Below are 144,179 nucleotides of genomic sequence, written 5' to 3'. Positions count from 1 at the left end.
GTCAATTTTATTTATCCTTTCTAAGAATCAGCTTTTGGCTTTGTTGATTTTTGCTATGGTCTCTTTTGTTTCTTTTGCATTTATTCCTGCCCTAATTTTTAAGATTTCTTTCCTTCTACTAACTCTGGGGTTCTCCAATTCTTCCTTTTCTAGTTGCTTTAGGTGTAGAGTTAGGTTATTTATTTGAATTTTTTCTTGTTTCTTGAGGTATGCCTGTATTGCTATGAACTTTCCTCTTAGCATTGCTTTTATAATGTCCCACAGGTTTTGGGTTGTTGTGTTTTCATTTTCATTAGTTTCTATGCATATTTAGATTTCTTTTTTGATTTCTTCTGTGATTTGTTGGTTATTCAGAAGCGTGTTGTTCACCCTCCATCTGTTGGAATTTTTAATAGTTTTCCTCCTGTAATTGAGATCTAATCTTAGTGCATTATGGTCAGAAAAGATGCTTGGAATGATTTCGATTTTTTTGAATTTATCAAGGTTATATTTATGGCCCAGGATGTGATCTATCCTCGAGAAGGTTCCGTTGGCACTTGAGAAAAAGGTGAAATTCATTGTTTTGGGGTGAAATGTCCTATAGATATCAATTAGGTCTAACTGGTCTAATGTATCATTTAAAGTTTGCGTTTCTTTGTTAATTTTCTGTTTAGTTGATCTGTCCATATGTGTGAGTGGGGTATTAAAGTCTCCCACTATTTTTGTGTTGTTGTTAATTTCCCCTTTCATACTTGTTAGCATTTGTCCTACATATTGCGGTGCTCCTATATTGGGTGCATATATATTTATAATTGTTATATCTTCTTCTTGGATTGATCCTTTGATCATTATGTAGTGGCCTTCTTTGTCTCTTTTCACAGCCTTTGTTTTAAAGTCTATTTTATCGGAGATGAGTATTGCCACTCCTGCTTTCTTTTGGTCTCTATTTGCATGGAATATCTTTTTCCAACCCTTCACTTTCAGTCTGTATGTGTCTCTTGTTTTGAGGTGAGTCCCTTGTAAGAAGCATATAGAGGGTTCTTGTTTTTGTATCCATTCGGCCAGTCTTTGCCTTTTGGTTGGGGCATTCAATCCATTTACATTTAAGGTAATTATTGATAAGTATGATCCCATTGCCATTTGTTTTATTATTTTGGGTTCGGGTTTATACTCCCTTTTTGTGTTTCCTGTCTAGAGAATATCCTTTAGAATTTGTTGGAGAGCTGGTTTGGTGGTGCTGAATTCTCTCAGCTTTTGCTTGTCTGTAAAGCTTTTGATTTCTCCTTCATATTTGAATGAGATCCTTGCTGGGTATAGTAATCTGGGCTGTAGGTTATTTTCTTTCATCACTTTAAGTATGTCTTGCCATTCCCTCCTGGCCTGAAGAGTTTCTATTGAGAGATCAGCTGTTATCCTTATGGGAATCCCCTTGTGTGTTATTTGTTGTTTTTCCCTTGCTGCTTTTAATAGTTATTCTTTGTGTTTGATCTTTGTTAATTTGATTAATATGTGTCTTGGGGTGTTTCGCCTTGGGTTTATCCTATTTGGGACTCTCTGGGTTTCTTGGACTTGGGTGATTATTTCCTTCCCCATTTTAGGGAAGTTTTCAACTATTATCTCCTCAAGGATTTTCTCATGGTCTTTCTTTTTGTCTTCTTCTTCTGGGACTCCTATAATTCGAATGTTGGAGCATTTCATATTGTCCTGGAGGTCTCTGAGGTTGTCCTCATTTCTTTTAATTCATTTTTCTTTTTTCCTCTCTGATTCATTTATTTCTACCATTCTATCTTCTATTTCACTAATCCTATCTTCTGCCTCCGTTATTCTATTATGTGTTGCCTCCAGAGTGTTTCTGATCTCATTTATTGTGTTATTCATTGTATATTGACTCATTTTATTTCTTCTAGGTCCTTATTGAACCTTTCTTGCATCTTCTCAATCCTTGTCTCTAGGGTATTTATCTGTGATTCCATTTTGATTTCAAGATTTTGGATCATTTTCACTATCAATATTCGGAATTCTTTCTCAGGTAGATTCCCTATCTGTTCCTCTTTTGTCTGGTTTGGTGGGCATTTCTCCTGTTCCTTTACCTGTTGAGTATTCCTCTGTCTCTTCATCTTGGTTATATTGCTGCTTTTGGGATGGCCTTTTTATATTCTGGTAATTTGTGGAGTTCTCTTTATTGTGGAGCTTCCTCACTGTGGGTGGGGTTGTATCAGTGGCTTGTCAAGGTTTCCTGGTTAGGGAGGCTTGTGGCTTGTGTTGGAGGTCTGGTGGGTGGAGCTGGGTTTCTTCTCTCTGGAGTGCAGTGGAGTGACCAGTAATGGGTTATGAGACATCTAAAGTTTTGGAGTAACTTTGAGCTGCCTGTATATTGAAGCTCAGGGGTGTGTTCCTGTGTTGCTGGAGAATTTATGTAATATGTCTTGCTCTGGAACTTGTTGGCCCTTGGGTGGAGCTTTGTTTCAGTGTAGGTATGGAGACATTTGATGAGCTCCTATTGCTTAATATTCCCTGAATTCAGGAGTTCTCTGATGTTCTCAAGCTTTGGACTTAAGCCTCCTGCTTCTGGTTTTCGGTTTTATTTTTACAGTGGTCTCTAGGCTTCTCCATCTATACAGCACCAATGATATAGCATCTAGGTTAAAGATGAAAGGTTTCTCCACATTGAGGGGCACCCAGAGAGGTTCACTGGGTTACATGGAGAAGAGAAGAGGGAGGGGGTAGTTAGAGGTGACTGGAATGAGATGTGGTGAGATCAAAAGAGGAGAGAGCAAGCTAGTCAATAGTCACTTCCTTATGTGCACTCCATAGTCTGGACCTCTCAGAGGTATTCACGGAGTTATACAGGGAAGAGGAGAGAGAGGAAGTAGACAGAGGTGGCCAGGAGGGTAAGAGAGAGGAATGAAAAAGAGAGAGACAGGTCCAGCCAGTAATCAGTTCCTTAGGTGTTCTCCACCATCTAGAACACACAGAGAATCACAGAGTTGGATATAGAAGGGATGGGGGGAGGGGGGAAGAGACAGAGGCCACCTGGTGGAGAAAAAGGAGAGTCCAAAAGGAGGAGAGAGTGGTCAAGCCAGTAATCTCGCTGTCAGGTAAGATTGGGTTATGAAATATACAAGATTGACAACAAAAACTGAAAAGCAAAGATTAAAAACCTAGAGTAGAGGTTAGATTTTCAAACATACAATATTAAAGAGACGAAGCAGAAGGAAGAAAGAAAAAAAAGAAAAAGAAAAAATAAGGAAAAAAAAAACAAAACACAAGATTAAAAAAGAAATACCAACAACAATCACGCGAAGACTATATATGGTGTTTGCCTTAAAAAAGTAGAGTCTTATTTTTTTTTTGAAAAGTAATAATTATAGAAATAAAAAGTAGAGAAATAGAAGACTTAACAATTAAAAAAAAAGTTAGAAACAAAAAAGAAAGCCAAAAAAAAAAAAAAAAGGAATGATTGTAAAAATTGTGAAGATATATCTGGCCCTCCTCTGATGTTGTGGGCAGTGTGGGGTCACCTCCAAGGCGGTTCCCTCTGTTTAACCTCTGTTTGCTGGTCTCTTCAGTGTCTGAATTCCGTCCTGACACATGGGGGCGGTGGTGGACACTTTTTTTTTTTTTTTAGGCTCACTAGTTCAGTCGTGCTGTGGGGAGGGGGGGATGCTGCAAACAAATAGCACTGTCGTGGGCACACAGCATCTCAACCACGCTGGACCTGTCTCCCCCCACGATGCACAAACCGGTCCGGCTCCACGGAGCTCAGCCGGGAACCATCCGAGGCCGGCCCCAGGCTTCGCGCACCTCCCCGGTCCAAGCCGCTCAGGTTTGGTGCCCAGGTAACCCTCAGAGGCACAGACTTGTTTGGGACTGCGCTCTGCGCCCCTCCCGGGTCCGAGCAGCTTGGGAGCTTGGCGAGTGTGGTCGCCGCAACTTGTCCCCTTCTCTGTCTCTACTGCTCAGTTTTCTGGGTGTACTGCTGGCACTCCTTATGAGGCGGATGGTGACTGTCCTGCACCCCCTGAAGTCTCAGCAAAGAAGCCTGCCTGCAGCTTTTTAGGTAAAGTCTCTCTGGGGCTGCGATTGCCCCTTTCCAGCCCTTACAGCTCTGGTTGCCTGTCCCCGGCGGGGGATGGTCTGCAGCCGGCTATTTCCATTCCGTCTTTTGTTCTGTGCGCGGTCCTGGCAGGGTCTTATGTTCCAGCTTTTCGCATGGTAGCTTTCCCCCAGCCTGGTTTGCTAGCCCAAGTTCGATCGCTCTGGTTACGCGTGGGGCGTTTCTGCCCGCTTCTTACCGAGCACGGCAGCCCGCGCCTCCCGCGCTTCCCTGCCCTGCCCCCACTTGCTAGCGGCGGTTGCAGGCGTCTGCGCTGCTTTTCCGCTGTGGGAGTTACTGTTGGGCTTGTAATCTGTTGGTTTTAATTATTTATTCGTTTTTCCTTCCTGTTATGTTGCCCTCTGTGTTTCCAAGGCTCGCCTCAGACTCAGCAGGTAGAGTGTTTCCTTGTGTTTGGAAACCTCTCTTCTTAGAATTCCCTTCCTGGGACGGGCTTCCCTTCCCAGGACGGAGCTCCCTCCCCACCTCCTTTGTCTCTTTTCTCGTCTTTTATATTTTTTCCTACCTGTTTTTGAAGACAATGATCTGCTTTTCTGGTTGCCTGATGTCCTCTGCCTGCATTCAGAGGTTGTTTTGTGGAGTTTGCTCCGCGTTGAAATGATCTTTTGAGGAATTTGTAAGGGAGAAAGTGGTCTTCCCTTCCTATTCCTCCGCCATCTTAGGACCGCCCCTGAGTAAACACATTCATTTCAACAAATTATCTCCTATCAAGCTCTAAATTTTATCTTACCTATTCGAACAAAATCAAAATCAATTATAACACAATTGGCTGAGAATTTTGCAGTGTTTCCTCCATAGATGTTAAAGGAGGTGTTTCTACTTGCTCAAAGGGTCAGGGGAAATGCATGTGTTCAGGATTCTCAAGTTCTTCCACTCAAGTATTCAGTGGAGAGTCTAAGTCCCAAGTGTCCAGGATTCTCTGTCAACTTGGCAAAAATAACTCTTGAAACTATGTAATCTGTTTCCTTTGTATCCTTGTTATTAATTGCATCTTGGGCCTGAGTTTACAAGAGAATCTTCCCTGTGCTTGCAGAAGATATGAGTCTCTTTACATGCTGTCATGGAGGTGTTTTAACTTTGATAGTATGCCTTGGCCTGATATTGGCTAAGTTGAGACTGCTACTTTTTAGAACTAACCCAAAAAAGATGTCCTTTTCATTAAAGGGGCCTGGAATGAAGAAGTAGAAAGTCAAGAAACACCTGGAGTAACAGGCAAATTTGGCCTTGGAATACGGAATGAAGCAGGGCAAAGACTAATAGAGTTTTGCCAAGATAAAGCACTGGTCATAGCAAACACCCTCTTCCAACAACACAAGAGAAGACTCTACACATGGACATCACCAGATGGTCAACACCGAAATCAGATTGATTATATTCTCTGCAGCAAAAGATGGAGAAGCTCTATACAGTCAACAAAAACAAGACCAGGAGCTGACTGTGGCTCAGATCATGAACTCCTTATTGCCAAATTCAGACTTAAATTGAAGAAAGTAGGGAAAACTGCTAGACCATTCAGGTATGACCTAAATCAAATCCCTTATGATTATACAGTGGAAGTAAGAAATAGATTTAAGGGCCTAAATCTGATAGAGGGCCTGATGAACTATGGAATGAGGTTCGTGAAATTGTACAGGAGACAGGGATCAAGACCATCGCCATGGAAAAGAAAGCTGTCTGGAGAAGCCTTACAAATAGCTGTGAAAAGAAGAGAAGCGAAAAGCCAAGGAGAAAAGGAAAGATATAAGCATCTCAATGCAGAGTTCCAAAGAATAGCAAGAAGAGATAAGAAAGTCTTCTTTGGTAATCAATGCAAAGAAATAGAGGAAAACAACAGAATGGGAAAGACTAGAGATTTCTTCAAGAAATTTAGAGATATCAAGGAAACATTTCATGCAAAGATGGGCTCAATAAAGGACAGAAATTGTATGGACCTAACAGAAGCAGAAGATATTAAGAAGAGATGGCAAGAATACACAGAAGAACTGTACAAAAATGATCTTCGTGACACAGATAATCACGATGGTGTGATCACTCATCTAGAACCAGACATCTTGGAACATGAAGTCAAGTGGGCATTAGAAAGCATCACTACAAACAAAGCTAGCGGAGGTGATGGAGTTCCAGTACAGTTATTTCAAATCCTGAAAGATGATGCTGTGAAAGTGCTACACTCAACATGCCAGCAAATTTGGAAAACTCAACAGTGGCCAGAGGACTGGAAAAGGTCAGTTTTCATTCCAATCCCAAAGAAAGGCAATGCCAAAGAATGCTCAAACTACTGCACAATTGCACTCATCTCACACTCTAGTGGGGCTTCCCTGGTGGTTCAGACAGTAAAGCGTCTGCCTGTAACGTGGGAGACCCAGGTTCAATCCCTGGGTTGGGAAGATCCCTTGAGGAAGGAAATGGCAATCCAGTCCAGTATTCCTGCTTGGAGAATTCTGTGGATTGAGGATCCTGGTAGGCTACAGTCCACAGGGTCGCAAAGAGTCAGACACGACTGAGCGACTTCACTTCACACGCTAGTAAAGTAATGCTCAAAATTCTCCAAGCTAGGCTTCAGCAATACATGAGCTACGAACTTCCTGATGTTCAAACTGGTTTTACTAAAGGCAGAGGAACCAGAGATCAAATTGCCAACATTCGCTGGATCATCAAAAAAAAGAAGAGTTCCAGAAAAACATCTATTTCTACTTTATTGACTATGCCAAAGCCTTTGACTGTGTGGATCACAATCAACTGTGGAACATTCTGAAAGAGATGGGAATACCAGACCACCTAACCTGCCTCCTCAGAAATCTGTATGCAGGCCAAGAAGGAACAGTTAGAACTGGACATGAAACAACAGACTGGTTCCAAATAGGAAAAGGAGTACTGTCACCCTGCTTATTTAACTTATATGCAGAGTACATCATGAGAAACCCTGGACTGGAAAAAACACAAGCTGGAATCAAGACTGCCAGGAGAAATACCAAAAACCTCAGATATGCAGATGACACCACCCTTATGGCAGAAAGTGAAGAGGAACTAAAAAGCCTCTTGATGAAAGTAAAAGAGGAGAGTGAAAAAGTTGACTTAAAGCTCAACATTCAGAAAACAAAGATCATGGCATCCAATCCCATAACTCCATAAGAAATAGATGGAGAAACAGTGGAAACAGTGTCAGACTTTATTTTTTAGGGCTCCAAAATCACTGCAGATGGTGATTGCAGCCATGAAATTAAAAGACGCTTACTCCTTGGAAGAAAAATTGCGACCAACCTAGATAGCATATTCAAAAGCAGAGACATTACTTTGCCAACTAAGGTCCATCTAGTCAAGGCTATGGTTTTTCCTGTGGTCATGTATGGATGTGAGAGTTGAACTCTGAAGAAGGCTGAGTGCTGAAGAATTAATGTTTTTGAACTGTGATGTTGGAGAAGATTCTTGAGAGTCCCTTGGACTGCAAGGAGATCCAACTAGTCCATTCTGAAGATCAGCCCTGGGTTCTCTTTGGAAGAAATGATGTTAAAGCTGAAATTCCAGTTCTTTGGCCACCTCATGCGAAGAGTTGACTCATTGGTAAAGACTCTGATGCTGGGAGGGATTGGGGGCAGGAGAAGAAGGGGACGACCGAGGATGAGATGGCTGGATGGCATCACTGACTCGATGAACGTGAGTCTGAGTGAACTCCGGGCGTTGGTGATGGACAGGGAGGCCTGGTGTGCTGTGATTCATGGGGTCGCAAAGAGTCGGACATACTGAGGGACTGAACAGAACTGAACTGAACTGAAAGCCATTACCACAAGCCAGTGATTTCTACAATTTTTAAAACCAATATTAGTTGCCCCATACTAGTCATGTCTCTTATGCCTGCCTTAAACTAATGCTTCACCATACACTTGTGAGTCAGTCCAGGCCTCCACTTGTGAGAATCCTACAAATTGTGACGTTATTACATACTCAAGGTTCTCATCATGTATCAAAAGCCTGAAATTGGTGTAAGGTTCATTACCTCTGACTGCAGAGTGACTCTGCATCAGCATTCTCTTATTAATGATGGAAATCTGGGTTCCACTAAAATCAGAGACTAGCTCCAGCACTTGATTGCAGATGGTTCAATATAGGAAGTGAATTAAAGGAATAGAGTGGGATTAAGAAGAAGCAAACCTGAAAGACAGGAAAGCCAGTCTAAATGGTATTCAACTGAATTTGCCAAAACTGTGCACAACTGGTATTAAATTTTCACTTCAATAAACCTTGTGAAATGATGTCATTTTAATAAGCCCTTTAGAATGAGTCTTAGAAACTGTCTGTCTGAAACATGAAAGAGGAGCACACAAATCCACAAGTTTCTGTTTCCCTTTAAGTTTACTATGTGCAATTCATTTTTCCATACCGTAACCAAGTATACCTGCAAATCTACAATTCTCAGCAGACATTGACTTGGTGTCCTACGTTTTTACTAGATTCTGGCACTCTACCTAGAGTTAGCACATTCTATCCCATAGATTAAGAGCTTAGTCCTACCTCTTCCTCCCTACTTCAGAAATCAGTTGGGAGTCTAGGTTGTTATCTGTACTTCTGATCAAAGTACTATACGTCAAAGGTTCCTATGACTCCCACACTGGGTTTAAATAATTTGCTAGAGCATCTCACAGAACTCTGAGAAATAATTACCTAAGTTTACTAGCTTATTTTAAAAGGATGTAACTCAGGAACAACCAGGCAGACAAGAATGAGAAGCTTCCTAGCTTTCTCTAGATGGTTCACTCTGCACAGATCTCCACATGTTCACCAACCTCAAATCACTCCAAATCCCCTCCGTTTTTAATATTTGTGGAAGCTCTATTATAAATGATTAAATGGTTACATCAGATAAGATGGCTTTAATCATTAGCCATTGGTGACTCATCCACCAATGAATCCAGACCCTCTCCTCCTCCCAGAAGACACCTTCATGGAACTGAAAGTTCCAACCTTCTAATCAGGGTCAGTTCCCTGGAACCTCCTCTTCCCCTACCTTAGGTTACCTTGAGTTTTTCCAAAGTCACTTTATTAACTTAACAAAAAGCACTTCTAATGATCTCATTACTTAGGAAAGTCAAAGGTTTTAGGAACTCTTTGCTAGAAGAGGTTTTTTTTTTTTTTTTCATTTTTTGGTTTGTTTCTTATAAATCACAATGTCATAGATTGTCAAATCCCTTACACTCCTGGATTAGCCCTTGTGTCAGAGTGTAAATGGTGCACAACAGGTTGATCCAGCAATATCTGCAAAAAAAATATGGACCCAAATTATGTGAAGCAGAGTGATTCATGTAAAGTAACCCCACAATGTGTGGCCTGCAGGAATTATTGCATCTTAGCTATCACAAAGAAACTATTAGCAGTATTATAATAATGCCTCTTAAATGCAGAGTAAAAATGAGCAATTGATAATTCCTAGCCACAGTGGAAGGCCCAGAAAATCAAAATGAAAATGAACATTGCAGTTTCTGTTTTTATTTTCAAATTAATGTACCTTTAAATTTGGTATTCAAATCGCTTAAAGAAGCCATGTAACAAAGCTCATTTTCTACTGTTTGTTTTCCATATAATTTGATCTGAAGTGTCTACCTAGTAGAATAACACTGGGAAAATTCAAGTCATAAAACTCTTCCATTAAAACTTATCTGATAATTCCTATTTGCTAATCACATCACTCTCATTTTTTTCTTTCCTGTTATGGTACTGAAATACTAGTTCTGTGAACTCCACATAAGTTTTTATTTTCTTTCTTTTACTTCCTTTCTCAGTTCTTTGGAATGTAATATTAAGCTAGTAAACTCTAAGAACCATGCATTACCCTGCTAAATCTCTTTTCTTTGAATTAGAGATTATATCACCCATTTTAATAAATCAAAGCCAGTCATAACCTTTTGTATTGTATGAAATGTCTATACTATTATGTACATTAGTTATATTTTAATATTTTATTAAATCGTTATTATATATCTAACAGTATTTGTTTTCTTAATAGCAAAATCATGTTTTAATCATCTTATTTGTATGGAATAGCAAGTAGCTGGAATCAAGATTGCTGGGAGAAATATCAATAACCTCAGATATGCAGATGACACCATCCTCATGGCAGAAAGTGAAGAGGAATTAAAAAGCCTTTTGATGAAAGTGAAAGAGAAGAGTGAAAAAGTTGACTTAAAACTCAACATTCAGAAAACAAAGATCATGGCATCTGGTCCCATCACTACATGGGAAATAGATGGGGAAACAGTGGAAACAAAGTCAGACTATTTTGGGGGGCTCCAAAATCACTGCAGATGGTGATTGCAGCCATAAAATTAAAAGACGCTTACTCCTTGAAAGCAAAGTTATGACCAACCTAGATGGCATATTTAAAAGCAGAGACATTACTTTGCCAACAAAGGTCCGTCTAGTCAAAGCTATGATTTTTCCAGTGGTCACGTATGGATGTGAGAGTTGTACTGTGAAGAAAGCTGAGCGCCGAAGGATAGATGTTTTTTTAACTGTGGTGTTGGAGAAGACTCTTGAGAGTCCCTTGGACTGCAAGGAGATCCAACCAGTCCATTCTAAAAGAGATCACTCTTGGGTGTTCTTTGGAGGGACTGATGCTAAAGCTGAAACTCCAGTACTTTGGCCACCTCATGTGAAGAGTTGACTCATTGGAAAATACTCTGATTCTGGGAGGGATTGGGTGCAGGAGGAGAAGGGGATGACAGAGGATGAGATGGCTGGATGGCATCACCGACTTGATGGACATGAGTTTGAGTGAACTCTGAGATTTGTTGATGGACAGGGAGGCCTGGCGTGTTGCAATTCATGGGGTTGCAAAGAGTCGGACACGACTGAGCGACTGAACTGAACTGAACTGAACTGATAAGGCTTGACTCTATCAAATAGCACATCACACTTTTTTTCCTCATGGAAATATCTTGACTATCCACAGTCTATGTCAGAAAACTAGACATCTTATCTTAACTTGTATTCTATTGTGCCTTTTATTTAACTTAGCTTTCCGAATACTTATTTACCTATGGATGATAAAACTGAAATAGGCCCCTCACCCAACCCAAACTAATTCCATTTATTCCACTAATCATTTTTGAGTAAATTACAGTCAAGCTTCATCTTTTATGATTTGAAATAGCTCAGCTGGAATTCCATCACCTTCACTAGCTTTGCTCCTAGTGATGCTTCTTAAGGCCAACTTGACTTAGCACTCCGGGATGGCTTGCTCAGATGACTGATCACACCACCCTGGTGATCTGGGACATTAAGATCTTTTTTGTATAGTTCTTTTGTGTATTCATTTTTTTTTTAATTTTTTAACTTTTGTTTCTGGTTTCCTTTTTTTTTTTTTTCTTCTTCTGTGTATTCTTGCAACTTTGTCTTCCTGTCTTCTACTTCTGTTGGGTTCATGTTGTTTCTGTCCTTTACTGTGCCCAACTTGCATCAAATATTTCCTTGGTATCTCTAATTTTCTTAAAGAGATCTCTAGTCTTTCCAATTCTATTATTTTTCTTTATTTCTTTTCATTGATCACTTAGGAAGGCTATCATATCTCTGCTTGCTACTTGACAGAACTCGGCATTAAGATGGGTGTAAGTTTCCTTTTCTCCTTTTCCTTTCACTTAACAAAGCTAGTGGAGGTGATGGAGTTCCAGTTGAGCTATTTCAAATCCTAAAAGATGATGCTGTAAAACTGCTGCACTCAATATGCCAGCAAATCTGGAAAACTCAGCAGTGGCCACAGGACTGTAAAGGTCAGTTTTCATTCCAATCCCAAAGAAAGGCAATGCCAATGAATGTTCAAACTACCACACAATTGCACTCATCTCACATGCTAGCAAAGTAATGCTCAAAATTCTCCAACCTAGCCTTCAACAGTAGATGAACTGAGAACTTCCAGATATTCAAGCTGGATTTAGAAAAGCAGAGGAACTAGAGATGAAATTGCCAACATCTGTTGGATCATAGAAAAAGCAAAAGAATCCCAGAAAAACATCTACTTCTGCTTCATTTACTACATTAAAGCCTTTGACTGTGTATCAAAACCAACTGTGGAAAATTCTTAAAGAGATGTGAATACCAGATCACCTTACCTGCCTCTTGAGAAATCTGTATGCAGGTCAGGAAGCAACAGTTAGAACCAGATATGGAACAGCAACTGGTTCCAAATTGGGAAAGGAACACATCAAGGCTACATATTGTCACCCTGCTAATTTAACTTATATTTAGAGTACATCATGAGAAATGCTGTACTGGATGAAGCACAAACTGGAATCAAGAGTGCTAATGGAAATATTGATAACCTCATTTATGCAGATGACACCACCCTTATGGCAGAAAGTGAAGAGGAACTAAAGAGCTCCTTGATGAAAGTGAAAGAAGAGAGTGAAAAAGCTGGCTTTAAACTGAACATTGAAAAAACGAAGATCATAGGATCTGGTCCCATCACTTCATATCAAATAGGTAGGGAAACAGTGAAACAGTGAGAGTCTTTATTTCCGTTGGCTCCAATTTCCCTGGGCTGCTCCACATTTCAGCAGCCATGAAACTAAGACACTTGCTCCTTGGAAGAAAAGCTTATGATCAACCTAGACAGCATATTAAAAAACAGAGACATTACTTTGCCAACAAAGATCTGTTTAGCCAAAGCTATGGTTTTTCCAGTCGTCATGTATGAATGGGAGGGTTTGACCATTAATCCCACTGCTGGGCATACACACTGAGGAAAACAGAATTGAAAGAGACACATGTACCCCAATGTTCATTGCAGCACTGTTTATAATAGCCAGGACATGGAAACAACCTAGATGTCCATCAGCAGATGAATGGATAAGAAAGCTGTGGTACATATACACAATGGAGTATTACTCAGCCATTAAAAAGAATACATTTGAATCAGTTCTGATGAGATGGATGAAACTGGAGCCGATTATACAGAGTGAAGTAAGCCAGAAAGAAAAACACCAATACAGTATACTAACACATATATATGGAATTTAGAAAGATGGCAATGATGACCCTGTAGGCAGGACAGCAAAAAAGACAGATATATATAGCAGACTTTTGGACTCAGAGGGAGAGGGAGAGGGTGAGATGATTTGGGAGAATGGCACTGAAACATGTATATCATGTAAGAATCGAATCGCCAGTCTATGTCCGATGCAGGATATGGCATGCTTGGGGCTGATACACGGGGATGACCAGAGAGATGTTGTGGGGAGGAGGGTGGGAGGGGGGTTCATGTTTGGGAATGCATGTACACCCGTGGTGGATTCATGTCAATGTATGGCAAAACCAATACAGAATTGTAAAGTAAAATAAAAAATAAATAAATATTAAAAAAAAGAAAGTTGAGCACCAAAGAATTAATGGTTTTGAACTGTGGTGTTCAAGAAGACTCTTGAGAGTCCCTTGGGCTGCAATTGACTCCTTTCCTAAAGGAAATCAATCCTGAATATCCATGGGAATACTGATGCTGAAGCTGAAGCTCCAATACTTAGGCCACATCATGCAAAGAGGTGACTGGTTGGAAAGGATCCTTATGCTTGGGAAGATTGAAGGCAGGAGAAGAAAGCAACAACAGAGGATGAGATGGTAGGATGGCATCACCTACTCAATGGGCATGAGTTTGAGCAAGCTCCAGGAGTTGATGATGGACAAGGAAGCCTGGTATGCTGCAGTCCATGGAGTCACAAATAGTTGGACACGACTGAGTGACTGAACTAAACTGAACTTTTAGTCAAACTTATCCATATAATTGTATATTGGGACTATAATAATAGTGAATAAGGAAATAATATAACATTTTTTTGTGAGCCCTGTTTTATGCAGGGTATTTACTTTAGGTAAAACCTTTTATTTAAATTATAATCACTTGAGGTTAAGTGTTTTTATTATAGATATGGGGAAAAAAAAAACTGTGGTGATAAGCTGCATAGTTTTGCCAAGGTCATACAATTAATGAGGAAAACCTACAATTTAATATTTAAAATTATTTTCCTAAATCCAAAGCCATTTACTTTTATAAGAGTCCAATGTACATAGAAGCCAATTTGATCATTTAGTAGTATATGCCATGCTAGAGTACCTTTTACAAGACAAAATATCCACATTCTAGAAAGTCTATTATTTTTATAATCAATCAAACTCTTCCTCACCTATATTTAAATTAACATCTGAATGCTACAGAAAAATGTTTTCTAATAATGCTTTAGAACTGTTTATATTTGTGGTGGAGTAATATTTTGAGAAAAAAATTGTTTCTCTCTCTCCTCATTCTTGTGCCATTGTCATTTCAAATTCTGGGAGAGGCCCATGTGCCACAGTAAAAAAAAAAAAAAAATACACAGAGAGAAAATATTTTTTTATTTAGAAGCAAACCTATAGATTTATGAGTATGTTTTCAGCCACAAAATTCTAAGCCCTGAAGTACTCAGGACCATAGATTTGGAAGACTGAATAAAAATAACAAATCAATGCTACTATCTTGTTCTAGAGAATGTGTGCAGTGCTGTGCTTAGTTGTGTCCTACTCTTTGCAACCCCATGGTGCCTGCCAGGTTCCTCTGTGCATGGAGATTCTCCATAAAAGAATACTGGAATGGGTTCCCATGCCCTCCTCCAGGGGATCTTTCCAACCAAGGGATCAAACCCACGTCTCCAACACTGCAGGTGGATTCTTTAGCATCTGAGCCACCCAGAAAGCCCAAGAATACTGGTGTGGGTAGTCTATCCCTTCTCCAGGACATCTTCTTGACCCAGGAATCAAATTGGGGTCTCCTGCATTGCAAGTGGATTCTTTATCAGCTGAGCTACCAGAGAAGTGTGTTCTAGAGAATAGTAATTATGTATTGGTTATGGAGGAAAAGAAAAAAACAATCCTTGAGAAAAGTTAATATTTTTTTCTTCTGGTAAAGCTGATGACATACCTCCTTATGCATTAGGGATGAGAGGTGAAGAAGTACCTTGCATTGGAGGACTGTGTATAGCAGCAATTAGCAGGGACTGCCTATACCTTCCCAATGCAGTCACATGATGGAAACCTCAGTATACAAGGGAAAAAATAAATTGACTAGATTTTAGTTAAGATTTGATTAGGTGGTGGTGAAGTTCAATTCCAAATGATGAGGGATTCATAAAGATTGAAGATTGTTTCTCTTATATAAATAGCTTCCAAAGGAATGTTGTCTGGGGCTATATAATTCTCTGAGGCTTAGCATCACAATTCCAGACTTCCTCCATCTTGTTGCTCTATAATCCATGGCCATGGTTCTGGGGTCGTTTCATAGTCCCAGGTGGCAACTCCAGGTTTAGTCATCATGTCAGTATTTATAACCCTAGAAAAGAAGAAAAGCAAAAGAAGTGGATGTCTCCTTCTATAAATATAAAAGCCTTCTCAAATTCTGCTCTCACCACTTTTTCTTACATCTTCATATCAGAATTAAGTAATGTGGTCACCCCTCACTGAAAAAAAAAAAAAAAAAGAAAAGATGAAGAAAATGTAATCTTTACATTGTTTGTTGTTTATATTATTGTATAAGAAGAGAAGGGCTATCATGGAACCATTAGCATTTTCTTCTACTAGAAGTGATCCTCAATGACTTATCTTTAATCAACCAGAAAGTTTGTGATTTAAATTTAAATTTTATTTAAATTTAAATTTAAATTTTTATTGTGATATTATAGAAAAATAAAGTTGCATTTTATGAAGCAAAATGTGTAAACTGTACCCACAACACATCTGGATAAAAGTTAGAAAATTAAATGATTGAAATATTTGGAGTCACACTTCGATCAAGAGCAGATGAAGAACAATGCATTTTAAGTTTCATCTATTACTAGTTACTTCTCATGGCCATCTGTATATTCTTTTGTGATAATTTCTGAGAAAAATTAAGAAAAAAATTCATTTTAGAACCCATATGTTCCTCACATAAGTACAGTTGAAAGGTTTAAAGGGTAACAAACAATTCTTTAAGAATCACAGAAATTTTGTGGCAATAAATTTGTGTCATTTGGCTGAAGTGGTAAGTGGTTTAGCTAGCTAAGGTTTGGATGTTCAAATCGATTCTCTAAGTGTCAAGCGAAACTAAACTTATGTCTTAAATCACCATCTACTTTTGAGGTATAAATTATAAATATGTATATATTATAGGCAAAGGGATTTTAGGATAGATAAAACAAATTTGTAATCATTTATTAAGATATAAAAATGTGATTGACACAGTTTTGCAAAATTGAGATATAGATTGCAAAATAAGCATGCTAACATCTTCAATTAAAAAACAATGCATTTGGCCACATGATACTATAATGGTGGGGAAATTTTATTTACAACTTGCCTTGATAATTTTTGAAGAGCCTTGAAGCTAGTCTTGCATCAAATATGGGAGACCTGGGTTTGATCTCTGTGTCGGGAACATCCCTTGGAGAACGGAATGACTACCCACTCCAGTATTGTTGCCTGGAGAATTCCATAGACAGAGAAGCCTGATCGCCTACACTTCATTGTGGTAGTAAAGAATCGGACACAACTGAGTGATTAAAACTTGCACTTGCCTTCATCGAATGTAATATAGAAACAAAGATGACTATTTTGATTTGTCCTTTAATGGTAGATTTTTCATGTGTTTTGTGTTGCTTGTGAAAGTCCCAGAAAACACTGTTGTTCTAAAATAATTATCACTATTACTCATGATCACTCTTTTAAATATATGAACCAGAACATGGAGTTGAAACCAGTCAGCCAACATTACTTTGTGACACTCCTACTTTTCAGTTTGTTTTCTTACTCAAACAAATAAGCAAATTAGGATATGTGTTTCATTATAGACTGCTTTTTTAAAATTTGAGATAGTGTTATAGCGTATGTAACTCAGATGCAGTTTGTCCTTTGAGATTCCTAAGATTGTGTCTCTGTTTCTGGCATATACCCTGAAAACTGCACCTGAATACAAGTCTTTCTGAAGATTCTAGGAAAAGAATGACAGATGATGACTTTTTGGTTTTCTTATACTCTTCTAGCTAATGACTTCTGCTTCTCTTTAATAGTTTAATTTATGCAATATCCTGATGTCCTACATATAGCACCACTTACTCTCATCACATTGAATCTAGTAAATACTCAACACCCTTTAAAGTTTTTTGACCAATATCTCTTTCTCTCACACACACACACCAAGCAAACACACACACACACACACACAAACATATATAAGGTTTCTTTAGTGGTAAATCACTGAAGATTTTGGGAGTGGAAGAGGTTCTCAGTGAAGAAATATATACATATATATCATCATATCAGAGAAGGCAATGGCAACCCACTCCAGTACTCTTGCCTGGTTAATCCTATGGACGGAGGAGCCTGGTGGGCTGCCATCTATGGGGTTGCACAGAGTTGGACACGACTGACGTGACTTAGCATCAGCAGCATATCATCATATTCCTCTTATATATATACCTCATATATATAATATCATGATAAGAGGAATATGATGATATGCTGCTGATGCTAAGTCGCGTCAGTCGTGTCCAACTCTGTGCGACCCCATAGACGGCAGCTGGTTTTTCCAGTAGTCATGTATGGATGTGAGAGTTGGGCTGTGAAGAAGGCTGAGTGCCAAAGAATTGATGCTTTTGAACTGTGGTGTTGAAGAAGACTCTTGAGAGTCCCTTGGACTGCAAGGAGATCCAACTAGTCCATTCTGAAGGAGATCAGCCCTGGGATTTTTTTGGAAGGAATGATGCTAAAGCTGAAACTCCTGTACTTTGGCCACATCATGTGAAGAGTTTACTCACTGGAAAAGACTCTGATGCTGGGAGGGATTGGGGGCAGGAGGAGAAGGGGACGACAGAGAATGAGATGGCTGGATGACATCACTGACTCAATAGACGTGAGTCTGAGTGAACTCTGGGAGTTGGTGATGGACAGGGAGGCCTGGCGTGCTGCGCTTCACGGAGTCTCAAAGAGTCGGATACGACTGAGCGACTGAACTGAACTGATCATCTTAGTTCTTAAAATGTCCTTTGATGATTTTGACAAATCAAGTTCCAAAATTCTGCTAATTACCCGGTCCTGTGGCCACTGCTGTGTTTTCATAATTTGCTGACATATCGAATGCAGAGGAGGCTGTTGGGCTGTAGTCCATGGATTTGCAAAGAGTTGGATATGATAGAGCACACACCAGGTAATGTTACTGGATCATAGAGTATTTTTTTTTTTTTAAAGAAATCTATACACCAATGACTAAGAGTTATTATATTTGACTAAAGCTAATAACACATTTTTTTTTCTGAAAACCAATTCAGTTGTACTAGTTTCAATGTTAGTGATGTGATGACATATTTTTATATTATCTGGTATAGTTTTTTTAAGGCAGAAATAATTTTTATATATACAAGTAATTAGTAGATGGTGATTGCAGACATGAAATTAAGAGACACTTACTCCTTGGAAGGAAAGTTATGACCAACCTAGATAGTATATTTGTCGGGAGCCGTGTTAGGCATTACTGACAAAATGGAGGTAAGGCCCCAACCCCCCATGCCTAATCCTGCAGGCATTGTCCTGGAATGAAGGAGTTAGGTCTTGTGATTCTGACTTGTTCTTTCCTTTCTTCAGTTGAGTTGGCTGGAAAGAATGTTAAGGTGTTTATTGTTCTTGGGAGAAGCATGAGAAAGCACACAGCCTTCTGCAGTTGTGCCCAGAAAATAATCTATAAGGTAACCATTGACATTTGTTCAAGAATCTTTATAAAGCATGTTCCAGAATGAGCACATAGGCTGCAGCTTGAGGCCATGGGAAGGATTGTGATCTGAGACCTGTTTGTGAGGGGAATGTTTATGGCAAAGGAAGTTTGCTGAGCTCAGTGTTCAGGAATAATTAAGAATAGCTAGAAGCCTTTTTAGGAGATAGTGAGCTTAAGATACTAAGGGCAAGCAGGATTTAGAAGGATAAGAAATAAACTGAGGAATGTGGTATGCAGCCCAGACATAAGCATGAGTTACAATGTAACCACAAGTAAAGACGATTCTGAGAGAATCACTAAAGCAGGAACTCTGTTTGAAGGGCAACAAGGAGACAATAAATCTGGGTGAGGGGGAGCTGAAAATGTAAAACTTCTGACTTAATGCTTTTGTCAAAGTATAAAAGAAGACTGATGCTTGAAATAAACATGCAGTCCTGCACCTTGAGTGAGAGGCTGCATCATTCTCCGCCGACACTGCTCATCTCTTTAGGCCGATTCCCTGGCTTCTGGAGCTGGACTCTGGCAATATTCAAAAACAGAGACATTACTTTGCCAACAAAGGTCCGTCTAGTCAAGGCTATGGTTTTTACAGTAGTCATGTATGGATATGAGAGTTGGACTGTGAAGAAAGCTGAGCACTGAAAAATTGATGCTTTTGAACTGTGGTATTGGATAAGACTCTTGAGAGTCCCTTGGACTACAAGGAGATCCAACCAGTCCATTCTAAAGGAGATCAGTCCTGGGTGTTCTTTGGAAGGAATGATGCTATAGCTGAAACTCCCGTACTTTGGCCACCTGATGCAAAGAGTTGACTCATTGGAAAACACTCTCATGCTGGGAGGGATTGGGGTCAGGAGGAAAAAGGGATGACAGAGGATGAGATGGCTGGATGGCATCACTGACTCTATGGACGTGAGTCTGAGTGAAATCCGGGAGATGGTGATGGACAGGGAGGCCTGGCATGCTGAAATTTATGGGGTCACAAAGAGTCGGACACGACTGAAAGACTGAAATGAACTGAACAGAACAGAACTAAGGAATATCTGACCCTTGTGACTTTTCTTACTGTTGTGGAAGAGAAGATAGTTAGATCTGACTTTTTCTTTTCAGTTTTAATAATTTTTTAGTTTATTAAATTTTTTAAATTCCTGTGACAATTTAGTAGATTATATTTTAAGGAAAAATTTATATTTTACTTAGATATTCAAATATGAATATATTTAAAGAATGTATAATTTTCTCTTATAATTGTTCATTGTTTCTGTACTGTAATTATGGATCTACCTTTGCTATCCATACATTTTTTTCTTTTGATCTTATGAGCCAAGAATTTAAATTATGGCTTCTTCAACTCTGTTATTTCTTATATATATATTTCACTAACTACTGTCATTTTTATAAAGCCTTACTTTCTACCACATTTGGTTTTATTGTTCTATTTCTTGGTTCAAGAGTTGAAACATTAAATATTTTTTAAATGTCTCTTCTTCTAATGTGGATGATTTAGCAGAGAACTCTTACTTCTGGGAACTAGTAGGGGATGTTCTTTCCCCTATTATTTGCATAAATTCAGATAAAAATCCTGGACATTATAATACAAGAACACTGAAAAATAAAGAAGGCTGACTGTCCCAAGGAATAATAAAAAATTGAGTGTCTTTGATTATATCTGACTATCCTGGCCTGGGTACTGGAGAAGCCATCAAACAATAAATGCAAACAGGCACAGGGGGCAGGAGAAAAAGTCATTAAGAAAGGACCACTTTCTCTGTCAAAGTACAAGGTAAGGATCAGTGTAGAATAACAAAAATCTTTTAGAAAATAACTGCTCTCCTCCAGCCGACAACCATAATGGGGATAGATTTATACAGTTTCAGCACTCTCCTTTTGTCCAGAGTTATCTGTCTCAACCTTCACCAACTGCATCTATTGGAATATACTTAAATATACATACAATATTCTATACTGAGTAATACAGTATTTCCCTCTGTTGTTGTTCATTTACTAAATCATGTCCAACTCTTTGAAACCCCATGGACTCTAGCATGCCAAACTTCCCTGTCCTTCACTATCTCCCTGAGTTTGTTCAAACTCCTCTCCATTGAGTGGGTGATACCATCCAACCAACTAATCCTCTGTCGCCCCCTTCTCCTCTTGTCCTCAGTTTTTCCCACCATCGGGGTCTTTTCCAATGAGTCAGCTCTTTGCATCAGGTTAACAAAATATTGGAGTTTCAGATTCATGATCAGTCCTTCCAATGAATATTCAGGATTGATTTCCTTTAGGATTGACTGGTTTGATCTCCTTGCTGTCCAAGGGACTCTCAAGTCTTCTGCAACACCATGGTTCAAAGTCATCAATTCTATGGCGCTCAGCTTTCTTTATGGTCCAGCTCTGACATCCATACATGATTACTGGAAAAATCATAGCTTGACTATGCAAACTTTGTTGGCAAAGTGATGTCTTTGATTTTTAATATGCTGTCTAGATTGGTCATAGCTATTTTTCCAAGGAGCAAGTGTCTTTTCATTTTGTGGCTGCAGTCACCGTCTGCATTGATTTTGGAACCCAAGGAAATGATATCTGACACTATTTTCACATTTGCCACATCTATTTGCCATGAAGTATCAGGACTAGAAGCCATGATCTTAGTTTTTTGAATGTTGAGTTTTAAGCCAGCTTTTTCACTCTCCTCTTTCATCTTCCTCAAAAAGCTCTTTAGCTTCTCTTCACTTTTTGCCATTAAAGGGGTATCATCTGTATATCTAAGGTTGTTGATATTTCTCCTGGCAATATTGATTCTAGCTTGTGATTCATCCAACCTGGCATTTGGCGTGATGTACTCTGCACGGAAGTTAGATAAACAGAGTGACAATATATAGCCTTGATGTACTCCTTTCCCAATTTTGAACCAATCCATTGTTCCTATGTCCATTTCTAACTATTGCCTCTTGTCCTGCATGCAGGTTTCACAGGAGGCAGGTAAGGTGGTTTGGTATCCCCTCTCTTTAAGAATTTTCAAGTTTGTTGTGATCCACATAGTCAAAGGCTTTAGAGTCATCTAAAGGCTTCAAAGTAGTAGATTTTAAATTTTAAAAAATTCCCTTGATTTTTCTATGATCCAGCATATGTTGGCAATTTGATCTCTGGCTGCTCTGCCTTTTCTAAATCCAGCTTGAACATCTGTAATTTCTCAATTCACATACTGTTGAAGCTTAGCTTGAAGGATTTTGAGCATAATCTTGCTGGCATGTGCAATTGTATGGTAATTTGAACATTTTTGGCATTGCCCTTCTTTGGGATTGGAATGAAACTGACCTTTTTCAGTCCTGTGGCCACTGCTGAATTTTCCAAATTTGCTGGCATAATGAGTGCAGCACTTCAACAGCATCATCTTTTAAGATCTGAAACAGGTAGCTGGAATTCTATCACTTCCACTAGCTTTATTAGTGGTAATGCTTCCTAAGGCCCACTTGACTTCACACTCTAAGATGTCTGGCTCTAGGTGAGTGATAGCATAATCATGGTTAACTGGGTCACTAAGAGTTTTTTGGTAGAGTTTCTGCATATTCTTTCCACTTTTTCTTAATTTCTTCTGGTTCTGTTAGTACCTTTCCATTTTGGTCTTTATTTTGCCTATCTTTGTATGAAATATTCCCTTGATATATCCTATTTTCTTGAAGAAATTTATAATCTTCTTCATTCTATTGTTTCCCTTCTAAAACCTATTTAAATCATAACAATGTCACCTACTTGTAGCCCTTATGGAGTATTTACATTGTGCCTTCCAGGCACCAAGCATTTTTCTAAAATCTTTATATACGTTGTCATTCAAAAGAAGTTAGTGACAGTGTTTGTTGCTCAGTCATGTCTGACTCTTTACAACTCCATGGCCTGTAGTCTGCCAAACACCTGTTGATGGGATTCTCCAGGCAAGAATACTGAAGTGGGTACCCTTTCCCTTTTCTAGGGGATCTTCCCAACTCAAGGATTGAACCTGTGTCTCCTGCATTGCAGGCAGATTCTTTACCATCTGAGCCACCAGAGACATCGCTAAGTCATTTAATTCCATCGCAAAAAAATTATGATATCCTTTTTAGTATTTCCAAGTTAAAAGTGAGAAAAATGAGAGAGTAGGTAAGCAATTTGCCCAGCATCAAATATCATTTGCCCTTGTAATTCATACACTGTGTATATATACACTCAGAGTATTCAGTAAGAGAGATCAACTTACCTGTATTCATGTGACATGCATCTTAGGGGAGGAAAATTTTTTTGATCCTCTTGGAGTCTCCAGATGGATCTGTTAATTAAAATGAAAAGACAAATTAAAAGAAAGAAAGTAAACATGTTTCATTAAACTTTTGCACATACATGTGGGCTTTCACAAGAGAATGAAAACTTGAAGTGACTAGAGTAGAAAGCTTTTTTATATATTTCAGATAAAAGCATAATATTTGTGAAGAATTGAGGACACAGTGAGGTATGGGTTAAGAGCAGTAAATATTGAAGAGGTAATTAGGAAGATAAAGACTAGTTTAGCAAGGCTTATACACATTTCTTGACCTCAACTTATCCATCTCTGCTAATAAAAATGTCATCTTTCCTCTTGTTATGCTAAGGAACTTTTCACATGGAAGTTTTATGACCTGTTTCAGGGAAGGATGATGTGGATGTTTGAAAGTGACCTTCCTGTTTTTTTTTTTTTTTTTTTTAATTTCTACAGCTTAATATGACAAGGTATTATGTCCTGGACCCCATCAATATATTGATTTTTTTCCTTTTTTTATATTAGTTTTATTGGTCCTTGAAAGGATTTCAGCCTTTCCATGTATGACTTTGAACTTGCTAAACATGAGAAGTGATATTTCTAAAGAGAAATTTTGCTTTTACTTTTAAGCAAAACCTATTTTAGCTTCTTTAGTTTGATGTTTTAACCAATCATGTTTTAACTGCTGTTTCATCCCTCATAATGCTCAACTCAGCCATAGCCTAATGATTAAAAAAAAAAAAAAAAACACTTAATTCCAAGCCCCATACTTAGAAAGACCCACACTAGTTAAATTCTGGAGTCATATCTGGGAACAATGACAACTGTAAACTGAATAGATTAAAAAGTACAATTGTCTGAAAATGTCATTTTTTATTCCTAACTTTCAAAGTTTCCAAGCCATACTTTCATGTGCTGAGGTTACTATATGTCTCTGAACAGTGTGTATGGATTGTATAGGGGGAAAAATGTTGCTAGTTAACCATTTGTCTCTCCTTTATGTGCTGCAATAAATTTATTCTAGGCACAAGGAGACAAATGGAAATCAAATACCATTATTTACTTGATAAAACTAGGTTTGAGATAACAAGTTGGCCCAAAATCTAAAATGAAGATTTCTTCCCTTCCCTCTGTGAATGGAAACTAAGTACCCAATTTTAGAAGAAGCAATTTTGAAAGGTAGTTTTTTTATTGTTTTTTCCACAATACAGAAAAATAAGTCCCATTTCAATGAGAATATCACATCACAGAAAAAGAAAAAAGGAAAAATGTGCATCCCATATGTGGCAAAAAATGTTCACACTGAAAGAAAGAGTAACCACTTTTGTCAGTTTTTAATCAAATAATTCCTTCACTTTTGTATGGAATGTGGAAAATCTCCACCACCTGAGGAGCAATAAGAGCAAGATCTGATAATGAAAAAAGGTATGTACCACATCATATAGCAACACTGAAATTAAGAGGTTATGCAGCTGTTTTGCCAAGACTTGAGGTTAATTTTCCCGTAATAGAGTACTGCAACATGTTATGATAAAAATACATGATAATCTGTTAGTTTGTATAATTTCTGATAGATAAATTTGGATATTATATTTCAATTTACTTATTCTGCCTACTTCCCGAAAATACTGAAAATAATATACTTTAAAAAAAATCTATTGGTCTTTTAACTTTGGTATGTCCATGTGGCTTAACCTCATAACTGCCCATTTTCTGACAGTAGTATCAATTATTTAGATGATCATTTTTTATGTTTTCTTATCTCTGTTCAACTTTGGATCATTTCTTTCTGCCATTTTTTTTTCCTTTGTATTTTCTTCGTGTTTTTTTGTAAGTGTTCCTTACTGTCTTAAGACATGCATTGTCATTTATTTCCTTTATATTTAAATAGCTCCCTGAAAGCAGGCTTTTAACGTTAATAAAGTTGGCTGTATTTTCTTTGTAATGTACTCAAAACATTATTGTCATGTTGTCATATTGTTTCACTAACGTTTTTGATGCATTCCAGTTGCTGATGAGATAAAATTCATACTCCTCATTTTGGCATTCAAGAAACTCTATAATATGGTGTTCCTATATTTAAAGTCTGACCTTCTAAATTCAACTTGTATTTTATTGTTTCATCAAATTATAAAAGTCATCATTCCTTAAATACAATGTGTATTCCTCTGCCATTTCATATTTACTCTTGGTACTGTTTATATAATATGGTATATATTGACCTTCAAAAATATGTCTTTAGAAGGGAGTCCACTCTTGTCACTGCTATTCAGCATAGTTTTGGAAGTCTTAGCTATGGCAATCAGAGTAGAAAAAGAAACAAAATAACCTTAGATTAGAAAAGAAGTAAAGTTCTCATTGTTTGCAGACAAAATACTATACACATAAAACCCTAAAAATTCTATCAGAAAATTACTGGAGCTAATCAGTGAATTTAGTAAAGTCATAGGATACCAAATCAATACACAGAAATCCCTTGCATTCCTATACAACAACAACAACAAAAAATCAGAAAGAGAAATTAAAGAATCAATCCCATTAACCACTGCAACAAAAAGAATAAAATACCTAGGAATAATCCTACCTGAGGAGACAAAAGAACTGTATACAAAAACTATAGGTCACTTATGAAAGAAATCACAGATAACATAAACAGATGGAGAGATGTTCTCAGATTGGAAGATTTAGTACTGTGAAAATGACTATACTACTCAAAGCAATCAACAGATTAAATGCAATCCCTATTAAATTACTAATGGTATTTTTCTAGAACTAGATCAACACAATTCACAATTCATATGGAAGCATAGAAGACCCCAAATAACCAAAGCAATTTTGAGAAAGAAAGATGGAGCTGGGGAAATCAACCTTCTTGACTTCAGACTATGCTGCAAAGCTACAGTCATTAAGACAGTATAGTAATAGCACACAAACTGAAATATAGACCAATGGAATAAGATAGAAAGCCCAGAGATAAACTCATGCATCTATGGGCACCATATCTTTGACAAAGGAGGCAAGAATATACACTGGATAAAAGACAGCTTCTTCAATAAGTAGTACTGGGAAAACTGGACAACTACATGTAAAAGAATGAAATTAGAACACTTCCTAACAACATGTGTGTGTGTGCTCAGTTGCTCAGTCATGTCCAGCTCTTTGAGACCCCATGGACTATAGCCCACCAGGCTCCTCTTTCCATGAAATTTTCTAGGCGAGAATACTGGAGTGGGTTGCCATTTGCTTCTCCAGGGAATCTTCCCAACTCAAGGATCAAACCCACATATCCTGTGTCTCTTGTAATTGGCCGGTGGATTCTTTACCACTGAGCCACCTGGGAAGCGTTCTAACACAATATTCAAAGGTAAACTCAAAATGGATTAAAGACCTAAATGTAAGACCAGAAACTATAAAACTCTTAGAGGAAAACATAGGCAGAACATTCTTTGACATAAATCATAGCAAGATCCTTTATGACTCACCTAGATATATGACTCACCTCCTAAAAATAAGCAAACGAAACCTAATTAAATTTAAAATCTTTCACACAGCAAAGGAAGCCATAAACAAGATGAAAAGACAACACTCAGAATGGGAGAAAATAATTGCAAATTATGCAAATGACAAACAAATCTCCAAAGTATATAAGCAGCTCATGTAGTTCAATATCAGAGAAGCAAACAACCCAGTCAAAAAATAAGCAGAAGTCCTAAGCAGACACTTCTCCAAAGACATATGGATGGCTAATAAACACATGAAAAAATGTTCAACATTACTTATTATTAGAAATGAAAATCAAAACTAAAATGAGGTATCACCTCACACCCACCAGAATGGCCATCATCAAAACATCTACAAACAATGACTGCTGAAAAAGAATGTGGAGAAAAGGGAATTTTCTTGCACAGTTGATGGAAATGTACCTTGATACAGTCACTATGGAGAACTCTATTAATGAATAGTATGGAGATTTCTATTAAAAAAAAAAAAGCTAGGAATAAAACTACCATATGACCCAGCAATCAAACTACTGGCCTATACTTTAAGAAAATCACAATTCTAAAAGACACATGTACTCCAAAGTTCACTGCAGCACTGTTTACAATAGCCAAGACATGGAAGCAATCTAGATGTCCATCAACACATGAATGAATAAAGTTGTAGTACATATATAGAATAGAATATGACTCAGCCATGAAAATGAATGAATTTGAGTCAGTTCTAGTGACATGGATGAACCTAAAGCCTGTTCTACAGAGTGAAGTCAGTCAGAAGGAGAAAAACAAGTATCATATATTAATACATATATATATATATAGAAACTAGAAAAATGGTACTGATGAACATATTTGCAGGGCAGGAATAGAGACACAGACCTAGAGAACAGATTTGTGAACACAGGGGAAGAAGGAAAGGGTGGGACAAGTTGAGGGAGTAATATTGAAGTATATAAATTATCATGCATAAAATAGATGGCTAGTGGGAAGTTGCTGTATAAAACAGATAGCTTAGCCTGGTTCTTTATGATACCTACAGGGGCAAGATGAGGGGGGTTGGAAGCTCAAGAGGGAGGAGATATATGTATACGTATAGCTGATTCACATTTTTGTACAGAAGAAACCAACACAGCAATTATTGTAAAGCAATTATCCTTCAATTAAAAATAAATTTAAAAAATATCAAAAAAGGTATGTCCTTATTCTTGCCTGGAAAATTCCATGGACAGAGGTGTCTGGTGAACTACAGTCCAGGGGGTCACAAAGAATTGGACACAATTGAGCAACTGAGCATGCACACACACACACACATGCACACACACACACACACACACACACACACAATGTCTTCCTAACTTTAAATAAATCTGCTTTGGTTTCTATCTCCTTCATGAAGTCTTCTCTAAACTTTCTCAAACTCTAAATCTAATCCAAGATTTTCCTGTGGACTAAAAATGACTCCCAAGCCATGTATCCACTAACTACTGAATTTCTTGACATAAATAATTAAATATGTTTAAAGTAGAATGTATTTTTTTTCCTTCTTATGGCAAAGATTATATAATTGTTCACAAAACCATTTCCATTTCTTCCTGGGAACTCAAATTAATTGTATATTCCAGCCTTCTTTGAAAGTAGGTGGGGCCAACTGACTAAGGTCTAGTCAGTGCAAAGTGCTGCTGCTGCTAAGTCGCTTCAGTTGTGTCCGACTCTGTGTGACCCCATAGACCCCACCAGGCTCCCCCTTCCCTGGGATTCTCCAGGCAAGAACACTGGATTCGGTTGCCATTTCCTTCTCCAATGAATGAAAGTGAAAAGTGAAATTGTAGTCGCTCAGTCATGTCCGACTCTTCGAGACCGCATGGACTGTAGCCCACCAGGCTCCTCCGTCCATGGGATTTTCCAGGCAAGAATACTGGAATGGGGTGCTATTACCTTCCTCAAGTGCAAAGTGAAGATAGATGAAAATAAACTACTTCCCAGAAAGACCCATTAATAACAATAATAAAAAGATAGTTTCAGTAAGATTCTGCTCATGTTTTCTTTCTTCAGGACCTATTTCACCAAGGACAAGATTTGAAAAATCATAGAAGTTAAAGAAATTCCCTGATGGTCCAGTGGTTAGGACTGCATTTTCACTGCTGAACTAAGATCGCACAAACTAAACAGTACAACCAAAAGGAACAGTTCAGTCTTTTAGTGATTATGTGCTAAGACTGATGTCTATTGCAGTATAATTTGAAAAATAAATATTAAGCCATTTATTTAACTTATGTTAAGGCAGTGATATTATGGAATTGTGATTAAACAAGTGAGTTGAATTAGTCTGAAATATACGTGAAATATTGCTTTCTATATTCACTTTTAACACCAGAGTCCAAGCCATATTATATCATACTTACATTAACTACGGCAAGGTTCTTAATAGTTCTCCCTGTTTCTCCACTTAACAATCAAAATTATTTTCTTCTTTACAGCCAGCAACACCTTTAAATTGTAATCTCAGTTATATAATATATATTATATAATATGCTTGATTAAGACTATACAATGAGTTTAGTTAAAGAATTTTTTTAGAAAAATAAAAATCACAGTTGTTCTCAGAGGACTTTCTCTTCCTATCTTACCTTTGAGTTTGTGATTATTGTGATTGTGCTCTCTCTTGCAACCTTCTATAGTGAATGTGTTGGGAACAGATAAATCTTCCTGTACATTTTATGGGACACTGAAGTATAAGGATCCAAACCTAGGCATAGGATGGAGAAGTCTAGGCAAAATTTTGATATTCTGGTATGTGACTGAGTTTTAATTTATAGATGGGACTCTGAGAAACAGGAAAGTGTGGGAAGAGTTGGTATGTTTATATTTGAGTGACCAGTGGCAAATGGATTGATGTTACTATCTGAAACATGGTCAGATCTCCTTTTTCTTACCTCCAATTGGGACACTCCAGTGTTAACTGGGCTAATTTCTTTCTAGAAAAAAATATTAAATTCTTCAGGATCTTTGCAAAGTTGGCAGAGTAACAAAATAGGAGGTGATATTCCTACAACTGTGCAGCCCTATACTAGTTCTGAGAGCCTATTTGTATATTTACATAAAATAAACATAAAACCATCTTTTTAAGCTACAGCTATTTGGGGCTTTTCTGTTGTTTTCATGCTCACATATAAATCTAATCTAATAATGTGATAACTAATTACAAAAGAATTAAATAGTTTACTAAAATGAACAATATAAATTTAAATTTAGAAGAAAAAAGATTTTAAAAAATTTCAGAAAAAAGCTAATTCAGGGATACTAATTAAAAATGTACTCTTGCTAGCTTTGTGACTGGAATTAGATTCTAAAATTTCTAAGAGTCTGCTCTAAAATTATGATTTCAAATTTTATTTTATTTTTATTTTTTTTAATTTATTTATTTTTAATTTTTACTTTACAATTCTGTATTGGTTTTGGCATAGATTGACATGAATCCACCACAGGTGTACATGCGTTCCCAAACATGAACCCCCCTCCCACCCCCCTCCCCACAACATCTCTCTGGGTCATCCCCGCGAAATTTGCCTTCTTCATCTGATGTAGTAGAATGCTTCTCATTAAGGAAGAGTTAAAACAAGATCATAAAATTAAAAGTGAAACATTGATCTATAAAAGCTTTCTTAATGTCCATAGTGTATAGACAGGATCATTTTTTACAATAAAAGTAACACTGTCTTTTGTACTTATTTCACATTAGAATTCTTCCCTTGATACATATAAAGATTACATATTATATATATAAACAATGTCTTAAAAAGTAACATCTTAATAAGTAAATCACTTTAATAGGAGATTTTCATATAGGACTAATTACAGATGTAGGTTTTAATTTTAATTAGATATATGTAATCAGATCTAATCAAAATTTAATGACAATAATTTTATGCAAATATAAAATGTCTGAACCATGTTAATGTGCATTTTCTCTTGTGTGCTATATTTTTCTCTTATAGTCTTTATTTAGTAACTTAAAATTCCTGGAAACTAAATTCAATACTCATTTCAGTTCAGTTCAGTCACTCAGTTGTTTCTGACTCTTTACGATCCCATGAATTGCAGCACGCTAGACCTCCCTGTCCATCATCAGCTCCCAGAGTTCACTCAGACTCACGTCCATCGAGTCCGTGATGCCATCCAGCCATCTCATCCTCTGTCGTCCCCTTCTCCTCCTTCCCTCAATCCCTCCCAGAATCAGAGTCTTTTCCAATGAGTCAACTCTTCACATGAGGTGGCCAAAGTACAGGAGTTTCAGCTTTAGCATCATTCTTTCCAAAGAAATCCCAGGGTTGATCTCCTTCAGAATGGACTGGTTGGATCTCCTTGCAGTCCAAGGGACTCTCAAGAGTCTTCTCCAACACCACAGTCCAAAAACATCAATTCTTCGGTGCTCAGATTTCTTCACAGTCCAACTCTCACATCCATACATGACCACAAAAAACCATAGCCTTGATTAGATGGACCTTAGTTGGCAAAGTAATGTCTCTGCTTTTGAATATGCTATCTAGGTTGCTCATAACTTTTCTTCCAAGGAGTAACCATCTTTTAATTTCATGGCTGCAGTCACCATCTGCAGTGATTTTGGAGCCCCAAAAAATAAAGTCTGACACTGTTTACACTGATTCCCCATCTATTTCCCATGAAGTGATGGGACCAGATGCCACGATCTTTGTTTTCTGAACGTTGAGCTTGAAGCCAACTTTTTCACTCTCCTCTTTCACTTTCATCAAGAGTCTTTTTAGTTCCTCTTCACTTTCTGCCATAAGGGTGGTGTCATCTGCATATCTGAGGTTATTGATATTTCTGCCAGCAATCTTGATTCCAGCTTGTGTTTCTTCCAACCCAGCGTTTCTCATGATGTACTCTGCATAGAAGTTAAATAAGCAGGGTGACAATATACAGCCTTGATGTACTCCTTTTCCTATTTGGAACCAGTCTGTTGTTCCATGTCCAGTTCTGACTGTTGCTTCCTGACCTGCATATAGGTTTGTCAAGAGGCAGGTCAGGTGGTCTGGTATTCCCATCTCTTTCAGAATTTTCCACAGTTTATTGTAATCCACACAGTCAAAGGCTTTGGCATAGTGAATAAAGCAGAAATAGATGTTTTCCTGGAACTCTCTTGCTTTTTCCATGATCCAGTGGACGTTGGCATTTGATCTCTGGTTCCTCTGCCTTTTCCAAAACCAGCCTGAACATCAGGGAGTTCATGGTTCATGTATTGCTGAAGCCTGGCTTGGAGAATTTTGAGCATTACCTTTCTAGAATGTGAGATGAGTGCAATCGTGAGGTAGTTTTAACATTTTTTGGCATTGCCTAAGTTCAGTACTAGTGTTTTGTTTTTTCCCAAAAATCATATGCCTATAAGGGATGAGTGAAGAAAAAAGTCCCAGGAGATAGCCGAAGAGTCGTGTCTTCTAACAAAGACATGACTCTAGATGATATGTGATTACAGCAATCAAAATCATCCTTTTTCTAAATAGTATTAAGAAAAAAATCCTTTGGTAATTTTCTTGTTTCTGGCTGTAGACTCTTCTTTTCTACTCTTCTAGAGAATTCCCTTTAGCATTTGTTGTAAAGCTGGTCTGGTGGTATTGAACTCTATTTGCTTTTGCTTGTTTGTAAAGCTTTTGATTCTCTAGTTAATCTGAATAGACCCTTGCTGGATAGAGTATTCTTGGTTGTAGGTTCTTCCCTTTCAACACTTTAAATATACCATGCCATTCCCTTCTGGACCACAGGATTTCTGCTGAGAAATCAGCTAGTAAGCTTATGGGAGTTTCCTTGTATGCTATTTGTTGCTTTTTCCTTATTGCTTTGAATAATTTTCTTTGTGTTTTACTTTTGTCAATTTGATTACTATATGTCTCAACCTGTTCCTCCAGTTTAACCTGCCTGGAACTCTTCTGTGCTTCCAGAATGTGGGAACGTGGGTGACTGTTTCCTTTCCTATGTTAGTGAAAATTTCAACTATTATCTCTTTGAATATTTTCTTAGGTCTTTCTCCTGTCTTCTTCTGGAATGTAATGTGAATACTGGTGCATCTAAAGTTGTCCCAGAGGTCGTTAGACTGTCTCATTTTTTTTGTTGTTGTTCTTGTTCTTTTTTTTTTTTTTTTTTAATTCTGTTCTATGGCTGTGAATTTTACCATTCTGTCTTTCAGATCACTTATGTATTCTTCTGCTTCAGTTATTCTGATATTGATTCCTTCTAGTGTATTTTTCATTTCAGTTATTGTACTTCTTAATTTTTTTGTTTTTACAGTTTTTCTTAGTCTTTATTAAACATTTCCTGTATTTTATCGATCTATGCCTCCATTATTTTTCTGAAGTCTTGGATCATCTTTACTACTATTTCTCTGAATTATTTTTTAGGTAGTTTGCCTATATCTACTTCAGTTAGTTGTTCTTCTGAGGTTTTATGATATTCCTTCATCTGGGACATATTCCTCTATTGTCTCATTTTGACTCACTTTCTGTGATTGCATTTTCTGTTCCACAGTCTGCAAAGTGTTGTAGTTCTTGCTTCTGCACTCTTACTGCTGGTAGATGAGACTGTCTAAAAGGCTTGTGAAAGCTTCCTTGTGAGAAGGATTCATACCTGCCCACTGGTGGGTACAATGGAGTCTTGTCCCTCTGGTGGGCAAGGCTAGGTCAGGGGATGTGCTTACTGGGCAGCCAGGGCCAGTGGTCAGGAGGAGCAATCTGAGGAGCAGTGGCTGCGCAGACACAGGAGGGCCTAGAGGAGCTATCCAAGGTTGAAGGTCAGGAGCAGTGGCGGTAAGGAGATACCCCTCGTTCAAGGTAAGGAGCAGTGGCTGTGCTTTGCTAGAGCAGCCGTGAAGAGATACCACACGACCAAGATAAGAGAAACCCAAGTAAGATGGTAAGTGTTGTAAGAGGGCATCAGAGAGCAGACACACTGAAACCATACTCACAGAAAACTAGTCAATCTAATCACACTAGGACCACAGCTTTGTCTAACTCAATGAAACCAAGCCATGCTTGCGGGGCAACCCAAGATGGGCATGTCATGGTGGAGAGGTCTGACAGAATGTGGTCCACTGGAGAAGCGAATGGCAAGACACTTCAGTATTCTTGCCTTGAGAACCCCATGAACAGTATGAAAAGGCAAAATGATAGGATACTGAAAGAGGAACTCCCCAGGTCAGTAGGTGCCCAATATGCTACCAGAGATCAGAGGAGAAATAACTACAGAAAGAATGAAGGGATGGAACCAAAGCAAAAACAATACCCAGCTGTGGATGTGACTTATGATAGAAGCAAGGTCTGATGCTGTAAAGAGCAATATTGCATAGGAACCTGGAATGTCAGGTCCATGAATCAAGGCAAATTGGAAGTGGTCAAACAAGAGATGGCAAGGGTGAATATCGACATTCTAGGAATCAGCAAATTAAGGTGGACTGGAATGGGTGAATTTAACTCAGATGACCATTATATCTACTACTGCAGGCAGGAATCCCTCAGAAGAAATGGAGTAGCCATCATGGTCAACAAAAGAGTCCTAAATGCAACACTTGGATGCAATCTCAAAAACGACAGAATGATCTCTGTTCATCTCCAGAGCAAACCATTCAATATCACAGCTATCCAAGTCTATGCCCGAAACAGTAATGCTGAAGAAGCTGAATTTGAACGGTTTTATGAAGACCTACAAGACCTTTTAGAACTAACACCAAAAAAGATGTCCTTTTCATTATAGGGGACTGGAATGCAAAAGTAGAAAGTCAGGAAGCACCTGGAGTAACAGGCAAATTTGGCCATGGAATGTGGAATGAAGCAGGGCAAAGACTAATAGAGTTTTGCCAAGAAAATGCACTGGTCATAGCGAACACCCTCTTCCAACAACACAAGAGAAGACTCTACACATGGACATCACCAGATGGTCAACACCGAAATCAGATGGATTATATTCTATGCAGCCAAAAATGGAGAAGCTCTATACAGTCAGCAAAAACAAGACCAGGAGATGACTGTGGCTCAGATCATGAACTCCTTATTGCCAAATTCAGACTGAAATTGAAGAAAGTAGGGAAAACCGCTAGACCATTCAGGTATGACCTAAATCAAATCGCTTATGATTATACAGTGGAAATGAGAAATAGATTTAAGGGCTTAGATCTGATTAATAGAAGGCCTGATGAACTATGGAATGAGGTTCATGACATTGTACAGGAGCAGGGATCAAGACCATCCCCATGGAAAAGAAATGCAAAAAAGTAAAATGGCTGTCTGGGGAGGCCTTACAAATAGCTGTGAAAAGGAGAGAAGTGAAAAGCAAAGGACAAAAGGAAAGATATAAGCATCTGAATGCAGAGTTCCAAAGAATAGCAAAGAGAGATAAGAAAGCCTTCTTCAGCGATCAATGCAAAGAAATAGAAGAAAACAACAGAATGGGAAAGACTAGAGATCTCTTCAAGAAAATGAGAGAAACCAAGGGAACATTTCATGCAAAGATGGGCTCGATAAAGGACAGAAATGGTATGGACCTAACAGAAGCAGAAGATATTAAGAAGGGGTGGCAAGAATACACAAAAGAACTGTACAAAAAAAGATCTTCACCACCCAGATAATCACGATGGTGTGATCACTCATCTAGAGCCAGACATCTTGGAATGTGAAGTCAAGTGGGTCTTAGAAAGCATCACCAAGAACAACGCTAGGGGAGTTGATGGAATTTCAGTTGAGCTGTTTCAAATCCTGAAAGACGATGCTGTGAAAGTGCTGCACTCAGTATGCCAGAAAATTTGGAAAACTCAGCAGTGGGCACAGGACTGGAAAAAGGTGTTTTTCTTCCAATACAAAAGAAATGCAATGCCAAAGAAAGCTCAAACTACCGCACAATTGCACTCATCTCACATGCTAGTAACACAATGCTCAAAATTCTCCAAGCCAGGCTTCAGCAATATGTGAACCATGAGCTCCCTGATGTTCAAGCTGGTTTTAGAAAAGGCAGAGGAACCAGAGATCAAATTGCCAACATCCGATGGATCATGGAAGAAGTAACAGAGTTCCAGAAAAACATCTATTTCTGCTTTATTGACTATGCCAAAGACTTTGACTGTACGGATCACAATAAACTGTGGAAAATTCTGAAAGAGATGGGAATACCAGACCACCTGACCTGCCTCTTGAGAAATCTGTATTCAGATCAGGAAGCAACAGTTAGAACTGGACATGGAACAACAGACTGGTTCCAAATGGGAAAAGGAGTACATCTAGTCTGTATATTGTCACCCTGCTTATTTAACTTCTATGCAGAGTACATCATGAGAAATGCTGGACTGGAAGAAACACAAGCTGGAATCAAGATTGTCAGGAGAAATATCAATAACCTCAGATATTCAGATGACACCACCCTTATGGCATAAAGTGAAGAGGAACTAAAAAGCCTCTTGATGAAAGTGAAAGAGGAGAGCGAAAAAGTTGGCTTAAAGCTCAACATTCAGAAAACAAAGATCATGGTATCCAGTTTCATCGCTTCATGGGAAATAGATGGAGAAACAGTCAAAACAGTGTCAGACTTTATTTTGTTGGGCTCCAAAATCACTGCAGATGGTGATTGCAGCCATGAAATTAAAAACCGCTTACTACTTGGAAGAAAAATTGCAACCAACCTAGATAGTATATTCAAAAGCAGAGACATTACTTTGCCGACTAAGGTCCGTCTAGTTGAGGCTATGGTTTTTCCTGTGGTCATGTATGGATGTGAATGTTGGACTGTGAAGAAATCTGGGCACTGAAGAATTGATGCTTTTGAACTGTGGTTTTGGAGAAAACTCTTGAGAGTCTCTTGGAGTGCAAGGAGATCCAACCAGTCCATTCTGAAGGAGATCAGCCCTGGGATTTCTTTGGAAGGAATGATGCTAAAGCTGAAGCTTCAGTACTTTGGCCACCTCGTGCGAAGAGTTGACTCACTGGAAAAGACTCTGATGCTGGGAAGGGTTGGGGGTAGGAGGAGAAGGGGACGACAGAGGATGAGATGGCTGGATGGCATCACGGACTCGATGGATGTAAGTCTGAGTGAACTGTGGGAAATGGTGATGGACAGGAAGGCCTGGCGTGCTGCAATTCATGGGGTCGCAAAGAGTCAGACACGACTGAGCGACTGAACTGAACTGAACTGAATTGTGTACTCAAGAAGACTTTAAGTGATCTGTCTGCTGATATATGAGGCCGTTTTCCCACCCTGTTGGTTGTTTAACTTGAGGCATCCCAGCGCTGGAGCCTACAGGTTATTGAGTGGACGAGGTCTTTGTGTGAAAATGGCAGCCTTCACGAGCCCTTATGTCAATGAGTACACCCAGTTCCATTACTATGTCATCCCGCTTCTGCAGGAGATCCTCCAATACTAGCAGGTAAATCTAGCCCAGTCTCTTATGATGTCACTGCTTTTTTTCCTTGGGTCCTAGTACACGGGAAACCTACTCTGGACCATCCAAGAGTAGAGATTCTGTTTCTCCAAGTTCTGGAGAATTCTGGTGATCAAACCCCAAAGCTCTTCAAAGCCAGATTCTCCAGGGGTTTATCCTCCCCTTGCCAGACACCGAGATGGGGAAGCTTGAAGTAAAGCTAATAACTTGCATTTATATGGGGGAATTTTTTGTGGTATACTTATTTTCCAGTTTTTGGGTCATCTACCTTTTATGTATAGGATTAGATTTTATTATGATTGCACCCAACCTACCATCTTATTTTAGTGACTCTTTTGGGCTTGTATATTGGGTATCTTTTTTGGTAGGTTCCAGCATTTCTTTTTTGTTGATGTTTGTTCTGCTTTTTTTTTTTTTTTTTTTTGCCTTGAAAATGAATAGAGATCATTCTGTCGATTTTGAGATTGCATCCAAATACTGTATTTTGGACTCTTTTGTTGACTATGATGGCTACTCCATTTTTTCTAAGGGATTATTTCCCATAGTAGTAGACATAATAGTCATCTGAGTTAAATTCATCCATTCCAGTCCATTTTAGTTTGCTGACTCCCAAAATGTTGATGTTCACTCTTTTCATCTCCTGTTTGACCACTTTCAATTTGTCTTGATTCATGGACCTAACATTCCATGTTCCTATGCAATATTGCTCTTTACAGCACTGGACTTTGCTTCTATTACCAGTCACATCCACAACTGGGTGTTCTTTTTGCTTTGGCTCCATCTCTCCATTCTTTCTGGAGTTATTTCTCCACTGATCTCCAGTAGCATATTGGGCACCTACCAACCTGGGGAGTTCATCTTTCAGTGTCCTATATTTTTGCCTTTTCATACTGTTCATGGGGTTCTCAAGGCAAGAATACTGAAGTGGTTCAATGGAATAGATCTGATAGAGTGACTGATGAACTATGAATGGAGGTTCTTGATATTGTACAGGAGATAGGGGTCAAGACCATCCCCAAGGAAAAGAAATGCAATAAAGCAAAATGCTTGTCTAAGGAGTCCTTACAAATAGCTGTGAAAAGAAGAGAAGTGAAAGGCAAAGGAGAAAAGGTAATATATACCTATTTGAATGCAGAGTTCCAAAGAATAGCAAGGAGAGATAAGAAAGCCTTCCTCAGTGATCAGTGCAAAGTAATGAAGGAAAACAATAGAATGGGAAAGACTAGAGATATCTTCAAGAAAATTCAAAATACCAAGGGAAAATTTCATGCAAAGATGGGCTCAATAAAGCACAGAAATGGTATGGATCTAATAGAAGCAGAAGATATTAAGAAGAGGTGGCAAGAATACACAGAACTATACAAAAAATATCTTCATGACCCAGACAATCACGACGGTATGATCACTAACCTAGAGCCAGAGATCCTGGAATGCAAAGTCAAATGAGCCTTAAGAAGCATGATTATGAACAAAGCTAGGGGAGGTGATGAAATTCCAGTTGAACTATTTCAAATCATAAAAAATAATGCTGTGAAAGTGTTGCATTCAATATGTCAGCAAATTTGGAAACTCAGCAGTGGCCACAGGACTGAAAATGCTCAGTTTTCATTCCAATTCCTAAGAAAGGCAATGCAAAAGAATACTCAAACTACCAAACAATTGCATTCATCTCACAGGATATTACAGTAATGATCAAAATTCTCCAAACCAGGCTTCAAGAGTACATGAACCACGAACTTCTAGATGTTCAAGCTGGTTTTATAAAAGGCAGAGGAATCAGAGATCAAATTGCCAACATCTGTTGGATTATCAAAAAAGCAAGAGATTAAAAAAAAAAAATCTACTTCTGGTTTTTTGACTATGCCAAAGCCTTTGACTGTGTGCATCACAACAAACTGTGAGAAATTCTGAAAGAGATGGGAATACCAGACCACCTGACCTGCCTCTTGACAAACCTATATGCAGGTCAGGAAGCAACAGTTAGAACTGGACATGGAACAACAGACTGGTTCCAAACAGGAAAAGGAGTACGTTAAGTCTGTATATTGTCACCCTGCTTATTTAACTTATATGTAGAGTACATCATGAGAAACGCTAGGCTGGAAGAAGCACAAGCTGGAATCAAGATTGCTGGCAGAAATATCAATAACCTCAGATATGCAGATGACACCACCCTTATGGCAGAAAACAAAGAATAACTAAAGAACTTCTTGAAGAAAGTGAAAGAGGAGAGTGAAAAAGTTTGCTTAAAGCTCAACATTCAGAAAGTTAAGATCATGGTATCTGGTCCCATCACTTCATGGCAAATAGATGGGGAAACAGTGACAGAGTTTATTTTGGGGGCCTCCAAAATCACTGAAGATGGTGATTGCAGCCATGAAATTAAAGGACACTTACTCCTTGAAATAAAAGTTGTGACCAACCTAGATAGTATACTAAAAAGCAGAGATATTACTTTGCCGACAAAGGTCCATCTAGTCAAGGCTGTGGTTTTTCCAATAGTCAGGCATGAATGTGAGAGTTGGACTATAAAAGCTGGGCATCGAAGAACTGACGGTTTTGAACTGTGGTGGTGAAGACTTTTTTTTTTTTTCAGTTCCAAATTTATTTTATTATCTCAAGACATTCACTAATTCTGTTATGCATTCATTCAGTTGAACAAGTATTTATTGAATGTATCTTGAATAAATAGAAATTGAAGGAATGGTTAAACTGGGAACCTCTATTCTGATGATTAAGAGCCCCTTGAACTGCAAGGAGATCCAACCAGTCGACCCTAAAGGAAATCAGTTCTGAATATTCATTGGAAGGACTGATGTTGCAGCTGAAACTGTAATACTTTGGACACATGATGCAAAGATCTGACTCATTGCAAAAAAAAACATGATGCTGGGAAAGATTGAAAGAGGGAGGAGAAGGGGACGACAGAGGATGAGATGGTTTGATGGCATCCCTGACTCAATGGACATTAGTTTGAGTAAGCTCCGGGAGTTGGTGAAAGACAGGGAAGCCTGGTATGCTGTAGTCAATGGGGTTGCAAAGAGCCAGGCATGACTGAGCGACTGAACTGAACTGAACTGTTCTGCGGTTCTTGTTTTCTGTAAGAAGAGGGGAGCTTTCATTCTTCTACTCCACCAGCTTGTCTCTTCCGCCTAGAAATCCTTGGATTTGAATGGTTTGTTTATCTCTATTTACATTTCCCATCACTAAATATTTGTTCAATATTCGAGTGATAATGAGTCATCTAAATTGCAGCAAAACTATTTTCTTTAAAGTTATGGAAAGAAAAATATATAAAGCAAATTTCTCAGGATGCCTTTCTCAAACCAGTGAATTAGAAAATCTGGTTGTGTGGTTCATTAGCATTAACTCTCATGACAAAAAGAATTTTGTCTTGTTCTCTGAAGTATGCCCAACAGCTGGAATAGTCAATGACATTAGTGAATGAGTAGCTCCTGTCATGTCTGAGACCTACTGATCTAAGAATTCAAAAGTTTAAAGTGTAGGAAGTACATGCTTATAAAAATTGAGTTTGTATAGTGCTGTTTTATAATGTTCTGACTCATTTACTTTGCATCTTCCTACTTATCTACTTGCAGAGAAGCTGTTTGGGCATACCAAAGTTAAATAGTTCACTTCTAATTTACTTAAACCTAGTTCCAGAACACTTTCCAAAATCCAGTCAGATAAGAGGAAGTAAAAACACACATGTACACACTAACATACCCAAAGACAGAAAATTGAATGAAGGAAAAATTTGTATTTTAGAGATTAATGCAGTATATAAAGACTATGAAAAAAAGCATGGAGAATTATACAAAATTAAATGTTTCTTTTACAGTCTTGTTTAGATATATTTTCTAGTTGTGTTAATTAAATAACTTTATAAAATCTTGTCAAATGTAGTTTTATTCTTTTTTAATAGAGAAAGATAATGAGGTTGACAACTAGTGATCCAAATCTTAATAACTTTATTTAAAGAGAGAGAAGGACTAGCAGCATGACAAAATGACTACTATGCCATTACATGTCAGGCAAAGCCTTGAGAAAAGCACTAACAATGTTAAACTAGTCATTATCTTCTTTCATTCACTCTATTTTTGTTGTTGCTGCTGATTATGTACCTCAGCTCTCTCAGTTGCTCCTGACTTTTGGTCAAATTTTTGAGGGAGTTTCCTTGACTTGCTCCTAGGCTGAGATGTTTTCTATATGCAGAGACGACACGGCTGAGTCTAGGTGCCTAAAGAATATGCTGCAATAGATAAGGCATAAGCCTTGGAAAACAGCAGATGGTATAAGCAGGCATTGTGCCAACTCATAATTACAACCTGGTGGGCGTAGGGGAACAGACTGTGCACCTTAGAGCTAAAACTAAATGGGTTTATGTTTTTCACTATTATTCTCTTTCTTCCAATGATGTGACTGATGGAGCATGATGGAGTTGTGTGTAAGTGTGTGTGTGTGTTTGTATGCATTTTAAGCTTTCAAGGATCAATGAATTAAATAGCACCCAGAGACAAATAAATAGTTTGACTATTTATAGGTAAGCTCAGTTCAGTTCAGTTCAGTTGCTCAGTCGTGTCTGACTCTTTGTGACCCCATGAATTGCAGCACGCCAGGCCTTCCTGTCCATCATCAACTCCAGGAGTTCACCCAAACCCACGTCCATCGAGTTGGTGATTCCATCCAGCCATCTCATCCTCTTTTGTCCCCTTTTCCTCCTACCCCCCATCCCTCCCAGCATCAAGGTCTTTTCCAATGAGTCAACTCTTCACATGAGGTGGCCAAAGTACTGGAGTTTCAGCATTAGCATCTTTCCTTCCAAGAACACCCAGGACAGATCTCCTTTAGAATGGACTGGTTGGATCTCCTTGCAGTCCATAGGACTCTCAAGAGTCTTCTCCAACACCACAGTTCAATAGCATCAGTTCTTTGGCATTCAGCTTTCTTCACAGTACAACTCTCACATCCATACATGACCACTGGAAAAACTAGAGCCTTGACTAGATGGACCTTTGTTGGGAAAGTAATGTCTCTGCTTTTGAATATGCTATCTTGGTTGGTCATAACTTTCCTTGAAGGTGTAAGCATTTTTTAAATTTCATGGCTGCAGTCACCATCTGCAGTGATTTTGGAGCCCCCCAAAATAGAGTCTGACACTGTTTCTACTGTTTCCCCATCTATTTCCCATGAAGTGATGGGACCAGATGCCATGATCTTCGTTTTCTGAATGTTGAGAGGAATGTTTCACTCTCCTCTTTCACTTTCATCAAGAGGCTTTGTAGTTCCTCTTCACTTTCTGCCATGAGGATGGTATCATCTGCATATCTAAGGTTATTGATATTTCTCCCGGCAATCTTGATTCTAGCTTGTGCTTCTTCCAGCCCAACATTTCTCATGATGTACTCTGCAAAGAAATTAAATAAGAAGGGTGACAATATACAGCCTTGACATATTCCTTTTCCTATTTGGAACCAGTCTGTTGTTCCATGTCCAGTTTTAACTGTTGCTTCCTGACCTGCATATAGGATTCTCAAGAGGCAGGTCAGGTGGTCTGGTATTCCCATCTCTTGAAAAATTTTCCACAGTTTATTATAATCCACGCAGTCAAAGTTTTTGGCATAGTCAATAAAGCAGAAATAGATTGAAAAATGGACCATTTTGTCTCTATAGATTTTGAATTTGCAGTGTTTGATGAGATTTCTTCTTATTCAGATAGAGGCTGCATTTGTGTTTGTTGACCACCAGCTATGTGGTATCATATGAAATGCAGATTTGTAATGTTGATCATTTTATTTTCATAATATTTTTTCACATATGCAAACTGATAACAAGTAGCTCTAAGGAAGCACAACTGGCCTTTCATAGGACTGTGTGAGCAACTGAATCTCTATTCAGAGAGCAGTGAAGCAGTTGTTGCTGACTATCTGAAAATAGATGTGAAGGTAATGAGAAAGACAACACGAACACTTACACTTGTACCAGATTCTACCCTTAGGACCATATCCATGGATTCCATAGCATAAATATGAGATAAACAATGACTTTAGGTTTTGTAAATATAATGAGGTAACTTAGCTTTCCCTTAACTTTCTAAGCAACAAAAACTTTTTTTTAGAGTTTACAAGGGGGGATTGGATATAAAATATTTTCTTTCTACCCATTTAACTATTTAACTGAATAATAGATTTAATTTAATTTTGTTTTTATCTCTTATGGATATTATCCTGTTAGAGTATATATGATTAGTGCCCAATTATTTCATGCCTCCCTGAATCCATACTTCACTGTGTCCCGTCCAAACTGAATTCAGCCAAAGCCAATAGAGTAATAACTTGCATGATAAAAAATGGAGACTTGAATATATTTCACACATTGAGACTTGCCCTCTCCTGTTGTATTTGGGAACCCTGTAATTATCATCATGAGAAGAAGCCTGGATAGTATGCTGGTAGATGAGAGACTGTATGGAAAAAGGCTTAGTCATCCTGGCTATATAAATAAGACCATCACTAGTGTAATAGCTTCTGGTTCAAGATGGCAGAACAGAAAGACATGTGTTCATCTCCTCCTGGGAGAGCACCAAAATCAAAACTAGCTGTTGAACAACCATCAACAGGAGGACACTGGAACCTAACAAAAAAAGATACTCCATGCCCAAAGACAAAGAAGAAGCTGCAGTAAAACAGTAGGAGGGGCACAATCATGATAAAATAAAATTCCAAACCCACTTGGTGAGTGACTGAAAAACTGGAGAACAATAATACCAAATGAGTACTTCAACTGTTATGAAGATTCTGAACCCCACCTCAGGCTTCTCAGTCTGGAACCCAACAAAGGGACTGGACTTTCCCAGGCAATCTGACCTTGAAGGCCAGCAGGATTTGATTACAAGACTTCCACAGAACTGGGGTAAACAGAGCCTCCAGTCTTGGAGGGCACAAGCAAAACCTTGCATTCAACAAATCTCAGAGGAAAGGATCAGTGACACCAAAGGAAGCTGAACCAAAACTACTTGCTAGGCTTCAACAGTACATGAACTAAGAACTTCCAGATGTAAAAACTAGATTTAGAAAAGGCAAAGGAACCAGAGGTCAAATTGCCAACACCCACTGCATCATAGAAAATGCATCACTCAGTCGTGTCCAATTCTGTGCAACCCCCATGGACTGTAGCCTGCCAGGTTCCTCTGTCCATGGAATTATCCAGGCAAGAATACTGGATTCAGTGGCTGTTCCCTTCTCCAGGGGATCTTCCCAACCCAGGGATTAAACCTGGGTCTCCTGCATTGCAGGCAGATTCTTTACCATCTGAGCCACAAAAGAAGTCCATAGAAAATACAACGGAATACCCCCAAAAAAATCTGCTTCATTGAATACACTAAAGCCTTTGACTGTGTGGATCACAACAAACAGTGGAAGATTCTTAGAGAGATGAGAATACCAGACCACCTAACCTTTCTCCTGAGAAACCTGTATGCAGGACAAGAAGCAACAGTTAAAACCAGACTTGGAACAATTGGATTGGTTCCAAATTGGGAAAGGAGTACATCAAGGCTGTATATTGTCCCCCTGATTATTTAACTTATATGCGTAATATATAATGCAAAGTGCTGGACTGAATGAGTCACAAAATGAAATCAAGGTTGTTGGAAGAAATATCAACAACCTAAGATAAGAAGATGATATCACTCTAATGGCTGAAAGAAAAGAGGAACTAAAGGGCTTTTACATGAGGGTGAAAGGGGAGAGTGAAAAAGTTGGATTAAAACTCAGCATTCAAAACACCAAGATCGATGTGATTTCTGATTTTGTGAGTGCCTTGGATTGCAAGGTGTGAGTCCCTTGAACTTCAAGGTGATCAAGCCAGTCAATCTTAAAGGAAATCAATCCTGAATATTCATTGGAAGGACTGACGCTGAAGCTGAAGCTCCAATACTTTGGTCACCTGATGAGAAGAGGTGATTCACTGGGAAATACCCTGATGCTAGGAAAGATTGAGAGCAGGAGGAGAAGGAGACAACAGAGGATGAAATGGTTGGATGGCATCATGAACTCAATGTCATGAGTTTGAGCAAACTCTGGGAGATATGGAAAGATAGAAAAGCATGGACACTGCAGTTCATATGGTCACAAAGAACCAGACTTGACAGCAACTGAACAGCAAAGTATGTGTGTGGGTCTGTGTGTGTGTGGTTGTTATTGCTTTGTTTTACTATAGAAAACAGACAACATCATAGAAAAAAATAATCTAAATATCTAGTCAGGTTTAACATTTAAATTTAAATTGTTGAAATCTGCCATAAATGGCAAACAATTGCCATTTTTTGAATAAAGAATTAGAATGAATTGTATATTTAACTATGTTAGTTGTTAAAATTACTAGAAACAACCATTAAGTTGTTATTTTAGAATTAAAAGGTGCAAGTGATTTCTGATTCTCTATGTGCAAAGTATTAATACGTTAAATGTTTTCCCCTGGTTTTAAATATTTATTTTTATAGCTCACAAATGATTTATTATGGTGTGGTTTTTACATTCAGTTATACTACAAAATAAAGACTTGAAAAATGAGATGAAATGTAATTAGTAAAATAAAATCTATACAATCGAGTCTCTAATTTTAGTCCACAGAGAACTGAAGCAATGTTAGTGAAAGAGAAGGCCCAGTTAAAGAATTCTAGATAACATAGAATAAGAAAAGAAATGGAAAGAAATAGAAAGAAGATATGTGGATTATGGATGCAGAATTTCTCACTTTTTTTCTAATTGGAGTACCAAGGGAAACATGGGGAAAAAATAAAACACATATATTAAGAAAAAAAAAAGGCTGAATATTTTCAATAACTGAAGAAATAGGTTTTCCTCAGTTAAAAAAGTAAAGTGCAGATCATGATTTTTAAAAGAGTGGAGGTGGGGGGGAGACTATAGCAATAAATTAAGTTTTACATTTGAATTTGTTAGTGAGCCATGAGTTCATTTTAGGAGAGAAATGACTGAAATGCATCAGAATATAGAAAAAAAAAATCACCTACTAAAGAAGGATTAGATTGTTATCCATTTACTATTCAATAATGCCATGTACAAGATACAGTGCTTTTAAAATTTTTGATTGATTATGAAAGATTACTGCCTTTACCGTTCTCGAGAGATTTCATAACATACACCTTGATCTTGTCAGGCAGCAAGATGACTATACCTCTTTTCTGGGTGCATTTCTTGCAGCTGAAACAAATCAATCGCAGTTACCGAATTCTTTCTTACATTCTAATAAACCCTTCTTTGACCTAAATCTAGGTCTTAATGATTACATCTATGGATTCTTGACAAAGCATTTTATTTTCCAAACCCCAGAATTTCTGAGTTATCTTAATTCTGAGATTATTAATTCCCTTGTAATCTAATAAATTCTTTTGTGAGCTCCTTCTCCCCCTCCTTTTTTTTTTTTTTTTTTAAATCTGGAGACAACAAATTTCAACAATCAATATGTGCCTTTGAAACCATTTCACCCAAAGTCATGAATCACTTAGGCACATTTTCTGCTCCACATGTTATAAGAGAAGATAATTGAGCTAATATTTCCTGACTATATATACTGTGTCACAATCCTCTGGTTTTCTTTACCAGTTTCTTCACCATCTACTATCCAATCTCAAAATCAGTGTTACATAATAGCAGCCTTCCCCTTTTAACTTCTCTCATTAATTGGGTTTTGAATGACTATTCTTGGCTTTGGATGAATAGAAATGAAAACAACTATAAATCTAATCTAAGTCATCATTCTTGGTCAGTAATTAAATTTGGATTATTCTGATTTAGTCTGTGAGGGTCGGACACGACTGAGCGACTTCACTTTCACTTTTCACTTTCTTGCATTGGAGAAGGAAATGGCAACCCACTCCAGTGTTCTTGCCTGGAGAATCCCAGGGATGGGGGAGCCTGGTGGGCTGCTGTCTATGGGGTGGCACAGAGTCAGAAACAACTGAAGTGACTTAGCAGCAGCAGCAGCAGCAGCAGCAGTCTGACTGATATCAATAGCTAAATAAATTTGGAATAATATGGCTAAACAATATAAAATAATTGTAATAATCAGCACTAGAAGGATATTATAGAATACTACAGTTGTTTTATATTATTTGGAGCTCTTAAATGGAAAGATCTATTAGGAGTTTTAAAATAAAGACATATTATATATAATTTTCAAATTATTTAAAAATAAAAGTTCTCTCCCTCTTCACTAACTCATTCCCTGTCTCACTTTCTCTCTTCCAGTCCATCCCCTCACATTTTTTAGAACATTTTTAGAGTGCAGAATTTCACAAAGCACATTTTTATCTGCACAGTCTTAAAGCAAAATAGAGATCTGATACAATTAGAATACTTACTTAGAAATCATTTTTCTGATCTACTTTTACCAAAATAGATGTAATAATGTTGTTTGTTAGATGTTTTTGATGTAATTTTTATCATTTTAAATTTAATAAGTTGTGTGAAGACAATGAAATACAAATTCTTAACTTCAAGAATAAATATTCTTCTTAAAGGAAAAGCATAACAACAATTACAAAATGATAACAAAAAGTATAATATGCTCTCATTTTTTTTAATGTAGATATTTTTGAAGAATAAATAATGTAGGCGGCTGCTGCTTCTGCTGCTGCTAAGTTGCTTCAGTCCGACTCTGTGCGACCCCATAGACGGCAGCCCACCAGGCTCTCCTGTCCCTGGGATTCTCTAAGCAAGAATACTGGAGTGGTTTGCCATTTCCTTCTCCAATGTATGAAAGTGAAAAGTGAAAGTGAAGTCCCTCAGTCGTGTCTGACCCTTAGCGACCCAATGGACTGCAGCCTACCAGGCTCCTCCATCCATGGGATTTTGCAGGCAAGAGTACTGGAGTGGGGTGCCATCGCCTTCTCCAATAATGTAAGCTGCTGTGCTGCTAAGTCACTTCAGTTGTGTCTGACTCTGTAACCCCATAGACAGCAGCCCACCAAGCTCCCCCGTCCCTGGGATAGGTGTTCAAATCAGGATTTAATAGTTGCCTGAAAAACTACAACAAAAAGCATGTTTTTGTTGTTGTTTAGTTACTAAGTTGTGTCCAAATCTTTGGTGAGCTCACGGACTGTAGCCTGCCGCGCTATTCTGTCCATAGGATTTCCCAAGCAAGAATACTAGAGTGGGTTGTCATTTCCTTTTTCATGGGTTCTTCCTGACCCAGGGATCAAACCTGCATCCCCTGCATTGACAGGCAGATTATTTTGCATAACACTGAGCCACCAGAGAATCCAGAAAAATATTATATATAAAATCTTAATGCATACTGAATACATTAAATATAATAGACATGTTAAGTATATAATATGTACTCTGGCATATGTACTTTATGGTATTTTCAGGCAAGAATACTGAAGCAGGTTGCCATTTCCTCCTCTAGGGTATCTTCCCCACCCAGGGATCGAACCAATGTCTCTTGCATCTCCTGCATTGCAGGCAGATTCTTTACCACTGAGCCATCAGGGAAGCACCCAACATGTATATCATTATGTATAATTTGTGATTATGGTTCACACAACAAAAACTAAACTTGAATATAAATAAACAGTGAAGAAAGCACATTTTTAAACTGTTTGATTTGGACTAAAATCTTCAAATTGTTTAAGACTAGAAATATTAGATTAGTGCATGCTTTCCTGGTGGCTCAATGGTAAAGAATTTGCCTAACAATGCATGAACAGGGGATGCGGGTTTGATCCCTGAGTCGGGAAAATTACCTGGAGAAGGCAATGGCAACCCACTCCAGTATTCTTGTCTGGAAAATCCGATGGATAGAGGAGCCTGGTGGGCCATAGTCCATTGGGTTGCAAAAAGAGTCTGATATAACTTGGCTACCAAAACAACAAACAATAAGATTATTAGCTAAATACCTTGTATTTATGAAATATTGCTGAATCTCAACTGTTCTCTGAACGATTCATGGCTTGATACAACTCAGACTATAATTTAAAAATTTTGTATTGTTAATGATTGCATGTTTATACACTGAAGTACTGAATTAAAAATAAAAGATACTTTCAAATTTTACTTTCAAGGCTGCAAAATTAAAACTAATTTGATAAAATTGTACTGACTAATAGTCTGATAAGGAGCATATTGAATTCTTATTTGAATAGGTGCTTAGTCTCCAATAAGAGCCTAGAAAAAGTGACTTGTTACACTTAAGTAATTGTGATTGTCCCTTTATCACTGAACAGAACATGAAGTTAATTTTTTAAAAAAGACTTATTTCAGTAAGGAAGAAAATTGGGATAAAGTATATACTTTAATAAAGTGATGGCATAATTTCATGTTCACTTTCTTTTTTTAACATGACATTCTTTAAAGAATCAATTGATATTTAAATATTTTTCCAATGTTTTAGCTAATGAAGTTTAAGCAGATCAGAAATATTAACAGACCTCTGTATGTTTTCTTGAATTCAAGAGCATCCTAAATAATTTCTTCCATCTACATTTTTTCATTCTTTAGTATTCTCTGAAATAAAAGATAAAATGAAAAATAGAAAATGTTTTTCAGTAAATTAAATAGTTTAACTAAGGACACAATTTTTATCATTCTTTGTTCCCACTTTGTATGACATATCCTTATGCACAATTTCAGTATATTTTTCACCATAATCCCTTGGTACTTTGTTATCAAAAATATCATTTGTGAAATGTCAGAGTTTCATAGGACTCTCAATTTTGCAGTTTTTTCTGTCCAGAAGGTTGATTTGTGTATAGAAATCCTGAAGTGTTAGTCATTCAGTCATGTCTGACTTGTTGTGACCCCATGGACTCTACAGTCCATGGAATTCTCTAGGCCAGAATACTAGAGTGGGTAGCCTTTCCCTTCTCCAATGGATCTTCCCAAACCAAGGATCAAACCTATTTATCCCATATTGCAGGTGGATTTTTTACCAGCTGAGCCACAAGGGAAGCCCAAATATTTTAATAGGTTATCCATTAATTTATATGTTATTATAAAGTTTTAAATTAGGAAAAATTCAAGTTAAAATATTGCATTTATATGTAATCTAACTCCATAACTGTGTATAAAACTGTTTCCAGTTATTAGCTGTATACACACACACACACACACACACACACACACATGCTCTATTCCCCTTTTACACATGTCAATCTACATATATTTCCAATTACTTTGGGAGAATATTGATATAGAAACCATGTATTTTATCAAATTTTATGCATACTCCGTTTTTCAATAGGTAATACCAGTTTTTGTATTTGCTTTTTTCTTTTCATAAATGTCTTATATTCTTGGTATAATTATTTATTAAATATGGTGCTATTTTCCCACTCTTAATAGCATGTTGATTTTCTGGAATATTATACTAACTGTAACATTTAAAAATGTTATATCTACCATTATATCAAGCATTATATTTACTACTGTGGGCAAGAATCCCTTAGAAGAAATGGAGTAGCCATCATGGTCAACAAAAGAGTCCAAAATGCAGTACATAGATGTAATCTCAAAAACGACAGTATGAACTCCGTTCATTTCCAAGGCAAACCATTCAATATCACAGTAATGCAAGTCTATGCTGCAACCAATAATGCTGAAGAAGCTGAAGTTGAATGGTTCTATGAAGACCTAGAAGACCTTTCAGAATTAACACCCCAAAAAGATGTCTTTTTCATTATAGGGGACTGGAATGCAAAAATAGGAAGTTAAGAAACACCTGGAGTAACAGGCAAATTTGGCCTTAGGAATGATGGCAGAAATGAAGCAGGGCAAAGGCTAATAGAGTTTTGCCAAGAGAACACAGTGGTCATAGCAAACACCCTCTTCCAACAACACAAGAGAAGACTATACACATGGACATCACTAGATGGTCAACACCGAAATCAGATTGATTATATTCTTTGCAGCCAAAGATGGAGAAGCTCTAGAGTCAGCAAAAACAAGACTGGGAGCTGACTGTGGCTCAGGTCATGAACTCCTTATTGCCAAATTCAGACTGAAATTGAAGAAAGTAGGGAAAACCACTAGACCATTCAGATATGGCCTAAATCAAATCACTTATGATTTTAGTGGAAGTGAGAAATACATTTAAGGAACTAGACCTGATAGACAAAGTACCTGATGAACTATGGATGGAGGTTCATGACATTGTAGAGCAGACAGGGATCAAGACCATCCCCATGGAAAAGAAATGCAAAAAAGAAAAATGGCTGTCTGAGGAGGCCTCACAAATAGCTGTGAAAAGAAGAGAAGTGAAAAGCAAAGTTAAAAAAGAAAAGATATAGGCATCTGAATGCAGAGTTCCAAAGGATAGCAAAGAGAGATAAGAAAGCCTTCCTCAGTGACCAATGCAAAGAAATAGAGGAAAACAACAGAATGAGAAAGACTAGAGATCTCTTCAAGAAAATTAGAGATACCAAGGGAACATTTCATGCAAAGATGGGCTCGAGAAAGGACAGAAATGGTATGGACCTAACAGAAGCAGAAGATATTAAGAAAAGGTGGTAAGAATACATAGAGAAACTGTACAAAAAGATTTTCATGACCCAGATAATCACAATGGTGTGATCACTCACCTAGAGCCAGACATCCTGGAATGTGAAGTCAAGTGGGCCTTAAGAAGCATCACTATGAACAAAGCTAGGGGAGGTGATGGAATTCCAGTGGAGCTATTTCAAATCCTGGAAGATGATGCTGTGAAAGTGCTGCACTCAATATGCCAAAAAATTTGGAAAACTCAGCAGTGGCCACAGGACTGGAAAAGTTCAGTTTTCATTCCTTTCCCAAAGAAAGGCAATGCTAAAGAGTGCTCAAACTACCACACGATTGCACTCATCTCACACGCTAGTAAAGTAATGCTCAAAATTCTCTGAGCCAGGCTTCAGCAACACATGAACCATGAACTTCCTGATGCTCAAGCTGGTTTTAGAAAAGGCAGAGGAACCAGAGATCAAATTGCCAATTTCCCCTGGATCATGAGAAAAGCAAGAGAGTTCCAAAAAAACATATATTTCTGCTTTATTGACTATGCCAAAGACTTTGACTGTGTGGATCACAATAAACTGTGGAAAATTCTGAAACAGATGGGAATACCAGACCACCTGACCTGCCTCTTGACAAACCTATATGCAGGTCAGGAAGCAACAGTTAAAACTGGACATGGAACAACAGACTGGTTCCAAATAGGAAAAGGAGTACGTAAAGTCTGTATATTGTCACCCTGCTTATTTAACTTCTATGCAGAGTACATCATGAGAAACACTGGGCTGGAAGAAGCACAAGCTGGAATCAAGATTGCTGGGAGAAATATCAATAACTTCAGATATGCAGATGACACCACCTTTATGGCAGAAAGTGAAGAGGAACTAAAAAGCCTCTTGATGAAAGTGAAAGAGGAGAGTGAAAAAGTTGGCTTCAAGCTCAACGTTCAGAAAACAAAGATCGTGGCATCTGGTCCCATCACTTCATGGGAAATAGATGGGGAAACAGTAGAAACAGTGTCAGACTTTATTTTTTGGGGCTCCAAAATCACTGCAGATGGTTACTGCAGCCATCAAATTAAAAGATGCTTATTCCTTGGAAGGAAAGTTATGACCACCCTAGATATCATATCAAAAAGCAGAGACATTACTTTGCCAGCAAAGGTCTGTCTAGTCAAGTCTATGATTCTTCCAGTAGTCATGTATGGATGTGAGAGTTGGACTGTGAAGAAAGCTGAGCACTGAAGAACTGATGCTTTTGAACTGTGGTGTTGGAAAAGACTCTTGAGAGTCTCTTGGACTGCAAGGAGATCCAAGCACTCCATTCTAAAGAAGATCAGTCTTGGGTGTTCTTTGGAAGGAATGGTGCTAAAGCTGAAACTCCAGTACTTTGGCTACCTCATGCAAAGAGTTGACTCATTGGAAAAGTCTCTGATGACAGGAGGGGGTGAGGGCAGGAGGAGAACTGGATAACAGAGGATGAGATGGCTGGATGGCATCACCGACTCAATGGATGTGAGTCTGAGTGGACTCTGGGAGTTGGTGATGAACAGGAGGCCTGGCGTGCTGCAATTCTTGGTGTCGCAAATATTCAGACACGACTGAGCGACTGATCTGAACATTTAAAAAATAATGTTAATAATAAATATATTAGGGTTAAAAGTTGTGCCTGGTTATGTAGGAACTAATGACAAATGAAAACACATAAAATTCATATTTTAAAACCAATAATATCAGTGAGAAATGAGAGTTAAGAAAATGGAATTACTAAAACTCTTAAGAGTTGGGCTTCCCTGGTGGCTCAGATGGTAAAGCGTCTGCCTGCAATGCGGGAGACCAGGGTTCGATTCCTGGGTCGGGAAGATCCCCTGGAGAAGGAAATGGCAATCCACTCCAGCACTCTTGCCTGGAAAATCCCATGGACAGAGGAGCCTGATAGGCTACAGTCCATGGGGTCACAAAGAGTCAGACATGACTGAGCGACTTCACTTTCACTTTCACTTAAGAGTTAGGTATTAATAAAATAATTTAAATTGCCATCAAAGCAATGGAGTCCATAAATAAATTGCAAATAATTGGTATATAGCTTGCTCAATGGAAAAAAATCAAACATATAATAAATACATAATGACTTTTAAAACAAGTGAACAAACTCTGGTTACTTCAGATCCCTTCTACATGGGAGACAAGTCAGAGATTTACTCCGGGAAACTATCTAGTATGGGAATGTGTTCCATGAAGTTCGTGTAACATCCCTAGAAAAACTTGTTTTCCCTCATAGTTCCATAGTAATCTAACATTTTAGGGTAACCTCAGATAATTTCAATGTGTGAGAAAAATATATGAGTTACAAATAGGACATATGATACTTACATGGAACAGTTTTTCCATCATTAACTCCTCTTTGAAAGTGTAAGTGTTGATCACTCAGTCCTGTCCAACTGCTTGGGACCCCATGGATTGTAGCCCACCAGGCTTCTCTGTCCATGGAATTCTCCAGGCAAGAATACTGACGTGGATTGTTGTTCCCTTCTCCAGTGGACCTTTCTGACCCCAGGATTGAACGTCGGTCTCCTGCATTGCAGGCAGATTTTTTTAGTGTTGAGTGATCAGGGAAAACCCAACTCCTCTTTAGGTAGTTTTAAATGAACTCTCCTGAAACATCCACATAACTTGGTAAGTGTTCCTTGAGAAACAAACTGATATGTAATACTTTGCTCCTTTCAATGGATCCAGTGACTTACACAGGAAATGCTGGAAGAGATATGGCAAGTTTTAAATCTATACCACACTGGACCTTGTACCTCAAGGAAGGAGAGTACAGCATAGTGAAAAGTAAAACAAAGGTGCAATATTCTAAAATCAAATAGATTCATTCTTTAGCTTTTCAGTTTTGGACAGCACACAGAGTAGTTTTTTCTTTAAATTCAAGTTTCTTCATTTTTAATATAGAAGTAGCAACTATAACTTCACAAAATTATTTTTGGAATTAAATGAGATAATCACTCAGTAACAAATATTTTCTGATTATCGATAACTACATTTACATTGAAGCTACACATAATAAAATACTGTTAGTAAACAAATGCTATTACTTTGAGAGAGACAGTGTGCATTTAATGTTATATACCTCAGGGTTGACCTGCAGAACACACCAGTTGTACTGAGTTACTTTTGTTCTTACTTAGTTATGCTATGGGCTAAAAAAAGATTAGTTATATTTCCCTCCTTATATTTGTTTTCTCTTTTTCAGGTCACTGCCAAATAGTCCTCTAACCAATTTAAAATTTCTTCTTCTTTTTTTTTATCTCCTAGTTAGTTTTTTGCCCCCCACTTTTCTTCCAGTTCAGTTCAGTCCCTTAGTCGTTTCCCACTCTTTGCAACCCCATAGATTGCAACACTGCAGGCTTCCCTGTCCTACACCAACTCCTGGAGCTTGTTCAAACTCATATCCATTGGTTGGTGATGCCATCCACCCATCTCTTCCTCTGTCATCCCCTTCTCCTCCTGCCTTCAATCTTTCCCAACATCAGGTTCTTTTCTAATAAGTTGGTTCTTCTCATAAGGTGACCAAAGTATTTGAGCTTCAACTTCAGTGTCAGTCCTTCCAATAAATATTCAGGCCTGACTTCCCTTAGGATTGATTGGTTTGATCTCCTTGCAATCCAAGGGACTCTCAAGAGTTTTCCCAACACCACAATACAAAAACATCAATTCTTTGGCACTCAGCTTTCTTTGTGGTCCAAATCTCACATCCATACATGAATACTGGAAAAACCACAGCTTTGACTAGATGGAACTGGTCAGCAAAGTAATGTCTCTACTTTTTAATATGGTTAAAAATCTAGATTGGTCATAGCTTGTCTTCCAAAGCACACGTTGTTTTTTTTTTGTTGTTTGTTTGTTTTTTTAATTTCATGGCTGCAGTCACCATCTGCAGTGATACAGGAGCCCAAGAAAATAAACTCTGCCACTGTTTTCATTGGTTCCCCATTTTTTCCATGAAGTGATAGAACAAGATACCATGATTTTCATTTTTGAATGTTGAGTTTTAAGCCAGCTTTTTCACTCTCCTCTTTCACTTTCATCAAGAATGATGAGGCTCTTTAGTTCCTCTTTGCTTTCTGCCATAAGGGTCATGCCATCTGCAACTTTATCTGACTTTATTGATAGTTCTCCTGGAAATCTTCATTCCAGCTTATGCTTCATCCAGCCAGCATTCCAATTTGGAACCAGTCCATTGTTCCATGTCCAGTTCCAGCTGTTGCTTCTTGACTTGCATACAGGTTTCTCTGGAGACAGATATGGAGGTCTGGTAGCCCATCTCTTTTCCCTTTTCTTCTATCTACTTCCTAATTCAGTGGGAAAATATGAATGACCTTAAAAATAAAGAATAACACTGTTCATTGGATGAGAAATAACCAAGAAGCAATACTCAGTCTAAGTAGCTAAGCAGAATATACATGCAAAAATAATTCATTTTGAACTCAATTGATTAACCCTAAATTATTTATTTTATATTAGATGTGAACTTTTTAAATATAAATTTATTTATTTTAATTGGAGGTTAATTTCTTTACAATATTGCATTGGTTTTGCCATACATCAACATGAATTCACCACAGGTATACACATGTTCCCCATCCTGAAACCCCCCTCCATCCTCCCTCCCCCATACCATCCTTCTGGGTCGTCCCAGTGCACCAGTCCCAGGCATCCAGTATCATGCATAAAACCTGGACTGGTGATTCGTTTCATATATGATATTATACATGTTTCAGTGAACTTTATTGAATTAGTTTTATGAACCTATTGATTGTAAAATCTGGTTCAGTAGATCCTATGTATTTTGCTGAATTGTAAATCTATTAATTTTACTTTAGCTCTGCAAGAATTAGGGAGAAGAAAAAAATCTGACAGATGAAAGAGTTTAAATCTCTAACAGCTTGATTTACAAATGTTAGATGTTACTTTTCTGGCAGGTTTTAAAATATTCACACCACAAATGAAAATATGATGTGCTAAAAAATATTTGTGAGTGATTGAACTTTAATACATCCAAAATAAGACACAGTCATCCTTGAATACAAAATAATAAGGTTCTTCATACAAATTGATCTTGCTTTTACAGAGAAAGGGGAAACGCATGAAAGATGTTAGAAATACCTACAAATAAAGTAAACAGGAATACTTGAAAAATCCTAAATAATTGATTTGCCAAGAACAAGGAGGATATTTAAACAAAAAAGTCCATATTGTTTCAGTTTAGTTCAGTGGCTCAGTCGTGTCTGACTCTTTGTGACCCCATGAACCCCAGCACACCAGGCCTCCCTCTCCATCACCAACTCCCGGAGTCCATTGAGTCATTGATGCTATCCAATCATCTCATCCTCTGTTGTCCTCTTCTCCTCCTGCCCCCAATCCCTCACAGCATCAGGGTCTTTTCCAATGAGGCAGCTCTTCACATCAGGTGGCCAAATTATAGGAGTTTCAGCTTCAACATCAGTCCTACCAATGAACACCCAGGACTGATCTCCATATTGTTTACTTTGTCAAATTCTTTTAATTCAATTTGACAATTAAATTCAATTTGACAATTCTTTGTCAAATTGTTTTACTGTGACTATGGCTACTAGGATAATAGGAAATTGTTGCATTCTTATTAAATAGTGTTTGTTCTTATAAGTACCAGGGGATAAAAAAAAAAAAAATGAATGAAACAGATTGCTTTAAATTCCAGAAACATAACCTAACTAAGGATACAAAAATATACATTGTTCACAAAGTATACTATCATATATTTGTTAAAGAAATAACCAGTGGAACATATAATAACAATTAATAGGAATTGTTTAGTCTTTGTTTAAAAGTGTAATAAATAAGGCATAGAAAAAGGATTCAAGTAACAGATTATTCAGTAACTAAAGAGAATGAACCACATATTCTGTAACTACCTGTATGCATGCACCACTTTTTCTATTTAGAAAGTGTTAGATGCTCAGTTATGTCCAGCTCTTTGTGACCCCATGGACCATTGCCTGCCAGGCTCCATTGTCCATGGGTTTTCCAGGCAAGAATACTGCAGGGAATCTTCCTGACCTAGGGATTTAATCCGAGTCTCTTGTATTGCAGGCAGATTATTTACCATCTGAATCACCAGGAAACTCTTTTCTTATTAAGAGGTACTTTAGAGTAACTAAAAATATATGATGGGAATAGTCTGTTTACTGGCTCAATAAGGCACCTAAATTCAACTTCAAATTTCCTCAAAGAAATTTGTAGATTCTGTATAATTTTATCCTATAAATCCTATAAATGAAGAAAGCTTCATTTATAAATGAACTCCCGAATCACATGATTCCCAGTTACTTTCTTATTAATGGGTACTTCAAAGAAATTGGGTGTCACATGGTTCAGGAATTAATTTACAAGTGAAGAAACAGAATAAAATTATACTGAATCTTCAAATTTCTTTGAAGAAATTTGCAGTAGAATTTAGGTGCCTTATTGAGTCAATGGACAGTCTCAAAATCCTGTATGTTTTTTAATCTAATTCAGTTAGTGTCTAACATTACTCTGATTATTCCATAATAATATTCTTCAGTATTTTAGCTTACAATTTAGTGATGCAATATAATTTTTAACAGCAATTCTTGTAAAACATTTAGTTTTATTACTGATTTATTCCATTTTATGTTAATGTCCTCATATATACATTGTCTCTCTAACTTTTTCTCGAGTCCCTTGGACTACAGGGAGATCCAACCAGTCCATTCTAAAGATCAACTCTGGGTGTTCTTTGGAGGGAATGATGCTGAAGCTGAAACTCCAGTACTCTGGCCACTTCACGCGAAGTGTTGACTCATTGGAAAAGACTCTGATGCTGGGAAGAATTGGGGACAGGAGGAAAAGGGAACAACAGAGGATGAGATGGCTGGATGGCATCACCGACTCGATGGACGTCAGTTTGAGTGAACTCTGGGAGTTGGTGATGGACAGGGAGGCCTGACGTGCTGCGATTCATGGAGTCACAAAGAGTCGGACACGACTGAGTGACTGAACTGAACTGAACTGAACTCTTTCTCTCAGAACTATACCATCTCAGGAAAAAATGTGTTATATTCAAGACAAGGTGACAGTATATTTTAAAAACAAGTTAAAGCTGAAAGATTTGGAAATGAAAAGCAGAGCACTACTAAAAGCTAATCTCAGACAACAGGCATTGGCCAGGACTCCATAGGGAAACTGGCACACAGTTAACTTCAGTTAAAGATACCCAGGTCTTTGAGACTTAACTATCAGCAAAGAGTTTTACATGGACATGACCACAAGATGTGACTCTGGAAAAGAAACATAAAACTGCCAATGAGAGCCAATGAGAGAAATTTAGTCAGAGATTTAATGAATTATGATGATAATAATATCCATTCAAATGGCCAAATTGTATCAAGAACATAGTCTGTCTTAAACTTTTGGTCTTTAATATTCTTAAATGCAATTTCTATCACTGTCTTATTATTAAGTAGTTATATTTTAGATATTTTTATAGAAAAAAATTTTGTATACAGAAACATAATTATTTCACAGTCTAAAACAGAAGTTAAGGAATATGAGTGTAATTCTCATTCTTGGCCAAAGCAAAATATTCACTTGTCTCTAATTACTTTAAGTTTCTACAAATGTTACATTTACTGAATCAGCAATAATATGTAAGAAATGAATAAACAAATAAGAACCATCTTTTGAAAACCGAATACATTGTTCATGTTATGGAAGGACTTAAAATGAAAATGGACAAAAACACATTGCAAAAATAGGTAAGATACAAATGCATAAAATGTTTCCTTTGGATGCTTTCTGTTAACTGCAGTATACAGGAAATTGTGAGTTACAGAAGAATATTCATAACTAAAATCAACATTCTGTGTTGAGTATTCTAAACATAATTCAGGTTAATTTACTTAAGCTGATTATGGCTTTCCAGGCTTTATTTTTAGGCACTTGATTTACTTATAAAAATGATAATTATTGTATTTACAGATGTAAAGATTTTTTTGTAATCTTATCAGCATACTCCTTTATTTAGCATATTCTACCTTGTCTACGTTGTGACCTGTAAAATGCATTCAGAGTTTGCCTAATCTCATCCAACTTCATTTCATTCTCATTTTTTAATTGATAAATTGGAACTAAATCTTGGATGTTATAGTGTTATGAAACTTTGAACATAAATGTTTTCATTACCCAGTTCAAAATTTTACTCAGCACCTATGTGTCATGTGCTATGATTCTAGATTTTAGACATCAGAAATAAAGAAATAATGGTAAAGAGTAATTATACATTAACTTTTTGATTAATTTATTTGAGCAAACATCAATTTAAATTGGGCAGTGCCAAACTGAGAAAGGTTACCAGTGTTTAGCTGACAGAAGCTAGGGAAGAATCTTTTAGAGAGCAGATGCAGAAGCAAAGCAAGGGAATTCTTTTGACTGGCTGTAGCTTATATGGGTTGCCTAATTTATGATAGCCTATTTGGCCATTTGTGACTGTGTTTAAGTTTCAATTCCTTACCCTTCATGCATTTACAGGAATTTGCTCTGGTTTAGTTTTCAGTTTGCTTACAAATGCTGCCAGAGTATTAGAGCCACCTCAGTCTTATGGAATACTCATTTAATTTTTTAAAAAATACAAAATGAAATATCAGTTTCATAGAACTTACATTGTCCCCGACCAATTAAGTGGGTTTTATTACCAGGATTCTATAGTTAGAAATACTAAATCTGTATTTTATAAATGTTATATTTTTACAATTTTCATCAAATAAACTCAAATATGTTCATTAAAATCTAAAGTGCCTTTGCACTTTCTATCAACAGTTAAGTAATATTACCCATCAATCATAATAGTCCCTGAAATCCTAATGGCCTCAGAGAAAAAGAGTATATTAAGTCACAAAATTTTCAGAGAATTCCATAACATTACTTCTTATCTCTGCTGCTTCATTTTTTCCCACCTACCCATTAGCTTCCCTCAGTAGTTCACTCGGTAAAGAATCTGAATGCAGGAGACCTGAGTTTGTTTCCTGGGTCGGGAAGATTCCCTGGAGAAGGCAGTGGCAACCCACTCCAGTACTTTTGCCTGGAAAATCCCATGGACGGAGGAGCCTGGTAGGCTGAAGTCCATGGGGTTGCGAAGAGTCGGACATGACTGAATGACTTCACTTTCACTTTTCACTTTCATGCATTCGAGAAGGAAATGGCAACCCACTCCAGGGTTCTTGCCTGAAGAATCTCAGGGATGGAGGAGCCTGCTGGGCTGCCGTCTATGGGGTCACACAGAGTCAGACACGACTGAAGTGACTTAGCAGCTACACCTAAGGCAACTAGAAAAAGAAGCAATGAAGAACCCCAGGGTTAGTATAAGGAAAGAAATTGTAAAAATTAGGGCAGAAATAAATGCAAAAAATCCCAAAAGAGACCATAGCAAAAATCAACAAAGCCAAAAACTGGTTCTTTGAAAGGATAAATAAAATTGACAAACCATTAGCTAGACTCATCAAGAAACAAAGGGAGAAAAATCAAATCAATAAAATTAGAAATGAAAATGGAGAGATCACAACAGACAACACAGAAATACAAAGGATCAAAAGAGACTACTATCAGCAGTTATGTCCCAATAAAATGGACAACGTGGAAGAAATGGACAAATTCTTAGAAAAGTACAACTTTCCAAAACTGAACCAGGAAGAAATAGAAAAGCTTAACAGACCCATTGCAAGCACGGAAATTGAAACTGTAATCAGAAATCTTCCAGCAAACCAAAGCCCAGGTCCAGACGGCTTCACAGCTGAATTCTATCAAAAAATTAGAGAAGAGCTAACACCTATCCTATTCAAACTCTTTCAGAAAACTGCAGTGGAAGGTAAACTTCCAAACTCATTCTATGAGGCCACCATCACCCTAACACCAAAACCTGAAAAATATGCCACAAAAAAAGAAAATTACAGGCCAATATCACTGATGAACATAGATGCAAAAATCCTTAACAAAATTCTAGCATTCAGAATCCAACAACACATTAAAAAGGTCATACACCATGACCAAATGAGCTTTATCCCAGGGATGCAAGGATTCTTCAACATCCACAAATTAATCAATGTAATACACCACATTAACGAATTGAAAAATAAAAGCCATATGATTATCTCAATAGATGCAGAGAAAGCCTTTGACAAAATTCATCATCCATTTATGATAAAAACTCTCCAGAAAGCAAAGCAAGAATAGAAGGAACATACCTCAACATAATAAAAGCTATATATGACAAACCCACAGCAAACATTATCCTCAATGGTGAAAAATTGAAAGCATTTCCCCTAAAGTCAGGAACAAGACAAGGATGCCCGCTTTCACCACTACTATTCAACATAGTTTTGGGAGTTTTGGCCACAGCAATCAGAGCAGAAAAAGAAATAAAAGGAATCCAAATTGGAAAAGAACAAGTAAAACGCTCACTGTTTGCAGATGACATGATCCTCTACATAGAAAACCCTAAAGACTGCACCAGAAAATTACTAGAGTTAATCAATGAATATAGTAAAGTTGCAGGATATAAAATCAACACACAGAAATCCCTTGTGTTTCTATACACTAAGAATGAGAAAATAGAAAGAGAAATTAAGGAAACAATTCCATTCACCATTGCAATGAAAAGAATAAAACAGGAATATATCTACCTAAAGAAATTAAAGACCTATATATAGAAAAGTATAAAACACTGGTGAAAGAAATCAAAGAGGACACTAATAGACAGAGAAATATACCACGTTCATGGTTCAGAAGAATCAATATAGTGAAAATGAGTAACTACCCAAAGCAATCTATATATTCAATGCAATCCCTGTTAAGCTACCAACGGTATTTGTCACAGAGCTAGAACAAATAATTTCACAATCTGTATGGAAATACAAAAAACCTTGAATAGCCAAAGCAATCTTGAAAAAGAAGAATGGAACTGGAGGAATCAACCTGCCTGACTTCAGGCTCTACTACAAAGCCACAGTCATTAAGACAATATGGTACTGGTTCAAAGACAGAAATATAGATCAATGGAACAAAATAGAAAGCCCAGAGATAAATCAATGCACCTATAGACACCTTATCTTTGACAAATGAGGCAAGAATATACAATGGATTAAAGACAATCTCTTTAACAAGTGGTGCTGGGAAAACTGGTCAACCACTTGTAAAAGAATGAAACTAGATCACTTTCTAACACCACACACAAAAATAAACTCAAAATGGATTAAAGATCTAAATGTAAGACCAGAAACTATAAAACTCCTAGATGAGAACATTGGCAATACACTCTCCAACATAAATCACAGCAGGATCCTCTATGACACACCTCCCAGAATACTAGAAATAAAAGCAAAAAGAAGCAAATGGGACCTAATTAAAATTAAAAGCTTCTGCACAACAAAGGAAACTATAAGTAAGGTTAAAAGACAGCCTTTAGAATGGAAGAAAATAATAGCAAATGAAGCAACTGACAAACAACTAATCTCAAAAATATATAAGCAACACCTGAAGCTCAATTCCAGAAAAATAAAATGCCCAATCAAAAAATGGGCCAAAGAACTAAATAGACATTTCTCCAAAGAAGACATACAGATGGCTAACAAACACATGAAAAGATGCTCAACATCACTCATTATCAGAGAAATGCAAATCAAAACCACAATGAGGTACCATTTCACGCCAGTCGGAATGGCAATGATCCAAAAGTCTACAAGCAATAAATGGTGGAGAGAGTGTGGAGAAAAGGGAACCCTCTTACACTCTTGGTGGGAATGCAAACTAGTGCAGCCACTATGGAGAACAGTGTGGAGATTTCTTAAAAAACTGGAAATAGAACTGCCTTATGACCCAGCAATCCCACTGCCAGGCATACACACCAAGGAACCCAGAATTGAAAGAGACACGTGTACCCCAGTGTTCATCACAGCACTGTTTATAATAGACAGGACATGGAAGCAACCTAGATGTCCATCAGCAGATGAGTGGATAAGAAAGCAGTGGTACATATACACAATGGAGTATTACTCAGACATTAAAAAGAATACATTTGAATCAGTTCATAAGCCTGAAAGAAAAACACCAATACAGTATACTAACATATATATATGGAATTTAGAAAGATGGTAATGATAACCCTGTATGCGAGACAGCAAGAGACACAGATGTATAGAACAGTCTTTTGGACTCTGTGGGAGAGGGGGAGGGTGGGATGATTTGGGAGAACGGCATTGAAACATATATAGTATCATATAAGAAATTAATCACCAGTCCAGGTTCAATGCAGGATACAGGATGCTTGTGGCTGGTGCATTGGGATGACCCAGAGGGATGGTACGGGGAGGGAGGAGGGTGGGGGTGTTCAGGATGGGGAACATGTGTACACCCATGGCAGATTCATGTTGATGTATTGCAAAACCAATACAATATTGTAAAATAAAATTAAAAAATTTAAAAATGTAAAAAAAAAATTATATATTAATTTAAACCCTACTATGAAGTAGGGCATTTACATTACAAATAAATTATCATGTTTTAGAGCAATTGAATGTAGCATGCATTAGCTACAAGGAAAGCATATATAATTTTATTGTGGTAAAAGCCTAAAATATATGAAAATATACTGAAATTAATTGATTTTTTACTACTAACTCATGGCATTTCATCATTATTAATACTTGAACATGTTAAATTGAAGACTTTTTTCAAAGGAATGAATTTCATCAAGCTAAAAATGGGAAATTTAAGAAAATAATCATTATATACATAAATGTTAACTTCATTTTGAGTCATTATCTAATGTATGCAAAATATCAGTGTTTCTGTTATTTTTATAAAGGATGTGTACATGCATGTTAAGTTTCCTCAGTCTTGTCCAACTCTTTACAACCCTATGGACTATTGCCCATTAGGGTCCTCTGTTCATGGGATTCTCCAGGCAAGAATACTGGAGTGAATTGCGATGCCTTCCTTAGGGGATCTTCCCGACCCAGGGATTGAACCCTCATCACCTGCAGCTCTTGCATTGCAGGGGATTCTTTACTGCTGAGAAACCAGGGAAGCCCTTTATAAGGGATACAGACATGTAAATGATAAGAAATATGTGATTAAAATGTTATGCACCTTTAATATTACTATTATGAACTAGATTTAATAAAAAACTATAAATATATCACTATATGTGCATAAGAATTACTCTTTTATCATTTTATTACACATATATCTGATCCTGTTCTTAATTATAATATGACAGTAAATTCAGTATGCTGTAAGTAAATTTCAGGGAACATATTTTGTTTTTTGCTATTGATTTTTATAATGAAAACAGTGTGATGATAAAATCTTTCTCATAACACATTAAGTATACAATTTACATTTTCAATATTGTCTAGAAGAATGTAGAAGCAGCTCCCATATATAAACTCAAAAAAGTTTATATGTGTCAAATATTAAAGAAGTCATCAAATTATTTATAGAATAGCCTCTCCTGTTACTGAATATGTTATTTATGACTAGGTCTTTTATTGTATCATAATGCAGTAATGATTGACATTTGCAGGAGACTGACTATAAAAGTTGACTTAATACACCCTCAGAAATTAAATCTCATGAGATGTAATTTAATTTTATTTAAAATACTTAACTACTAAACTACATGGACTTTCTGCAGTAAAGGGTTAGCTCGATAGTTGTGAATTGTCCAAACCCTGCACATTCCAGAAATTTATCAGGAATGGTCTCTGATAAGCTTTTGAGCAATGATCTCTGAACCCATGAGATGCCCATGCTGAGAAAAATGTCCTTGTACACTTGAGACCTTGAGCTATATTAGGTAATTTATGTTAGCAATATGATTTATGGCAAATATAATGTATGACAATTATATTTTACACTACAAGCAGCTAGGATTGATCCCCAGATGGTCAGTTGATGTAACATCTGAAAATAATTAATATAATGTACCATGTTGACAAAATAAAGAACAAAACTCATGTGATCATGAAAAGAGATGTAGAATTATAGAACAATCATTTGAACAATGACACATTTATTTACCATAAAAATACTCAATAGACTAAGAATAAGATGGACTTTTCTCCATTTTTATAAAGTGCAATATGCAAAACCAATACTTTATACTGCTGTTATTGACATCATACTCCATAAATGAAAAGCTGAAATTTTCCTCCAGATATAATGAACAAGGCAAAGAGTATTTATTTTGCCATTTTTGTTCAACATTGTATTGTATATCATAACTACTACAATAAGACAACAATGAGAACATGAACAAGTAAATAATTTAAGTGCATATCCAGTTTGGAAGGAAATGAGTAAAATTATATTTACTGAAAATATGAGTATATGATACTAGATTTTTCACAGAAATCATGAAATCACAGAGAATATACAAAAACTACTATAGAAAAGTTATCAAGGTCACAGTGAACAAACTGGATATTCAAAATAAGAATTATATTTTTATACACTAACACTACTAGAACTTGAAATTAAAGAAATAATTGCATTTGTGATAACAGTACAAAATACAAATTTATAGCATCTCATTAAAATAATAAAATGTCATGCTACAGGCTGAGAAAAAAGATTTTAAAATAATACTTCTGTTTAAGGGCTGATATCAGACGGTATCAGTTCAGTTCAGTTCACTTCAATCGTTCAGTCATGTCCCATTCTTTGCAACATCATGAATCACAGCACGCCAAGCCTTCCTGTCCATCACCAACTCCTGGAGTTCACTCAGACTCGCGTCCATACAGTCAGTGATGCCATCCAGCCATCTCATCCTCTGCCGTCCCCTTCTCCTCCTGCCCCCAATCCCTCCCAGCATCAGAGTCTTTTCCAATGAGTCAATTCTTCGCATGAGGTGGACAAAGTACTGGAGTTTCAGCTTCAACATCATTCCCTCCAAAGAAATCCCAGGGCTGATCTCCTTCAGAATGGACTGGTTGGATCTCCTTGCAGTCCAAGGGACTCTCAAGAGTCTTCTCCAACACCACAGTTCAAAAGCATCAATTCTTTGGTGCTCAGTTTTCTTCACAGTCCAAATCTCACATCCATACATGACCGCTGGAAAAACCATAGCCTTGACTAGACGGACCTTAGTTGGCAAAGTAATGTCTCTGCTTTTCAATATGATATCTAGGTTGGTAAAGAATACTTATTATTCATTAATAAGGACAGAAATGATACAATTTATAATGGATTAATCTGAATGATTAATCAGTTCAATTCAGTCACTTGGTCGTGTCCCACTATTTGTGAACCCATGAATCAAAGCATTCCAGGCCTCCTTGTCCATCACCAACTTCTGGAGTTCACCCAAACTCATGTCCATTGAGTCAGTGATGCCATCCAACCATCTCATCCTCTGTCATCCCTTTCTCCTTCTGTCCTCAATCTTTCCCAACATCAGGTGGCCAAAGTATTCGAGTTTCAGCTTCAACATCAGTCCTTCCAATGAACACCCAGCACTGACCTCCTTTAGGATGGACTGGTTGGATCTCCTTGCAGTCCAAGGGACTGTCAAGAGTCTTCTCCAACACCACAGTTCAAAAGCATCAATTCTTCGGCACTCAGCTTTCTTTATAGTCCAACTCTCACAACCATACATGACTAATAAGCACCTGAAAAGATGATTCACACATTTTCAAAGCACTGAGATAATTAAAAATAGATTAAAAAGACCACATTCTATATGATGCCATTGATAGGCCATTTTGTAAAAGCAAAAATCTAAATTAGATAAATGCTTACCAGGAGTTCAGAGTGACTGAAAAGATTTGTTACAAATGGATATGAGGCAATTTTGAAAACAAAACAATTTATTTTAGGCAATAGGTTTTTCTATATTCATGTTAGTGATTGTGAAAATTTATGTATTTTTAAAATTTACAAAATTACCATCCAAAACTTTGAATTTGCTGATATATATTATAATGCAAAAATTTTTTAATATCATTTAGTGAAACTAAGCAACATATTATAAAAAGTAGTTTTAAAATACTCACAATATCAGAATCTCAACTTCAAATATAATGTACAAAGGTAAATTGTCTTGACCCTAGCAATGAAAAAAAGGCCATACACTACAAAATCATAAGTGATCTTGAGTAAAATAGTAGTGAGTTTGCAAATTAAAACAATCAACTAAATTTCAAAGGGCGATAATTCCCTCTGAGTGAGAAAGAACACAAACTGTTTCTTTCACCTTTGGCAAATCTTTGATGGAAAACATAGTCACCTTAAAAGCAAGTAGGAAGAGCTAAAATTTTAACTTTAGATGCTGAATGTGCACTACAAAATTTATTTATACACAGAAGTCTCAAACACAAGAAAACACTGAAGTCACTGGCCAGCTCTCTTACATGGGTCTCCATGGGTGCTCTTTTCTTTAAAATTATTATTATTTTTTTTTAATTTAAGGAGAATTAATTTACAGAATTGTGTTGGTTTCTGCCAAATATCAACGTGAATCAGTCTAAAGATTTTGGGCAGGTCTGGTGATTTGTGGTACATGTTTAGTTCAGTCCAGTCCCTCAGTTGTGTCCAACTCTTTGTGACCCCATGAACCACAGCAGTCCAGGCCTCCTTGTCCATGACCAACTCTCAGAGTTCACCCAAACTCATGTCCATCAAGTCGGTGAGGCAATCCAGCCATCTCATCATCTGTTGTCCCCTCCTCCTCTGGCCCCAATCCCGCCTGTCATCAGAGTCTTTTCCATTGAGTCAACTCTTCGCATTAGGTGGCCAAGTTTCAGAGTTTCAGATTTAGCATCAGTTCTTCCAATGAACACCCAGGACTGATCTCCTTTACGACTGACTGGTTGGATCTCCTTGCAGTCCAAGGGACTCTCAAGAGTCTTCTCGAGCACCACAGTTCAAAAGCATCAATTCTTCAGTGCTCAGCTTTCTCCACAATACAACTCACATCCATACATGACCACTGGAAAAACCATAGCCTTCACTAGACAGACCTCTGTTGGCAAATAATGTATCTGCTTTTGAATATGTTATCTAGGTGGATCATAACTTTCCTTCCAAGGAGTAAGCATCTTTTAATTTCATAGCTGAAATTACCATCTGCAGTGATTTTGGAGCCCCCCAAAATAAAGTCTAACACTGTTTTCACTGTTTCCCAATCTATTTTCCATGAAGTGATGGGATTGAATGCCATTATCTTCGTTTTCTGAATGTTGAGCTTTAAGCCAACTTTTTCACTCTACTCTTTCACTTTCTTCAAGAGGCTTTTTAGTTCCTCTTCACTTTCTGCCATAAGGGTGGTGTCATCTGCATATCTGAGGTTATTGATATTTCTCCCAGCAATATTGATTCCAGCTTGTGCTTCATCCAAACCAACACTTCTCATTATGTATTCTGCATATAAGTTAAATAAGCAGGGTGACAATACACAGCCTTGACGTACTCCTTTTCCTATTTGGAACCAGTCTGTTGTTCCATGTCCAGTTTGAACTGTTGCTTCCTAACCTGCATATAGGTTTCTCAAGAGGCAGGACAGGTCATCTGATATTCCCATCTCTTTCAGAATTTTCCACAGTTTATTGTGATCCACACAGTCAAAGTCTTTGGCATAGTCAATAAAGCAGAAATAGATGTTTTCCTGGAACTTTCTTGCTTTTTCCATCATCCAGCAGGTGTTGGTAATTTGATCTCTGGTTCCTCTGCCTTTTCTAAAACCAGCATGAATATCAGGAAGTTCACGGTTCACGTATTGCTGAAACCTGGCTTGGAGAATTTTGAGCATAATTTACTAGCATGTGAGATGAGTGTAATTGTGCAGCAGTTTGAGAATTATTTGGCATTGCCTTTCTTTAGGATTGGAATGAAAACTGACCTTTTCCAGTTCCATGGCCACTGCTGAGTTTTCCAAATTTGCTGACATATTGAGTGCACCACTTTCACAGCATTGTCTTTCAAGATTTGAAATAAAGCAACTGGAATCCCATCATCTCCACTAGCTTTGTTCATAGTGATACTTTTTAAGGTCCACTTGACTTCACATTCCAGGATGTCTGGCTCTAGGTGAGTGATCACACCACCGTGATTATCCAGGTCGTGAAGATATTTCTTGTACAATTTTTCTGTATATTCTTGCCACCTCTTCTGCTTCTGTTAGGTCCATACCATTTTTGTCCTTTACTGAGCCCATCTCTGCCTGAAAAGCTTTCATCCACAGAGAGAAATGTTACAGGGAATGACTCCTGTCCTAAGAAATTGCAAGAGGAAGCTGAGGGAATAAAAAAAAAAAAAGAAAGAAAAAATTTTCTGGTTCAGAGAGGGCAAATAAGCCACCTCTACCTTCACTGTCATAGGGCAGAAAAGTCTCTGACCTTTCTGTGATAACAGGGCAAAAGGTCACTGACATGGTGATATGATTTTTATATCATTTCTAGAAAATTTTGTCTATTGCCAAGTCAAGAATGTTCTTAGATATTCTCCTAAACAGTTAATAGTTTTAGCTTTATCTTCAGGTTTCAGATCCATCTCAAATTAATTTCTATGTGTAATATGAGGAAGGGGCTTCCCTGATGACTCAGATGGTAAAGAACCCAAGTGCAAAGCAGGTGATCTGGGTTTAATCCCTGGGTTGGGAAGATCCCCTGGAGGAGGGCATGGCAACGAACTCCAGTATTTTTGCCTGGAGAAGCCCATGGACAGAGGAGCCTGGCGGGCTGCATTCCCTGGCGTCACGAAGAGTCGTACAGGACTGAGCAGAATTTGGGAATATGAGGAAAATTCAAGGAGTGTTTTATTTATGAATATCCCTTGGTCTTAAGATAGTTTATTCCTTCCTCTTGGCACATTTATCAAAAATCCAGAGGGTATAGAAGAAATGGGGGATTTCTATTCGTGATATACAGTTTTAGTTATATAACATGAATAATTCTAGAGATCTACTGTTCAACATAATTCCTATAGTTAGCAATACTTTATTATATGCTTCAAATTTTATTGAGTATATATCTTACATTAAATAGTACCTTCAAAATAAAAAAAAAAATCAAATGAGTGAAAGTATGAGTCTATGCTAGAGTTCTGTAACTGTTCCATTAATCTCTGTGTGTTGTTCCATGGACAAGTGCCATAGTTAGTTACAGTAGCTTTTATAATAGGCCTGGAAATAATGTGATTTTGTTTTTAAAATATCTGTTTTCAGAAAGATTCTGAGTATTCTTGATCCCCATAAAAATAGAGGTCTCTGATATATATAGTCTTCCCAGGTGGCTCAGTGGTAAAGAATCTACCTGTCAATGCAGGAGACACAGAAGAAACTGATTCAATTCCTGGGTCAGGAAGATCCCCATGCAGGAGGAAATGGTAACCCACTCCAGTATTCTTGTCTGGGAAATTCCATGGACAGAGGAGCCTAGTGGGCTACAGTTCACTGGATCATAAAAAACTGGACACGACTGAGCACACATGCTACTCTATATATACATATATATTTCAAATATATGTGAAATATTCATTTATATATAAATGAATAACATGTTGTGAAGCCAGACTAAGTGGTCTTGACCTGAGTTCAGGCATTTAGGGAAGGGAGAGCTGTCTAGGTGGGGATGGTCAGATAGTGGTTTCTGGATGCAGGGCCCTGCATCAGGGCCTGACTGTGGGGTGAGCTGAATGCAGTGGGCACGGATGGAGGCAGTGGAGTTGGGGACTCAGGAGAAAGAGGGGATCTAAGTTGGAATGGTATGTTCAGGCAGCATTTTCATTTGGCAATTCATTACATTTTGCTTCTTCAGAATTCGATGATAACATGCTTCAACTTATCTCTGTGGCCAGGGATTGGTTTTATTTGAGAGTTGTCACTGTGAATCTTCTGCATTTTCTTTCTTAACTTGTTTCTCTCTTCAGTCACTGTGCCTGATACCAGGGCCTCATTGAGTGTATTTGCTCTGGTCTACCATTCTCTTAAAAGGAAACACTAATTTTGGGGAAACTCAGTCTTAACTGTTTAAAGAACAGTGACTCATCCTGAATTACCTCAAATCAAAGCCAAAGGTGGTTGGAATCTTAATGCCAGATCTCTCCTGTCTTTACCATTACTAGACGCTGAAGCTTTCATAAACATCTGTGATTTTTAGAAAGAATTTCTTCAATTTTTTTTTTTTAATTCTTCTGAGGCTACAAAGTATGAACGCTGGAAGCAGATGAAGCTATACTGAGCACCCCTGCACTCCAGGTGTGATCGTCTTGTGATCCAGGTGGTGATGATCCTCTCTCTAACCCTAAGAACTGGACTGTGGCCCTTCCATCTGTGTTCTGTGCCCCCAGCTCTATGGTTCCTCCTCAGGTACATGAGCTCCCGGCTGCCATTAGTTGTCTTAATTGGTGGATTTTCTCACTATAACATCCCATCCTGGCAGTAAGTCCAGGGTCATCTTTGTCTTCTAATTCCATCTCCTGGCTCCCAACCTGGATTTGCCTCCTCCCACCACATATTGTTTTCCTTCTTCCTCTCAGCATCTCTTGGTCAGTTCCATTTGCTGCTTCCTCCTTTCCCTCTTGACCATTACAGAGAGGAATCATTAAGGGCCCCATTCAAGATCTTCTTTGCTTCCATGTTTTCTTTCCTGGCAAGACTTTCACATCTGCTCATGTAGATTCAGTGACCATCTCCCCCACCTCTCCCACCTGCCAGACCTCTTCTCTGTACTGCTATTCCGTGGATCTAGTGTACTCTGTACTCTTAGTCCATGGATTGTATGCTCCAAAGAATCTCGGTTCTGGGGAAGATGGGACAAGCGAAACTGGGGCGAGGTTTGCTTGGTGGCTGCTGTTCCCCTCCCCCAGCTGTGGGAGTTTCCATCCCTGATCTCCCCCTGCAGTCTCTGCTCTTCCCTTTCAAAGGAAATCTTTGATACCATAGGGAGCAGGGAGGGGTTGGGGTAGGTTAATGGCTATGGGTCCCACCCAACCAGCCCCAAGAGACATCCTCAGGATTCTTTTCCTATTAGAAAATCCTCATTGCTTAGACTGCGCCTCAGGGCCCTTCACCTGTGTTTTTTAATCAATTAGAAAACTGAGAAGTTAAGTTTGTGATGGAAAGCAGACAAGTAGGCAAGTTATGTACGGTCACCAGATGTGGTCGTAAGATATTATTGAGGCAGGGTGTTCATATATAGACACTGAAATTAAAAAAAAAAAAAATCTCTAACACAGAACAATGTCAACTATTCCCTAAGCAACCAGCCTAGATAAGCAGAGTTGACTCTTTCTTAGATTCAAATTTATGTGTGTTAGTTTTATTGTTATTAAGCTTAATTAAAAACATAAACTTGATTTTTTAAATGTAAAAATTAGCATGCACTAAGTTGGCTTAAAGCTCAACATTCAGAAAACGAATATCATGGCATCTGGTCCCATCGCTTCATGAGAAATAGATGGGGAAACAGTGGAAACAGTGTCAGACTTTATTGTGTTGGGCTCCAAAATCACCGAAGATGGTGATTGCAGCCATGAAATTAAAAGACGCTTACTTCATGGAAGGAAAGTTATGACCAATCTAGATAACATATTAAAAAGCAGAGACATTACTTTGCCAAAAAAGGTCCGTCTAGTCAAGGCTGTGGTTTTTCCAGTAGTCATGTATGGATGTGAGAGTTGGACTGTGAAGAAAGCTGAGCGCCGAAGAATTGATGCTTTTGAACTGTGGTGTTGGAGAAGACTCTTGAGAGTCTCTTGGACTGCAAGGAGATCCAACCACTCCATTCTAAAGAAGATCAATCCTGGGTGTTCTTTGGAAGGAATGGTGCTAAAGCTGAAACTCCAGTACTCTGGCCACCTCATGCAAAGAGTTGACTCATTGGAAAAGACTCTGATGCTGGGAGGGATTGGGGGAAGGAGGAGAAGGGGATAACAGAGGATGAGATGGCTGGATAGCATCACTGACTTGATGGACGTGGGTTTGGGGGAACTCCGGGAGTTGGTGGTGAACAGGAAGGCCTGGAGTGCTGTGATTCATGGAGTTGCAAAGAGTTGGACATGACTGAGAGAATGAACTAAACGTTAATAGAACTTGTCCAATTTATTGAGAGACTTTAAGAGCAAAATCTGAGGTTTATTTGGAGAACTCTAACTGAATCCTGTTATGGAAAGGTAGTTTTATCTCTTGCTTTATGTTTTCTTATGTTATTTTATTTTATATATCTTTAAAAATTTGTTTACAATGCAAAAACGAAGAGTGCAAAATTCTTTCAGACACATCTTCCATTTTTCCCAATAAATTTTCAATATCTTAAGTATCTCTTACCATAGATTACAGTGTGTATTTCTGTAAAAGCTATTCTAGTATTTTTGACTTAAGTGTTATATTAAACCTAACTAATATTTGAGTTGTAGATTACAACTACAAAAATCTTTCAGATTATATTTAGTAAATAATGGCATGTTCTTTGTAGATCTCCTCTGCTCATCTTTATCTTCATGTACTTATTATTTTTTATCCAATGTACAATGATTATTTCCCCAATAAATACAGATATTTTTGAGAACTTATAAAATAATTTTAGTGATCTTGATGTTCTAGAAAGAAATGTTATATAAATAAAATATATTTATTGTCTTGAAAGTTTCATCTTCTAATAAGATTACCATATATATGTAACTCAATTCTACAAATGGCCATTTTTGTCCAATAATTAGTTAAGACTCTCTCTTCTCTTTATTTGATACAAATTATTGACTATTTTATTATTGTTATAGTGGAAGCCCCATTTTCCTCGGTCATGATCATTAATCCAAAAACTTATGTGAGTCTCTACTTAAAATATCCATTTTTCTTTAGTCTATTATATCTAGTAAACCACTTAAAAATGCACCAGTTCTTGAATAAATGGGCATTAGTCTATTACCCTTTAAGATTAATTATTTTACATAAATAAGGACAGTACAGTAATTTTAGAGTTCAGGGTTGTTACCTACACATTTTAAGTTTTTAAAATTTTTAATTAAGCTCTAAAAAGACTTGATTGCCTCAAGTGTAGCAGTGATAAGAGTGTTTACTACCAAGCTAAATAGGTACCCTAAAAACTAGCTGTGATGAGCTTCCTGCTAAGTTTTTTGTTGCTTTTGTTTAGTCACTAAGTTGTGTCTGACTCTTTTAAGACCCCATGGACTGTAGCTCACCAGGCTCTTCTGTCCATGGGATTTTGAAGGCAAGAATACCGGAGCAGCTTGCTATTCTTTTCTCTAGGGGATCTTTCCCATATAGGGATTGAACCTGAGAGTCTTGAAGCATCTTCTGCATTGCAGGCAGATTTTTTAACTGTTGAGCCACCTGAGAAGCCCTTCCAGGTTGATGTCACCAAATTTTCAGATCTATTCAGACAATACATTATCTGGACACATCTCAAAATAAATCCAATAAATACTTCCATAACACCTTTCCCTGTCATTTTATGATTCATTTATCTCCCAAATGTGAGAACTGCTGAAGACAAAAACGTGGGGGTGCTGAGGTACTTTTCCAGAACAACAAGACTATTTGCTGGCTCTTTTTGAAAAGCCTATCTGCTGCTGCTACTAAGTCACTTTAGTCGTGTCGGAATCTGTGTGACCCCATAGACGGCAGCCCACCAGGCTCCCCCATCCCTGGGATTATGCAGGCAAGAACACTGGAGTGGGTTGTCATTTCCTTCTCCAATGCATGAAAGTGAAAAATGAAAGTGAAGTCGCTCAGTTGTGTCTGACTCTTCACGGTCCCATGGACTGCAGCCTACCAGGCTCCTCCATCCATGGGATTTTCCAGGCAAGAATACGGGAATGGGGTGACATTGCCTTCTCCGGAAAAGCGGATCTAGTTTTACTTTATTTGGATAGTTTGTAGAGAAAGTGTAATTTTATGGTAAGGAATATAAGTGATGAATCTACAAACGAACCAATTCATATTTAGTATTTATATGTTAAGCCTTGGGTATCTCATGTGTGTTTTAGTCTTGTGAGTATGTTTACACTGTAGTTCCCATTCTTCATATGTAGACCATAAAATCTCAGTTTACAAAATCAATATGATTCTTGTATTTCTGGGTCAAAATTGTAGAAAACAATTTTCCCATTTATGTTATTACAGAATATTGAGTAGAGTTTCTTGTGCTATGCAGAAGGTCCTTGCTGGTAATCTATTAATATTTTTAAATATGGCAGTGTGTACATGTTAATCCCAAACTAATTTTCAATGGCCAGATAAAATAGAATAAAGAAAAAAATGAAACTGTCCCAATTGTAATATGCATAAACTAAAGTGATTGAGGTCACTTTCGCTTTCTCTCTTCACTACAGTTAAAAAATTAAAATTATGAAAACAGGGATAAAAGTATTTTTCTAAGTATTTTCAGTTAGACATTCAGGTGGTGCTAGTGGTAAAGAATCTGCCTGCTAATGCAGAGACATAAGACACGGGTTCAATCCGTGGGTTGGGAAGATCCCCTGGAGAAGGAAAAGGCAGTTCAGTTCAGTTCAGTCGCTCAGTTGTGTCCGACTCTTTGTGATCCCATGAATCACAGCATGCCAGGCCTCCCTGTGATGAACTCCATCTCCCGGAGTTCACTCAGACTCACGTCCATCGAGTCCATGATGCCATCCAGCCATCTCATCCTCTGTCGTCCCCTTCTCTTGCCCCCAATCCCTCCCAGCATCAGAGTCTTTCCAATGAGTCAACTCTTCGCATGAGGTGGCCAAAGTACTGGAGCTTCATCTTTAGCATCATTCCTTGCAAAGAAATTCCAGGGTTGATCTCCTTCAGAATGGACTGGTTGTATCTCCTTTCAGACCAAGGGACTCTCAAGAGTCTTCTCCAACACCACCGTTCAAAAGCATCAATTCTTTGGCACTCAGCCATCTTCACAGTCCAACTCTCACAGCCATACATGACCACAGGAAAAACCATAGCCTTGACTAGACGGACCTTAGTTGGCAAAGTAATGTCTCTGCTTTTGAATATGCTATCTAGATTGGTCATAACTTTTCTTCCAAGGAGTAAGCGTCTCTTAATTTCATGGCTTCAATCACCATCGGCAGTGATTTTGGAGCCCCCAAAAATAAAGTCTGACACTGTTTACACTGTTTCCCCATCTATTTGCCATTAAGTGATGGGACCGTATGCCATGATCTTCGTTTTCTCAATGTTGAGCTTTAGGCCAACTTTTTTGCTCTCCTCTTTCACTTTCATCAAGAGGCTTTTTAGTTTCTCTTCACTTTCTGCCATAAGGGTGGTGTCATCTGCATATCTGAGGTTATTGATATTTCTCCCGGCAATCTTGATTCCAGCTTGTGCTTCTTCCAGTCCAGCATTTCTCATGATGTACTCTGCATATAAGTTAAATAAGCAGGGTGACAATATACAGCCTTGATGTACTGCTTTTCCTATTTGGAACCAGTCTGTTGTTCCATGTCCAGTTTGAACTGTTGCTTCCTGACCTGCATATAGGATTTCTCAAGAGCCAGGTCAGATGGTCTGGTATTCCCATCTCTTTCAGAATTTTCCACAGTTTATTGTGATCCACACAGTCAAAGGCTTTGGCATAGTTAATATAGCAAAAATAGATGTTTTTCTGGAACTCTCTTGCTTTTTGCATGATCCAGCAGATGTTGGCAATTGGATCTCTGGTTCCTCTGCCTTTTCGAAAACCAACTTGAACGTCAGGGAGTTCACGGTTCACGTATTGCTGAAGCCTGGCTTGGAGAATTTGGAACATTACCTTACTAGCATGTGAGATGAGTGCAATTGTGTGGTAGTTTGAGCATTCTTTTGCATTGCCTTTCTTTGGAATTCGAATGAAAACACCTTTTCCAGTCCTGTGGCCACTGCTCAGTTTTCCAAATTTGCTGGCATATTGAGTGCAGCACTTTTTCAGCACATCTTTCAGGACTTGAAACAGTTCAATTGGAATTCCATCACCTCCACTAGCTTTGTTCCTAGTGATACTTTCTAAGGCCCACTTGACTTCACATTCCAAGATGTCTGGCTCTAGATTAGTGATCACATCATCATGACTACCTGGGTCGTGAAGATCTTTTTTTTACAGTTCTTCCATGTATTCTTGCCATCTTTTCTTAATATCTTCTGCTTCTGTTAGGTCCATACCATTTCTGTCCTTTCTCGAGCCCATCTTTGCATGAAATGTTCCCTTGGTATCTCTAATTTTCTTGAAGAGATCTCTAGTCTTTCCCATTCTGTTGTTTTCCTCTATTTCTTTGCATTGATCACTGAAGAAGTCTTTCTTATCTCTTCTTGCTATTCTTTGGAACTCTGAATTTAGATGCCTATATCTTTCCTTTTATTCTTTGCTTTTCACCCCTCTTCTTTTCACAGCTATTTTTAAGGCCTCCCCAGACAGCCATTTTGCTTTTTTGCATTTCTTTTCCATGGGGATGATCTTGATCCCCGTATCCTGCACAATGTCACAAACTTCATTCCATAGTTCATCAGGCACTCTATCTATCAGATCTAGTCCCTTAAATCTATTTCTCACTTCCACTGTATAATCATAAGTGATTTGATTTAGGTCATACCTGAATGGTCTAGCAGTTTTCCCTACGTTCTTCAATTTAAGTCTGAATTTGGTAATACGGAGTTCATGATCTGAGCCACAGTCAGCTCCTGGTCTTGTTTTTGTTGACTGTATAGAGCTTCTCAATTTTTGGCTGCATAGAATATAATCAATCTGATTTTGGTGTTGACCATCTGGTGATGTCCATGTGTAGAGTCTTCTCTTGTGTTGCTGGCAGAGGGTGTTTGCTATGACCAGTGCATTTTCTTGACAAAACTCTATTAGCTTTTGCCCTGCTCCATTCTACATTCCAAGGCCAAATTTTCCTGTTACCTCAGGTGTTTCTTGACTTCCTACTTTTGCATTCCAGTCCCCTATAATGAAAATAATTTCTTTTTGTGTGTGTTAGTTCTTTTTTTTTTTTAAATGTTCATATATATACTTTATTTTATTTATTTTATTTTATTTTATTTTATTTTTTTAAAATTTATTTATTTATTTATTTTTAATTTTTACTTTACAATTCTGTATTGGTTTTGGCATAGATTGACATGAATCCACCACAGGTGTACATGCGTTCCCAAACATGAACCCCCCTCCCACCCCCTTCCCCACAACATCTCTCTGGGTCATCCCCGCGCTTCAGCCCCAAGCGTGTCATATCCTGCATCAGACATAGACTGGCATTTCGATTCTTACATGATATTATACATGTTTCAATGCCATTCTCCCAAATCATCACACCCTCTCCCTCTCCCTCTGAGTCCAAAAGTCCGCTATACACATCTGTGTCTTTTTTGCTGTCCTGCATACAGGGTCATCATTGCCATCTTCCTAAATTCCATATATATGTGTTAGTATACTGTATTGGTGTTTTTCTTTCTGGCTCACTTCACTCTGTATAATCGGCTCCAGTTTCATCCATCTCATCAGAACTGATTCAAATGTATTCTTTTTAATGGCTGAGTAATACTCCATTGTGTATATGTATCACAGCTTTCTTATCCATTCATCTACTGATGGACATCTAGGTTGTTTCCATGTCCTGGCTATTACAAACAGTGCTGCAATGAACATTGGGGTACATGTGTCTCTTTCAATTCTGGTTTCCTCTGTGTGTATGCCCAACAGTGGGATTGCTGGGTCATAAGGCATTTCTATTTGCAATTTTTTAAGGAATCTCCACACTGTTCTCCATAGTGGCTGTACTAGTTTGCATTCCCACCAACAGTGTAGGAGGGTTCCCTTCTCTCCACACCCTCTCCAGCATTTATTGCTTGCAGATGTGTGTTAGTTCTAAAAGGTCTTGTAGGTCTTCATAAAACCATTCAAATTTAGCTTCCTCAGCATTACTGTTTGGGGCATAGTCTTGGATAACTGTGATATTGGATGGTTTGCCTTGGAAATGCACAGAGATCATTCTGTCATTTTTGAGATTGCATCCAAGTACTGCATTTTGGACTCTTTTGTTCACCATGATGGCTACTCCATTTCTTCTGAGGGATTCCTGCCCACAGTAGTAGACATAATGGTCATCTGAGTTAAATTCACCCATTCCAGTCCACTGATTCCTGTAATGTAGATGTTAACTTTTGCCATCTGCTGTTTGACCACTTCCAATTTGCCTTGATTCATGGACCTGACATTCCAGGTTCCTATGCAATATTGCTCTTTACAGCATTGAATCTTGCTTCTATCACCAGTCACATCCACAGCTGAGTATTGTTTTTGCTTTGGCTCCATCCCTTCATTCTTTCTGTAGTTATTTCTACTCTGATCTCTAGTAGCATATTGGGCACCTAATGACCTGGGGAGTTCCTCTTTTGGTATCCTATCATATTGCCTTTTCATACTGTTCATGGGGTTCTCAAGGCAAGAATACTGAAGTGGCTTGCCATTCCCTTCTCCAGTGGACCAAGGAAATGGCAACCCACTCTAATATCCTTGCCTGCAGAATCCCATGTAGAGAGAAGCCTGGCAGGCAACAGTCCATGGGGTCACAAAGAGTAATACACGACTGATGACTGATGTGACTTCATTTCAGTTCAGTTCAGTTGCTCAGTTTTGTCCGACTCTTTGCTACCCCATGAACTGCAACACGCCAGGCCTCCCTGTCCATCACCATCCCCGGAGTTCACTCAAACTCACGTCCATCGAATCAGTGACGCCATCCAGCCATCTGCATATCTGAGGTTATTGACCATTCACGTTACCAAAAGTAATTATTCTTACTTAGATTCTACTAATTTTAGAAACACATTTACAAAATATGTCCCCAGCAATATCTAGATTAGTATTTGACTAAATAAATGTACTACAGCTTTGCCAAGCTGACATATTAAAGAAAGTGAAAGTGAAGTCGCTCAGTCACTCAGTCGTGTCTTACTCTTTGCAACCCCATGGAATTTAGCTCACCAGGCTCCTCCATCCATGGGATTCTCCAGGCAAGAGTACTGGAGTGGGTTGCCATTTCCTTCTCCAGGGGATCTTCCTGACCCAGAGATCGAACACAGGTCTCCCACATTGTAGGCAGACTCTTAACCATCAGAGCCACCAGGGAAGCTGACATATAAATCTAACTATAACATTTTGGTAAAGATCTTAAAAAAACTCTGTTACAATACAGAAGGATAGTATATATAAATTAACTGTCTTCTATAATCAATGATTTTATAATGTTGTATGTAGACAAATTCTTTTTTAAAATGAAATATAGTTGATTCAAAATATTGTTTTACTTTCTGATGTACATCAAAAGTCAGTTAAATAAATAAATATATAATTATTATTATTATTATTAATTAATAATAAATAAATAATAAATATATACATCAGCTCAGCTCAGCTCAGCTGCTTCATATGTGCACAACTCTATACCCTGTGACCCTATGAACCGGAGCCCACTATAATCCTGTATCCACAGAATTTTCCTGGCAATAATACTGGAATGAGTTTCCAATCCCTCCTCCAGGATATTTTCGCTACCCAGGTATCAAACCTGCATCCTTTGCATTACAGCAGACTTTTTACTGCTGAGCCACCAGGGAAGCCATATATATATATATATATATATATATATATAATTTCCATTATACGTTATATAAGATATTGAGTATAATGTAATGTATAATGGAAATAATCGGAAAACACACACACACATATATATATATGTAAAAAGGATGCAGGTTCGATATCTGGGCAGGGAAAATATCCTGGAGGAGGGAATGGAAACTCATTCCAGTATTCTTGCCAGGAAAATTCGGTGGATAGAGGATTATGGTGGGCTCCAGTTCATAGGGTCAAAAGGCAGAATTGTACACATATGAAGCAGCTGAGCTGAGCTGAGCTGATGTATTTATTTATTAATTATTAATTATTATTATATATTTATTAACTGACTTTTGGTGTACATCAGAAAGTAACACAATATTATACATTATATAAGATATTGAGTTCTTGATGAAAGTGAAAGAGGAGAGTGAAAAAGTTGGCTTAAAGCTCAACATTCAGAAAATGAAGATCATGGCATCTGGTCTCATCACTTCATGGGAAATAGATGGGGAAACAGTAGAAACGGTGTCAGACTTTATTTTTTTGGGCTCCAAAATCACTGCAGATGGTGACTGCAGCCATGAAATTAAAAGATGCTTACTCCTTGGAAGAAAAGTTATGACCAACCTAGACAATATATTAAAAAACAGAGAGATTATTTTGCCGACTAAGGTCCATCTAGTCAAGGCTATGGTTTTTCCTGTGGTCATGTATGGCTGTGAGAGTTGGACTGTGAAGAAGGCTGAGCACCGAAGAATCGATGCTTTTGAACTGTGGTGTTGGAGAAGACTCTTGAGAGTCCCTTGGACTGCAAGGAGATCCAAACAGTCCATTCTGAAGGAGATCAACCCTGGATTTCTTTGGAAGAAATGATGCTAAAGCTGAAAGTCCAGTACTTTGGCCACCTCATGCGAAGAGTTGACTCATTGGAAAAGACTCTGATGCTGGGAGGGATTGGGGGAGGGAGGAGAAGGGGACGATCGAGGACAAGATGGCTGGATGGCATCACGGACTCGATGGATATGAGTCTGAGTGAACTCCGGGAGTTGGTGATGGACAGGGAGGCCTGGCGTGCTGTGATTCATGGGGTCGCAAAGAGTTGGACACAACTGAGTGACTGAACTGAACTGAAGATATTGAGTATAGTTCCCTGCTCTATACAGTAGAAATTTGCTTAAATAAACAGTTCTGTTCAGTTCAGTTGTTTAGTCATGTCCGACTCTTTGCAACTCCATGGACTGCAGCACATCAGGCTTCCCTGTCTATCACGAACTCCTGAAGACTGCTCAACTCACGTCCGTTGAGTCAGTGATGCCATCCAACCGTCTCATCCTCTGTCGTCTCCTTCTTCTCATGCCTCAATATTTCCCAGCATCAGGGTCTTTTTCAATGAGTCATTTCTTCACATCAGGTGGCCAAATTATTGGAGCTTCAGCTTCAACATCCATCCTTCCAATGAACATTCAGGATTAATTTCCTTTAGGATTGACTGGTTGGATCTATGTGAATTCCAAGGGACTCTCAAGAGTCTTCTCAAACACCACAGTTGAAAAGCATCAATTCTTCAGCACTCAGCTTTCTTTATGATCCAATTCTCACATCCACATATGACTATTGGAAAAACCATAGCTTTGACTAGATGGACCTTTGTTGGCAAAGTAATGTCTCTGCTTCTGTCTAGGTTGGTTATAGCTTTTATTCCAAGGAGCAAGCGTCTTTTAATTTCATGGCTGCAGTCACCATCTACAGTGATTTTGGAGCCCAAGAAAATAAAGCCTCTCACTGTTTCCCCTTCTATTTGCTATTGAATGATGGAACTAGACTCCATGGTTTTAGTTTTTTGAACGCTGAATTTTAAGCTAGCTTTTTCATTATCCTCTTTCACTTTCATCAAGAGGCTGTTTAGTTCCTCTTCACTTTCTGCCATAAGGGTGGTATAATCTGTGTATTTGAAGTTATTGATATTTCTCCTGGCAATATTGATTCCAGCTTGTGCTTCATCCAGCCTGGCATTTCACATGATGTAGTCTACATATAAGTTAAATAAGCAGGGTGACAGTGTACATCTTTGAGGTACTCCTTTCCCAATTTAGAACCAGTCAGTTGTTCCATGTCCCATTTCTAACTGTTGCTTCTTGATCTGCATGCATATTTCTCAGGAGGTGGGTAAGGTGGTCTGTTATCCCCAACTCTTTAAGAATTTTCCACAGTTTCTTGTGATCCACACAGTCAAAGGCTATGGTATAGTCAATAAAGCAGAAGTTGATGTTTTTCTGGAGTTGTCTTGCTTTTTCTGTGATCCAGTGGATGTTGGCAATTTGTTCTCTGGTTCCTCTGTAAAGTGTCCTAAATAAAAGGAAATAAAATAGTTAATTTAATACAATCTCTTTTCCATATATCCTTTTATTGGTGGCTCAGTGGTAAAGAAGCCTCCTGCCAATGCCAGAGACACACATTTAAATCCCTAGTTGGGAAGATCCCCTGAAGGAGGAATTGGTAAACTCACTCCAGTATTCTCACCTGGGAAATCCCATGGACAGAAGAGCCTGGCAGTCTACAGACCTTGAGGTTGCAGAGCCAGACATAACTTAATAACTGAGCACAGAATGCACTTTTCCATATGGCCTGGTTCAATATTTTATTTAATTATATAATGTTGTTAGTATTTACATTAAATATTAGATTCCCAATTAAAAGTGAAAGGAAGTCCTCCACATTTGTATATATGTCAAGTCCCTAGAAGGCAATGGCACCCCACTCCAGTACTCTTGCCTGGAAAATTCCATGGAAGGAGCAGCCTGGTTGGCTGCAGTCCATGGGGTCGCTGAGAGTCGGACACGATTGAGTGACTTCACTTTCACTTTTCACTTTCATGCATTGGAGAAGGAAATGGCAACCCACTCCAGTGTTCTTGCCTGGAGAATCTCAGGGACGGGGGAGCCTGGTGGGCTGCCATCTATGTGGTCACACAGAGTCAAACATGACTGAAGTGACTTAGCAGCAGAAGCAGCAGTGGGACTCCCCAAGTTCATTTCACTGATGATTTCCAAAATTTCCCTTTTGACTGAGTTAGTTAGAGTACTGATATGCTAGTGCTAGGGCTTCACAGGTGACACTAATGGTAAAGAACCTGCCTGCCAATGCAGAGTCTTGGATGTGCTCCCTGGGTGGGGAAGATCCCCTGGAAGAGAAAATGGCAACCCACTCCAGTATTCTTGCCTAGAAAATCCCATGGACAGAGGAGCCTGGTGGGCTACTGTCCACAGGGTCACAAAGAGTCGGATATGACTGAAGTGATTTAGCATGCACATGCTAGTACTAGAGCCTTTTTTAGAAATGTAAATATCAATCCCCTCTGCTTTCAGGTTAAGACCATCATACTTGTAAATGTAGTGTATAGCACTATGTAAGTGAGAAAAATTGAAAAATTCTCACCTGCGTATAAAATGGCAAACTGAAAAAAAATCTCAAAGACAGAGAGGATACAAAGAAATTTTATAAAATTCTATGTGTAATGCAATGTTTCCCAATGAGCCCATATTCTTTAAAAGCCTTCCAGTCAGTGAGAGAGTAGAAAAATTTTTGTATGCTTAATAGCTAAGACAGCCAATATTATTTTGAAACTACCATCAGAAAAAATAAAAAGATTGCAATTTTACAGAAAATAAAGCTCTTGAATAAGCCAACTTCAAAGCCTCTAAGGCCAGTAGTAATCTCCAGGTCTAAATTAAATAGTATATAACTCCACACTGCCAAATGGGACAATACCATAGCTCATTTTTTTATAGTACATTTCACTTAGATTTTTATAGGAAGATGATATAAAAAATTAAATATGTAAATTGTTTTACTGACAAAAAGAGATCACATGTTTTCATAAAATACCAGATTCTGACTCTAAATTACATTTCATATGATATTAGTTCTCTAAACATGGAGATTGGTGTCCATATTTTTGAAGAACAAATATGAAGAAACTGACCTATCTTGACCTAATCCCTTTCCATCACAAACTGTTTCTTAGTTTGTTGGCTATATAATAATTAAATTAAAATATTAAAAGAAATAGATAGACTGCACTAGAAGGAATTTAAAATATGTTCTAACTCCTTTTGAAGCACTTAGGGTATCTCATATGACAAAAAGGAAAATGAATGAAAAAATGTGATTTATAAGATAGTATATTAGCTCTGTTTTTGCCTTTGATATGAGCATATTACATAAGTCGTTTAAGATTTTGCAAAAAGTTATATTTTTGTTTGATGGCAATTGTATTAGTCAGAATCCTCCTGAGAAACAGAAATAACAGATTCATTTTAAGGAATTGAGAAAGCTGATGGCATAGTACTAATCTTAAATTCAGGGGTCTGAGAACTAAGAGAACTGATGATATAAGTCAAGTTTATGGACAGGAGAAAAACAGTATACAACTCAGCCAGACACTGAGAGCAAATTCTCCATTTGTATGCCTTTTATCTTCTAACCAGGCCCTGGTGCATTGGGTGATGCCTATCCACATTTTTGAGAGTCACTTGCTTAATCAGTCTACCAATCAAAATGTTAATCTCATCTAGAAACACCTTCACAGACACACCCAAAATATTGTTTAACCAAATACCTAGCATCTCAAAACCCCATCAAATTGTCACATAAAACTAATCAGGACAATTTCATCCCTTATCAGATATACACAGCTATCGTGTGTATAACCGAAAATGTACTAACCTTTTTCCCATATGTTCAAGCTGGTTTTAGAAAAGGCAGAGGAACTAGAGGTCAAATTGCCAACATCCCCGGGGTCATCAAAAAAGCAAGAGAATTCTAGCAAAACATCATTTTCTGCTTTATTGACTATACCAAAGCCTTTAACTGTGTGGATCACAATAAACTGTGGAAAATTCTGAAAGAGAGGGGCATACCAGACCACCTGACCTGCCTATTGAAAAACCTATATGCAGGTCAGGAAGCAACAGTTAGAACTGGACATGGAACAACAGACTGGTTCCAAATAGGAAAAAGAGTACATCAAGGCTGTATATTGTCACTCTGCTTATTTAACTTCTATGCAGAGTACATCATGAGAAACGCTCAGCTGGAAGAAGCACAAGCTGGAATTAAGATTGCTAAGAGAAATATCAATAACCTTAGATATGCAGATGACACCAACCTTATGGCAGAAAGTGAAGAGAAACTAAAAAGCCTCTTGATGAAAGTGAAAGAGGAGAGTGAAAAAGTTGGCTTCAAACTCAACATTCAAAAAACGAAGATCATGGCACCTGGTCCCATCACTTCATGGGAAATAGATGGGGAAACAGTGGAAAAAGTGTCAGACTTTATTTTGGGGGGCCCCAAAATCACTGCAGATAGTGATTGCAGCCATGAATTTAAAAGACGCTTATTCCTTGGAAGAAAAATTGTGACCAGTCTAGATAGCATATTCAAAAGCAGAGACATTACTTTGCCAACAAAGGTCCGTCTAGTCAAGGCTATGGTTTTTCCAGTAGTCATGTATGGATGTGAGAATTGAACTGTGAAGAAAGCTGAGCGCTGAAGAACTGATGCTTTTGAACTGTGTTGTTGGTGAAGACTCTTGAGAGTCTCTTGGAATGCATGGAGATCCAACCAGTCCATCCTAAAGGAGCTCAGTCCTGGGTGCTCTGTGTTCATTGGAAGGATTGATGCTGAGGGTGAAACTCCAATACTTTGGCCACCTCATGTAGAGAGTTAACTCATTGGAAAAGACCCTGATGCTGGGAGGGATTGGGGGCAGGAGGAGAAGGGGACGACAGAGGATGAGATGGCCAGATGGCATCACCGACTCGATGGACATGAGTTTGGGTGTACTCTGGGATTTGGTGATGGACAGGGAGGCCTGGCATGCTGAGATTCATGGGATCACAAAGAGTTGGACATGACTGAGCAACTGAACTGAACTAACTTTTCCCAGAAGAGAAAGTAAAGTCCTTGAGTAATGTATACTTTCTCCTTGATATTCTGTAACTTAAATACTGTGATATAAAGTATATATATATATATATCATATGTTACAAGCAAGGAAAACAAAGACACCTTTTCTACCTACCTATCTTCCTATCTATCTACCTATTTATATTATAAAAAACTAAGGAGGAAATACTTATGACTATTACAGTACTCAGTTCTACAAGTGAGCATATGGTTGTATCTGGTATTTATAATACCTTAATCTACTATCTATTCTGGATAACTTTTGTCTTCCAAAAGCACCTCAAATGATTGAGGTTCTTTACGTGGCAGAGTTGCTCAAGCATTCAATCTTGAAGAGTTTGGGACATTAGTAGTCTTGCCTGGATTCAGTTCAGTTCATTTCAGTCACTCAGTCATGTACAACTCTTTGCGAACCCAATGAATCACAGCACGCCAGGCCTCCCTGTCCATCAACTCCCAGAGTTCACTCAGACTCACGTCCATCCAGTCAGTGATGCCATCCAGCCATTTCATCCTCGGTCATCCCCTTCTCCTCCTGCCCCCAATCCCTCCCAGCATCAGAGTCTTTTCCAATGAGTCAGCTCTTCACATGAGGTGGCCAAAGTACTGGTGTTTCAGCTTTAGCATCATTCCTTCCAAAGAAATCCTAGGGCTGATCTCCTTCAGAATGGATTGGGCTATTTTAATTTTCCATTGACTTAATTGTAGGAAATGGTAGTACTAAGAGACACCCTGAGGAATTTCCTGTATTCCAGACACATTCATATCATCATTGCCACATTGCTTTTTTGCTGTAAAGTTAGTTCTTTGTTCAGAAACAACACTGCGTGTAAAACCATGACAGAGGATAAGGCATTCTGTAAATCCACTGATAGTAGTTTTGGCAGAAGCACTATGTGAAGGGAAGACAAATCCGTATCCTGACCATGTGTCTATTCCAATAAGAACAAAATGCTCTCCCTTCTGTAATGGAAGTTCTCCAGTATAATCAGATTGTTAGCCTGCTGATCATCTTGGGGAACAGTGCCACATCAAGGACTCAACATTCTCTGCTGCTGGCAGATTGAGCACTCAGCCATGGCCATAGCCAGATCATTCTTGGTGAGTAGAAGTCCATGTTTCCAAGCTCATGTCTAAACTTCATTCCTGTCACAAAGGCCCCTTTGTTCATGAGCCTGTTGACTGAAGACAGGAGTGGTTGAGGACAGAAGCTGGGGTGGTATCCAGAAAACAAGTCATGTTATCTATATGATTTTGAAAATGTAAGTTGCTTATCAAAATCTATTAAAAAATAATCAGTTCATTGCCTTATAATATTTAACAGCTCATTGATTGTATAGAATTGAATAGGACAATAAGGTATTTACTCTATCATATTCCTTAGATATCACATACGTGTTGCAGGTGCTGTAGTGGATAAGTTAAACCAAGTATATGCAGATTGTGACCTGCTGAATGAGGAGGCACAAAACCCACCTATGTAGGGGTGGCAGATAGCTCTCTTAGCATTTGAGTTCCCACTTTGGTAAAGAGAAAACCCAGAACCGCTGGGGTTTTCATTGAAGCCACAGACTTCAATACACCCACATGAAGAAAATAAAGTCACAACATCTATTATGCATAGATCCTAGAAATGAGGGCACAGAGTGAACCAGGAGAGTCATCTATCCCAGGTCACAAGACAGCAGAAGAGTAGAGGGCAGCAAGCACCTAGTATTTATAAGGCAGTTGGGCAATAGTCACTAATCTTGTGTGGGCTCAGTTCTAAGAGGCTATTTGAAAGTTTCCTGGGAAAATAAAGCAGGAATTTGTGGTGGGAATCCTAAACTCAAGTCCTTATATGAATGTCCAGAATCTGGGTGTGAGCAGGGTTGTACACCATAAAATGCTGAAACTGCAACTCAGAATGGCACTTTTCTCATGTACAACATACCATGTACGAATTTGTTTACCCATCATAATAATTTCTGTCACTGTTTCTACTATTTTCCCATCTACTTGCCATAATTTCTGTCACTGTTTCTACTATTTTCCCATCTACTTGCCATGAAGTGATAGGACCAGATGCCATGATCTTGGTTTTTTGAATGTTGAGATTAAGCCAGCTTTTTCACTCTTCTCTTTCACTTTCATCAAGGGGCTCTTTAGTTCCTCTTCACTTTATGCCATATGGGTGGTGTCATTTGCATATCTGAGGTTGTTGGTATTTCTCCCAGCAATCTTGATTACAGCTTGTGCTTCATCCAGCCCTCCATTTTGAATGATGTACTCTGCATACAAGTTAAATAATCAAGGTGAAAATATACATCTTTGATGAACTCCTTTCTTAATTTGGAACCCGTCCACTGTTACGTGTCTGGTTTTAACTGTTGCTTCTTGACCAGCATACATATTTCTCAGGAGGCAGGTAAGGTTTTCTGGTATTCCCATCTCTTGAAGAATTTTCCAGTTTGTTTTATGAACAGTTAAAGGCTTTGGCATAGTCAATGAAGCAGAAGTAGATATTTTTCTGGAACTCTCTTGCTTCTTCGATAATCCAATAGATGTTGGCAATTTGATCTCTGGTTTCTCTGCCTTTTCTAAATCCAGCTTGAACATCTGGAAGTTCTTGATTCACGTATTCTTGAACCCTGGCTTGGAGAATTTTGAGCATTACTTTACTAGCATATGAGATAAGTGCAACAGTGTGGTAGTTTGAACATTTGAACATTTGTGGTAGTTTGGCATTGCCTTTTTTGTTTTTGGAATTGGAATAAAGACTGAAATTTTCCAGTCCTGTGGCCACTGCCGAGTTTTCCAAATTTGCTGACATATTGAGTGCAGCACTTTCACAACATCATCTTTTAAGACTTGAAATAGCTCATCTGGAATTCCATCACCTCCACTAGCTTTGTTCTTAGTGATGCTTCCTAAGGTCCATTTGACTTCTCACTCCAGGATGTCCGGCTCTAGGTGAGTGATCACACCATCGTGGTTATCTTGGTCATAAAGATCTTTTTTGTGTAGTTCTTTTGTGGATTCTTGTTGCCTTTTCTTATTATCTTCTGCTTTGGTCAGATCCATGTCACTTCTGTTCTTTATTGTGCTCATCTTGTGTGAAATCTTCCCTTAGTGTATCTAATTTTCTTGAAGAGAATTCTAGTCTTTCTCATTCTATTATTTTCCTCTATTTCTTTACATTGATCACTTAGGAAGGCTTTCTTTTCTCTCATTGCTATTTTATGGAACTCTGCATTCAGTTGGGTATAGCTTTCCTTTTTTCCTTTGCCTTTAACTTCTCTTCTTTTCTCAGAAATTTGAAGGCTCCTCAGACAACCATTTTGCCTTCTTGTATTTCTTTTTCATAGGGATGGTCTTGATCCTCGTTTCCTGTACAATGTCATGAACCTCCATCTATAGTTATTCAAACACTCTATCTAACAGATCTGACCTCTTGACTCTATTTGTCATTTCCACCATAAAATTGTAAGGAATTTGATTTGGGTCATACCTGAATGGTCTAGAGGTTTTCCCTTCTTTCTTCAATTTAAGTCTGAATTCTGCAATAAGGATTTCAAGATCTGAGCTAGAGTCAGCTCCTGGTCTTGTTTTTGCTAACTGTATAGAGCTTCTCCATCTTTGGCTGCAAATGATATAATCAATCTGATTTTGGTATTGACTATCTGGTGATGTCTGTGTGTAGCAGTCTCTTGTGTTGTTGGAAGAGAGTTTTTGCTTTGACTAATGTGTTCTCTTGGAAAAACTCTGTTAGCCTTTTATCTGCTTCATTTTGTACTTCAAAGCCAAACTTGCCTCTTATTCCAGGTATCTCTCGACTTCCTACTTTTGCATTCCAGTCCCCTATGATGAAAAGGATATCCTTTTTTTGGTATTCATTCTAGAAGGTCTTGTAGGTCATCATAGAACCGTTCCACTTCAGCTTCTTTGGCATTAATGGTTGGGACATAGACTTGGATTACTGTGATATTGAATGGTTGCCTTGGAAATAAACAGAGGTCATTGTGTCATTTTTGAGATTGCACCTAAGTACTGCATTTTGGACTCTTTAGTTGACTATGATAGCCATTCCATTTCTTCTAAGGGATTCTTGCCCACAGCAGTAGATATAATTGCCATCTGAATTAAATTCACCCATTCCAGTCCATTTTAGTTCACTGTTTCCTAAAATGTCAGTGTTCATTCTTTCCATTTCCTGTTTGACCACTTCAAGTTTACCTGATTCATGGATGTAACACTCCAAAATTACTACAGATGGTGACTGCAGCCATGAAAATCAAAGACACTTGCTCCTTGGAAAAGTGTCAAACCTAGACAGCATATAAAAAAGCAGAAACATTACATTGCTGGCAAAGCTCCATCTAGTCAAAGCTATGGTTTTTCCAGTGGTCATGTAACAATGTGAAAGTTTGACTATACAGAATGCTGAGCACAGAAGAATTGATGCTTTTTAACTGTGGTGTTGGAGAAGACACTAAAGAGTTCCTTGGACTTCAAGGAGATAAAACCAGTCAATCCTAAGAAATCAGTCCTTAATATTCATTGGAAATACTGATGCTGAATCTGAAACTCCAGTACTTTGGCCACCTGATGAGAAGAGCTGACTCACTGGAAAAACTCTGATGCTGGGAAAGATAGAAGGCAGGAGGAGAAGGGGATGACAAAGGATGAGATATTTGGATGGCAAACATCTACCGACTTGATGGACATGAGTTTCAGTAAGCCCTGGGAGTTGGTGTAAGAGAGCCTGGTGTGCCGCAGTTCATGGGGTTGCAAAGAGTCAGACATGACTGAGTGATTGAACCGAACTGATAGTAATTACTTTGCAGACTAAGGTCCGCTAGTCAAGGCTAAGGTTTTTACAGTGGTCATGTATGGATGTGAGAGTCGGACGGTGAAGAAGGCTGAGCGCTGAAGAACTGATGCATTTGAACTGTGGTGTTGGAGAAGACTCTTGAGAGTCCCTTGGACTGCAAGGAGATCCAACCAGTCCATTCTGAAGGAGATCAGCCCTGGGATTTCTTTGGAAGGAATGATGCAAAAGTTGAAACTCCAGTACTTTGGCCACTTCATGTGAAGAGTTGACTCATTGGAAAAGACTCTGATGCTGGGAGGGATTGGGGGCAGGAGGAGAAAGGGACGACAGAGGATGAGATGGCTGAATGGTATCACTGCCTCGATGGACATGAGTCTCAGTGAACTCCAGGAGTTGGTGATGGACAGGGAGGCCTGGCGTGCTGCAATTCATGGGGTGGCAAAGAGTCGGACACGACTGAAGGAGTGAACTGAACTGAACTGAACTGAACTGAAAGCAATTTCTGTTTTTTCTACATTTGTTAATATAAGGATTTAGCATATTCACTAGTTATTTATACCATATATAGAATATTTATATATTATAATATATAAATATATAAAGCATATTTTATGTATATTGTATATATTATTATTCACTGAGCTAAATTTTTGAAACCTGTCCAAAAATTTTCCCTTTAAATAAATAGGAATTTTAAGTAAAATTATTTTATCCAGCAGAACCATCTTCAAAATTTTTTTAAAAGTTAACTGACAAATAAAAGTCATTGTAGATGTCATTTTATCAGTCCTTTTACTCTATATAATATGTGCTGTGTTGTGCTTTGTCACTTTGCTGCTGCTGCTGCTGCTAAGTCGCTTCAGTAGTGTCCAACTCTGTGCGACCCCATAAATGGAGCTCACCAGGCTCCAGCGTCCCTGGGATTCTCCAGGCAAGAACACTGGAATGGGTTGCCAACATCCTCCAGGGAATCCTCCCAACTCAGCAATCAAAGCCCGGTCTCCTGCATTGCAGATGGATTCTTTCCCATCTGAGCCATCAGGGAAGCCTATATAATGTGGTTAAATAATAAGAAGTAGTTTTAAGACTTTTCATATGTTACACTGAAATTGTGTGCCTGTTTTGTGTTTGTTTTACCCTCTGCCAAATAACTGAAATAGTTTTACTGGAAATATGCTGTCTACCATGATCCAATAATTGACTTAAGGTTTCAGAAATTAAAGCTATTTCTCCTTAGTATAATCACTTGGTTTGGGTTAATGTTGCTAGTGAAAAAATTGGCTTAAAGCTCATCATTCAGAAAACTAAGATCATGGCACCTGGTCTCATCACTTCATGGGAAATAGATGGGGAAACAGTGGAAACTGTCAAACTTTGTTTTGGGGGCTCCAAAATCACTGCAGATAGTGATTGCAGCCATTAAACTAAAAGATGCCTACTCCTTGGAAGAAAAGTTATGACCAATCTAGATAGCATATTCAAAAGCAGGAGAAGGGGGCAACAGAGGATGAGATGGCTGGATGGCATCATGGACTCAATGGACGTGAGTCTGAGTGAACTCCGGGTCTGATGCTGGGAGGGATTGGGGGCAGGAGGAGAAGGGGGCAACAGAGGATGAGATGGCTGGATGGCATCACGGACTCAATGGACGTGAGTCTGAGTGAACTCCGGGAGTTGGTGATGGACAGGGAGGCCTGGCGTGCTGTGATTCATGGGGTGGCAAAGAGGCGGACATGACTGAGTGACTGAACTGAACTGAACTGAATGTTGCTAATGTTGGGCTTCCCTGGTGGCTCAGACGTTAAAGTGTCTGCCTGCAATGCGGGAGACCTGGGTTCGATTCCTGGGTTGGGAAGATCTCCTGGAGAAGGAAATGGCAATCCACTTCAGCACTCTTGCCTGCAAAATCCCATGGATGGAGAAGCCTGATAGGCTACAGTCCATGGGGTCGTGAAGAGTCAGACACGACTAAGCAACTTCACTCACTTTCACTTTAATGTTGCTATAAAGTATCCATCTCCTCAGTGTTGGTTCAACCATATCAAATTGTTTTGGCCATCTAAGAATGTTTGTATCTTCCTTTGATTGATTGTAAATGGTCATGTTTGATACATATTAAAGTTTTATGTATCTTAAAACATACATCTAGAATGTGTACCAGGCCAGATGATATTTCTGGTCTTGAACTAAAGCAGGGTGGATATGTTGGCTTGGACACAACATAAGACTGGTTCTTTCTTTTTATTTCATTCCCATCTTTTTCTCCTACCTCTCCTCCCCTACTCCTTCTCCCCATCCTTCCTCTTTCCTTTCTGTATTTTGCTCATTTTGTCACTTATTTCCTGCCAAAGCGAAAAAAAAAAAAAAAATCATATCAAACATTTGAATGTCAAAGATATTGATGGGTGGATATGTGTTATTTTTCTTATGATTAATGGAAATGTATACTAGTTATTATTGTCTTCTAATTCACAGAGTAAGTTTAGGTAAACTTGTAGATACTCAAATTATAAGCTCACTTCTTGTGACACTGTTAATTTCAGTAACCTAAAGAAGTTTATGTAACAACAAAAAACTACTTATTCTTCTACTCAGTGAGATAATTCTTTCAAGCTAAAAGTCAGCAAGCTAGATTTAGAAAAGGTAGAAGAACCAGATATCAAATTGGCAGTATCCTTTGGATCGTAGAAAAAGCAAGGGAATTAAAACAATCAATCTACTTCTGCTTCATTGACTACATGAAAGCATTTGACTGTGTGGATCAACAAACTGTGGAAAATTCTACAAGAGATGGGAATACCAGACCACCTTACCTGTCTCCTGAGAAACCTGAAGGTCAAGAAGCAACAGTTAGAGCCACATATGGAACAATTGACTGATACAAAATTGGGAAAGGAGCACGTCAAGGCTATATATTGCTACTCTGCTTATTTAACTTTTATGCAGATTACATCATGGGAAATCCCAGTCTAGAAGAATCACATGCTGGAATCAAGATTGCTGGGGGAAATATCAACAACCTCAGATATGCAGATGACACCACTCTAATGGGAAAAAGTGAAGAGGAACTAAAGACTCTCTTGTTGAGGGTGAAAGAGGAGAATGAAAAAGTTGGCTTAAAATTCAACATTCAGAAAACTTAGATTTGGCATATGGCCCCATCTCTTCATGGCAAATGTACTATATGCTGTGCATAGTCACTTAGTCGAGTCTGACTCTTTGTGACCCCATGGTCTGTAGCTTGCCAGGTTCCTCTGTCCATGGGGATTCTGCAGGCAAGAATACTGGGGTGAGTTGCCATGCCCTCTTCCAGGGGATCTTCTCAACACATTGAGAAGGTCTCCCACATTGCAGATTGATTCTTTACCAGCTGAGCTACCAGGGAAGCAAATAGATGGGAGAAAAGTGGAAACAGTGACAGATTTTATTTTCTTGGGCTCCAAAATCACCATGGATGGTGACTGTAGCCATGAAATAAAAGACACTTGCTCCTTGAAAGAAAAGCTATGAAAAACCTAGGCAACATATTAGAACACAGAGACATTACTTCACTGAAAAAGATCCATATAGTTAAAGTTATGGGTTTTCCAGTAGTCGTGTGTGGATGTGAGAGTTAGACCATAAGGAAATCTGAGCATCAAAGAACTGATGCTTTCATACTGTGATGCTGGAGAAGACTCCTGAGAGTCCCTTGGAATGCAAGGAGATCAAACCAGTCAATACATGTCAATCCTAAAGGACATCAACCTTGAATATTCATTGGAAGGACTAATGCTGAAGCTGAAGGTCCAATACTTTGTCCACTTGATATGAAGAGTGAACTCATTGGAAAAGACCCTGATGCTGGGAAGGACTGAGATCAGGAGGGGAAGGGGTGACAGAGGGTGAGATGGTTGGATGCCATCTCTAACTCAATGGACATGAATTAGAACAAACTCAGAGAGATAGTAAAGGACAGGGAAGCCTGGCATGCTACAGTCCATGGGGTTGCAAAGAGCTGGATACAACTTAGTGACTGAACAGCAACAACAAAAGACAACATTACTAATCTCACAATGATATGTAACAACGTGGAGACAATTTCTTCTTAACTGTGCTCTAAATATAGTGCCAAAACTTTTCCATTCATATCTACAGAAGTCTGTTGTGGGCAGGCCTGGAATGTATAAAGGAACTTATTCATAAATAAGTACATAACTTGAAAGAGTTCATCCACAGAGACTTTTTCTCAAAAGTTAATTTATGGGACATTATTGAATCTAAATATACATAAATTAAGCATATGGAGTCTGAATATGTAGACATTTCATTGACTTTCTGCAGTAATGTTATAAATTATTTTTCTTATAGTAGTATGTTTTCCTTTGAATAATTGCTTTTCAGATACATTTTATTTTTTAGAACTGCTTTAGATTTATTAAAAAATAAAGAGGACAGTAGAAAGTGTTCTCATATAGCTCAGGTCAGTTTCCCTGTTCTCAATATCTTCTATTAGAATGATATATTCATTTCAAAGTGAAAGTGAAGTCGCTCAGTCGTGTCCGACTCTTTGCGACCCCATGGATTGCAGCCTAAGAGTCTCCTCTGTCCATGGGATTTTCCAGGCGGGAATACTGGAGTGGGTTGCCATATCCTTCTCCATATTCATTTCAATTAATGAACAAATATAAATACACTTTTATTAAATAAAGTCTGTAGTTTATTAGATTTCCTAAGTTTTGATTTCTTGTCCTTCTCCTATTCCAGGTTTGTGCATAAAATACATTACATTTAGTCATGTCTTTAATCTTCTCATCTGTGGCAGTTTCTCAAATTTTCTTTGTTTTTGACAAGCAGTTTGAGGAGTAATAGTTATGTATTAAAATTTATCTAGTATTTTTTTCTCATGATAAGAATGGGATTATGGATTTTGGGGGAGAAAGAGCACAGAATTAGTGAGCTATTTTCATCATGCCATATAAAAAGTACTTTTTATCAACATGATTTATAAGTGATGATTCTGGCTTTGATCCCCTGGCTGAGGTAATGTTTGTCAGGTTAACTCACAGTAAACTGCCTCGATTTTTCCCCTCTCCATACAGTGCACATTGGAAGGAAGTCAGTATGTACAGCTCACACATTTATACTCACACTGTGCACAGTTCACAAGTTATGTTCCCCCTCCTTGAAGGCAGAATACCTATTGTATGTAAGCTATCTGAAATTCTGCATGGAATTTGTATCTTCTCTCTTGTTTATTACTTTGTTCAACCATTTATTTATATCTGTATAGACTCATGAATGTTTATTTTGTAATTCACGTTAGAACTCAGGACTATTTTTTTTTTTTCTTATTCCAGTTTCTCTAGATTGGGCCAATGGGAACTTTCTCAGTTAGCTCCAGTGCTCCTTTAAAGTATCACCATCTTTTTTTTTTTTTTTTGCACTGAAGAGTGCTCCAGGCTCTCATTTTATGTATTTATTGCTCTAATCCTCAAAGCATCTATAAGGCTTCCCTCATAGCTCAGTTGGTAAAGAATCTGCCTGCAAAGCAGGGGACCCCTGTTCGATTCCTGGGTTGGGAAGATCCCCTGGAGAAGGGATAGGCTACCCACTTCACTCATCCCCCAAATTTTTTTGGTCATCACCCCTTTCCTTTTAGTGAGATTTTTTCATATATTTGTAATACAGCTGGGTTTTCTTGTCTTAGCCTGAAGGAATTCTGGGATCCTTGACCCTGCACAAATTTTTGTGTATTTTTACACATTAAAATTAATTATTCTTGCTGAGAAGTTCCATAGGTTTTGAGAAGTGCATAATGTCTTTTATCTATATTAGAGTATCCTGAAGAATAAGTGAGCTATCCTAAGAAGCCACTGTATTTCACTTATGCATTCCTCACCCCAAACCCAATTAACCACTAATAATTTTATCATCTCAATAATTTGCCTTTTCCAAAATATTATAAAATTGGAATCATGAAGTAAGTAGACTTTCAAAATGGCTATTTTCACTAAACACTTCATGTCTTTATATTGCTTTATGTTTATTTTTGTTGCTGAAAAGTATTTCATTGTATAGATGTACTATTACGTGTTTATCCATTTACCTTTTGAGTGATGTCTTTGTGCTTTCTAGTTTTCGTGTTTTTTAAATAAAACTGCTCTAAATAGTACCATGTGATTTTCTGTGTGAGTACAGGTTTTCAATCAGTTGGGTAAATATCTAGGAACAAAACTGATGAATCAATTTTACAGTTGACTGTCAACTGTCTTCCAGAGTACAAATATCATTTTGCATTCCCACAACCAATGGATGAGTGTTCCTGTTGCTCTATATCCTTACCAGCATTTGGTATTTTAGCCATTCTAATTAGTGTGTAAAGATGTCTCATTGTTTCTTTTTTTTTTTCTTTTTTAAAAGTGTTTTTAAATATAAATTTATTTATTTTAATTGGAGGTTAATTACTTTACAATATTGTGTTGGTTTTGCCATACATCAACATGAATCCACCACAGGTATACACGTGTTCCCCATCCTGAACCTCCCTCCCTCCTCCCTCCCTGTACCATCCCTCTGGGTCGCCTCAGTGAACCAGCCCCAAGCATCCAGTATCATGCATCGAACCTGGACTGACGATTCATTTCATGTATGATATTATACATGTTTCAATGCCATTCTCCCAAATCATCCCACCCTCTCCCTCTCCCACAGAGTCCAAAAGACTGTTCTATGCATCTGTGTATTGTTTCTTTATTTTGCAGTTCACTATGACAAATGATGATGACCATCATTCATGTTTATTCACCATCTGTCTATTTCCTTTGATGAGAAATCTTTTCAGGTAGTATTTTGTTGATTTTTAAATTTTTATGCATTGAATTTCCATAGTTTTAGTTCTCCAGCTTTGTTCTATTTTAGTGTTGTCTTGGATACATTGAATATAAACTTGAAATCTGTTTTTAAATATGCACAAAATATTTTTCTGGGATTTTCCTTGGGGTTGTGTTTAATCTACAGTTGATCGGGGAACATTTATATTTTCATTAATATTGAGTCTTCCATACCATAATCATGAATAACTATCTATATTTTTAATTTTCTTGGATTTTTATATCAAAGTTTTATTTTTTTTGCATATAGATCTTATGTATACTTTTTATTTTATTTTATTTATTTATTTTAATTTTTATTTTTATTTTACTTTACAATACTTATACCTAAAAAAATTCATTTTATGATGCTGTTGTAAATGTGCTATGTTATGCTTAGTCATTCAGTCATGTCTGACTCTTTGCAACTCTGTGTCCTGTAGACCACCAGGCTTCTCTGTCCATGGGATTTTCCAGGCAAGAATACTGAAGTGGGTTGCCATGTCTTCCTCCAGGGAATCTTCCCAACCCAGGGATCAAATCCACGTCTCCTGCATTGCAGACAGATTCTTTACTGTCTGTGCCACCAAGGAAGCCCAAGAATACTAGAGTGGATAATCTATCCCTTCTCCAGGGAATCTTCCTGATATATGAATCAAACCAGGTCTCTGGCATTGCAGGCAGATTCTTTACCAGCTGAGCTATCAGAGAAACCTGCTGTTGTAAATAGTACTATGCATTTAACTTAAAATTCCAATTGCTAATTTCTGTTATGTAGAAATGAAGCTAACCAATAATATAAAGAAAAATCTAGAATTTCTATTGATTGGAATTGGAGAATTCTTTGGGAGCTTAGACATGTGTGGCCTATGGATGGCTTATAGAATTTACATTTTGTGATATTTAAAAGTGGGGGAGACTATGTGCTTTATTCTTCTCATAGCATCCCCAAGAAGTATCAGGTTCCTCCAAGAGAAATAAGTATGTGGCATCTCTATAGAAACTATAAGATGGATACAGACTTTCACTCACTATAACACAGCACTGGAACAGCAGAATGCATTCTCATGGGAGTGAGAGTGCCATGAAAATCAGGAAGAAAAAGCTTTCATAAAAGTGGTCTTGTGGTAGTGTGTAATCAGTGAGCTGTTTCCAAAAGAAATGATAGGTAGATAACATATTGTTAAAAAATGACCTAGAATTTGTCAATGCATCATCTTCTAGGAACTTTATGCACCCCCAGAGAAAATGGAAGACAATTGTTAACTGCAAGTTTTCATAACTTCACAATATGTATCAAATATATTTCCTGTTATATTTTACAATTGTATTTAGAAAAGAACCTGTTCTTACAAAATTCTTCAATATGAAACATTTTGAAGTACAAAGAAATTCTTAAAAATAGCAATGTACCTCAAAGGAAATTGACCCTGTGGCATATTTTGAAACACTTTCTAAGGAGTTTATTTTTTTAACTAGTCAATAAAGACAACATTAACACTGTTTGCAACTATACAATGAATCTACAATAGAAATATTATTCATGCCAAAGTGTTATTTTAGGATGTTTATAACAACTAGAATACTTTTCGCATTTCATACAGTCTAAGTTTGAAATGGTTGTTATGTTTATGCCACCAAGATACCTAGCCTTTACTGTTTTCAAATACATATATATATAGTATTCAGAATAACATATAAATTTTAATTTGCAAATGATTTTAAATGCACCCTTCAGGATATGATGATACTATATTGCTTCATTTGTCAAGGTTCACAGAACACAAATTATTTAAATAACTATCAGTTTCTAAATATGCAGCAAAACTAAATAATTAATCTTACCAAAGACAACATTTTCATAGTTCTCCTACTGTCTGACAGCTGGGCTTTTTAATATCCCAAACAGTAACTGGTTGGCTAATGCCACTTGTTCAGCACAAAATCTATTCATTTGTGTAAGATAAACAAGCACATAAAATATACAACCTGCAGAAAATTAAAAAAAAAAAAATTCTAATGAAATGTAGTACCAGAAAATGAAAGAATGTATGGGGGGAGACTATGTAATTTTGTAAAACATCAAAAGTATATTCAGTGTAATATTAAGCTATTATGATGACTTTCTTTGCTGAATACAATAGACTTTAAAAAGAGTTTTAAGATTTTCTAGAGCTGTTATTGCCATGTGTTTTATATTTGAAAAGATATTATCTGTTCAATATCCACTTCTGCATCAGTAAAAAGTAATTCATGTTTCTGGCAAATATCAAGTAAGGAAATTAATGAAAAGTGACTAAGTAAGTACTGGGGTAATGAGATACTTTCATAAATGTTAGCAATTAAATAAATAACTTTTATAAAATAAATTACACTGAAAACTTTGATACATAAAAATTTCTTGCCACACTACCCATTTATATTCTCATCATATGCATATTTCTGATTTCCTTGAATTAAAGAACTTAATGCATCTCACTAATAAGTAGTATCATTATAAATATTATTAGCATTAAAATATTGTCTCAAATGTCTGTGACTGAGTACTGTACCATCCCAACTTAGTGGTACTAAGCAGTAAACATTCTCTTATGCTCTTAGACTCTGAAGCTCAGGCTTTGGCTGGAGCACTACTAGACAGCTCTTGGAAGTCTCATATCATTTCAGTTAAGTGTCAGCTGGGACTACAGTAAATGAGCACTGAGCATTTGTAACGACTTGCTTACAAGACTGGCTGACAATACTTTCTGTTGGCTGGAAATTCAGCTAGAGCTGTTGCCTGGAGCACTAACACAAGGCCTCTCCAGCTTGGCAGTCTCAGGGTATGTGGACTTTTCCCAGAGAAAATGTCCAAAATAACCATGTATCAGAGCTGTGTATCCTTTTACCTTCTAGTCTCAAAACACATACAGTCTTATTTTGACCATACTGTATTCACAGGTACCCATATTCAGGGGGAGGTGACAGAGGTGGCTACCTCTAGATGAAATAAACTTACTTACAGAGTAAATTTACATTGTAAAACAACATGTGGATTGGGAAATAGAAATGGGCAAATTTTGTCTTTGGGATCATCATCCTGGGGAAAGGTTTCTGTTCAGTTCTGTTCTTTGGCATGTTCAGAAAAGATGTAAGACTCCTGATGAGACAGGCCTCCGTTTATTTGATCATTTGTGTCTGTGACTGAATAAGTAGCTACATGTAGTTCAAGAAAATGTTAGGAATTTTATGTGACCATATATTTTACAAGAGAACAGATATATAAGAACATTTTCCAAATAATTTCATCAGTGCTACTATATTAGTAAATAAAAAAGGATGCTATTGAGGAATATGTATCTGTGAAAACATCCCATTTTGCAAAAGAAGCAAAAGACAAAACAAAAATAATGTTTAAAACAAATAATGTAGAACATGAAAACTTTTTTTGTTTTAAATACTTATACACATGAAAAAAAGAAAAAAGTAAGGGCTTCCTTGGTGACTCAGTGATAAAGAATCCACCTGCCAATGCAGGAGACACGGGTTCAATCCCTGGTTCAGTAAGATCCCACATGCTAGAAAGATGCCATGCCATGCACCACAACTTTGGAACCTGTGCTCTAGAGCCCAAGAACTGCAACTACTGTGCCCACTTGCCACACCTACTGAAACCCAGGTGCCTTAGAGACTGTGTTTCACAATGAGAGAAGCCACTGCAACAAGAAGCCCCAACACTGCAACTAAAGAGTAGCACCCTGCTCACCAAAACCAGGGAGAAACTCCAGCGCTACAAGAGACCCATTACAGCCAAAAATAAACAAACAAAATTAATTTTAAAAATCTAATCAGAGGCAACAAAAGTGTAAACATTTCTAAGTAAATTTTAAAGTGAATTATTTCTTTGATTTTTACCTTCATATGTTGAGGATTCATTAACTACTATGAAAATATACTAAAATTTTTCACATTAAAAAGATAATATCAGGCATTCAGTTTTTATACGGGCATTTTATTCTGAGTTTTTTTTTTTTTTTTAATAAAAGCATTGCTTCAAACTACAAAATATTTCCACTGCTTAAGGAAGCAATGTTATGAGTGGTCTTAAGAAACAATTAGGCACTCTCACTGAATTCTGCCTCCCTTAAAAAAGAAACTCCATAAACATATTTCTATATACGTGCAGGTAATGATATATAAGAAACCAGAGATCAAATTGCCAACATCCATTGCATCATAGAAAAAGCAAGACAGCTACAGAAAAACATCTACTTCTGTTTTATTGATTATGCCAAAGGCTTTGACTGTATAGATCACATCAAATGGTGGAAAATTCTAAAAGAGATGGGAATACCAGACTACCTTACCTAACTTCTGAAAAATCTGTCAAGAAGCAACAGTTAGAACTGGACATGGAACTGCAGACTGGTTCCAGATAGGAAAGGAGTATGTCAAAGATGTATATTGTCACCCTGCTTATTTAACTTATATGCAGAGTACATCTTGAGAAACGCTGGGCTGGAGGAAGCACAAGCTAGAATCAAGATTGCTGGGAGAAAAATCAACAACCTCAGATATACAGATGACACCACTCTAATGGGAAAAAGTGAAGAGGAACTAAAGCCCCTTTTGTTGAGGGTGAAAGAGGAGAATGAAAAAGCTGGCTTAAAATTCAACATTCAGAAAACTAAGATCATGGCATCCAGTCCCATCTCTTAATGACAAATAGATGGACAAACAATGGAAACAGTGAGAGATTTATTTTCTTGGGCTCCAAAATCATTGCAAATGGTAACTGCAGCCATGAAATTAAAAGACACTTGCTCCTTGGAAGAAAAGCTATGACCAATCTAGACAATATATTAAAAAGTAGAGACATTATTTTGCAAACAAAGGTCCTTCTAGTCAAAGCTATGGTTGTTCCAGTAGTCATGTATGGATGTGAGTTGGACTATAAAGAAAGCTGAGTGCAAAAGAATTGATGCTTTTGAACTGTGGTGTTGGAGAAGACTCTTGAGAGTCCCATGGATTTCAAAAAATTCAAACCAGTCTATCCTAAAGGAAATCAATCCTGAATATTCATTGAAAGGACTGATGCTGAAGCTGAAATCCCATTACATTGGTCACCTGCCTGATCCTAAAAATGGATGTAGACTTGTGTAGTTCAGAATGTTTTCGGGTTTTAGAAATGAAAACAATAGGTACCTGTATCTTACATTGTGTGAGACTACTTTCAGGGTCTAGGATGGCATCCCTCCATCAAACATATGTTACTCCAAGGAAGTGTGTGACTATTCACAGTATGTGGAATAAAAATATATTAAGTTCCAGTCAAAGCAGACTTTGTAACAAATGTTTCCATTGGACATATTTTGTTTCCCATTATTTAGCTGAGAAATTTGGGGTCCAAATATAAGATGTATTCTATGTCTCTCTTGGTATAAATTTATAACAGACATAAGATAGATAAATAGATAACTATCTGTATGCATTTACATATAGATATGCATAGTATGATAAATTCCCTGGTGGCTCAGATGGTAAAGCGTCTGCCTACAATGCCGGAGACCTGGGTTCAATCCGTGGGTCGGGAAGATCTCCTGGAGAAGGAAATGGCAACCCACTCCAGTATTCTTGCTAGGAAAATCCCATGGATGGAGAAGCCTGGTAGGCTGCAATCCATGGAGTCGCAAAAAGTTGGACACAACTGAGCAATTTCACTGCACTGTCTATGCATAGTATGCATATATGTATTGTGTGTGTATATACACAAATATATATACACATATGTATATACATATATGCACATAATAGACATATGTACATTTGCTTCTTTTAAAATAAACACAATTTATTCTTGATTTAAAAACATATATGTGTAAAATAAAATGATAAGTATATATAATTCAGGGATAACTTTAAGACAATGAGCAATCCTATTCAAATTTGAGTTTTAACTTATGTTCATAATAGATACATTGAATATAACCTTACTGGTAAGGTTATGCTCAAAATCCTTCAAGCTAGGCTTCAGCAGTACCTGAACTGAGAACCTCTAGATGTACAAGCTGGTTTTTAAAAAGGCAGAGGAACCAGAGATCAAATTGTCAGGATTCACTAGATCATAGAGAAAGCAAGGGGACTACAGAAACCATCTACTTCTGATTCAGTGACTATGCTAAATCCTTTGACTGTGTGGATCACTAAATATTGTGGAAATTTCTTAAAAAGATGTGAATATAAGACCACCTTACCTGTCTCCTGAGAAACCTGTGTGTGGGTCAAGAAGCAAAGTTAAGAACAGGACATGGAACAGTGGACTGGTTGAAAACTGAGAAAGGAGTATGATAAGGCTATACAATGTTACCCTGTTTATTTAACCTCTATACAGAGTGCATCATGCAAAAAATTTGGCAGGATGAATCACAAACTGGAATCAAGATTGCCAGGAGGAATATTAACAACTTCCCATACGCAATGATACCACTCTAATCACAGAAAGTGAAGAGGAACTAAAGAGCCTCTTGATGAGGGTGAAAAGAAGAGAGTGAAAAAGCTGGCTTAAGACTCGACATTAAACAACTAAGATTTTGCATCTGGTGCCATCACTTTATGGCAAATAGATGGGAGGAAAGTGGAAGTAGTGAGAGATTTTATTTTCTTGTCTTCTAAAATTACTGTGGATGGTGACTGCAGCCACAAAATTAAAAGACGTTTGCTCCTTGGAAGAAAAGCTTTGATGAACATAGATGACATATTAGAAAGCAGAGACATTACTTTGCCAACAAAGGTTCATATAGTCAAAGCTATGGTTTTTCTAGTAGTCATGTACAGATGTGAGACTTGACCCACAAAGAAGGCTTAGCTCTGAAGAATTGATGATTTCTAATTGTGGTGCTGGAGAAGATCCTTGAGAGTCCCTTGGACTGCAAGGAGATCCAACCTGTCAATCCTAAAGGAAATCAACCCTGAATATTTATTGGAAGGACTGACACTGAAGCTGAAGCTCCAATACTTTGGTCACCTTATAAGAAGAGGTGACTCACTGGGAAAGACCCTGATGCCAGGAAAGATTGAGAGCAGAAGGAGAAGGAAACAACAGAGGATGAGATGGTTGGATGGCATCACCGACTCAGTGGACATGAATTTGAGTAAAATCCAGGAGATAGTGAAGGACAGGGAAGCCTGACATGTAGCAGTCCATGGGGTTGCAAAGAATTGGATACAATTTAGAGACTAAACAACATCATTAGATGAGTTTTAGGAGAATTGTATTGAATTGTGGTACCATTAAATTTGATCAGTTTAGGAGATCAACAGAAACTTGGTTTCTGTAAAGTAAGATTCTTAGACTCTAAAATAAACATGTTGGGTATATGCTTTCTAGTTTCCTTTTGTTCTAAAATTGTTTAATAGTGTCATCATTGTTATTTTTCCAGAACATGTAAACCTGATTATGTTTAATAAGTTATCCACTGCCAAACAAAAACTGGATTGATTTAGATGGGGAAATGTTAACTGAGGCTTCACAGGTGGTACTAGTGGTAAAGAACTCACTAACCAATGCAGGAGACATGAGACATGAGTTTGATCTCTCGATCATGAATATCCCCTGGAGGAGGAATTGGCAACCCACTTCAGTATTCTTGCCTGGAGAATCCGGTGGACAGAGGAACCTGGAGGCCTACATAGAGTTTCAGAGTCAGACATAACTGAAGTGACTTAGCATGCATGCATGCTGATGGTACTACAGGTAAAGTATCCACTTTGACCACTGGAAAAACCATAGCCTTGACTAGACAGAACTTTGTTGGCAAAGTAATGTCTCTGCTTTTTAATATGCTGTCTAGGTTTGTCATAACTTTTCTTCCAAGGAGCTAAAGTCTTCAAATTTTATCCTGAAGTCACCATCTGCAATCAATTTGGAGCCCCCATGCCAAAACAAAACAAAAACAAAACAAACAAACAAACAAAAAAACATCTGTAACTATTTCCATTGTTTCCCATCTATTTGCCATGAAGTGATGGGACCAGATGCAGTGATCTTAGTTTTCTGAATGTTGAACTTTAGGCAACATTTTCACTCTCCTCTCACCCTTTCATCAAGAGGTTCTTTAGTCCTTCTTCTCTTTTTGCCATAAAGATGGTATCATTTGCATATCTGAGGTTGTTGACATTTCTCCCAGCAATCTTGATTCCAGCTTGTACTTCCTTCAGCCCAGTGTTTCTCATGATGTACTCTGCATATAAGTTAAATAAGAAAGGTGACAATATACAGCCTTGACATATTCCTTTTCCTATTTGGAATCAGTCTACTGTTCCATGTCCAGTTCTAACTGCTGCTTCTTGACCTGCATACAGATTTCTCAGGAGGCAGGTCAGGTAGTCAGATATTCCCATTTCTTGAAGAATTTTCTACAGTTTTTTTGTGATTCACACAGTCAAAGACTTTGGCATAGTCAATAAAGCAGAAGTAAATGCTTTTCTGGAACTCTCTTGCAATGTCAGCAATTTGATCTGGTTCCTTTGCCTTTTCTGAATTCAGCTTGAACATCTCAAAATTAATGGTTCATGTACTGTTGAAGCCTGGCTTGGAGAATTTTGAGCATTGCTCTGCTAGAGTGTGAGATCAGTGCAACTGTGCTGTAGTTTGAAGATTCTTTGGCATTGTCTTTCTTTGGGATTGTAATGAAAACTGACCTTTTCCAGTCCTGTGGCCACTGCTGAGTTTTCCAAATTTGCTGGCATATTGAGTCCAGCACTTTAACATCATCATGTTTTAGGATTTGAAATAGCTCGGCTGGAATTCCATCACCTTCACTAGCTTTGTTCTTAGTGATGCTTCCTAAGCCCCGCTTGACTTCGCATTCCAGAATGTCTGGCTCTAGGTGAGTGATTACACCATTGTAATTATCTGGGTCATTAAGATCTTTTGTATATAGTTCTTCTGTGAATCCTGCCACCTCCTTTTAATATCTTCTGCTTCTGTTATATCCATAGCATTTCTGTCCTTTATTGAGCTCATCTTTGCATGAAATGTTCCCTTGATATCTCTAATTTTCTTGAAGAGATCTCTAGTCTTTCCCATTCTATTATTTTCCTCTATGTCTTTGCATTGATCACTGAGAAAGGCTTTCTTATCTCTCCTTGCTATTCTTTGGAACTCTGCATTCAATTGCACATGTCTTTCCTTTTGTCTTTTGCCTTTAACTTTTCTTCTTTTCACAGCTATTTGTAAGCCCTCCTCAGACAACCATTTGGCCTTTTTGCATTTCATTTTCTTGGGGATGGTTTTGATCACAGCCTCCTGTACAATGTCATGAACCTCTGTCCGTAGTTCTTCAGGCACTTTGTCTACCAGATCTAATCTCTTGAAGCTATTTGTCACATCCACTGTATAATCATAAGGGATTTGATTTAGGTCATACATGAATGGTCTACTGGTTTTTCCTGCTTTCTTCAACTTAAGTCTGAATTTGTCAATAAGGAATTCATGATCTAAGCCACAATCAGCTCCAGATCTTGTTTTTGCTGACTGTGTAGAACTTCTCCATCTTTGGCTGCAAAGAATATAATCAATCTGATTTTGATATTGACCATCTGGTTATGTCCATGTGTAGAGTCTTCCTTTGTGTTGCTGGAAGAGTGTGTTTGCTATGACCATTGTGTTTTATTGGCAAAACTATTAGCCTTTGCCCTGCTCCATTCTGTACTCCACGGCCAAATTTGCCTGTTACTCCAGGTATTTCTTGACATCTTACTTTTTCATTCCAGTCGCCTATAATGAGAAGGATATCTTTTGGGAGTGTTAGTTCTAGAAGGTCTTATAGGTCTTTATAGAACCATTCCACTTCAGTTTCTTCAGCATTACTGGTCAGGGCATAGACTTGGATTACTCTGATATTAAATGGTATGCCTTGGAAATGAACAGAGATCATTCTATCATTTTTGAAATTGCACTTCTCACATCTCAACTGCATTTCAGAGTCTTTTACTGGCTATGAGGGCTACTCTGTTTCTTCTAATTCACAGTAGCAGATATAATGGTCATCTGAGTTAAATTCACCCATTCCAGTTCATTTTAATTTGCTAATTCCTAAAATGTCAATGTTCACTCTTGCCACCTCCTGTTTGACCACTTCCAATTTGCCTTGATTCATGGACCTAACATTTTAGTTTCTTATGCAATATTGTTCTTTACAGCATTGGACTTTACTTCTATCACCAGTCACATCCACAGCTGGGTGTTGTTTTTGCTTTGGCTCCATCTCTTCATTCTTTCTGGAGTTATTTCTCCACTGATCTCCAGTAGCATATGCTTTTTAGTGCATCATTGCTTAGACAGTCTTAAAATCATATAGTCAAAAATTTCAATTTAAGAAAATATGGCTCGCCTTCCCAATATACACTATCATTATTTCTTCCAGAGGTATGGCATGCAAGTATTGTTTTTGTTATAATTTTTATTATTTATTAAAAAAATTTAATCATAAAAGTGAAGTTAGAAACTGTTTAAATGGGAAAACAAGTTCAAAATATCTTTAATATACAAATGTCAAAATACATAAATATTACACACTTGCTCATACAATAATAGTAAACATTATTGAAAATTTGAATATTTTTGTATTCCTAAGTATCTTATATGGTGTTTTATTTCCTTTACCCTGAGTCATACTCCTCAGAAAACTGAAAAAGCCTGAGATATCTTGGAAAGAAAGGCAATTATAAGAGTAGTCAATACCTTTCTTCCTAAAAGTAGAAAAAAACATAAAAGATGAAGTAGGAAAGAGAGAAAATAAAATGAAAATGGCAGAAGAAAAGGAAAACAATACTAAGTTTCTTTTTAAGGAACAAATACAAATAAAGCAAAAGTAGCTTCAGAGAATTCAATATGTAGAATCACTGTATAATATAGGTAACTATTTGAAGGAAAAATAGATGTCATGTTTGATGAAAAGGAGATCTAAGGAAAAACATTGTCTGTTGATTCAGAATATGCTGAGTATACTAAAGTCTAGTTGAGAATAAGACTGCATCGATTTGTATCAACATAACTACTTCTCCAGGGGATCTTCCCAACCCAGGAATCGAACCTGGGTCTCCCGCATTGCAGGCAGACACTTTACCGTCTGAGCCACCAGGGAAGCCCAACTAAAGACTTCTAGTTTTTCATTTTCTTCAATTGTCCCTATATTAATAGTGTATGAGGTCTGACTTCTTGGCTCCTCTGATAAGTCTAGAATATATAGAGATATGAAACCCATGGTGGATTCATGTCAATGTATGGCAAAATCAATACAGTATTGTAAGTAAATAAATAAATAAATAAAATAATAAAAAACAATAAAACCAAAGTGAATATTAAAAAAAAGTGAATGATTGGGTCTTAGATTATACTCAGCTGAGAAGCAGGATATTTCTGTTTTAAAAGTACTGAAATTAAGTGAAAAGAACAAGACCCTGGTTCAAATTCTGAAGGAGGAAGAAAAGAAAATGATCGAGACTGATGAGAACACATTAGCTTTTTTATTTCCTATTTTATCAAAATAACCTACATCAAAAAGTTTGTCAAAAAACTTTTTTGGGGGAGGAGATAGAACAAAAGTTCATATACCCATGTTAGATAAGAATCTGGGTCCAAAAATCTGGATAATATTTTAGGATTGAACAGGAATCAAAAGCCCAAACTAGATCAGCAAACTATCACCAGGTTTACTCATACTACAAGTGCAAGTCACAGAGAAGTAAAATGTTTACACCGGAGTAAACATTAAAATATAACATAACAGGAAAAATATCAAGCACATGGGGATCCACAACAATCAGAAATCAGGAATTAACTACAAAGAGAAGACTTAAAAGCAAACACTTTATCCAAAGTGAAGAGCATCATCTAGGAAAGATTTGTTGTTCTAGTGGAGGTAGCAGTAATTCCCAGCATAGGTAACCAAGTTCCAATAGACTCTGTTGAGCAATGGATTGTTATAAGAGTTGTGAAAGAATTTTTACAGGCATACAGTTCTTCTCATATAAGTGTGATTTATGAAGCTCCAGTGGAATAAAATCACCATAATTCTTTGAGGGCCAAGATCATAGTTATTCTAGATTCTGGATAGTAGCTGACATTGAAATATGTGCTTGCTTTATTTAATTCTTGAGTAAACAAACAAACAAACAAAACCCCAGTAATTCACAGTTCAGGTAGTAAAAACAAAATAAGGCATTATGGTAAAAAAAATTCTAAAATGATCACAAGGATTCTTGCACCTTCATAGATGCTCCTTATATAATTTCATCTCAAGTTTGAATGGCAGTAATCAATGTGATTAGATAAAATTACTATGATTTAAGTGACCTTTAATAGAAAACCAAAGGGGTTTTGCAATCAGTTGTTTTGAATTAATCATGTTTCTTTTTAGGTCAGGTGGGCTTGACCTAATCAGTTGTGATTTTAAAAGATATTGGAAACAACACAAGATACTCCTCTTGAAAGTGTTCAAAAGCAAGTTGCTGTATTGTGAGAAGGGGAAACCATGTGGTAAGGAACTCAGGATGGTTTCTAGCAGCTGAGAGAGATCTTCAGCTGATAGGTGGCAAGTATATAAGGATTTACTTTATACAGCCTTAAGGAAATGAATCTCTCCATGGCCTTGAACAAGACTTGAAACAGAATCTTCCATAGCGAAGCCTCCAGATGAGGCAGTACCCTGGCAGACAACCTGACTTCAGTTCTATCAAATGCCAAACTGTTTCCAGACTTCTGATCTACAGAAACTGTGAGATACAGGGTGTTATTTGAACGTGCAAACACTTTTGGATAATTTTTAAATAAGCATCAGTAATTAATAAGATATATTATAAATATATTTAGCTTATTATTAAACAATGTTTTGAAATTCTCATCATTGCCTTCCTTCTTAAATGAATTAAATACGAAAGTCAGAAAAATCTGATAATTTCATTTCTGTATCTGTTGTGGGAAAGCCATGAAAATGGTCCCCACAGTATCATAATACTTTATAACTTTGTAAAAGATTTAGATATAGATTTGGAAATTAAGGATGTATCAAAACAAAGCACACGAGGAGACAGGTCTTAAAATAATAAATGCTAGCCCTGAGAGTGTGAGAAGTACACTTACTAGTGAGAAGTGCACTTACTAGTATTGAATATCAATGAGGCATAATTGCTGGATGCTTTCATATTTGAGCTCAGCAAAATAAAGCTGTCTAATTTTAAACTGTTGAAAATGTCAATGTATGCAAATTTGAGGAAGGGTTGGAAATCATAGGGTGACAGAAGGGAAGAAAGAAAGGAGATGAAATCCTACAATTAGATTTCCCTGATATGAATATGAAATGTAAAATGCATATAAAAGAACCCAGTAGTAACTTTTCAATTGCCAATGTCACCATGTTCTACAAAATGATAAGTGGAGAGTCTGTGTTAAGCAAGATGAATGATGAATGACCTTAAACTTTATAACCTGTAAAATAGGATTTTAAAGTTAATAAATGGGCTATTTCCCTTAAGACATTATCACCAATGCAACAAATATAAAGTACATAGTTCAGAAAATACTAGAGGTCTTTTGTAAACCTATTACCAGTATGAATATTTTTATGACAGATCAAATTATCACATCCCTGCATTCTCAATATACAGGAATTTATAGCCCGTTAAATAGAGATAATATGTATAACTTCTTTTTTCTCTCTTTGTTCTGAAGTTTTTTTAAAAAATATCTTAACAGCTACTATCCTCTAAGGATACTTAAAGCAGATTACAGCTTGGTTAACTTGATTTTTTTTAATTATATTTTATCTATTTTTTAACGGGTAAGAGTCACAAGGAAAAAAAAATAGTATACAATGAAAAATAAGCATTCTTTTTACCCACCCTCTCAGCTTTCCCTTTTTCAGATTCCATGGTGGTTGCAATTGTCCATCCTCTTGCATGTTCTTACAAAAATATTATATGTGTATATGCATATATATATATTTTTGTATATATATACTTAAAGAAACTCCCCTTACCAACTGCTAGTGCTACTGTCAACAGGCAATTTCTGTTTACTAAGTTTCAATTCCTGATGGTTAATTTAATTTCCTTATATAACACAGTAATATTTCCAGATCTAATATTAATTAAAAAGACTTAACTTTTTGAAACAGTAACTACAAATTTGGCTGACTTTACCATTATCCCCATTTTGGTCTCAAAATTTCTTATTCTATCAACTACTGAAACCCAATAATTAAAAGTTAAAGCCTCTTCAAACAATTAATAGAACAGAAAATCCTAATGTACAGAAATATATGAAATGTTACTCTATCTGAACAATGAAAAAATAAAAATAAAATTTCAATTTGATACAATGTTAATTATGAGATCTGAGTGAGCTACATGAACATTTATATAACTATGATAGAGGGTAATTTGATTATACCCCACAAAGCTTAAAATGCATATGCTTAGAAATTTCATTTAATTTCTATATGAGAAACTCACAAAAGTGCATGAGGAGCTATGTAAAGAACATTCACTGCAACACTGAACAAAAAGTCCACATACCAACATACAGTAAATATATAGGGCTTCCTTGGTGGCTCAGATGGTAAAGAATCTGCCTACAATGTGGGAGACCCAGGTCTGATCTCTGGGTTGCAAAGATCCTCTGGAGGAAGGAATGGTCACCCACTCCAGTATTCTTTGCCTGGAAAATTCCATGGACAGAAGAGTCTGGTGGGCCATAGGGTTGCAAAGAGTCGGATATGACTGAGCAACTAACACATAAAATAAAAATGTACAAAATCATACATGGAAATGATAATCATCTAATTTAATGTAGTGATAATATCTGCATGTGAAAGGGTATGGAGAGATACAGGAATGTGATCCTGTATGATAAGTAAAGTACACAGTGAGGGTAGATGCCTATTGGCCCTTTGCTATTTACTAAACTGTATATATTTATTTTATTCTTTATACTTATTGTAGGTTTTGATAGATTTCACAAATTTGGGGATTTGAATTCAGTTCCTTTACTCATTTCTATCTTTACATTGGGGGCATCAGAGTGAGTAGAAATGACAAATGGGACAAATTTTCATTTTAAACTAAAATATTCTATTTCTTTAGTGATTAATGCAATACTTAATACATATTATTTATTCAATATATTTTACTTGTATGGAGAATTTTATAATGTTTTGCCATGAATCATAGTCATAGTTAATCATATCTTTATCTTCAGTAAACTGGGAAAGAACTACCTTGTATTTTGATATTATAAGATACTGTGACAAAATCAGTAGTAAAATGTTATGCATATTTTAAAGTATAGAGTAAATATCAAGTTACATTTAGAGAAGAGATGAATTATGGAGAAAAATATGGCTAGCAATAAAAAAAAAAGAGAAAGGAAGAGATTTTCTTACATGCCTTGAAGTCTACATACTGTTCCAATAAAATAAATGGGACTCAATAATTCACACAGAAACCATTATTTCCAGACTTTAATCTCATATTAATAAAAAAAAAATCCTGTTGGCTTGGAGGCTTATTTGAATTAATTATATTATGTGCTCAGAAGCTGTGAAAACTAAACAACACACATTATTGAAGAGTGATTTAAGAAGTAAGATTAGAATTGTTTAAGAAGCTTTTAATTCAAGAGAAGCAATTGCTCCAATATGCACAACAACATAGGCTGCTTTTCTACATTAAGCTAATAGATCCAAACAACTAAAGGAGAGTGAAATTGATTCCTTCAATAGTTTAATCAGCTATAGAGTTTATTTGTGTTTCACACTACTGGTATCATTGTTTGCTTGCCTTCTTTTTTAAAACTGTGCATTCAAATTTCATACAAACACAGATTTTAGTCTAAATTTCTTGAAATGATTAACTCCCAAATATACTAGAAATATGCTTAAAAAGAAAGTGTAAAAGATTGGCGTGAGGATGTTTTATCCACATTAATTATGGATAGCCTGCTATATGCTGGGGGCATGTATTCCATCCTGAGGTAAATTGAACTGTTTTTAATTGGTTTCATCTTTCACTTTTCACTTTCATGCATTGGAGAAGGAAATGGCAACCCACTCCAATGTTCTTGCTTGGAGAATCCCAGGGACAGGGGAGCCTGGTGGGCTGCCATCTATGGGGTCACACAGAGTTGCACACGATTGAAGCAACTTAGCAGCAGCAGCATGTTAATAATAGTTTCCCTCAAGGCAAAGTATGTTTGAATATATGAAAATATTTCCAAACACATAGTCATGATTAAATGAAATATACCCTTATTACCTCATTTTCAGCCATTTTCCACTTCCAGTTATGATCTCTATGGTAAGTGGTTAGAAGCATTTTTACATTTGTGTGGCAACCCCTCAGATGTGGGATGTACACCTCATGCTCAAAATTTGTTTTAATGAGACTTGATTGTTGGTGTTCAGTCACTAAGTTGTGTCTGCCTCTTTGCGATCCCATGGACTGCAACATGCTGGGCTTCCCTGTCCTTCACTATTTGCTCATACTCATGTCTAATTGAGTGGGTGATGCCATCCAACCATCTCATCCTCTGTAAACTTGATTTGATAGTGTCATACAAGCAACAGGAGGGCATGAAAAAGTTTATTAATGAGGCTTTGGGGGAATTAACAGGGCATACTCTCAATCTGGTCCAAAGTTGGCTTCCAAGAGGGGAAAAGGAAACTGGCTTGACTTTTATAATTGTTAAGGAGCAGAGTTGAAGGGGGAGAAGGTAATGGCAACCCATTCCAGTACTCTTGCCTGGAAAATCCCATGGACTGAGGAACCTGATAGGCTGCAGTCCATGGGGTTGCTAGGAGTCGGACACGACTGAGAGACTTCACTTTCACTTTTCACTTTCATGCATTGGAGAAGGAAATGGCAACCCACTCCAGTGTTCGTGCTTGGAGAATCCCAGGGACAGGGGAGCCTGGTGGTCTGCCATCTATGGGGTCGCACAGAGTCGGACACAACTGAAGCGACTTAGCAGCAGCAGCAACAGCAGAGCTGAAGGAAGTATCCTTATGCTGGTGAGAGCTTGCATGCATTACTTCTCCACAAGTTCAAAAGCAGGAAGTACCTTGGCTTTCTTATTAGTTTGTCCAGACATGGATCAGAAGGGAGGTGGCAGTGGTGGAACTTGAAATCTGTATTTGATCAAATACAAAAAAATGGGTTCACATTTATAATAATCTTAATGTATGAGAAAATGCTAAATAATGATCTTACCTAATTCTTTTTCTCTTTGATCATGTTGCTATATTATATACTTCAGAATGAGACAGTCAGGAATAGCTCTGTGACTGGGTTTTAATCGCTGAGTTTTGAGAGTAAGTGACATTAAAACTTCTGGGTCTACATTTAAAATGTAACACATATTATAAATTATATTTCCTGCTTAGATGCTGAGTACCACAATCATATTTATCAGGACACATTACACATGTTAAAATATGTAACTACTCTACCAATTTATTGCTTTCCCAACCATTTTTTTAAATTGCTTTCTGCTCCAAATGAAATGTCTTTCGACAGAGTTTATAGTTTTCATGACCTGTTCTACCTGATATTAGAATTTCTATTCTAAGCCAAGTAGGGTATATGAGAGAAGACTCAGGCACAGTACACAGACTTGCACTCTTCTCATCCAAAGTTTGATACTTTTTAAGGAAAAAAGCTTCAAATTTGTTGCAGTTATTTGATCATGTTCCAGAGTGCTAACGCAGCTGCTGCTACTGCTGCTAAGTCACCTCAGTCGTGTCCGACTCTGTACGACGCCATAGATGGCAGCTCAACAGACTCCCCTGTCCCTGGGATTCTCCAGGCAAGAACAACGGAGTGGGTTGCCATTTCCTTCTCCAATGCAGCTACTTCTCACAATTTTGTCCAGCTTTGTAGCTGTCTTTCAGTATGTGATTTTGCCAAACTTTTCAATCTATCATGCCATAATTTCTGCGTCCCTCATTTCTATTGAATTCCTTTCTTCTCTGAATTAAATCTTTAGTTTCTTTAAAACAATTCAGTGGTGTCTGTTGACATAGTGGTATATTGGTTTTAGCTTTAATTTGATCTGTGTTAATAAAGTAATGTTTTCCTCTTATTTGCATTTTTTCTGAGTTCAGATATTATTTTTATTTTTTTTCAGTTTGTTCAATTACTAAACTATTTCACATTAAGCTAATCCTGACTTATGCTTCTCTTTTATTTACATCACTATTTTCAAATTTTCATATTCATTTGCTTTTGATATACTGGGTTACACATTTCATCTGATTATGGGCCTGTTATTAGAACAAGACTTCATTATTTTTCTCACTTTGTTCCCTTCTCCTGCTCCATATGAAATTCCTCTTGCCTTTTCCCTACTGACCATGTTCTACACAAATTAGTTGATATTCTTAGTAATGTCTATTCATTCTACAATTTTGTTCTGGTAGGATGATTTTGCCAGCTAGATTTTTAGGCCTTTTTTTTTTAGGGCTCAGGGTATGTCAATATTCAGATATTTGCCTCAGTTCACTCCAGTTCAGTTCATTTCAGTTGTTCAGTCATGTCGGACTCTTTGTGACCCCATGAACTGCCGCACGCCAGGCCTCCCTGTCCATCACCAACTCCCGGAGTTCACTCAAACTCACATCCATCGAGTCGGTGATGCCATCCAGTCATTTCATCCTCTGTCATCCCCTTTGCCTCCTGCTCCCAATCCCTCCCAGCATCAGAGTCTTTTCCAATGAGTCAACTCTGCATGAAGTGGCCAAAGTACTGGAGTTTCAGCTTTAGCATCATTCCTTCCAAAGAAATCCCAGGGCTGATCTCCTTCAGAATGGACTGGTTGGATATCCTTGCAGTCCAAGGGACTCTCAACAGTCTTTTCCAACACCGCAGTTCAAAAGCATCAATTCTTCAGTGCTCAGCTTTCTTCACAGTCCAACTCTCACATCCATGCATGACTACTGGAAAAACTATAGCCTTGACTAGATGGACCTTTGTTGGAAAAGTAATGTCTCTGCTTTTTAACATGCTATCTAGGTTGGTCATAACTTTCCTTCCAAGGAGTAAGCATTTTTTAATTTCATGGCTGCAATCACCATCTGCAGTGATTTTGCCTACCTGCTGTATATATTCAGTTCAATTCAGTCACTCAGTCGTGTCCAACTCTTTGCGACCCCATGAATCGCAGCATGCCAGGCCTCCCTGTTCATCACCAACTCCCAGAGTTCACTCAGACTCACGTCCATCGAGTCAGTGATGCCATCCAGCCATTTCATCCTTTGTTGTCCCCTTTGCCTCATGCCCTCAATCCCTCCCAGCATCAGAGTCTTTTCCAATGAGTCAACTCTTCGCATGAGGTGGCCAAAGTACTGTAGTTTCAGCTTCAGCATCATTCCCTCCAAAGAAATCCCAGGGCTGATCTCTTTTAGAATGGACTGGTTGGATCTCCTTGCAGTCCAAGGGACTCTCAAGAGTCTTCTCCAATACCACAGTTCAAAAGCATGAATTCTTCGGCACTCAATCTTCTTTATAGTCCAACTCTCACATCCATACATGACCACTGGAAAAACCATAGCCTTGACTAGACGTACCTTTGTTTGCAAAGTAATGTCTCTGCTTTTGAATATGCTATCTAGGTTGGTCATAACTTTCCTTTCAAGGAGTAAGTGTCTTAATTTCATGGCTGCAATCACCATCTGTCACAAGATTAGTTCATGCTTTTTTATTATTCTCTTGCTCCCTTTTTAAAATCCTTTGTTTGAAATTATCATACAGACGTTGTTACTCTTGGTGACTACTTCCAGTTTGTGGCTTATGAGAGTACCTTGTTACCTAAGTTTTATTGATTAGTTTACAGAAGTTGCTTTTATATGCTAGTTGCTTTTATATAACATTTTTATGTCTACAGTATAGGTACTTAGGAGACCTGTTTGACACAATGTTACCTTGCTGTTAGCTGGTCTTTTGACTGTTCCTCTGCTTTAAATTGGTCTTTTAAATAGTTCTCTTAAAAAATTGAAAGAAATAGAAACAAACTTGAGACTAAAATGATATTGGACAGGAGAAGAAAGGATAATAAACCTGTGTGTGTGTGTGTGTGTGTGTGTGTATGTTAGTTGCTTAGTTGTGACTGACTCTCTGCAACCCCATAGACTGTAGCCCACCAGGCCCCTCTGTCCACAAGATTCTCCAGGCAAGAACACTGGAATGGGTTGCCATTTCCTTTTCCAAAAGGAACTATAGAAAGAAAGTGAAGGTGCACAGTTGTGTCTGACTCTTTATGACCACTTGGACTGCAGCCTACCAGGCTCCTCCATCCATGGAATTTTCCAGGCAAGAGTACTGGAGTGGATTGCCAGTTCCTTCTCCTTGCAATAAACCCATACAATGTGAGAATTGTTTGTGCAGACTGATGATACTTAGCCTGGTGAAAATGAAAAATCAAGAGAGGCATAACTATTATAGTTTTCAAAATTTTAACTTTGAACTAATATTAGGCTTATAAAAAGTTACAGAAATATTACATAGAGTTTCAGTTTATACTTAATCCATCCTCCTCTACTGTTATCTAGTACAGAAATAACACATTTACCAAAAGCTACAAATTAATGCTAGATAGTTAAGACAGGGAAACAGGGCCCAAAATGGCAGTCAAGAATGGTGACAGGCTACAGGAAAACTTACTCACAGTCCTTTCCCTGATTGGACCTGTGTTCATGCTTCATTTGCAAGATGTCCCCCTTCCATGATTGGTCTCAGGCTTATGTCTCATTTGCATAAGAGAAATCACAGACTGGAGTGAAAACCTCTAGCAGGAAAACATGCCCCCTTCCCTGATTGATCTTGGGCTCATGCCTCATTTGTATAGGGTACAAACAATCAAGCCCCAGGAACCATCAAAGAGGAAACCAAGATGAGTCAAGACCACTTCAAAGTGGGTTAGTCTGCTTTCCTGGCTCTAGAGTGTATTGCTTGTTTAATAAATCCTGCCTGCTTGAGCTGTCCTGGTCTTTTGTCTCAATTCTTTCCTACAAGGAGACAAGAACCAAGGGAGAAGAACTGACTCAACATGAACAAGGGCCTAATAATGTTATGTAAACTGCAGACTTTCATTAGTTTTATTTCCTCCAGTAATGATCATTTTTTTTTCTGATTCAGTATTCAAAAATTTCACATTGCATTCTTGGTAATTTCTTTTTTTTTTTTTTTCTTTCATAATTTTGACAGATTTGATGGACCCTGGTTAGTTGTTTCATATCAGCTCCCCCAGTTTTGGATTGTCTGACATTTTCTCATGATTAGAATGAAGAAACATATTTTGATTAGATTGCCTCAGAAATTCTGTGTCCTCAGTGCATCACATCAGATGTCAACATATCTCATTATATTTTGCAGGTAATAGTAACCTTAACCACTATGGAGTTTCTCTACTACCATGTTACCTTTTTTGCTCTCTTTATAATATTAAATCATAGAAACACTTTGAACATATAACTATAAAATATTTTATGCTCTCACAATCTAAATTATTATCCATGTGAAGATTTTGTCTGCAGCCATTATTAATGTGATATCTGACTAATGTTGATTTTTAATTTTCCTTTTTTCTTCTCTTTTTAATTTTTAGAATGCTTATCTCCCTTATATTTAGCTACTTGTTTCTATTAACAGAGATTAATTCACATTTGTTTTGCCCTATGGATTATATTTTATTATTACATTACCATCTTCATACTTTTGTGGCTCAAATTGTCCCAGTTTTGATCTTTAGAAGTTCCATCAAGTTGACTGCCCTGTCCTTTAAGCATGCATGCTCAGTTGCTCAGTCATGCCCGACTCTTTGTGACCACATAGACTGCAGTACACCAGGCTTCCCTGTCCTTCACTATCTCCTACAGTTTGCTCAAACTCATATTCATTGAGTTGACGATGTAATCCAAACCTTCTGTCATTCCCTTCTCCTCCTACCCACAATCTTTCCCAGCTTCAGGATCTTTCCCAATGAGTTACGTTTTCATATCAGATCCAAAGTATTGGATCTTCAGCATCAGTCCTTCCAATGAATATTCATGGTTGATTTCCTTTAGGATTGACTGATTTTGTTCCCTTGGTGTCCAAGGAACTACTAATAGTGTTCTCCAGCACCACAGTTAGAAAGCATCAATTTCTTGTCACTCAGCCTTCTTTATGGTCCAACTCTCCCATCTGTACATGATTACTAAAATCACATGTACACCACACCGTCTTAAGTCAATCATCTGTTTATAGGCACTTGCATTGTTTCCATTCTTGCTTATTGTAAGTAAAGCTTCAATGAACACTGGAGTACATATATCTTTTTGAGTCAGAGTTTTTGTTTTTGACAGATACATACCCAGAAGTAGAATCACTGAATCATATGGCAGTTCTATTTTCAGTCTGTTTAAGGAACATCCATACTGTTTTCCTAGTGACTGCACCAGTGAATGAAGGTTTTCTTCTTTCCATACCTTCTCCAGCATTTATATTAGAGTACTTTCTGATGATAGCCATTCTGACCACTTCAAGGTGAAACCTCCTTGTGATTTTGATTTGCATTTCTCTAATTAGTGATGTTGAGCATTGTCTCATGTGCCTGTTAGCCATCTGTATATTTACTTTGGAAAAATGTTTATTTAGAACTTCTGCCTATTTTTTTATTGGGTTGTTTATTTTTTTGATGTTTAGTTATCTGAGTTGTTACACATTTTGGATGTTAACCTCCTTGTAGGTAGTATCATTTGCAAATACTTTCTCCCATTTTATATATTGTGTTTTCATTTTGTCAATGATTTCCTTTGTTGCGCAAAACCCTTTAAGTTCAACGAGGTCTCATTTGTTTATTTTTGCCATTATTTCTTTTTAAGTATGTTCCCTGGAGGGTAGAACTTTGTTATGGAGAAAATTCTGAATGTATTCCAAAATGGTTAATTTTTTTTTACTCTGTGCTACCAAAATCAAAGGGGATCTTTCTTGGCCCTTCTCCATGAAAGCATGGTGGGGCTTTTGGAGGCAAAATATATTACAGTTGGGAATTCAGCAGGCTTATAAGAGTACAGTCCATGGACTTTTCTCATTGCCTTACTAATCCTTACTAAATCTCCAGTAATTTGTCAAAATTCATGTGTAAGTGTTTTTATTATGTTACTATGTAGCTATATTTTGGGGGGCTCCAAAATCACTGCAGATGGTGATTACAACCATGAAATTAAAAGACGTTTACTCCTTGAAAGGAAAATTATGACCCACCTAGATAGTATATTGAAAAGCAGAGATATTACTTTGCCAACAAAGGTCCATATAGTCAAGGCTATGGTTTTTCCTGTGGTCATATATGGATGTTAGAGTTGGACTGTGAATAAAGCTGAGCACCGAAGAATCGATGCTTTTGAACTGTGGTGGTGGAGAAGACTCTTGAGAGTCCCTTGGACTGCAAGGAGATCCAACCAGTCCATCCTAAAGGAGATCAGTCCTGAGTGTTCATTGGAAGAAATGATGCTAAAGCAGAAACTACAGTACTTTGGCCACCTCATGTGAAGAGTTGACTCATTGGAAAAGACTCTGATGCTGGGAGGCATTGGGCACAGGAGGCAAAGGGGACGACCGAGGATGAGATGGCTGGATGACATCACTGACTCGAGGGACATGAGTTTGAGAGAACTCTTGGAGGTGGTGATGGACAGGGAGGCCTGGTGTGCTGCGATTCATGGGATCGCAAAGAGTCAGACACGACCGAGAGACTGAACTGAAGTGAACTGATATAGCTATAGATCATTCTGCCTCAGGTAATCAGATCTTGGCTGTGAATTTCTATACTTGCCTATTTTTCCAGATTTCAGGGTGATAGTTTGTTCTATTACCTCAACTGTCCAACAAGTCTAACAAAAATTACTGATTTTCATTTTATTTTGCTTTTCTCTTAGTGTAAGAATGGGATTAATGCCTTTTAAGTGCTTCACGTGCCAGAGCTGAAAAGAAAAGTGGTCTTCATGTTTTGTTTTAAAGGGTTTTTTTTTGTTTGTTTGTTTTGTTTTGTTTTAATCTTAGTGCATTATGGGATTTCTTTGGAAGGAATGATGCTAAAGATGAAGCTCCAGTACTTTGACACATCATGCGAAGAGTTGACTCATTGGAAAAGACTCTAATGCTGGGAGGGATTGGGAGCAGGAGGAGAAGGGGACGACCAAGGATGAGATGGCTAGATGGCATCTCAGACTCGATGGACGTGAGTCAGAGTGTACTTGGGGAGATGGTGTTGGACAGGGAGGCCTGGCGTGCTGTGATTCATGCGGTCACAAAGAGTCGGACATGACTGAGTGACTGAACTAACTAACTATGATCAGAATTATTTTTTGTACTTATAATATTCTACTTTGGGCTTCCCTGGTGGCTCAGACGGTAAAGCGTCTGCCTGCAATGCGGGAGACCCAGGTTCTATCCCTGCGTGGGAAAGATCCCCTGGAGAAGAAAATGGCAACCCACTCCACTACTCTTGCCTGGAAAATTCCGTGGACAGAGGAGCCTTGTAGGCTACAGTCCATAGGGTTACAATGAGTCAGACCTGAGTGAATGACTTAATACCAGTGTATTATGATCAGAATGAATTTTTATACTTATAATAATTTTTATTAAAGTTAATCATGTATACTTTTAATCTAGTATATGATCTACTTTGTGAATATATTCTAGGCTCTTGAGAAGACTGCGTAGGATGTCGTGTCCAGTAGGCATCATAAAGTCGACCCTGTGGACTGTGTTGTTAGACTTTTTCCTCTTTACCTATTTTTTCATCCACTTCATCTGTCTTGTACTGAGTGTGATGTATTAAAGCTTGCTTTAATTATTATTATTACGTTTATATTTGTGTCTTACCACATCTCTTTCAGTATGTACCTCATTAAGGTGACTTAAGTGTTATGTGTCGATTTACAATATTGTGTTGGTTTCAGTGCTACAGTAAAGTGAGTCTATTATACATATACATCAGTTCAGTTCAGTTCAGTCGCTCAATCGTGTCCGAATCTTTGCGACCCCATGAATCGCAGCACGCCAGGCCTCCCTGTCCATCACCATCTCCCGGAGTTCACTCAGACTCACGTCCATCGAGTCAGTGATGCCATCCAGCCATCTCATCCTCAGTCGCCCCTGGCTCCTCCTGCCCCCAATGCCTCCCAGCATCAGAGTCTTTTCCAATGAGTCAACTCTTTGCATGAGGTGGCCAAAGTACTGGAGTTTCAGCTTTAGCATCATTCCTTCCAAAGAAATCCCAGGGCTGATCTCCTTCAGAATGGACTGGTTGGATATCCTTGCAGTCCAAGGGACTCTCAAGAGTCTTCTCCAACACCACAGTTCAAAAGCATCAATTCTTCGGTGCTCAGCCTTGTTCACAGTCCAACATTAACATCCATACATGACCACAGGAAAAACCATAGCCTTGACTAGATGGACCTTAGTCGGCAAAGTAACGTCTCTGCTTTTGAATACACTGTCTAGGTTGGTCATAACTTTTCTTCCAAGGAGTAAGCGTCTTTTAATTTCATGGCTGCAATCACCATCGGCAGTGATTTTGGAGCCCAACAAAATAAAGTCTGACACTGTTTACAATGTTTCCCCATCTATTTGCCATTAAGTGATGGGACCAGATGCCATGATTTTCATTTTCTGAATGTTGAGCTTTAAGCCAACTTTTTCACTCTCCTCTTTCACTTTCATCAAGAGGCTTTTTAGTTCCTCTTCACTTTCTGCAAAAGAATGCTCAAAGGGTGGTGTCATCTGCATATCTGAGGTTATTGATGTTTTTCCTGGCAATCTTGATTCCAGCTTGTGTTTCTTCCCGTCCAATGTTTCTCATGATGTACTCTGCATAGAAGTTAAATAAGCAGGATGACAATATACAGCCTTGACGTACTCCTTTTCCTATTTGGAACCAGTCTGTTGTTCCATGTCCAGTTCTAACTGTTGCTTTCTGACCTGCATACAGATTTCTCAAGAGACATGTTAGGTGTTCTGTTACTCCCATCTCTTTCATAATTTTCCACAGTTTATTATGATCCACACAGTCAAAGGCTTTGGCATAGTCAATAAAGCAGAAATAGATGTTTTTCTGGAACTCTCTTGCTTTTTCCATGATCCAGTGGATGTTCGCAATTTGATCTCTTGTTCCTCTGCCTTTTCTAAAACCAGCTTGAATGTCAGGGAGTTTACGTTTCATGTATTGCTGAAGCCTGGCTTGGAGAATTTTGAGCATTACTTTACTAGCATGTGATATGAGTGCAATTGTGCGGTAGTTTGAGCATTCTTTTGCAATGCCTTTCTTTGGGATTGGAATGAAAACTGACCTTTTCCAGTCCTGTGGCCACTGCTGAGTTTTCCAAATTTTCTGGCATATTGAGTGCAGCACTTTCACAGCATCATCTTTCAGGATTTGATACAGCTCAACTGGAATTCTATCACCTCCACTAGCTTTGTTCATAGTGATGCTTTTTAGCATCTACTTGACTTCACTTTCAAAGATGTCTGGCTCTAGATTCCACTCTCTTATAAATTATTTCCCTATATAGGCCATTACAGAGTATTGAGTAGAGAAGATTTAAGTATCTAAGTAGATATTTCTCCATAAAAGACACAGATGATTCAAAAGCACATGAAAATATTCTCAACTTCAATAATTAATAGAGAAATGCAAATAAAACTACAATGAGGTTATCACCACACACTGGTCATAATAGTGAAGTGAAATGAAAGTCGCTTAGTCATGTCTGACTCTTTGTGACCCCATGGACTATACAGTTCATGGAATTTTCCAGGCCAGAATACTGGAGTGGGTAGCCTTTCTCTTCTCCAGGGGAAGAAAGAAACCCAGGAAGCCAGGTCTCCTGCTTTGCAAGCGGATTCTTTACCTGTTGAGCCACAAACGAAGCCCAAGAATACTGGAATAGATATCCTATCCCTTCTCCAGCAGATAGTCCCGACCCAGGAATTGAACTAGGGTCTCCTGCATTGCAGGCAGATTCTTTACCTACTGAGCTATGAGGGAAGCCCACTGGTCATAATGGCCATCATAAAAAATTCTATAAACAATAAATTCTGGTGAGGGTGTGGATAAAAGGCAACCCTCCTACACTGTTGGTAGGATTGTAAACTGGTACAGACACCATAGAGGACAGTATGAAGATTTCTTAAAACACTGAAAATAGAGCTCCCATATGATCTAGAATACCTACTCCTGGGCCTATATCTTAAGAAAATCATTATTTGAAAATATACATGCACCTCAGTGTCCATTGCAGTGTAATTTATAATAACCAGGACATGGACTCAACCTAAATGTCCATAAGCAAAGGAATAAATAAAGATGTGGTGCATATATACAGTGGAATGTTGCTCAACTATAAAAATAATGAAATACCATTTGCAGCACATGGATGGACCTAGAAATAGTTATACTGAATGAAGTAAGGCAGACAGATTAAGACAAATATCATATGATACTGATTTTATGTGGAATCTAAATAAATAAATAAATACAACAAATGAACTCATCTACGAAACAGAAATAGAGTACAGATGAAGAAAAGAAAGTTATCTTTACCAGGGGTCCATTTTAGTTCACTGATTCCTAGAATGTCGACATTCACACTTGCCATCTCCTGTTTTACCACTTCCAATTTGCCTTGATTCATGGACCTGACATTCCAGGTTCCTATGCACTGTTGCTCTTTACAGCATTGGACCTTGCTTCTATCACCAGTTAAATCCACAGCTGGGTATCGTTTTTGCTTTGGCTGCAACCCTTCATTATTTCTGGAGTTATTTCTCCACTGACATCCAGTAGCATATTGGGCACCTACTGACCTGGTGAGTTCCTCTTTCAGTATCCTATCATTTTGCCTTTTCACACTGTTCATAGGGTTCTCAAGGCAAGAATACTGAAGTGGTTTGCCATTCCCTTCTCCAGTGGACCAGATTCTGTCAGACCTCTCCACCATGACCCGCCCATCTTGAGTTTCCCTGCGGGCATGGCTTAGTTTCATTGAGTTAGACAAAGCTGTGGTCCTACTGTGATTAGATTGAGTAGATTTCTGTGAGTATGGTTTCAGTGTGTCTGCCCTCTGATGACTTCTTGCAACACCTACCATCTTACTTGGGTTTCCCTTACCTTGGACGTGGGGTATCTCTTCGCGGCTGCTTCAGCAAAGCACAGCCACTGCTCCTTACCTTGGATGAGGGGTATCTCCTCCCACCACCCTTCCTGACCTTCAACGTGGGATGGCTCCTCTAGGCCCTCCTGCGCCCATACAGCCAACATTCCCTGGACGTGGGTCACGGCAGCCAGCACACTAAGCACAGCCAAGAGCTACCCCACTTCCGAGGTCAGGGGCAGCGGCCTAGAGTGCCAAGCTGCGATGGAGCAGGAATGGCCAAGAGGAGCTACCCCGCATCTGAGGTCAGGTGCGGCAGCCGGGAGGAGCCACCCTGAGTCCAAGGTCAGGGCAATGACCGAGAGGAGCCACCCCGCATCCAAGGCCAGGGGCGGCGTCCGAGGCCAGGGGCCGTGGCAAGAAGAAGCAACCCCACGCCTGAGGGCAGGGGCAGCGGCTGGGAAGAGCAACCCTTGGACGCAATCTCAAAATAGACAGAATGATCTCTTCATTTCCAAGGCAAACCATTCAATATCACATTAATCCAAGGCTATGTCCCAACCAGTAACACTGAAGAAGCTGAATTTGAATGGTTCTATGAAGACCTACAAGACCTTTCAGAACTAACACCCAAAAATGATGTCCTTCTCATTATAGGGGACTGGAATACAAAAGTAGGAAGTGAAGAAACACCTGGAGTAACAGGCAAATTTGGCCTTGGAATACGGAATGAAGCAGGGCAAAGGCTAATAGAGTTTTGCCAAGAAAATGCACTGGTCATAGCAAACACTCTCTTCCAACAACACAAGAGAAGACTCTACACATGGACATCACCAGATGGTCAATACCAAAATCAGATTGATTATATTCTATGCAGCCAAAGATGGAGAGGCTCTATACAGTCAACAAAAACAAGACCAGGAGCTGACTGTGGCTCAGATCACGAGCTCCTTATTACCAAATTCAGACTGAAATTGAAGAAAGCAGAGAAAACTGCCAGACCATTCAGGTATGACCTAAATCAAATCCCTTATGATTATACAGTGCAAGGGAGAAATAGATTTAAGGGATTAGATTTGATAGATAGAGTGCCTGATGAACTAAGGAATGATGTTCATGACATTGTACAGGAGACAGAGATCAAGACCATTCCCATGGAAAAGAAATGCACAAAAGCAAAATGACTGCCTGGGGAGGCCTTACAAATAGCTGTGAAAAAAAGAGAAGCAGAAAGCAAAGGAGAAAAGGAAAGATATAAGCATCTGAATGCAGAGTTCCAAAGAATAGCAAGATGAGATAAGAAAGCCTTCTTCAGCGATCAGTGCAAAGAAATAGAGAAAACAACAGAATGGGAAAGACTAGAGATCTCTTCAAGAAAATTAGAGATACCAAGGGAACATTTCATGCAAAGATGGGCTCGATAAAGGACAGAAATGGTCTGGACCTAACAGAAGCAGAAGATATTAAGAAGAGATGGCAAGAATACACAGAAGAACTGTACAAAAAAGATCTTCACCACCCAGATAATCACGATGGTGTGATCACTAATCTAAAGCCAGACATCCAAGAATGTGAAGTCAAGTGGGCCTTAGAAAGCATCACTACAAACAAAGATAGTGAAGGTGATGGAATTCCAATAGAGCTATTTCAAATCCTGAAAGATGATGCGGTGAAAGTGCTGCACTCAATATGCCATCAAATTTGGAAGACTCAGCAGTGGCCAGAGGACTGGAAAAGGTCAGTTTTTATTCCAATGCCAAAGAATGCTCAAACTACCGCACAATTGCTCTCATCTCACACTCTAGTAAAGTAATGCTCAAAATTCTCCAAGCCAGGTTTCAGTAATACATGAACCGTGAACTTCCTGATGTTCAAACTGGTTTTTGAAAAGGCGGAGGAACCAGAGATCAAATTGCCAACATTCACTGGATCATGCAAAAAGCAAGAGAGTTCCAGAAAAAACATCTATTTCTGCTTTATTGACTATGCCAAAGCCTTTGACTGTGTGGATCACAATAAACTGTGGAAAATTCTGAAACAGATTGGAATACCAGACCACCTTACATGCCTCTTGAGAAATCTGTATGCAGGTCAGAAAGCAACAGTTAGAACTGAACATGGAACAACAGACTGGTTCCAAATAGGAAATGGAGTACGTCAAGGCTGTATATTGTCACCCTGCTTATTTAACTTCTATGCAGAGTACATCATGAGAAATGCTGGGCTGGAAGAAACACAAGCTGGAATCAAGACTGCCGGGAGAAATGTCAATAACCTCAGATATGCAGATGACACCACCCTTATGGCAGAAAGTGAAGAGGAACTAAAAAGCCTCTTGATGAAATGAAAGAGGAGAGTGAAAAATTTGGCTTAAAGCTCAACATTGAGAAAACAAAGATCATGGCATCCGGTCCCAACACTCCATGGGAAATAGATGGGGAAACAGTGGAAACAGTGTCAGACTTTATTTTGTTGGGCTCCAAAATCACTGCAGATGGTGATTGCAGCCATGAAATTAAAAGACGCTTACTCCTTGGAAGAAAAGTTATGAGCTACCTAGATAGTATATTAAAAACCAGAGACATTACTTTGCCGACTCGTCTAGTCAAGGTTATGGTTTTTCCAGTAGTCATGTATGGATGTGAGAGTTGGACTGTGAAGAAGGCTGAGTGCTGAAGAATTGATGCTTTGAACTGTGGTGTTGGAGAAGACTCTTGAGAGTCCCTTGGACTGCAAGGAGGTCCAACCAATCCATTCTAAAGGAGATCAGCCCTGGGATTTCTTTGGAAGGAATGATGCTGAAGCTGAAACTCCAGTACTTTGGCCACCTAATGTGAAAAGTTGACTCATTGGAAAAGACTTTGATGCTGGGAGGGATTGGGGGCAGAAGGAGAAGGGGACACTGAGGATGAGATGGCAGAATGACATCACGGACTCAGTGGAGGTGAGTCTGAGTGAACTCTGGTAGTTGGTGATGGACAAGGAAGCCTGGTGTGCTGCGATTCATGGGGTCGCAAAGAGTCGGACACGATTGAGCGACTGAATTGAACTGAACTTACCAGGGGTAAGGGGTGGGTGTACGGTTTAGAGGGATAATTTGGAAGATTAAGATTGATACATATCCACTACTATATATAAAATTGATAACTAATAAGGACCTACAGTATAGCACACACCCTTCGATAGGTCAGCTGGTAGAATGGAGGACTGTAGATGAATGTCCATGGCCATCCTTAGATTATTGGTTTGATTATGGCTTGAAGGAGAATGACTTGTTTTTTGCAGGCTTCCCTGGTGGCTCAGATGGTAAAGAATCTGCCTGCAATGGGGAAGACCCAAGTTCAGTCTCTGGGTTGGGAAGATTCCCTGGAGAAGGAAATGGCAACCAATTCAAATATTCTTGCCTGGGAAATCCCATGGACAGATGAGCCTGGCAGGATAGAACAAGGAACTCTACTCAATACACTTCAAAGGCCTATATGGATCCCTATATTAAGCCTTTCTGTTTTACTTTGTTTTAGATGTGGGTCATATACAACAGGTCTTTTCTGGGAGCCATAGTGAAAATCTCATTATTATTATTATTTTTAAATGGTTGATTTTTCTCTCTTACTCTTATAACTGATATGATTTTTCTAACCTTGTAGTAATATTTTATAATTTGTGTTTTTATTTTGCTGCATTTCTTTTTCTACAAGATATATATTCTTTTCTCCCTTACCTTTTTGTTGTTTATTTAGAAGGTTTATATTTTTCTGTAGTTTTTACCTTTTTGTTTATATTTAATGACCTCAGACCTTTAAAAATTTAGTTTATCATTAATTGTGATATCCTTTAATACAGAGTTTTTACCTATATGAGAAACTTTTCACTTTCTCTTTTCCACTGTCATCAATTTTGCATGTTTTAAAATTCTCACCAGTAATACTTGATTGAAGTGTATTCATCCTGTTGAAATCTAATGGTCTTACTAGTATATGACTTGAAGTTGATTTTCCTTTGTAAATTTTTTCAAGTTTTCTTTCTATTTATGGAAAGTTTCTTGGGTCATAGTATTTGTTTGTTTGTTTTGACAATTTAAATACATTTGATTCTTTTCTAATTATTTTCATCTCTGTTAACCTTTTTCCTTTTTTTTTCTGTTATATTCTTTCTTTTGATTGCATTTCTTTCTATTTTTAGTGTTTTTTATTAAATTTCCATATGAATCTAATCTCCAAGGGAACTTTTGGAATTTAGTCTTCATCTCTAAAATTTTGTTATTTTCTTCCATATGCTTCTGGTTTCAATTTCTTCATTTGTCACTCTTTTTATCCTTTTTTTTTTTTTTTTTTACTTTATTTTACTTTACAATACTGTATTGGTTTTGCCATACATTGACATGAATCCACCACAGGTGTATACAAGCTCCCAATCCTGAATCCCCCTCCCACCTCTCACCCCATATCATCTCTCTAAAATATTTGATTTAACATAGTTTTGCATGTATTTGATGCTTGTTTGAGTATATTTAACTCTGGAGTGTTGATTTATATTTTCTTTTGGCTCATAACATTTTATTTGGGTAGTGTTCTTCATTTGATTTGTTTGGAATTTTGTTTTTAAATTTTCTGCTATAGCTACACAAACACTTTATTTTCCTCTTACTGATTTTTATAATGAAATGTATCATGATATTATTAGTTTAATGGTGCCCTCTTCTGTCAGAAGAGCAAAGTCCACTAACTTTAGTATCTTAAAAAAAAAAAAAAGTTTGTTACAGACATGTGAGAGGTTTTTTGAGAATTCCAAATTGATGGTTTATGTTTGTCTTTCAATACTTTAAAAATCTCTCTTTCCTTCATACCAGTTGCTAAAGGACTTTTTCCCCTTCCTTTTGCCTTTTTTTTTTTTTTTCCGTCACACAGAATCCTTGTATTAAAAGAACTGGCCTTTAAATCATGCAATCATTTAACATTTTACTGAATTCTTTAAATAGCACGTGTAGCCTTGAATTATGCCTGTTCAAGTAGCTGATAGTTTGAAACCTTTCCCTGTAGACCATGATTAAATCTCTCTAGACACTTTTCCAGTGATTTTGGTTTAGAGGAGATTTAATCTTGGTGGTTATTCAGTTATGCTTATAGTCCTTCACTAGTCTCTCTCTTCTGTCCTCACTGCTGATTTTCTGTCTGCATTTGCTCTTCCGAAAACCTTGCAACTGGGCTGAGGTAGGGTGGCAGCCCAATTTGTGAAATCACAACAATTTGATGATATCTTACTTTTTACTTACTGCTGGTTATTTATTTATTTATTTTGCTATATTGCAATTTAGCATCATCTGTCATTAAGTTATGTTAATTATACAGCTTGACGCTGAAATTGTTTTTTCAGTCTTGTTCTTTTATGTTAGCTGGCAAGAATATTTGGAGACATGGTTTATCATGCACCCAGTATTGTTTATCATGCACCCAGGTTCATCATGCACCCACAAGATATGTTCTTGACTACGTCTTAAGACAGTGTTAAGAGTGTCATTTAAAATAAGCATTAGATTTGAATACCTTTTATCTCTGGGGCAAAAAGAAGATCACTAAAGAAAGAAAAATTATATATCAATTTAAAGAAGAATATCTATGAGTTAGAAGTAAGAAAGATAAAACGGGCTACATTCAAATATACTGTTTCCCATAAATAGAGCTGGTAAAGGCTTTTTTGGAATCACTACTTGAGAAAAATGCTATGGAAATTTTGGATGCTATCGATCTTTAGCAATTATATAATTCAAAATGTAGATAAGCTAAATTTCCTTTTATCACCCATACAATTCTAAAGATCTATAATTTTTGATTTTCAAGTGCCTGGATACCAAACTATTAATTTATTTTACTTTTATAAATCACATCCTTCATTTGTTACTTTCTTATTCACTCTTCTATTTCTATGTTTCCTGCTATATTTAGCTAACCATCTATTTCTGCTTCACCTTCTATGTTGTCCCTTTAACTTGTAATACTCAATAATTTTTACACCCTTTAAATCTGCTACTGCAGTAATTCATATGTAGAACCCTGCTAATATATATTTGACAGACATAGTCTCTGAATGCACTTTATTACTGATCATTAATATTTTGACAGATACTTATTTTGAAATTGAAGATGATAAATACTATTGTACTAAATTGTTGCACTTATTCTTAAAATTAAAGCAATCTTTACAAAATACTGTGATGTGAAAGTCTCTCAGTAGTGTCCGACTCTTTGCAACACCGTGGACTATACATTCCATGGAATTCTCTAGGCCAGAATACTGGAGTGGGTAGCCTTTTCCTTCTCCAGGGGATCTGCCCCACTCAGGGATCAAACCCAGGTCTCCTGCATTGCAGGTGGTTTCTTTACCAACTGAGATATCAGGGAAGCCCTAAATACTGTGATATTTGAAATCAAATTTCTTTGTTCTAGTGATGGATATATTAATGTTTAGTAGCTATCTGAAGTGATTTATACTTTAAAGTGATGTACTAAAATTTTAGTATTCAATTTAATACATATCTTACCTCAATTTTTAGAAGATAAGTAAAGAAAAGATGTTTAAAATTAAAAAAAATAAAATTAATCACTGCATTATGTAAGTACTATTAATAGCAGAGCATATATGAGCAAAGAAACCCTATATCTCAGGCATTAAGCATATATGATTTGGAGCGAGAATGCCTAGACTTAACTATTGTCCCTGCTACAAACTAGTTGTGTCAGTTATTTTCTCTCTGTGCCTCAGTTTTCTCATCTATAAAATTTGAATAAAAATCCTAATTAATAGGATTGTAGTAAAATTTAGTAAATAAATGTAAGCCTTTTACAATTTTCCTCACTAAAAGCATAATGAATTCTAGCATTTCATTTCATAATCTTTTTTAATATGTGATTTTATACTAAAGTGAAAGAAGGAGTTTTAGCTGTTTAAAGTGATTCAACATTATATGACACCTGTGCATACACATATGTCAAAACAATATGATATCAAAGAATATTAAAATGCACTAGACTAGGTTTTTAAGTTTAGCATAATCTTTCTTGTGTTGTTTTTTTTTTTTCCGCTGTATTCATAAATTATTGATGCCAAATTTATTTTTCTTTCTCAGGATTGTTTTGCTATTTGTGTCTTTCATGGTTCCATAGAAATTTTAGGGTTTTTTTTATTTCTATTTTGTAAAAAAGTAATTAAATTTATAATAGGGACTGCATTGAATCTCTAGATGGCTTTGGGTAGAACAGGCATGTTAACATTAATTATTCTGATCCATGAGTATAGAATATCTTGCCATTTATTTGTCATTTTGATTTCTTTCATCAATGTTTTATAATTTTCAAATCTGTCACCTCCTTGATTAAATTAATTCATATGTGTATTATTTTATGCTTTATGCTATTATAAATGAAATTGTTTTCATTACTTCTTTTTCACATAATTTGTTATTATATAAATGAAAGTATTTTTTGTATGTCAATTTTGTATCCCGAAATTTTACTGAATTAGTTTGTTAGTTCTAGGATTTTTGGTGGAGTCTTTAGGACTTTCTATATATAATGTCAAATTAGCAAACAGTGACAATTTATGTCTCCCTTTTCAATGTGGATGCTTTTAATTTATTTCTCTTACCTAATTGCTCTTGCTTGCAAAAAAAAAAAAAAAAAAGAGGAAAGCAACAGAATGGGAAAGACTAGAAGTCACTTGAAGATAATTGGAAATAGCAAGGGAAAATTTCATGCAACAATAGGCATAATATAGGACAAAATGGTAAAGACTTAACAGAAGCAGAAGAGATTAAGAAGATGTGACAAGAATACAGAGAAGAATAATACCAAAATGGTCACTCACCTAGAGCCAGACATCCTGGAGTGTGAAGTCAAGTGGGCCTTAGGAAGCATCACTAAGAACGAAGCTAGTAGAGATGATGAAATTCCAGCTGAGCGATTTCAAATCCTAAAAGATGATGTTGTTAAAGTGCTGCATTCAGTATGTTAGCAAATTTGGAAAACTCAGCAGTGGCCACAGGAGTGGAAAACTCAGTTTTCATCCCAGTCCCAAAGAAGGGCAATGAGAAAAAATGCTCAAAGTACTGTATAATTGTGCTTATTTCATGTGCTAGCAAGGTAGTGCTCAAAATCCTTCAAGTTAGGCTTAATCAATACATGAACTGAGAACTTCCAGATGTATAAGCTGGATTTAGAAAAGGCAGAGGTACAAGAAATCAAATTGGCAGCATTCATTGGATCATAGAGAAATCAAGGGCATTCCGAAGAACATATGTTTCTTATTCATTGATTTTTTTTTCTTCTTCATTGTGCTTCCCTGTAGCTCAGACAGTAAATAATATACCTGCAGTGCCACAGACTTGGGTTCAATCCCGGGTCAGGAAGATCCCCTGGATAAGGGAATGGCAACCCACTCCAGTATTCTTGCCTGGAAAATCCCATGGACAGAGAAGCCCTGAGGGCTACAGTCATGGTGTCACAGAGAGTCAGACACTACTGAGCAACTAACACTACTACTACTCATTTGTAGTAGTACTACTTACGCTAAAGCCTTTGACTGTATGGATCACTCTTGTTTATTTAACTTATATACAGAGTACATCATGTGAATTACCAGGCTAAATGAATCACAAGCTGGAACAAAAGTTGACGGGAGAAATATCAGCAACCTCAGATGTGCAGATAATACCACTGTAATGGTAAAAAGCAAAGAGGAACTAAAGAACCTATTAATGAGGGTGAAAGAGGAGAGTGAAAAAGCTAGTGTAAAACTCAATATTCAAAACACTAAGATCATGGCATCCAGCGGTGGCACTTCATGACAAATCGATGCGGAAAAAGTGGAAACAGAAACAGATTATTATTTTTTTTGGGGGGGGGGCGCTCCAAAAACACTGCAGATGGTGACTACAGCCACATAATTAAAAGATGCTTGCTCCTTGAAAAGAAAGCTGCGACAAACCTAGACAGCATATTAAGAGTGGGAGACATAACTTTTTCCAACAAAGGTCCATATACACAAAGCTATGGTTTTTCCAGTAGTCATGTATGGATGTAAGTGAAAGTCACTCAGTCGTGTCTGTCTCTTTACGGCTCTATGGACTATACAGCCCATGAAATTCTCCAGGCCAGAATACTGGAATGGGTAGCCTTTCCCTTCTCCAGATCAAACCCAGGTTTTCTACATTGCAGACAGATTCTTTACCAGCTGAGCCACAAGGGAACCCCAAGAATACTGGAGTGGGTAACCTATACTTTCTCCAGGGGATCTTCCTGACCCAGGTATTGAACCAGGGTCTCCTGAATTGCAGGTGGATTCTTACTAACTGAGCTATCAGGGAAGCCCCAATGGATGTGAGTGTTACAAGAACGAGTGTCAAAGAATTGATGCTTTCAAATTGTGGTGCTGATAAAGATTCTTGAGAGTCCCTTGGACAACAAAGAGATAAAACCCATCAACCCTATAGGAAAACAACCCTGAATATTCATTCAAAGGACTGATGCTGAAGCTGAAGCTCCAATACTTTGGTCACTTGATGTGAAGATTTGATTCTTTGGAAACCTGATGGGAAGAACCAACTTATTGGAAAATACCTTGATACTGGGAAAGATTGAAGGCAAAAGGAGAAGTAGGCAGCAGAGCATGAAATGGTTAGATAGCATCACCAACTCAAAAGACTTGAATTTGAGCAAACTCCACGAGACAGTGATCACAGAGTAGGACATGACTTAGCTACTGAACAACAAAAATTTTGCTGAAACTATTTTTAGCAGTGAACTTATAGTCCATAGTGTATTTTAGAAATTATAACAGGTATGTGAGAATTAATAAATATCCATCCATCCCAGGAAATAGTGACCTTGAATTTGATGGCTGGTTATTACACAATTATTTTCCTGCTTATAGTACCATATAATTTTATGGATTTTAATATATGTACTTTAAGTAATGTCCTCCTCTCCTCTATCCTATTTTAGAAATTATTACTTATAAAAGATCCATTAACTTAATGTAGATTCAAAATCACTGTTTATAAATGTTTGCCCATAAAATGAGACCAAACAATTTTTCCCATATAAATTGATGACAAAGAAATTCATCTTCTTAACACCAAAATTTACTTCCAACCCTTGACATCAAAATATAGTGCTTGTTTTGTTGTTGTTCCTAGCTTTATAGGATTAGCTCGAATTGTTTACTTGGTAGTGAACTCAAAGTGCATTTTCTTCTGTTGATATTATCTTAAAAATCAATAATATTACACTTTTTCCACTGAAATGTTTACTAATGAAATTATACTTAAATTCTAGTTTACATAGGAATTGGCATATGGAAATAACTTATTAATTCAAGTAATTTACTAAAATGTTATTTACTATATCAAATAATATACAGAATTCTTAACTATAAGAGTCATAAGAAGTCTTGGAAACCATATGTCTTCTTCATGAAGAGGGGAACATTCTGCATTGTCCCTAAACAAATGGCAGTCTAGTCTTCACTTCAAAAAATAAAGAGAGGCTTCTTGTCTCCTATGGAAGATTATCCCCTAATACAAGACCTAAAAAGTTGTTCTCCAGGTTTAAATATTTTATAATCTCCATCCATTTCAGCTCAGTTCAATTCAGTTCAGTAACTCAGTCGTGTCCAACTCTTTGCAACCCCATGAACCACAGCATGCCAGGCCTCTGTCCATCACCAACTCCTGGAGTCCACCCAAACCCATGTCCATTGAGTCGGTGATGCCATTCAACCATCTCATCCTCTGTCTTCCCCTTCTCCTCCTGCCTTCAATCTTTCCCAGCATCAGGGTATTTTCCAATGAGTCAGCTCTTTGCATCAGGTGGCCAAAGTATTGGAGTTTCAGTTTCAAGATCACCCTGAATAATTTGGACATGATGTCTTCTTTTAGAAAGCAACATGCTATGTAACTGATGTCCTCTTGCTTTTCTTTTCTAAAGTGTATTTGTGCAGTTACCTTTTTTTCATAATGAAGTTTTCATTGTTCTTCTTATGAGGAACATTATTATATCAATGTTCATATTAAACTTTGAGATTCATAACTCAAAGACAAACAATGCTGTGATTTGATGGCCCATATAGTCTTGAAGCCTAAAATCACAATATCTCCTTAAAAAATAAAAAATCCAATCTACTCACCTTCATTTTCTACATAAAGAAGAGTAAGAATATAACATCCTAATCTTATTTTTCTTATTTTCATTTTTTAATTACATACAAGACTTTTTTTTCCCCCTATCCTTATGGAAATTATTCTCTTAGGTTCAATAGTTCAGTTGGTAAAGAATCAGCCTGCAATTCAGGAGACCCTGGTTTGATACCTGGGTCAGGAAGATCCGCTGGAGAAGGCATAGGCTACCCACTCCAGTATTCTTGGGCTTCCCTTGTGGCTCAGCTGGTAAAAAATCTGCAGTGAGGGAGGCCTGGGTTCAACCCCTGGGCTGGGAAGATCCCCTGGAGAAAGGAAAGGCTATCCACTCCAGTATTCTGGCCTGAATAATTTCAAGGACCGTATAGTCCACGGGTTTGCCAAGAGTCGAACACAACCCAGTGACTTTCACTTTCAGTATATAATTTTACTCTTCAGAGAATACAAACCTATAAAAAAGATCAGTGCCTACAGATTTCAACATACTTCCTTAGACAGTGTCACCTACAAAATGACACTTGCCATCTACATCTACAAAGATCAAATCATGAGCTGCTGCAACTGCTGACCTTCAACATCCCCTGAAAGGATTTCAGTGTGGAAATAAGGAATGAGACACACTGTCTTCTGGGAAAAACTGGCAGCACAGGTATCCAGACACATATTTTCAAAAGATTTGCAAGCCCAATTCTTGCATCTCCTTACATTTAGAAAATCACTAAAATCCTTTCTGGTGAGGTCTGCTCCTCACGACTAGCAGTAACCTTCACAAGACTTGTAACAACTTTTGGCAAAAAATATGTGCTTGATTGCAGGTACTCATTCTTCACCATAATTGCATATATACTGACCTTCCCCCTACCTCTGTGGAGCATTTTCTCAGAACTATCTTAAATACTGTCTCCCAGGCTACAGTCTTCATTTGTCCCAAATAAATCTTAACTCAGAACTCTCACATTGTGCATTTATTTTATCTAATAATAAGAAGACTATAAAGGGAAATAATGATAATTAAAATGTGTCTGTGTGTGTACCCACACTAAATCACTTCAGTTGTGCCTGATTCTTTGTGACCATATAGACTGTAGCCTACCAGGCTTCTCTGTCCTTGGGGTTCTCCAGGCATGATTAATGGATTGGATTGCCATTCCCTCCTCTAGGGGATCTTCCTTCCCAGTGATTAAACACACAACTCTTGAGTCTCCTACATTGGTAGACAGGCTCTTTACTACTAGTAACACTTAGTTCCAGTTCAGTTGATCAGTCGTGTTCGACTCTTTGTGACCCCACGAATAGCATCAGGCCAGGCCTCCCTGTCCATCACCAGTTCCCATAGTTCACTCAAACTCATGTCAATCGAGTCAGTGATGCCATCTAGCCATCTCATCCTTTGTTGTCCTCTTCTCCTCCTGGCCTCAATCCCTCCCAGCATCACGGACTTTTCCAAAGAGTTAGCTCTTCTCATGAGGTGGCCAAAGTATTGGAGTTTCAGCTTTAGCATCAGTCCTTCCAAAGAAATCCCAGGACTGATCTCCTTTAGAAAGGACTGGTTAGATCTCCTTGCAGTCCAAGGGACTCTCAAGAGTCTTCTCCAACACCACAGTTCAAAAGCATCAATTCTTCAGCACTCAGCTTTCTTCACAATCCAACTCTCACATCCATACATGACTACTGGAGAAATCATAGCCTTGACTAGACAGATCTTTGTTGGCAAAGTAATGTCTCTGCTTTTTAAAATGGTATCTAGGTTGGTCATAACTTTCCCTTCAAGGAGTAAGCGTCTTTTAATTTCATGACTGCAATCACCATCTGCAGTGATTTTGGAGCCCAAAAAAATAAAGTCTGACACTGTTTCTGCATCTATTTATCATGAAGTAATGGGACTAGTTGTCATGATCTTCGTTTTCTGAATGTTGAGCTTTAAGCCAACATTTTCATTCTCCTCTTTCACTTTTATCAAAGGGCTTGTAGTTCCCCTTCATTTTTTGCCATAAGGGTGGTGTCGTCTGCATATCTGAGGTTATTGATATTTCTATTGGCAATCTTGATTCCAGTTTGTGCTTCTTCCAGCCGAGCATTTCTCATGATGTACTCTGCACAGAAGTTAAATAAGCAGGGTGACAATATACAGACTTGACATACTCCTTTTCCTATTTAGAACTGGTCTGTTTTTCCATGTCCAGTTCTAACTATTGCTTCCTGAACTGCATATAGGTTTCTCAAGAGGCAGGTCAGGTGGTCTGGTATTCCCATCTCTTGAAGAATTTTCCACAGTTTATTGCGTTCCACACAGTCAAAGGCTTTGGCATAGTCAATAAAGCAGAAATAGATGTTTTTCTGGAACTCTCTTGCTTTTCCAATGATCCAACGAATGTTGGCAATTTGATCTCCGGTTCCTCTGTCTTTTCTAAAACCAGCATGAACATCAGGAAGTTCACGGTTCATGTATTGCTGAAACCTGGCTTGGAGGATTTTGAGCATTATTTTGCTAGTGTGTGATATGAGTGCAATTGTGAGGTAGTTTGAGCACTCCGGCATTGCCTTTCTTTGGGATTAGAATGCAAACTGACCTTTTCCATTCCTGTGGCCACTGCTGAGTTTTCCAAATTTGCTGGCATATTGAGTGCAGCACTTTCATGGCATCATCTTTCAGGATTTGAAATAGCGCAACTGGAATTCCATCATCTCCACTAGCTTTGTTCATAGTGATGCTTTCTAAGGCCCACTTGGCTTCACATTCCAGAATGTCTGGCTCTACGTGAATAATCACACCTTCGTGATTATCTGTGTCACGAAGATCATTTTTGTACAGTTCTTCTGTGTATTCTTGACACCTCTTCTTAATATTGTCTGCTTCTGTTAGGTCCATACCATTTCTGTCCTTTATTGAACCAATCTTTGCATGAAATGTTCCCTTGGTATCTCTAATTTTCTTGAAGAGATTTCTAGTCTTTCCCATTCTCTTGTTTTCCTCTATTTCTTTGCATTGATCACTGAGGGAGGCTTTCTTATCTCTCCTTGCTCTTCTTTGGAACTCTGCATTCAGATGCTTATATCTTTTCTTTTCTCCTTTGCTTTCTGCTTCTCTTCTTTTCACAGCTATTTGTAAGCCCTCCTCAAACAGCCATTTTGCCTTTTTGCATTTCTTTTTCTTGGGGATGGTCTTGATCCCTGTCTCCTGTACAATGTGACGAACCTCCGTCCATAATTCATCAGGGACTCTGTCTATCATATCTGGTCCTTTAAATGTATTTCTCACTTCCACTATATAATCATAAGGGAATTGATTTAGGCCATACCTGAATGGTCTAGCAGTTTTCCCTACTTTTCAATTTAAGTCTGAATTTGTCAATAAGGAGTTGACGATCTGAGCCGCAGTCAGCTCCAGATCTTGTTTGTGCAAACTTTATAGAGGTTCTCCATCTTTGGCTGCAAAGAATATAGTCAATCTGATTTCAGTGTTGACCACCTGGTAACGTCCATGTATAGAGACTTCTCTTGTGTTGTTGGAAGAGGGTGTTTGCTATGACCAGTGGGTTCCTTTGCCAAAACTTTATTAGCCTTTACCCTGCTTCATTCTGTACTCCAAGGCCGAATGTCCCTGTTACTCTAGGTGTTTCTTGACTTCCTACTTTTGCATTCCAGTCCCCTATAATGAAAAGGACATACTTTTGAGCTGTTAGTTCTAAAAGGTCTTTTTGGTGTTCATAGAACTGTTCAACTTCAGCTTCTTCAGCATTACTTGTTGGGGCATAGGCTTGGATTACAGTGATATTGAATGGTTTACCTTTGAAATGAACAGAGATCATTCTGTCGTTTTTGAGATTGAATCCAAGTACTGTATTTCAGACTCTTTTGTTGACCATGATGGCTACTCCACTTCTGCTAAAGGATTCCTGCCCACAGTAGTAGATGCAATGGCCATCTGAGTTAAATTCACCCATTCCAGTCCATTTTAGTTCACTGATTCCTATAATGTAGATGTTCACTTTTGCCATCTGCTGTTTGACTACTTCCAATTTGCCTTGATTCATGGACCTAACATTTCAGTTTCCTATGCAACATTGCTCTTTGTAGCAGCAGACCTTGCTTCTATCACCAGTCACATCCACAACTGGGTATTGTTTTTGCTTTGTCCCCATCCCTTCATTCTTTCTGGAGTTATTTCTCCACTGATCTCCAGTAGCATATTGGGCACCTACTGACCTGTGGAGTTCCTCTTTCAGTATCCTATCATTTTGCCTTTTCATACTGTTCATAGGGTTCTCAAGGCAAGAATACTGAATTGTCTTGCCATTCCCTTCTCCAGAGGACCACAGTCTGTCAGACTTCACCATGGCCCGTCCATCTTGGCTGGGCCCACACAGCATGGTTTAGTTTCATTGAGTTTGACAATGCTGGGGTCCATGTGATCAGATTGGCTAGGTTACTGTGATTATGGTTTCAGTGTGTCTGCCCTCTGATGCCCTCTTGCAACACCTACCGTCTTACTTGGGTTTCTCTTACATTGGTTGTGGAGTATCTCTTCACAGCTGCTCCAGCAATGCACAGCCACTGCTCCTTACCTTGGAAGAGAGGTATCTCCTTAGGGCCACCCCTCCTGACCTTGAACGTGGACTAGCTCCTCTGGGCCCTCCTATGCCCAAGTAGCCACTGCTCCTTGGATAGGGGGTTGCTCCTCTCAGCTGCCACCCCTGATCTCGGGTGTGGTGTAGCTCCTCTCGGCTGTTCCTGTGCTGTCGCAGCCTGGTGCTCTCGGTCGCCGCCCCTGATCTTGGGCGAAGTGTAGCTCCTCTCGGCCATGCTTCTGCACTGTCTGTCTCGGCCACGCTTCTCTGTGGTCGTCTCAGCTGCTACCCCTGACCTCTGACGTGGAGAAGCTCCCCTTGGTTGCTTCTGCGCTGTCGCATCTTGTCACTCTTGGTCACCGCTCCTGACCTTGGATGAGGGATAGCTGCTCTTGGCCATGCTTCTGCGGGTTCCATTGCAGCCAGCGCATTTCTGCATGGCCTGTCACAGCCGGCCCTAGTGCCACCTTAGTTCCATTCAGTTCAGTTACTTAGTCGTGTCTGACCCTTTGCGACCCAATGAATCACAGCAGGCCAGGCCTCCCTGTCCAACTCCTAGAGTTCACTCAAGCTAATGTCCATCGAGTCCATGATGCCATCCAGCCATCTCATTCTCTGTCATCCCCTTCTCTTCCTGCCTCTAATCCCTCCCAGCATCAGGGTCTTTTGCAGTGAGTCAACTCTTTGCATGAGGTGGCCAAAGTATTACAGTTTCAGCTTTAGCATCAGTCTTTCCAATGAACAACCAGGACTATCTCCTTTAGGATAGATTGGTTGGATCTCCTTATAGTCCAAGGGACTCTCAAGAGTCTTCTCCAACACCACAGTTCAAAAGCATCAATTCTTCAGTGCTCAGCCTTCTTCACAGTTCAACTTTCACATCCATACATGACCACTGGAAAAACTATAGCCTTGACTAGACAGACCTTTGTTAGCAAAATAATATCTCTGCTTTTTAATATGCTATCTAGATTGGTCATAACTTTCCTTTCAAGGAGTAAGCGTCTTTTAATTTCATGGCTGCAATCACCATCTGCAGTGATTTTGGAGCCTGAAAAAATAAAGTCTGACACTGTTTCCACTGTTTCCCCATCTAGCTGCCATGAAGTGTTGGGACAAGATGCCATGATCTTCGTTTTCTGACTGTTGAGCTTTAAGCCAATTTTTTCACTCTCCTCTTTCACTTTCTTCAAGAGGCTTTTTAGTTCCTCTTCACTTTCTAGGAAGCTCAATTAAAATATATGTTTATATGTTTTAAATAAATGTTTTAATATATATGTTCATGTTAGTATTATTTTTATTATGTCATTTTATGTTTATGTTCATTAAACATAATAATAGTAATATGTTACATTAATATTTGTGATTAAAATATATGTTTTAATAAAGCAATTAAAGTACTATAGA

Source organism: Oryx dammah, unplaced genomic scaffold (assembly GCF_014754425.2).
Source record: "Oryx dammah isolate SB20612 unplaced genomic scaffold, SCBI_Odam_1.1 HiC_scaffold_3, whole genome shotgun sequence".
Lineage (NCBI taxonomy): Eukaryota > Metazoa > Chordata > Mammalia > Artiodactyla > Bovidae > Oryx > Oryx dammah.
The sequence above is the reverse complement of the archived record's forward strand: the minus strand, read 5'-3'. Positions refer to the sequence as shown.